General features: G+C 47.3%; 5 protein-coding genes across 9 annotated transcripts; 3 read left to right on the plus strand and 2 right to left on the minus strand.

Annotated features, from left to right (window-relative positions):
- Window positions 1-5,868: 5,868 nt before the first annotated feature.
- EBP (EBP cholestenol delta-isomerase) lies at window positions 5,869-11,915 on the minus strand. The gene is made up of 4 exons (XM_063431838.1): window positions 11,544-11,915; window positions 10,662-10,698; window positions 10,037-10,167; window positions 5,869-6,250 (listed from the first exon to the last, which is right to left on the minus strand). Exons 1-4 carry the CDS (start codon window positions 11,842-11,844, stop codon window positions 6,027-6,029), a joined length of 693 nt encoding a protein of 230 aa, XP_063287908.1. The 5' UTR covers window positions 11,845-11,915; the 3' UTR covers window positions 5,869-6,026.
- A 6,902-nt stretch (window positions 11,916-18,817) lies between these two features.
- On the plus strand, window positions 18,818-52,299 carry PORCN (porcupine O-acyltransferase). Of its 4 annotated transcripts, XM_063433136.1 has the most exons (16): window positions 18,818-18,919; window positions 20,701-20,801; window positions 26,563-26,719; window positions 27,111-27,303; window positions 28,889-28,932; window positions 30,742-30,923; window positions 35,751-35,881; window positions 39,148-39,165; window positions 40,316-40,330; window positions 41,103-41,228; window positions 42,975-43,075; window positions 43,199-43,275; window positions 44,631-44,694; window positions 45,673-45,758; window positions 45,950-46,060; window positions 51,787-52,299. In XM_063433136.1, the coding sequence occupies exons 3-16, from the start codon at window positions 26,584-26,586 to the stop codon at window positions 51,886-51,888; spliced, it is 1,386 nt and encodes a 461-aa protein (XP_063289206.1). In that variant the 5' UTR covers window positions 18,818-18,919; window positions 20,701-20,801; window positions 26,563-26,583; the 3' UTR covers window positions 51,889-52,299. The 4 variants fall into 4 exon arrangements, with proteins under 4 accessions (XP_063289206.1, XP_063289209.1, XP_063289205.1 ...); XM_063433139.1 differs by lacking the exons at window positions 39,148-39,165; window positions 40,316-40,330; XM_063433135.1 differs by lacking the exons at window positions 18,818-18,919; window positions 20,701-20,801 and having other exon boundaries at window positions 26,630-27,303.
- LOC134573396 (organic solute transporter subunit alpha-like) lies at window positions 51,819-101,765 on the plus strand. 2 transcript variants are annotated; one of them, XM_063433141.1, is made up of 7 exons: window positions 51,819-51,908; window positions 61,331-61,482; window positions 72,058-72,131; window positions 73,139-73,294; window positions 85,770-85,881; window positions 98,964-99,216; window positions 101,075-101,765. In XM_063433141.1, the coding sequence occupies exons 2-7, from the start codon at window positions 61,408-61,410 to the stop codon at window positions 101,539-101,541; spliced, it is 1,137 nt and encodes a 378-aa protein (XP_063289211.1). In that variant the 5' UTR covers window positions 51,819-51,908; window positions 61,331-61,407; the 3' UTR covers window positions 101,542-101,765. The 2 variants fall into 2 exon arrangements, with proteins under 2 accessions (XP_063289211.1, XP_063289210.1); XM_063433140.1 differs by lacking the exon at window positions 51,819-51,908 and adding an exon at window positions 54,651-54,717.
- Window positions 101,766-103,049: 1,284 nt separating this feature from the next.
- FTSJ1 (FtsJ RNA 2'-O-methyltransferase 1) lies at window positions 103,050-116,619 on the minus strand. The gene is made up of 11 exons (XM_063431839.1): window positions 116,551-116,619; window positions 113,951-114,087; window positions 108,694-108,763; window positions 108,493-108,595; window positions 107,382-107,460; window positions 105,320-105,372; window positions 105,189-105,242; window positions 105,010-105,112; window positions 104,592-104,675; window positions 104,395-104,498; window positions 103,050-103,317 (listed from the first exon to the last, which is right to left on the minus strand). The coding sequence occupies exons 2-11, from the start codon at window positions 114,069-114,071 to the stop codon at window positions 103,138-103,140; spliced, it is 951 nt and encodes a 316-aa protein (XP_063287909.1). The 5' UTR covers window positions 114,072-114,087; window positions 116,551-116,619; the 3' UTR covers window positions 103,050-103,137.
- A 493-nt stretch (window positions 116,620-117,112) lies between these two features.
- SFT2D3 (SFT2 domain containing 3) lies at window positions 117,113-117,751 on the plus strand. Its single transcript, XM_063431840.1, has one exon. The coding sequence runs from the start codon at window positions 117,188-117,190 to the stop codon at window positions 117,728-117,730; it is 543 nt and encodes a 180-aa protein (XP_063287910.1). The 5' UTR covers window positions 117,113-117,187; the 3' UTR covers window positions 117,731-117,751.
- Window positions 117,752-144,179: the final 26,428 nt, after the last annotated feature.

Raw genomic sequence — 144,179 nt, forward strand, 5'->3', positions numbered from 1 at the left:
ATATTCCTCCCTGAACGCAGCGCGTGTAATAATTCTCCATATTTCTCCCTGAACGCAGCGCGTGTAATAATACTCCATATTCCTCCCTGAACGCAGCGCGTGTAATAATACTCCATATTCCTCCCTGAACGCAGCGCGTGTAATAATACTCCATATTCCTCCCTGAACGCAGCGCGTGTAATAATACTCCATATTCCTCCCTGAACGCAGCGCGTGTAATAATACTCCATATTCCTCCCTGAACGCAGCACGTGTAATAATACTCCATATTCCTCCCTGAACGCAGCGCGTGTAATAATACTCCATATTCCTCCCTGAACGCAGCGCGTGTAATAATACTCCATATTCCTCCCTGAATGCAGCGCGTGTAATAATACTCCATATTCCTCACTCACTGAACGCAGCGCGTGTAATAATACTCCATATTCCTCACTCACTGAACGCAGCGCGTGTAATAATACTCCATATTCCTCCCTGAACGCAGTGCGTGTAATAATACTCCATATTCCTCCCTGAACGCAGCGCGTGTAATAATACTCCATATTCCTCCCTGAACGCAGCGCGTGTAATAATACTCCATATTCCTCCCTGAACGCAGCGCGTGTAATAATACTCCATATTCCTCCCTGAACGCAGCGCGTGTAATAATACTCCATATTCCTCACTCACTGAACGCAGCGCGTGTAATAATACTCCATATTCCTCCCTGAACGCAGTGCGTGTAATAATACTCCATATTCCTCCCTGAACGCAGCGCGTGTAATAATACTCCATATTCCTCCCTGAACGCAGCGCGTGTAATAATACTCCATATTCCTCCCTGAACGCAGCGGTGTAATAATACTCCATATTCCTCACTCACTGAACGCAGCGTGTGTAATAATACTCCATATTCCTCCCTGAATGCAGCGCGTGTAATAATACTCCATATTCCTCACTCACTGAACGCAGCGTGTGTAATAATACTCCATATTCCTCCCTGAACACAGCGCGTGTAATAATACTCCATATTCCTCACTCACTGAACGCAGCGTGTGTAATAATACTCCATATTCCTCCCTGAACGCAGTGCGTGTAATAATACTCCATATTCCTCACTCACTGAACGCTGCGTGTGTAATAATACTCCATATTCCTCCCTGAATGCAGTGCGTGTAATAATACTCCATATTCCTCCCTGAATGCAGCGCGTGTAATAATACTCCATATTCCTCCCTGAACGCAGCGCGTGTAATAATACTCCATATTCCTCCCTGAACGCAGCGCGTGTAATAATACTCCATATTCCTCATTAACTGAACGCAGCGCGTGTAATAATACTCCATATTGCTCATTAACTGAACGCAGCGCGTGTAATAATACTCCATATTCCTCATTAACTGAACGCAGCGCGTGTAATAATACTCCATATTCCTCATTAACTGAACGCAGCGCGTGTAATAATACTCCATATTCCTCATTAACTGAACGCAGCGCGTGTAATAATACTCCATATTGCTCATTAACTGAACGCAGCGCGTGTAATAATACTCCATATTCCTCATTAACTGAACGCTGCGCGTGTAATAATACTCCATATTCCTCCCTGAACGCAGCGCGTGTAATACTCCATATTCCTCATTAACTGAACGCAGCGCGTGTAATAATACTCCATATTCCTCCCTGAACGCAGCGCGTGTAATAATACTCCATATTCCTCCCTGAACGCAGCGCGTGTAATAATACTCCATATTCCTCACTCACTGAACGCAGCGTGTGTAATAATACTCCATATTCCTCCCTGAACGCAGTGCGTGTAATAATACTCCATATTCCTCCCTGAACGCAGCGCGTGTAATAATACTCCATATTCCTCCCTGAACGCAGCGGTGTAATAATACTCCATATTCCTCACTCACTGAACGCAGCGTGTGTAATAATACTCCATATTCCTCATTAACTGAACGCAGCGCGTGTAATAATACTCCATATTCCTCATTAACTGAACGCAGCGCGTGTAATAATACTCCATATTCCTCCCTGAACGCAGCGCGTGTAATAATACTCCATATTCCTCCCTGAACGCAGCGCGTGTAATAATACTCCATATTCCTCCCTGAACGCAGCGCGTGTAATAATACTCCATATTCCTCCCTGAACGCAGCGCGTGTAATAATACTCCATATTCCTCATTAACTGAACGCAGCGCGTGTAATAATACTCCATATTCCTCCCTGAACGCAGCGTGTGTAATAATACTCCATATTCCTCCCTGAACGCAGCGCGTGTAATAATACTCCATATTCCTCATTAACTGAACGCAGCGCGTGTAATAATACTCCATATTCCTCCCTGAACGCAGCGCGTGTAATAATACTCCATATTCCTCCCTGAACGCAGCGGTGTAATAATACTCCATATTCCTCATTAACTGAACGCAGCGCGTGTAATAATACTCCATATTCCTCCCTGAACGCAGCGCGTGTAATAATACTCCATATTCCTCCCTGAACGCAGCGGTGTAATAATACTCCATATTCCTCATTAACTGAACGCAGCGCGTGTAATAATACTCCATATTGCTCACACAACTGTTAAAAACACTTTTTATTTTTATAGATTGTAATTGTCATTTTTAAAAGCACCAACATATAACGTACACTGTACATAATATAAAGGATGTTGAATTTGTAGAAAAGTGACAACGTTCAAACAATCTCCCAGGAGAGATACAAGGGCTAAAGCATGTTTAATTGTATGTAATTACACAAATTCTATCTATAGACAGAAAGTGAGACTATAAAGTAAGTACTCGTTAATCCAGCTTTAAAGGAACAGTAACAAGTCACAAATACGAGCTCGTCACTGGCTCCCATGATGTCACGTAGGAAGCATCGTCTCCTCTACGGTGGTCTAATCGAATGCTTCTCATACAATCCGTGCTTTCCTAGAAGAACGTCCACGTCATGTGACTGCTTCTTACTGTCAGTAATAGAGGGGGATTTAACCCGAGGACTAAAAGGACACACTGCACCCAGATGTTTATAGGGAGATGAAGTGGGGACTTTAAATGGGAAACTCACTATGAATTTACCACAATTCTCACTTAAGGAAATAACCCTGACAGCTCTGATACGCCCACATACAGAGCTCCGCGCCTCACACATACAGAGCTCCGCGCCTCACACATACAGAGCTCCGCGCCTCACACATACAGAGCTCCGCGCCTCACACATACAGAGCTCCGCGCCTCACACATACAGAGCTCCGCGCCTCACACATACAGAGCTCCGCGCCTCACACATACAGAGCTCCGCGCCTCACACATACAGAGCTCCGCGCCTCACACATACAGAGCTCCGCGCCTCACACATACAGAGCTCCCCGCCTCACACATACAGAGCTCCCCGCCTCACACATACAGAGCTCCCCGCCTCACACATACAGAGCTCCCCGCCTCACACATACAGAGCTCAGCGCCTCACACATACAGAGCTCCGCGCCTCACACATACAGAGCTCCGCGCCTCACACATACAGAGCTCCGCGCCTCACACATACAGAGCTCCGCGCCTCACACATACAGAGCTCCGCGCCTCACACATACAGAGCTCCGCGCCTCACACATACAGAGCTCCGCGCCTCACACATACAGAGCTCCCCGCCTCACACATACAGAGCTCCCCGCTTCACACATACAGAGCTCCGCGCCTCACACATACAGAGCTCCGCGCCTCACACATACAGAGCTCCGCGCCTCACACATACAGAGCTCCGCGCCTCACACATACAGAGCTCCGCGCCTCACACATACAGAGCTCCGCGCCTCACACATACAGAGCTCTGCGCCTCAGAGCTCCTCGCCTCACACATACAGAGCTCCCCGCCTCACACATACAGAGCTCCTCGCCTCACACATACAGAGCTCCGCGCCTCACACATACAGAGCTCCGCGCCTCACACATACAGAGCTCCGCGCCTCACACATACAGAGCTCCCCGCCTCACACATACAGAGCTCCCCGCCTCACACATACAGAGCTCCGCGCCTCACACATACAGAGCTCCGCGCCTCACACATACAGAGCTCCGCGCCTCACACATACAGAGCTCCGCGCCTCACACATACAGAGCTCCGTGCCTCACACATACAGAGCTCCGCTCCTCACACATACAGAGCTCCGCGCCTCAGAGCTCCTCGCCTCACACATACAGAGCTCCCCGCCTCACACATACAGAGCTCCTCGCCTCACACATACAGAGCTCCTCGCCTCACACATACAGAGCTCCTCGCCTCACACATACAGAGCTCCTCGCCTCACACATACAGAGCTCCGCGCCTCACACATACAGAGCTCCGCGCCTCACACATACAGAGCTCCGCGCCTCACACATACAGAGCTCCTCGCCTCACACATACAGAGCTCCCCGCCTCACACATACAGAGCTCCCCGCCTCACACGTACAGAGCTCCCCGCCTCACACGTACAGAGCTCCCCGCCTCACACGTACAGAGCTCCTCGCCTCACACGTACAGAGCTCCCCGCCTCACACGTACAGAGCTCCTCGCCTCACACGTACAGAGCTCTGCGCCTCACACGTACAGAGCTCTGCGACTCAGAGCTCCCCGCCTCACACATACAGAGCTCCCCGCCTCACACATACAGAGCTCCCCGCCTCACACATACAGAGCTCCCCGCCTCACACATACAGAGCTCCCCGCCTCACACGTACAGAGCTCCCCGCCTCACACGTACAGAGCTCCCCGCCTCACACGTACAGAGCTCCCCGCCTCACACGTACAGAGCTCCCCGCCTCACACGTACAGAGCTCCCCGCCTCACACGTACAGAGCTCCCCGCCTCACACGTACAGAGCTCCCCGCCTCACACGTACAGAGCTCCCCGCCTCACACGTACAGAGCTCTGCGCCTCACACGTACAGAGCTCTGCGACTCAGAGCTCCCCGCCTCACACATACAGAGCTCCCCGCCTCACACATACAGAGCTCCCCGCCTCACACATACAGAGCTCCCCGCCTCACACATACAGAGCTCCCCGCCTCACACATACAGAGCTCCCCGCCTCACACATACAGAGCTCCCCGCCTCACACATACAGAGCTCCGCTCCTCACACATACAGAGCTCCGCTCCTCACACATACAGAGCTCCGCTCCTCACACATACAGAGCTCCGCTCCTCACACATACAGAGCTCCGCTCCTCACACATACAGAGCTCCGCGCCTCACACATACAGAGCTCCCCGCCTCACACATACAGAGCTCCCCGCCTCACACATACAGAGCTCCCCGCCTCACACATACAGAGCTCCCCGCCTCACACATACAGAGCTCCTCGCCTCACACATACAGAGCTCCTCGCCTCACACATACAGAGCTCCTCGCCTCACACATACAGAGCTCCTCGCCTCACACATACAGAGCTCCTCGCCTCACACATACAGAGCTCCTCGCCTCACACATACAGAGCTCCTCGCCTCACACATACAGAGCTCCGCGCCTCACACATACAGAGCTCCCCGCCTCACACATACAGAGCTCCCCGCCTCACACATACAGAGCTCCCCGCCTCACACATACAGAGCTCCCCGCCTCACACATACAGAGCTCCCCGCCTCACACATACAGAGCTCCCCGCCTCACACATACAGAGCTCCGCGCCTCACACATACAGAGCTCTGCGACTCAGAGCTCTGCGCCTCACACATACAGAGCTCTGCGACTCAGAGCTCTGCGCCTCACACATACAGAGCTCTGCGACTCAGAGCTCTGCGCCTCACACATACAGAGCTCCGCGCCTCACACATACAGAGCTCCGCGCCTCACACATACAGAGCTCCGCGCCTCACACATACAGAGCTCCGCGCCTCACACATACAGAGCTCCGCGCCTCACACATACAGAGCTCCGCGCCTCACACATACAGAGCTCCGCGCCTCACACATACAAAGATTTCTAATGCACACTGGTGGGTACATGGCTCATTAAATGCCGTACTCTCCCTGTCTGCCTGGGAGCGCAATTTGGAATCAGTTCCTTTTCTGTTTGCTGGAGGGCCGTGAGGAGTCTGCAGAATGCTGCGCTCGGCTCAGGTTGATCCAGGAGTCCACAATCAGTGCGGATGGAATGACAATCCACAAGGCGTTCATAAACACAAAATAAAACCAGAAGTAGAGCGGGTGCCACATCTCGCTATGACTGAATCCGTCCCGATATTCCGTGTAGAAATATAGCACATCACCATATAACTGCCCTGGGGGGGATAGCAAGAGAGGTTACACCCCAAACCACAGCACCGCACAATGCTACAGTATAAAACAATTACACCTGCCAAAATCCCATCTCTAATAGCCAGACATCAATAGGACAATTACACAGCGAGCCCTGCTTCTATCCATCTATGGATTTATATAGTGTATAAACAGAGCGAGCCCTGCTTCTATCTATCTATGGATTTATATAGTGTATAAACAGAGCGAGCCCTGCTTCTATCTATCTATGGATTTATATAGTGTATAAACAGAGCGAGCTCTGCTTCTATCTATCTATGGATTTATATAGTGTATAAACAGAGCGAGCCCTGCTTCTATCCATCTATGGATTTATATAGTGTATAAACAGAGCGAGCCCTGCTTCTATCTATCTATGGATTTATATAGTGTATAAACAGAGCGAGTCCTGCTTCTATCTATCTATGGATTTATATAGTGTATAAACAGAGCGAGCCCTGCTTCTATCTATCTATGGATTTATATAGTGTATAAACAGAGCGAGCCCTGCTTCTATCTATCTATGGATTTATATAGTGTATAAACAGAGCGAGCCCTGCTTCTATCTATGGATTTATATAGTGTATAAACAGAGCGAGCCCTGCTTCTATCTATCTATGGATTTATATAGTGTATAAACAGAGCGAGCCCTGCTTCTATCTATCTATGGATTTATATAGTGTATAAACAGAGCGAGTCCTGCTTCTATCTATCTATGGATTTATATAGTGTATAAACAGTGCGAGCCCTGCTTCTATCTATCTATGGATTTATATAGTGTATAAACAGAGCGAGCCCTGCTTCTATCTATCTATGGATTTATATAGTGTATAAACAGAGCGAGCCCTGCTTCTATCTATGTATTTATATAGTGTATAAACAGAGCGAGCCCTGCTTCTATCTATCTATGGATTTATATAGTGTATAAACAGAGCGAGCCCTGCTTCTATCTATCTATGGATTTATATAGTGTATAAACAGAGCGAGCCCTGCTTCTATCTATGGATTTATATAGTGTATAAACAGAGCGAGCCCTGCTTCTATCTATCTATGGATTTATATAGTGTATAAACAGAACAAGCCCTGCTTCTATCTATCTATGGATTTATATAGTGTATAAACAGAGCGAGCCCTGCTTCTATCTATCTATGGATTTATATAGTGTATAAACAGAGCGAGTCCTGCTTCTATCTATCTATGGATTTATATAGTGTATAAACAGACCGAGCCCTGCTTCTATCTATGGATTTATATAGTGTATGAACAGAGTGAGCCCTGCTTCTATCTATGGATTTATATAGTGTATAAACAGAGCGAGCCCTGCTTCTATCTATCTATGGATTTATATAGTGTATAAACAGAGCGAGCCCTGCTTCTATCTATGGATTTATATAGTGTATAAACAGAGCGAGCCCTGCTTCTATCTATCTATGGATTTATATAGTGTATAAACAGAGCGAGCCCTGCTTCTATCTATGGATTTATATAGTGTATGAACAGAGTGAGCCCTGCTTCTATCTATGGATTTATATAGTGTATGAACAGAGTGAGCCCTGCTTCTATCTATCTATGGATTTATATAGTGTATAAACAGAGCGAGCCCTGCTTCTATCTATGGATTTATATAGTGTATAAACAGAGCGAGCCCTGCTTCTATCTATCTATGGATTTATATAGTGTATAAACAGAGCGAGCCCTGCTTCTATCTATGGATTTATTTAGTGTATAAACAGAGCGAGCCCTGCTTCTATCTATCTATCTATCTATGGATTTATATAGTGTATAAACAGAGCGAGTCCTGCTTCTATCTATGGATTTATATAGTGTATAAACAGAGCGAGCCCTGCTTCTATCTCTGGATTTATATAGTGTATAAACAGAGCGAGTCCTGCTTCTATCTATCTATGGATTTATATAGTGTATAAACAGAGCGAGCCCTGCTTCTATCTACCTATGGATTTATATAGTGTATAAACAGAGCGAGCCCTGCTTCTATCTATCTATGGATTTATATAGTGTATAAACAGAGCGAGCCCTGCTTCTATCTATCTATGGATTTATATAGTGTATAAACAGAGCGAGTCCTGCTTCTATATATCTATGGATTTATATAGTGTATAAACAGAGCGAGCCCTGCTTCTATCTATGGATTTATTTAGTGTATAAACAGAGCGAGCCCTGCTTCTATCTATCTATCTATGGATTTATATAGTGTATAAACAGAGCGAGTCCTGCTTCTATCTATCTATGGATTTATATAGTGTATAAGCAGAGCGAGTCCTGCTTCTATATATCTATGGATTTATATAGTGTATAAACAGAGCGAGCCCTGCTTCTATCTATCTATGGATTTATATAGTGTATAAACAGAGCGAGTCCTGCTTCTATCCATGGATTTATATATTGTATAAACAGAGCGAGCCCTGCTTCTATCTATCTATGGATTTATATAGTGTATAAACAGAGCGAGCCCTGCTTCTATCTATCTATGGATTTATATAGTGTATAAACAGAGCGAGCCCTGCTTCTATCTATGGATTTATTTAGTGTATAAACAGAGCGAGCCCTGCTTCTATCTATCTATCTATGGATTTATATAGTGTATAAACAGAGTGAGTCCTGCTTCTATCTATCTATGGATTAATATAGCGTATAAACAGAGCGAGCCCTGCTTCTATCTATCTATGGATTTATATAGTGTATAAACATAGCAAGCCCTGCTTCTATCTATCTATGGATTTATATAGTGTATAAACAGAGCGAGTCCTGCTTCTATCTATCTATGGATTTATATAGTGTGTAAACAGAGCGAGTCCTGCTTCTATCTATCTATGGATTTATATAGTGTATAAACAGAGCGAGCCCTGCTTCTATCTATCTATGGATTTATATAGTGTATAAACAGAGCGAGCCCTGCTTCTATCTATCTATGGATTTATATAGTGTATAAACAGAGCGAGCCCTGCTTCTATCTATCTATGGATTTATATAGTGTATAAACAGAGTGAGCCCTGCTTCTATCTATCTATGGATTTATATAGTGTATAAACACAGCGAGCCCTGCTTCTATCTATCTATGGATTTATATAGTGTATAAACAGAGCGAGCCCTGCTTCTATCTATCTATAGATTTATATAGTGTATAAACAGAGCGAGCCCTGCTTCTATCTATCTATGGATTTATATAGTGTATAAACAGAGCGAGCCCTGCTTCTATCCATCTATGGATTTATATAGTGTATAAACAGAGCGAGTCCTGCTTCTATCTATCTATGGATTTATATAGTGTATAAACAGAGCGAGTCCTGCTTCTATCTATCTATCTATGGATTTATATAGTGTATAAACAGAGCGAGCCCTGCTTCTATCCATCTATGGATTTATATAGTGTATAAACAGAGCGAGCCCTGCTTCTATCTATCTATGGATTTATATAGTGTATAAACAGAGCGAGCCCTGCTTCTATCTATGGATTTATATAGTGTATAAACAGAGCGAGCCCTGCTTCTATCTATCTATTGATTTATATAGTGTATAAACAGAGCGAGCCCTGCTTCTATCTATCTATGGATTTATATAGTGTATAAACAGAGCAAGCCCTGCTTCTATTTATGGATTTATATAGTGTATAAACAGAGCGAGTCCTGCTTCTATCTATCTATGGATTTATATAGTGTATAAACAGTTTTTAGGAGTTTAACCCCCCCCCCCCCCCCCCCCTCACCCCTTCGTGCCCCTAGTTCCATGAGTCCTAATGCTCTGCTCCTTACCAAGGGAAACAATAAGCTGCAGAATAAAGCGGGAAGGCTGGTTCTGAAGGAAGGAGATTACGGTCCAGAGGCTCAGGGGGCCCCATGCCCAGGCAGTGATGGTCTCCATGCAAACTGTGAAATTATCTGCTCTGAGGGAGAAATAAAAAAACAAAAACAAAAAAAAATACAACTGAGTGAGTGAGTGAGTGAGTGAGTGAGACAGATAGGACCATTAGACAGGCAGCTCCATGCAGTGAGGGGTGGTGGAAGACAGGCAGCACCATGCAGTGAGGGGTGGTGGAAGACAGGCAGCACCATGCAGTGAGGGGTGGTGGAAGACAGGCACCTCCATGCAGTAAGGGGGGGGGGGGGGATGGCACCATGCAGTGAGCGGTGGGGGAAGACAGGCAGCACCATGCAGTGAGGGGTGGTGGAAGACAGGCAGCACCATGCAGTGAGGGGGGGGGGGGATGGCACCATGCAGTGAGGGGTGGGGGAAAGACAGGCGGCTCCATGCAATAAGGGGGGGATGGCACCATGCAGTGAGGGTTGGAAGACAGGCAGATCAATACAGTGAGGGGAGGTATATGGTCCCAGATATAGGTGTAACCGGGTGCGCAATCACACACCAGATAAAACTCACATCACATATCGACTGTCTCCTTTGCCATATTCCTTCCCTGAAAAGAAACAAGCTAATAATCAGACAGAAACACAACTCCCCCTCCTCCCCGTTACCAGCCTTTAATACCCCCCCCTCCTCCCCGTTACCAGCCTTTAATACCCCCCTTCTCCCCGTTACCAGCCTTTAATACCCCCCTTCTCCCCGTTACCAGCCTTTAATACCCCCCCTCCTCCCCGTTACCAGCCTTTAATACCCCCCTCCTCCGCGTTACCAGCCTTTAATACCCCCCTCCTCCCCGTTACCAGCCTTTAATACCCCCCTTCTCCCCGTTACCAGCCTTTAATACCCCCCTTCTCCCCGTTACCAGCCTTTAATACCCCCCTTCTCCCCGTTACCAGCCTTTAATAACCCCCTTCTCCCCTTTACCAGCCTTTAATACCCCCCTCCTCCCCGTTACCAGCCTTTAATACCCCCCTCCTCCCCGTTACCAGCCTTTAATACCCCCCCTCCTCCCCGTTACCAGCCTTTAATACCCCCCCTCCTCCCCATTACCAGCCTTTAATACCCCCCCTCCTCCCCATTACCAGCCTTTAATACCCCCCTCCTCCCCATTACCAGCCTTTAATACCCCCCCTCCTCCCCATTACCAGCCTTTAATACCCCCCTCCTCCCCATTACCAGCCTTTAATACCCCCCCTCCTCCCCGTTACCAGCCTTTAATACCCCCCCTCCTCCCTGTTACCAGCTTATCTCCTAGCCCTGCTACACATAACAGAACATAAACGGTGTACTGCCACCAAGCGTGGGACAGAGGATAGTATCACCTTACTCCACTGTGAGAAACACCAGCGCTGTGACCCCACAACCCCAAGACAGACACTCCCCAATGCCCCTACATACACAGCTGTGATAGAAAGGCCTGGTCCTGGGGAATTTCCTGGTAGTATAGTGAGAACCATCCTTCAATCACACCGTGTATGAAGCCACAGATAGTAAACCAGCACAGAGCCAGGCGGCGGACTGGGCCCATCTTGGAGGAGCGGCCGGTCACGAACCACGTTGCCACCAGTAAGACTCCGGACACAGAAAACAGAAAGGCCAAAATCTGCCACATGGGTCGGTCATTGGGGCGATAGCCATCCAGACGCAGATCTCGGGGCCAGTAAGGGTGAGACATGGGAGAACCAGAATACTGAGCCATAGCAAGATCAACTACCTGTCAAACAAAAACAACATGGCGGCACTCCCGCTGTAAAGACCAGGAAACCAGCAAGCAAAATCTATACAGGCACTATACAGGGCACAGGCACTATACAGGGTACAGGCACTATACAGGGTACAGGCACTATACAGGGTACAGGCACTATACAGGGTACAGGCACTATACAGGGTACAGGCTCACACATTACACAGACACTATACAGGGTACAGGCTCGCACATTACACAGGCACTATACAGGGTACAGGCACTATACAGGGTACAGGCACTATACAGGGTACAGGCACTATACAGGGTACAGGCACTATACAGGGTACAGGCTCACACATTGCACAGGCACTATACAGGGTACAGGCACTATACAGGGTACAGGCTCGCACATTACACAGACACTATACAGGGTACAGGCTCGCACATTACACAGGCACTATACAGGGTACAGGCTCACACATTACACAGGCACTATACAGGGTACAGGCTCACACACTATACAGGCACTATACAGGGTACAGGCTCGCACACTATACAGGCACTATACAGGGTACAGGCTCGCACATTACACAGGCACTATACAGGGTACAGGCTCACACATTACACAGGCACTATACAGGGTACAGGCTCACACATTACACAGGCACTATACAGGGTACAGGCTCGCACATTACACAGGCACTATACAGGGTACAGGCTCGCACACTATACAGGCACTATACAGGGTACAGGCTCGCACATTACACAGGCACTATACAGGGTACAGACACTATACAGGGTACAGGCTCGCACACTATACAGGCACTATACAGGGTACAGGCTCGCACATTACACAGGCACTATACAGGGTACAGGCTCGCACATTACACAGGCACTATACAGGATACAGGCTCACACATTACACAGGCACTATACAGGATACAGGCTCACACATTACACAGGCACTATACAGGGTACAGGCTCACACATTACACAGGCACTATGCAGGGTACAGGCTCACACATTACACAGGCACTATACAGGATACAGGCTCGCACATTACACAGGCACTATACAGGGTGCAGGCTCGCACATTACACAGGCACTATACAGGGTACAGGCTCGCACACTATACAGGCACTATACAGGGTACAGGCTCACACATTACACAGGCACTATACAGGGTACAGGCTCGCACATTACACAGGCACTATACAGGGTACAGGCTCGCACATTACACAGACACTATACAGGATACAGGCTCACACATTACACAGGCACTATACAGGGTACAGGCTCGCACATTACACAGGCACTATACAGGATACAGGCTCACACATTACACAGACACTATACAGGGTACAGGCTCACACATTACACAGGCACTATACAGGATACAGGCTCACACATTACACAGACACTATACAGGGTACAGGCTCGCACACTATACAGGCACTATACAGGGTACAGGCTCACACATTACACAGGCACTATACAGGGTACAGGCTCGCACATTACACAGGCACTATACAGGGTACAGGCTCACACATTACACAGGCACTATACAGGGTACAGGCTCGCACATTACACAGGCACTATACAGGGTACAGGCTCGCACACTATACAGGCACTATACAGGGTACAGGCTCACACACTATACAGGCACTATACAGGGTACAGGCTCGCACACTATACAGGCACTATACAGGGTACAGGCTCGCACATTACACAGGCACTATACAGGGTACAGGCTCGCACATTACACAGACACTATACAGGGTACAGGCTCGCACATTACACAGACACTATACAGGGTACAGGCTCGCACATTACACAGACACTATACAGGGTACAGGCTCACACATTACACAGGCACTATACAGGGTACAGGCTCGCACATTACACAGGCACTATACAGGGTACAGGCTCGCACATTACACAGGCACTATACAGGATACAGGCTCACACATTACACAGGCACTATACAGGGTACAGGCTCGCACATTACACAGACACTATACAGGGTACAGGCTCACACATTACACAGGCACTATACAGGATACAGGCTCACACATTACACAGACACTATACAGGGTACAGGCTCGCACACTATACAGGCACTATACAGGCTCACACATTACACAGGCACTATACAGGGTACAGGCTCGCACATTACACAGGCACTATACAGGGTACAGGCTCACACATTACACAGGCACTATACAGGGTACAGGCTCGCACATTACACAGGCACTATACAGGGTACAGGCTCACACATTACACAGACACTATACAGGGTACAGGCTCACACATTACACAGACACTATACAGGGTACAGGCTCACACATTACACAGACACTATACAGGGTACAGGCTCACACATTACACAGACACTATACAGGGTACAGGCTCGCACACTATACAGGCACTATACAGGGTACAGGCTCACACATTACACAGACACTATACAGGGTACAGGCTCGCACACTATACAGGCACTATACAGGGTACAGGCTCGCACATTACACAGGCACTATACAGGGTACAGGCTCGCACATTACACAGGCACTATACAGGGTACAGACACTATACAGGGTACAGGCTCGCACATTGCACAGGCACTATACAGGGTACAGGCTCGCACATTACACAGGCACTATACAGGGTGCAGGCACTATACAGGGTGCAGGGTGCAGGCACTATACAGGGTGCAGGGTGCAGGCACTATACAGGGTGCAGGCACTATACAGGGTGCAGGCACTATACAGGGTGCAGGCACTATGCAGGGTGCAGGCACTATACAGGGTGCAGGGTGCAGGCACTATACAGGGTGCAGGGTGCAGGCACTATACAGGGTGCAGGCACTATACTCACTCTAGCAGGTAGGTAGGTAGGTAGGTAGGCAGGTTCTCTAGGTGGACAGACAGGTGGGTGGGCAGGTTCTCTGTCACTAATACTGTCTGCAGCTCATTCTATACTGGAAGCCCCGCCTACTATCAAACTACAACCAATCATCGCTCACAGAGAGCAATCTGTCTGCTGGCACCATGTGATACGGCTTCTGATTGGATAGTCAGGAGATGGGCGGAGACACACCTTCACGAGATACTCGCTCGATGCTTCCCAATTGGCTGAAATGCTGACAATAGGCGGGCTCTGATAAGCTGACCACGCCCATCACCAGAGACCTCCCATTCTGCACCCCAATAACCAGAGACCACCCATACTGCACCCCAATAACCAGAGACCACCCATACTGCACCCCAATAACCAGACCCCACTCATACTGCACCCCAATAACCAGAGACCACCCATACTGCACCCCAATAACCAGAGACCACCCATACTGCACCCCAATAACCAGACCCCAACCATACTGCACCCCAATAACCAGACACCACCCACACTGCACCCCAATAACAAGACCCCACCCATACTGCACCCCAATAACCAGACACCACCCACACTGCACCCCAATAACCAGACCCCACCCACACTGCACCCCAATAACCAGACCCCACCCATAATGCACCCCAATAACCAGACACCACCCACACTGCACCCCAATAACCAGACACCACCCACACTGCACCCCAGTAACCAGACACCACCCACACTGCACCCCAATAACCAGACACCACCCACACTGCACCCCAATAACCAGAGACCTCCCATACTGCACCCCAATAACCAGACACCACTCATACTGCATCCCAATAACCAGAGACCACCCATACTGCACCCCAATAACCAGGCCCCACTCATACTGCACCCCAATAACCAGACCCCACCCATAATGCACCCCAATAACCAGACACCACCCACACTGCACCCCAATAACCAGACACCACCCACACTGCACCCCAGTAACCAGACCCCACTCATACTGCACCCCAATAACCAGACCCCACCCATACTGCACCCCAATAATCAGAGACCACCCACACTGTACCCCAATAACCAGACACCTCCTATACTGCACCCCAATAACCAAATGAAAAGCTGGGAGAGGAGTGGGGGTAATGAGAAGCTGGGGGAGGAGTGGAGGAATGAGAAGCTGTGGGAGGAGTGGGGAGGAATGAGAAGCTGGGGGAGGAGTGGGGAGGAATGAGAGGCTGGGGAGGAGTGGGTAGGAATGAGAAGCTGGGAGAGGAGTGGGGAGGAATGAGAAGCTGGGAGAGGAGTGGGGAGGAATGAGAAGCTGGGGGGGGAGTGGGGGGAATGAGAAGCTGGGGGGGGAGTGGGGGGAATGAGAAGCTGGGGTGGGAGTGGGGGGAATGAGAAGCTGGGGGGGAGTGGGGGGAATGGGAAGCTGGGAGAGGAGTGGGGGGGAATGAGAAGCTGGGGGAGGAGTGGGGGGGAATGAGAAGCTGGGGGAGGAGTGGGGGGGAATGAGAAGCTGGGAGAGGAGTGGGGGGAATGAGAAGCTGGGAGAGGAGTGGGGGGAATGAGAAGCTGGGGGAGGAGGGGGGATGAGAAGCTGGGAGAGGAGGGGGGTGAGAAGCTGGGAGAGGATGGGGGGATGAGAAGTTGGGAGAGGAGTGGGGGGAAATGAGAAGCTGGGGGAGGAGTGGGGGGAATGGGAAGCTGGGGGAGGAGTGGGGGGAATGGGAAGCTGGGAGAGGAGTGGGGGGGAATGAGAAGCTGGGGGAGGAGGGGGGATGAGAAGCTGGGGGAGGAGGGGGGGAATGGGAAGCTGGGTGAGGAGTGGGGGGAATGGGAAGCTGGGTGAGGAGTGGGGGGAATGGGAAGCTGGGGGAATGAGTGGGGGGAATGGGAAGCTGGGGAGGAGTGGGGGGAATGGGAAGCTGGGGGAATGAGTGGGGGGAATGGGAAGCTGGGGGAATGAGTGGGGGGAATGGGAAGCTGGGGGAGGAGTGGGGGGAATGGGAAGCTGGAGGAGGAGTGGGGGGGAATGAGAAGCTGGGAGAGGAGTGGGGGGATGAGAAGCTGGGAGAGGAGTGGGGGGATGAGAAGCTGGGAGAGGAGTGGGGAGGATGAGAAGCTGGGGAGGAGTGGGGGGGAATGAGAAGCTGGTGGAGGAGTGGGGGGGAATAAGAAGCTGGGAGAGGAGTGGGGGGATGATAAGCTGGGAGAGGAGTGGGGGGATGAGAAGCTGGGAGAGGAGTGGGGGGATGAGAAGCTTGGGGAGGAGTGGGGAGGAATGAGAAACTGGGGAAGGAGTGGGGGGAATGAGAAGCTGGGGGAGGAGTGGGGGGAATGAGAACCTGGGGGAGGAGTGGGGGGAATGAGAAGTTGGGGAGGAGGGGGGGATGAAAAGCTGGGAGAGGAGTGGGGGGAATGAGAAGCTGGGGAGGAGTGGGGAGGAATGAGAAGCTGGGGAGGAGTGGGGGGGGATGAGAAGCTGGGGGAGGAGTGGGGGAATGAGAAGCTGGTGGAGGAGTGGGGGGAATGAGAAGTTGGGGAGGAGGGGGGGATGAAAAGCTGGGAGAGGAGTGGGGGGAATGAGAAGCTGGGGAGGAGTGGGGAGGAATGAGAAGCTGGGGAGGAGTGGGGGGGAATGAGAAGCTGGGGGAGGAGTGGGGGAATGAGAAGCTGGTGGAGGAGTGGGGGGATGAGAAGCTGGGAGAGGAGTGGGGGGATGAGAAGCTGGGAGAGGAGTGGGGGGGAATGAGAAGCTGGGGGAGGAGTGGGGGGAATGAGAAGCTGGGGGAGGAGTGGGGGGAATGAGAAGCTGGGAGAGGAGTGGGGGGAATGAGAAGCTGGGAGAGGAGTGGGGGGGAATGAGAAGCTGGGAGAGGAGTGGGGGGGATGAGAAGCTGGGGGAGGAGTGGGGGAATGAGAAGCTGGGGGAGGAGTGGGGGAATGGGAAGCTGGGTGAGGAGTGGGGGGAATGGGAAGCTGGGGGAATGAGTGGGGGGAATGGGAAGCTGGGGAGGAGTGAGGGGAATGGGAAGCTGGGGGAATGAGTGGGGGGAATGGGAAGCTGGGGGAGGAGTGGGGGGAATGGGAAGCTGGAGGAGGAGTGGGGGGGAATGAGAAGCTGGGAGAGGAGTGGGGGGATGAGAAGCTGGGAGAGGAGTGGGGGGATGAGAAGCTGGGAGAGGAGTGGGGAGGATGAGAAGCTGGGAGAGGAGTGGGGAGGATGAGAAGCTGGGGAGGAGTGGGGGGGAATGAGAAGCTGGTGGAGGAGCGGGGGGATGATAAGCTGGGAGAGGAGTGGGGGGATGAGAAGCTGGGAGAGGAGTGGGGGGATGATAAGCTGGGAGAGGAGCGGGGGGATGATAAGCTGGGAGAGGAGTGGGGGGGATGAGAAGCTGGGAGAGGAGTGGGGGGATGAGAAGCTGGGAGAGGAGTGGGGGATGAGAAGCTGGGGGAGGAGTGGGGGAATGAGAAGCTGGTGGAGGAGCGGGGGGATGATAAGCTGGGAGAGGAGTGGGGGGATGAGAAGCTGGGAGAGGAGTGGGGGGATGATAAGCTGGGAGAGGAGCGGGGGGATGATAAGCTGGGAGAGGAGTGGGGGAATGAGAAGCTGGGGGAGGAGTGGGGGGATGAGAAGCTGGGAGAGGAGTGGGGGGATGAGAAGCTGGGAGAGGAGTGGGGGGATGATAAGCTGGGGGAGGAGTGGGGGGATGAGAAGCTGGGGGAGGAGTGGGGGGATGAGAAGCTGGGAGAGGAGTGGGGGGATGATAAGCTGGGGGAGGAGTGGGGGAATGAGAAGCTGGGGGAGGAGTGGGGGAATGAGAAGCTGGGGGAGGAGTGGGGGATGAGAAGCTGGTGGAGGAGTGGGGGGATGATAAGCTGGGAGAGGAGTGGGGGATGAGAAGCTGGTGGAGGAGTGGGGGGATGATAAGCTGGGGAGGAGTGGGGGGGGGGGGGGGGATGAGCCATTCATTCTGTATCTGCTCTGTGATTGGTTGATGTTCCATCTCTCTCTCCGTCCTGATTGGATCTCAGCAGCCCAACACAATATCCGCTCGCTGATTGGCTGCCATTTATTCACACGCTGATTGGCTCGCTGCTCTGTGTCCTGCACTGTGATTGGCTGATCCACAGCCAGCAGAATCCCCATTGTAAGATCCAGCGGGGATGGAATCCGGGAACTGAGGAGAGACAGGTAGTGAGAGTGAGTGAGCACTCACAGGGTTAACCCCCCCCCCCCTGTGCTATCCAATGCATGGCTTCCTGGCACTCACAGGGTCAACCCCTCCCCCCCCCGTGCTATCCAATGCATGGCTTCCTGGCACTCACAGGGTTAACCCCCCCCCCGTGCTATCCAATGCATGGCTTCCTGGCACTCACAGGGTTAACCCCCCCCCCCCGTGCTATCCAATGCATGGCTTCCTGGCACTCACAGGGTTAACCCCCCCCCCTGTGCTATCCAATGCATGGCTTCCTGGCACTCACAGGGTTAACCCCCCCCCCCGTGCTATCCAATGCATGGCTTCCTGGCACTCACAGGGTTAACCCCCCCCCCCTGTGCTATCCAATGCATGGCTTCCTGGCACTCACAGGGTTAACCCCCCCCCCCGTGCTATCCAATGCATGGCTTCCTGGCACTCACAGGGTTAACCCCCCCCCCCCCCCCCCGTGCTATCCAATGCATGGCTTCCTGGCACTCACAGGGTTAACCCCCCCTGTGCTATCCAATGCATGGCTTCCTGGCACTCACAGGGTTAACCCCCCCCCCCCCTGTGCTATCCAATGCATGGCTTCCTGGCACTCACAGGGTTAACCCCCCCCCCGTGCTATCCAATGCATGGCTTCCTGGCACTCACAGGGTTAACCCCCCCTGTGCTATCCAATGCATGGCTTCCTGGCACTCACAGGGTTAACCCCCCCTGTGCTATCCAATGCATGGCTTCCTGGCACTCACAGGGTTAACCCCCCCCCCTGTGCTATCCAATGCATGGCTTCCTGGCACTCACAGGGTTAACCCCCCCGTGCTATCCAATGCATGGCTTCCTGGCACTCACAGGGTTAACCCCCCCCGTGCTATCCAATGCATGGCTTCCTGGCACTCACAGGGTTAACCCCCCCTCCCCTCCCGTGCTATCCAATGCATGGCTTCCTGGACATTTACAGGGTCAACCCCCCCCCCCCCCCCTCTGTGCTATCCAATGCATGGCATCCTGGCACTCACTGGGTTAACGCCCCCCCCCCATGTGCTATCCAATGCATGGCGTCCTGGCACTCACTGGGTTCACTTTATCACTTTAATTTAGCTATGACACGGTTTTAAATTGATCACATCAATTTTCCATTACATATACTTTTTTGCTTATTTAGCACTATTTAATGTGTCTCCCACGTTGGAGTTAGTGTAGGACACCCTGCTATTGGGGCCTAAAGAAGCACTGTAGTGCCAGGAAAACAAACTCTCGTGGCCCGCCTCCCGCTGGGCTGAAGGGGTTAAAACCCCTTCAGCCACTTACCTTTATCCAGCTCCCTCGGCGCTGGTGACCTCTCCTCCCCCTGCCGACGTCAGCTCCCAAATGGAGGCGCATGCGCGGCCAGAGCCCACACATGCGTGCATTCAAACCTGCCCATAGGAAAGCATTACTCAATGCTTTCCTATGGGATCTAAACTCACGCTGCGTTAGTTAAATGCATTTTTTTTTACACTGAGAATCGCTGAAGCGGCCAGTGAAACAGCCACTAGAAGCTGGATTAATCCTGCAGTGTAGACATAGCCGTTTCTCTGCAACGGCTATGTTTTCAGCTGCAGGGTTAAAACTAGAGGGACCTGGCGCCCAGACCACTTCATTTAACTGAAGTGGTCTGGGTTCCCATCAAAGTCCTTTAACACAATATGGCTATGGTATGGTGGAACTAAATCCCCTATTTGTTCGCTGAGATAGGTGATTTTAAATAGCCGTGTAAAACTCAATGTGTTTTCATCCATAGGTTTCCTGGCACAGTTTTGGCTAAGCACTTCCTTGAAATGAATGGACCGTGATTGGACGTAAAATCTCTGCCGATATCTGTGAACTAGACATTTGCATTAAGTGAGGAACGTTCCGATATGAATAACTACCTTTGTGATTGTAACTATATTTCACCCGAGTGAGATTGGATTGTGACTGTAGATTTCACCCGAGTGAGATTGGATTGTGGCTATAGATTTCACCCGAGTGAGATTGGATTGTGACTGTAGATTTCACCCGAGTGAGATTGGATTGTGGCTATAGATTTCATCCGACTGAGATTGGATTGTGGCTGTAGATTTCACCCGAGTGAGATTGGATTGTGACTGTAGATTTCACCCGAGTGAGATTGGATTGTGACTGTAGATTTCACCCGAGTGAGATTGGATTGTGGCTATAGATTTCACCCGAGTGAGATTGGATTGTGGCTGTAGATTTCACCTGAGTGAGATTGGATTGTGACTGTAGATTTCACCCGAGTGAGATTGGATTGTGGCTATAGATTTCATCCGACTGAGATTGGATTGTGGCTGTAGATTTCACCCGAGTGAGATTGGATTGTGACTGTAGATTTCACCCGAGTGAGATTGGATTGTGGCTATAGATTTCACCCGAGTGAGATTGGATTGTGACTGTAGATTTCACCCGAGTGAGATTGGATTGTGGCTGTAGATTTCATCCGAGTGAGATTGGATTGTGACTGTAGATTTCACCCGAGTGAGATTGGATTGTGACTGTAGATTTCACCCGAGTTAGATTGGATTGTGGCTATAGATTTCATCCGACTGAGATTGGATTGTGGCTGTAGATTTCACCCGAGTGAGATTGGATTGTGACTGTAGATTTCACCCGAGTGAGATTGGATTGTGACTGTAGATTTCATCCGAGTGAGATTGGATTGTGACTGTAGATTTCACCCGAGTGAGATTGGATTGTGGCTGTAGATTTCACCCGAGTTAGATTGGATTGTGACTGTAGATTTCATCCGAGTGAGATTGGATTGTGGCTATAGATTTCACCAGAGTGAGATTGGATTGTGACTGTAGATTTCACCCGAGTGAGATTGGATTGTGGCTGTAGATTTCACTCGAGTGAGATTGGATTGTGACTGTAGATTTCATCCGAGTGAGATTGGATTGTGACTGTAGATTTCACCCGAGTGAGATTGGATTGTGGCTGTAGATTTCACCCGAGTGAGATTGGATTGTGACTGTAGATTTCACCCGAGTGAGATTGGATTGTGGCTATAGATTTCATCCGACTGAGATTGGATTGTGGCTGTAGATTTCACCCGAGTGAGATTGGATTGTGACTGTAGATTTCACCCGAGTGAGATTGGATTGTGGCTATAGATTTCACCCGAGTGAGATTGGATTGTGGCTGTAGATTTCATCCGAGTGAGATTGGATTGTGGCTGTAGATTTCATCCGAGTGAGATTGGATTGTGACTGTAGATTTCACCCGAGTGAGATTGGATTGTGACTGTAGATTTCACCCGAGTTAGATTGGATTGTGGCTATAGATTTCATCCGACTGAGATTGGATTGTGACTGTAGATTTCACCCGAGTGAGATTGGATTGTGACTGTAGATTTCACCCGAGTGAGATTGGATTGTGACTGTAGATTTCACCCGAGTGAGATTGGATTGTGACTGTAGATTTCATCCGAGTGAGATTGGATTGTGACTGTAGATTTCACCCGAGTGAGATTGGATTGTGGCTGTAGATTTCACCCGAGTGAGATTGGATTGTGGCTGTAGATTTCACCCGAGTGAGATTGGATTGTGACTGTAGATTTCACCCGAGTGAGATTGGATTGTGACTGTAGATTTCACCCGAGTGAGATTGGATTGTGACTGTAGATTTCACCCGAGTGAGATTGGATTGTGGCTGTAGATTTCACCCGAGTGAGATTGGATTGTGACTGTAGATTTCATCCGACTGAGATTGGATTGTGGCTATAGATTTCATCCGACTGAGATTGGATTGTGGCTGTAGATTTCACCCGAGTGAGATTGGATTGTGGCTATAGATTTCACCCGAGTGAGATTGGATTGTGACTGTAGATTTCACCCGAGTGAGATTGGATTGTGGCTATAGATTTCACCCGAGTGAGATTGGATTGTGACTGTAGATTTCACCCGAGTGAGATTGGATTGTGGCTGTAGATTTCACCCGAGTGAGATTGGATTGTGACTGTAGATTTCACCCGAGTGAGATTGGATTGTGGCTATAGATTTCATCCGACTGAGATTGGATTGTGGCTGTAGATTTCACCCGAGTGAGATTGGATTGTGACTGTAGATTTCACCCGAGTGAGATTGGATTGTGGCTATAGATTTCACCCGAGTGAGATTGGATTGTGACTGTAGATTTCACCCGAGTGAGATTGGATTGTGACTGTAGATTTCACCCGAGTGAGATTGGATTGTGGCTGTAGATTTCATCCGAGTGAGATTGGATTGTGGCTGTAGATTTCACCCGACTGAGATTGGATTGTGACTGTAGATTTCACCCGAGTTAGATTGGATTGTGGCTATAGATTTCATCCGACTGAGATTGGATTGTGACTGTAGATTTCACCCGAGTGAGATTGGATTGTGGCTATAGATTTCATCCGACTGAGATTGGATTGTGGCTGTAGATTTCACCCGAGTGAGATTGGATTGTGACTGTAGATTTCACCCGAGTGAGATTGGATTGTGGCTGTAGATTTCACCCGAGTGAGATTGGATTGTGGCTGTAGATTTCACCCGAGTGAGATTGGATTGTGACTGTAGATTTCACCCGAGTGAGATTGGATTGTGACTGTAGATTTCACCCGAGTTAGATTGGATTGTGACTGTAGATTTCACCAGAGTGAGATTGGATTGTGACTGTAGATTTCACCCGAGTGAGATTGGATTGTGGCTGTAGATTTCACTCGAGTGAGATTGGATTGTGACTGTAGATTTCATCCGAGTGAGATTGGATTGTGACTGTAGATTTCACTCGAGTGAGATTGGATTGTGGCTGTAGATTTCACCCGAGTGAGATTGGATTGTGACTGTAGATTTCACCCGAGTGAGATTGGATTGTGGCTGTAGATTTCATCCGACTGAGATTGGATTGTGACTGTAGATTTCACCCGAGTGAGATTGGATTGTGACTGTAGATTTCACCCGAGTGAGATTGGATTGTGGCTATAGATTTCACCCGAGTGAGATTGGATTGTGGCTGTAGATTTCATCCGAGTGAGATTGGATTGTGGCTGTAGATTTCATCCGAGTGAGATTGGATTGTGACTGTAGATTTCACCCGAGTGAGATTGGATTGTGACTGTAGATTTCACCCGAGTTAGATTGGATTGTGGCTATAGATTTCATCCGACTGAGATTGGATTGTGACTGTAGATTTCACCCGAGTGAGATTGGATTGTGACTGTAGATTTCACCCGAGTGAGATTGGATTGTGACTGTAGATTTCACCCGAGTGAGATTGGATTGTGACTGTAGATTTCATCCGAGTGAGATTGGATTGTGACTGTAGATTTCACCCGAGTGAGATTGGATTGTGGCTGTAGATTTCACCCGAGTGAGATTGGATTGTGGCTGTAGATTTCACCCGAGTGAGATTGGATTGTGACTGTAGATTTCACCCGAGTGAGATTGGATTGTGACTGTAGATTTCACCCGAGTGAGATTGGATTGTGACTGTAGATTTCACCCGAGTGAGATTGGATTGTGGCTGTAGATTTCACCCGAGTGAGATTGGATTGTGACTGTAGATTTCATCCGACTGAGATTGGATTGTGGCTATAGATTTCATCCGACTGAGATTGGATTGTGGCTGTAGATTTCACCCGAGTGAGATTGGATTGTGGCTATAGATTTCACCCGAGTGAGATTGGATTGTGACTGTAGATTTCACCCGAGTGAGATTGGATTGTGGCTATAGATTTCACCCGAGTGAGATTGGATTGTGACTGTAGATTTCACCCGAGTGAGATTGGATTGTGGCTGTAGATTTCACCCGAGTGAGATTGGATTGTGACTGTAGATTTCACCCGAGTGAGATTGGATTGTGGCTATAGATTTCATCCGACTGAGATTGGATTGTGGCTGTAGATTTCACCCGAGTGAGATTGGATTGTGACTGTAGATTTCACCCGAGTGAGATTGGATTGTGGCTATAGATTTCACCCGAGTGAGATTGGATTGTGACTGTAGATTTCACCCGAGTGAGATTGGATTGTGACTGTAGATTTCACCCGAGTGAGATTGGATTGTGGCTGTAGATTTCATCCGAGTGAGATTGGATTGTGGCTGTAGATTTCACCCGACTGAGATTGGATTGTGACTGTAGATTTCACCCGAGTTAGATTGGATTGTGGCTATAGATTTCATCCGACTGAGATTGGATTGTGACTGTAGATTTCACCCGAGTGAGATTGGATTGTGACTGTAGATTTCACCCGAGTGAGATTGGATTGTGACTGTAGATTTCATCCGAGTGAGATTGGATTGTGACTGTAGATTTCACCCGAGTGAGATTGGATTGTGGCTGTAGATTTCACCCGAGTGAGATTGGATTGTGGCTGTAGATTTCACCCGAGTGAGATTGGATTGTGACTGTAGATTTCACCCGAGTGAGATTGGATTGTGACTGTAGATTTCACCCGAGTTAGATTGGATTGTGACTGTAGATTTCATCCGAGTGAGATTGGATTGTGGCTGTAGATTTCACCAGAGTGAGATTGGATTGTGACTGTAGATTTCACCCGAGTGAGATTGGATTGTGGCTGTAGATTTCACCCGAGTGAGATTGGATTGTGACTGTAGATTTCACTCGAGTGAGATTGGATTGTGGCTGTAGATTTCACCCGAGTGAGATTGGATTGTGACTGTAGATTTCACCCGAGTGAGATTGGATTGTGGCTGTAGATTTCACCCGAGTGAGATTGGATTGTGACTGTAGATTTCATCCTGGTGAGATTGGATTGTGACTGTAGATTTCATCCTGGTGAGATTGGATTGTGACTGTAGATTTCATCCGACTGAGATTGGATTGTGACTGTAGATTTCACCCTAGTGAGATTGGATTGTGACTGTAGATTTCACCCGAGTGAGATTGGATTGTGATTGTAGATTTCACCCGAGTGAGATTGGATTGTGACTGTAGATTTCACCCGAGTGAGATTGGATTGTGACTGTAGATTTCACCCGAGTGAGATTGGATTGTGGCTGTAGATTTCATCCGAGTGAGATTGGATTGTGGCTGTAGATTTCACCCGACTGAGATTGGATTGTGACTGTAGATTTCACCCGAGTTAGATTGGATTGTGGCTATAGATTTCATCCGACTGAGATTGGATTGTGGCTGTAGATTTCACCCGAGTGAGATTGGATTGTGGCTGTAGATTTCATATTAGTGAGATTGGATTGTGACTGTAGATTTCACCCGAGTGAGATTGGATTGTGACTGTAGATTTCATATTAGTGAGATTGGATTGTGACTGTAGATTTCACCCGAGTGAGATTGGATTGTGGCTATAGATTTCATCCGACTGAGATTGGATTGTGGCTGTAGATTTCACCCGAGTGAGATTGGATTGTGGCTGTAGATTTCATATTAGTGAGATTGGATTGTGGCTGTAGATTTCACCCGAGTGAGATTGGATTGTGACTGTAGATTTCACTCGAGTGAGATTGGATTGTGGCTGTAGATTTCATATTAGTGAGATTGGATTGTGACTGTATATCTTATTCTATTGAGTGGATTATGATTATTCGAGCTGATCGTACAGTGAATGCATGTTTTAGCCGTGTAGTTTGGTGCTGAGCGCTGTTCTCTGTTCCTACAGGTTGGGACCCGGGGATCCGACATGGCTGCCTTCAGCCGCAGGGAGTTTTATGAGCAGCTGCTGGATGGCTGTGTGTTCCCGACGGTGCAGCAAGGAATCGAGCAGATCTGGGTGCTCCTGGCGATCTGCCTGGTCTGCAGGGTGCTGTGGAGATTTGGTGAGCCATCATTTATTGATCACTGGCAGGATTTGGCTACTTGGTATAGATTGGTTTAGATGGGATTAGTCCTCATTTAGTGAGTACCTTTACTTTATTAAAACCCGCTGTGTGCTTTCGTTAGAGTGTTGATACTTCTTTTATTCCCCTCACAGCAGCATTGTATTTGACAAGGAGAACATTTTTAGTTCGTAATATTTAGGGTACTGTGTGTCTGTATTATTGGGGTGCTAGATGGGATTCCGTCCTGTGTTCGTGTTGATGATACGTTTAGCAGGCTGCAATGGGAGCGCTCTGGATTTTTGGTTCTTATTTTCCATTATTATTTTTTTCCCTTGTTCCATCACGTCTTTCACGCCATGTCTCTCTGTACCCCTGGGCATGTCCGCAGCCCTCCCTCCCCATTTCAAGCACCTGTTAACCTTGGCAGGCGGCTTCTTCTGTCTCTATCATTTCTTCCAGTTACAGATGATCTGGGTGGTCCTTCTCAGCCTGCTGTGTTACCTGGTGCTCTTCCTGTGCCGCCATTCCCAGCACCGGGGGGTCCTGCTGTCCGTTACTATCCTCATTTACCTTCTCATGGGGTAAGAATCCCAAATATACATCTGGAAACATCCTGACCCTCTGCCTGTATCAGAATATGTACACCCGGTACCTGTCTGACCCTCTGCCTGTATCAGAATATGTACACCCGGTACCTGTCTGACCCTCTGCCTGTATCAGAATATGTACACCCGGTACCTGTCTGACCCTCTGCCTGTATCAGAATATGTACACCCAGTACCTGTCTGACCCTCTGCCTGTATCAGAATATGTACACCCAGTACCTGTCTGACCCTCTGCCTGTATCAGAATATGTACACCCGGTACCTGTCTGACCCTCTGCCTGTATCAGAATATGTACACCCGGCACCGGTCTGACCCTCTGCCTGTATCAGAATATGTACACCCGGCACCGGTCTGACCCTCTGCCTGTATCAGAATATGTACACCCGCTACCTGTCTGACCCTCTGCCTGTATCAGAATATGTACACCCAGTACCTGTCTGACCCTCTGCCTGTATCAGAATATGTACACCCGGTACCTGTCTGACCCTCTGCCTGTATCAGAATATGTACACCCAGTACCTGTCTGACACTCTGCCTGTATCAGAATATATACACCCGGCACCGGTCTGACCCTCTGCCTGTATCAGAATATGTACACCCGGTACCTGTCTGACCCTCTGCCTGTATCAGAATATGTACACCCGGTACCTGTCTGACCCTCTGCCTGTATCAGAATATGTACACCCGGTACCTGTCTGACCCTCTACCTGTATCAGGATATGTACACCCGGTACCTGTCTGACCCTCTGCCTGTATCAGGATATGTACACCCGGTACCGGTCTGACCCTCTGCCTGTATCAGAATATGTACACCCGGTACCTGTCTGACCCTCTACCTGTATCAGGATATGTACACCCGGTACCTGTCTGACCCTCTGCCTGTATCAGGATATGTACACCCGGTACCTGTCTGACCCTCTACCTGTATCAGGATATGTACACCCGGTACCTGTCTGACCCTCTGCCTGTATCAGGATATGTACACCCGGTACCTGTCTGACCCTCTGCCTGTATCAGAATATGTACACCCGGTACCTGTCTGACCCTCTGCCTGTATCAGAATATGTACACCCGGCACCGGTCTGACTCTCTGCCTGTATCAGAATATGTACACCCGGTACCTGTCTGACCCTCTGCCTGTATCAGAATATGTACACCCGGTACCTGTCTGACCCTCTGCCTGTATCAGAATATGTACACCCGGCACCGGTCTGACCCTCTGCCTGTATCAGAATATGTACACCCGGCACCGGTCTGACCCTCTTCCTGTATCAGGAAATGTACACCCGGCACCGGTCTGACCCTCTGCCTGTATCAGAATATGTACACCCGGTACCTGTCTGACCCTCTGCCTGTATCAGAATATGTACACCCGCTACCTGTCTGACCCTCTGCCTGTATCAGAATATGTACACCCGCTACCTGTCTGACCCTCTGCCTGTATCAGGAAATGTACAGAATACGTTTTTTCTCATTCTCCGTCATTGGCAATATTTAAGCGGTTTCTCCTGGCACTGTATACCCACACCTGTGGTTTAATTAGTCTGTTTTAACCCACAGGGAGATGCACATGGTGGATACCGTCAGTTGGCACAAGATGAGAGGTGAGTATATTTATTTCCATGTGCTTACCCTATCGTCCTCGCTTTGTATCTATGGTGTCTCTGTTTACCTCTCCCCGTCACTCATTATCCTGTAACACACATCATTTTAACTCACTTTATACTCTCCAGGCCCTCTGCACTCTCTTCTGGCCTTTCTCTGTCTATCTTCCCTTTCCTGGGCTGTCTAGACCTGTCTGTGCACGCTCACCCGGGCAACTCTCTCCTGCGCAGTCTCTGTCTATATTCACTTTCCTCCGCTGTCTGTGTCTGTGCACTCTCTGCTTGACTGTCTCTGTCTATTTTCCCTTTACTGTGCTGCCTCTTTGTGTCCGTGCACTGCACTCTCTCCTTGGCTGTCTCGGTCTTTGTGTGCCTTCTCTTCTGGGTTATCTTCCTTTTTTCCCTTTATATCGCTCAGTCTGTGCACTCTTGTCTCTTTGGCTGTCTAGCTCTGTCTGTGCACACACTCCTGGGTTGTCTTGGTGTGTCTGCACTCTCTCTCCTGGGTTGTCTCAGTGTGTCTGTGCACTCTCTTCAGGGCTATCCCGCTCTGTCTGTGCACTCTCTTCAGGGCTGTCTCGCTCTGTCTGTTGCTCTCTCTTCAGGGCTGTCTCGCTCTGTCTGTTGCTCTCTCTTCAGGGCTGTCTCGCTCTGTCTGTGCACTCTCTTCAGGGCTGTCCTCGCTCTGTCTGTGCACTCTCTTCAGGGCTGTCTCGCTCTGTCTGTTGCTCTCTCTTTAGGGCTATCCTGCTCTGTCTGTGCACTCTCTTCAGGGCTATCCTGCTCTGTCTGTGCTCTCTCTTCAGGGCTGTCTCGCTCTGTCTGTTGCTCTCTCTCCTGGGCTGTAATTAGTTCATACTCTCTCTCGGTCTGTAAGGTGTGTCTGTACACTCTGTCCTGGGCTGTCTCGCTCTGTAATTAGTTCATACTCTCTCTCTCTCGGTCTGTAAGGTGTGTCTGTACACTCTGTCCTGGGCTGTCTCGCTCTGTAATTAGTTCATACTCTCTCTCTCTCAGTCTGTAAGGTGTGTCTGTACACTCTGTCCTGGGCTGTCTCGCTCTGTAATTAGTTCATACTCTCTCTCTGTCTGTAAGGTGTGTCTGTACACTCTGTCCTGGGCTGTCTCGCTCTGTAATTAGTTCATACTCTCTCTCTCTCGGTCTGTAAGGTGTGTCTGTACACTCTGTCCTGGGCTGTCTCGCTCTGTAATTAGTTCATACTCTCTATCTCGGTCTGTAAGGTGTGTCTGTACACTCTGTCCTGGGCTGTCTCGCTCTGTAATTAGTTCATACTCTCTCTCTCGGTCTGTAAGGTGTGTCTGTACACTCTGTCCTGGGCTGTCTCGCTCTGTAATTAGTTAATACTCTCTCTCTCGGTCTGTAAGGTGTGTCTGTACACTCTGTTCTGGGCTGTCTCGCTCTGTAATTAGTTCATACTCTCTCTCGGTCTGTAACGTGTGTCTGTACACTCTGTCCTGGGCTGTCTCGCTCTGTAATTAGTTCATACTCTCTCTCGGTCTGTAAGGTGTGTCTGTACACTCTGTTCTGGGCTGTCTCGCTCTGTAATTAGTTCATACTCTCTCTCGGTCTGTAAGGTGTGTCTGTACACTCTGTCCTGGGCTGTCTCGCTCTGTAATTAGTTAATACTCTCTCTCTCGGTCTGTAAGGTGTGTCTGTACACTCTGTTCTGGGCTGTCTCGCTCTGTAATTAGTTCATACTCTCTCTCGGTCTGTAAGGTGTGTCTGTACACTCTGTTCTGGGCTGTCTCGCTCTGTAATTAGGTAATACTCTCTCTCTTGGTCTGTAAGGTGCTCAGATGATTGTGGCAATGAAAGCCGTGTCTTTGGGGTTCGATGTTGACCGAGGTGTTGTTCGCTCTATCCCATCTCCCGTGGAGTTCATGGGTTACGTTTATTTTGTGGGCACCGTCATATTTGGTCCATGGATAAGTTTTACCACTTACCTCCAGGCGGTAAAAGGACAGCGGCTGGTGAGTTTTGTGGGGTTTTTGTTTTTTTGCAATTTAAGAATTTTATTGTAGATAAGCTGTCCAAATAGATGAACATTAAAGGAACACTTCCCATACCAAGTAAAAAATACACTGTTTATTAGACACCCCAAATGAAAATGTGCATGCATTTAAATGATGTATTTTTTCATTCTGTGTATATCTAAAAGCAGTTTGAAAAAGCTGTAGATTTCTTCTCTGCAGCCTTTTCAATTCCTCCCCTTCTAACCCCGCCCACACTTTCTGTGGCTGTCCAATCACAGACTTTCCAATGCAGCTCCATGAGAAGTCTTTGTAAGGCAGGAACGGTCGTACGCCGGTTCCTGATGTTCACAGTGCCCAGGCGCTCAGCAGAAAGAGGTGCATTGTCCCCCACTATTGCCCCAAGCCACCTACTACAGCTCCTAACCTTCCACTACTGCCCCAAGCCACTTACTACAGCCCCTAGCCTTCCACTACTGCCCCAAGCCACCTACTACAACCCCTAACCTTCCACTACTGCCCCAAGCCACTTACTACAGCCCCTAGCCTTCCACTACTGCCCCAAGCCACCTACTACAACCCCTAGCCTTCCACTACTGCCCCAAGCCACTTACTACAACCCCTAACCTTCCACTACTGCCCCAAGCCACTTACTACAACCCCTAACCTTCCACTACTGCCCCAAGCCACTTACTACAGCCCCTAGCCTTCCACTACTGCCCCAAGCCACCTACTACAACCCCTAACCTTCCACTACTGCCCAAGCCACTTACTACAGCCCCTAGCCTTCCACTACTGCCCCAAGCCACCTACTACAACCCCTAACCTTCCAATACTGCCCCTAGCCACTTACTACAACCCCTAACCTTCCACTACTGCCCCAAGCCACTTACTACAGCCCCTAGCCACCTACTACAACCCCTAACCTTCCACTACTGCCTCTAGCCTTCCACTACTGCCCCAAGCCACTTACTACAGCCCCTAGCCTTCCACTACTGCCCCAAGCCACTTACTACTGCCCCAAGCCACTTACTAGCCTTCCACTACTGCCCCTAGCCACTTACCACAACCCCTAACCTTCCACTACTGCCCCAAGCCACTTACTACAGCCCCTAGCCTTCCACTACTGCCCCAAGCCACCTACTACAACCCCTAACCTTCCAATACTGCCCATAGCCACTTACTACAGCCCCTAACCTTCCACTACTGCCCCAAGCCACTTACTACAACCCCTAACCTTCCACTACTGCCCCAAGCCACTTACTACAGCCCCTAACCTTCCACTACTGCCCCAAGCCACTTGCTACAGCCCCTAGCCTTCCACTACTGCCCCAAGCCACCTACTACAGCCCCTAACCTTCCACTACTGCCCCAAGCCACTTACTACAGCCCCTAGCCTTCCACTACTGCCCCAAGCCACCTACTACAACCCCTAACCTTCCAATACTGCCCCTAGCCACTTACCACAACCCCTAGCCTTCCACTACTGCCCCAAGCCACTTACTACAACCCCTAACCTTCCACTACTGCCCCAAGCCACTTACTACAGCCCCTAGCCTTCCACTACTGCCCCAAGCCACTTACTACAGCCCCTAGCCTTCCACTACTGCCCCAAGCCACCTACTACAACCCCTAACCTTCCACTACTGCCCCAAGCCACTTACTACAACCCCTAACCTTCCACTACTGCCCCAAGCCACTTACTACAGCCCCTAGCCTTCCACTACTGCCCCAAGCCACTTACTACAGCCCCTAGCCTTCCACTACTGCCCCAAGCCACCTACTACAACCCCTAACCTTCCACTACTGCCCCTAGCCACTTACTACAACCCCTAACCTTCCACTACTGCCCCAAGCCACTTACTACAACCCCTAACCTTCCACTACTGCCCCAAGCCACTTACTACAGCCCCTAGCCACCTACTACAACCCCTAACCTTCCACTACTGCCCCTAGCCACTTACTACAGCCCCTAGCCTTCCACTACTGCCCCAAGCCACTTACTACTGCCCCAAGCCACTTACTAGCCTTCCACTACTGCCCCAAGCCACCTACTACAACCCCTAACCTTCCAATACTGCCCCTAGCCACTTACTACAACCCCTAACCTTCCACTACTGCCCCAAGCCACTTACTACAGCCCCTAGCCTTCCACTACTGCCCCAAGCCACCTACTACAACCCCTAACCTTCCAATACTGCCCCTAGCCACTTACTACAACCCCTAACCTTCCACTACTGCCCCAAGCCACTTACTACAACCCCTAACCTTCCACTACTGCCCCAAGCCACTTACTACAGCCCCTAGCCTTCCACTACTGCCCCAAGCCACTTACTACAGCCCCTAGCCTTCCACTACTGCCCCAAGCCACCTACTACAACCCCTAACCTTCCACTACTGCCCCAAGCCACTTACTACAACCCCTAACCTTCCACTACTGCCCCAAGCCACTTACTACAGCCCCTAGCCTTCCACTACTGCCCCAAGCCACCTACTACAACCCCTAACCTTCCACTACTGCCCCTAGCCACTTACTACAACCCCTAACCTTCCACTACTGCCCCAAGCCACTTACTACAACCCCTAACCTTCCACTACTGCCCCAAGCCACTTACTACAGCCCCTAGCCACCTACTACAACCCCTAACCTTCCACTACTGCCCCTAGCCACTTACTACAGCCCCTAGCCTTCCACTACTGCCCCAAGCCACTTACTACTGCCCCAAGCCACTTACTAGCCTTCCACTACTGCCCCAAGCCACCTACTACAACCCCTAACCTTCCAATACTGCCCCTAGCCACTTACTACAACCCCTAACCTTCCACTACTGCCCCAAGCCACTTACTACAGCCCCTAGCCTTCCACTACTGCCCCAAGCCACCTACTACAACCCCTAACCTTCCAATACTGCCCCTAGCCACTTACTACAACCCCTAACCTTCCACTACTGCCCCAAGCCACTTACTACAGCCCCTAGCCTTCCACTACTGCCCCAAGCCACCTACTACAACCCCTAACCTTCCAATACTGCCCCAAGCCACTTACTACAACCCCTAACCTTCCACCACTGACCCAAGCCACCTACCACAGCCCCTAGCCTTCCACTACTGCCCCAGACCACCTACTACAACCCCTAACTCCTCAGGTACAGCCCACACCCTGTGCCCTTCCCAATATTAGGCACTTATAAGCTATTTGGACACAAAGCTGGCATTGTAGGAAGTGAGTGGCATGTGACATGGTGAAGTTGAGGGGAAGGAGTTAACAGTGTAGACATGCCCACCTGGATGCGCCAAAAATAATATTGCACCCATGTGCCAGTCTGTAAAAGTGAACTCTTATTGGTATTCACACAAGTTAACCAAAAAAAAAGAGTGCAATGTTTTCACGAACCATAACTGGATAAGCAATATTGTATCCATGTAATTTTACTCCATCTTCTTCAACATGTACGTTCATCCTTGCACTACAAAAAATAAAGAATTAAAAAAAAAAAAATTATATTGCACCCATGTGCCAGTGACTCTAAGATTGGCCCTGAAGGCAGGTGTGCTCTGGGCAATTGCTATCTCCACTGAGCTAACCCAACCAGGAAGTAACAGGACCGACGGTATGATTGACAGCCATGGGGGTGTAACAAGGTTCATTTTATAAAGGGAAATATATATAGTGACAATCAAAACCTCCAAATAAAATCCCAAATACAAAGAACTTCCCTTGAGCATGAGATCTACCCAGAAGATCTCCTCTAATCTGCCAAATGCAAGTATTCAATATATGAGGGTAGTTCTGCTAAGGAAAACCATAAAGGCACAACGCTTTATATAAATGCCACTTTGTAAATCATGTTCCAATTGCCACTCACTCTTTATAAGATAAATGAGGTCCAGCACTCAGGATTGCTGCAGGTTTATTGGAACAAAAAGTGCAACGTTTTGGCCCACACAGAGGCCTTTATCAAGCTAATATATCCATAGCTTAATAAAGGTCTCTGTATACATAAACCTGCCTTCCTGCAGCAATCCTGAGTGCCTGGACCTCATTTATTTTACCTACTAAACTGGGTTTTGCTAACCCCGGTCCTGATAAGCACCTGGATCCTAATTGTGAGTGGGGTATCCTCCGTTTGTGAATTACTCACTCTTTATAAGTCACAATAGAGCCTTCTGTGTCACACAATAATTTAACAAGTGTAAATCTAGAAGGGGATATTGCACTTTGTATGTGCTGCTTTTTAAATTTGATTTATTAGACATTGTTAGCGCTTTTTAATTACTATATATATTTTTTTTTTACTTGTTTTTTTCTTTTTAAGTGTAAACCGTATAATATTCAGCTCTAAACATTTTCATGAGAAATAAAGAGGGGGATTAACTGGGGGGAAAGGATAGTTTAGGGGGGAGAAGAGAAAAGATGAGTGAGGAACATGAAGATAGAGAGAGAGAGAGAGAGATGAGAGTTATAGGAAAAGAGCCTACCCGGCAGCTCGCCCTGGGTCCACTCTGTGCTCGGTTTACCCGGCAGCTCGCCCTGGGTCCACTCTGTGCTCGGTTTACCCGGCAGCTCGCCCTGGGTCCACCCTGTGCTCGGTTTACCTGACAATTTAAAAACACTAGTTTAGGTGCCTCCTCCCTTCCCATGCACTGTGGTTTATGTAAGTTTGATTCAAGAAAGAAACTCTGATGTTTGTGGTGGGTGGGTGCCATCTGTGGTTAGAACTTTTATACGTGTTTTGTTTTTCATTTGTTTTTGTCTGTTCTTTTAGAGCCCACTAGACTGCCCATCCTATATATGTCTATGTGATGCCTCTTCCTTTTTTCAAACAGAGTCTCTGCTGGTTCTGGAGAGTGTGCCGCAGTCTGCTGTTGTGTCTCGTTTGCCTCCTGATATCTACCTGCGTCTCTCCCTACCTTTTCCCGTACTTCATCCCATTGTATGGGGAGCGGCTGCTCAGAAAGTGAGTTATTCCTTGGCAAAATGTATTTACAATTTTTCCTTTGCCTTCCTTTCCACCTTTAACATTGTTACATAGGCTGAAAAGAGACATGTGTCCATCAAGTTCAGCCTTCCTCACTTTTGGTTTTTGCTGTTGGTCCAAAAAACCCAGTCTGAAGCGCTTTCAATTTTGCAACAAACTAGGAAAATAATTCCCTCTTGACCCCAGAATGGCAGTCAGATTTATCCTTGGATCAAGAAGCATTTACCCTACATTGAAAGATTACATAATTAAATATTCTGTTTTTGCAAATATGTATCTAGTAGCTGTTTGAACACCTTTACAGACTCTGACGTTTTTATTTAAATGTCAGCCATCACCCTATGTTCACAAACCAAAGTTATGCCAAAACGTCGCACTTCACAACGGGCTGGAAACAGACATTGCAAAATCCTCTCATGTTAAGCTTGCTCCCCGCCTGTGTGTGTGTGTCTCCCAGCCTGTGTGTGTCTCCCTGCCTGTGTGTGTCTCCCTGCCTGTGTGTGTCTCCCTGCCTGTGTGTGTCTCCCTGCCTGTGTGTGTCTCCCAGCCTGTGTGTGTCTCCCAGCCTGTGTGTGTCTCCCAGCCTGTGTGTGTCTCCCAGCCTGTGTGTGTCTCCCAGCCTGTGTGTGTCTCCCAGCCTGTGTGTGTCTCCCAGCCTGTGTGTGTCTCCCAGCCTGTGTGTGTCTCCCAGCCTGTGTGTGTCTCCCAGCCTGTGTGTGTCTCCCAGCCTGTGTGTGTCTCCCAGCCTGTGTGTGTCTCCCAGCCTGTGTGTGTCTCCCAGCCTGTGTGTGTCTCCCAGCCTGTGTGTGTCTCCCAGCCTGTGTGTGTCTCCCAGCCTGTGTGTGTCTCCCAGCCTGTGTGTGTCTCCCAGCCTGTGTGTGTCTCCCAGCCTGTGTGTGTCTCCCAGCCTGTGTGTGTCTCCCAGCCTGTGTGTGTCTCCCAGCCTGTGTGTGTCTCCCAGCCTGTGTGTGTCTCCCAGCCTGTGTGTGTCTCCCAGCCTGTGTGTGTCTCCCAGCCTGTGTGTGTCTCCCAGCCTGTGTGTGTCTCCCAGCCTGTGTGTGTCTCCCAGCCTGTGTGTGTCTCCCAGCCTGTGTGTGTCTCCCAGCCTGTGTGTGTCTCCCAGCCTGTGTGTGTCTCCCAGCCTGTGTGTGTCTCCCAGCCTGTGTGTGTCTCCCAGCCTGTGTGTGTCTCCCAGCCTGTGTGTGTCTCCCAGCCTGTGTGTGTCTCCCAGCCTGTGTGTGTCTCCCAGCCTGTGTGTGTCTCCCAGCCTGTGTGTGTCTCCCAGCCTGTGTGTGTCTCCCAGCCTGTGTGTGTCTCCCAGCCTGTGTGTGTCTCCCAGCCTGTGTGTGTCTCCCAGCCTGTGTGTGTCTCCCAGCCTGTGTGTGTCTCCCAGCCTGTGTGTGTCTCCCAGCCTGTGTGTGTCTCCCAGCCTGTGTGTGTCTCCCAGCCTGTGTGTGTCTCCCAGCCTGTGTGTGTCTCCCAGCCTGTGTGTGTCTCCCAGCCTGTGTGTGTCTCCCAGCCTGTGTGTGTCTCCCAGCCTGTGTGTGTCTCCCAGCCTGTGTGTGTCTCCCAGCCTGTGTGTGTCTCCCAGCCTGTGTGTGTCTCCCAGCCTGTGTGTGTCTCCCAGCCTGTGTGTGTCTCCCAGCCTGTGTGTGTCTCCCAGCCTGTGTGTGTCTCCCAGCCTGTGTGTGTCTCCCAGCCTGTGTGTGTCTCCCAGCCTGTGTGTGTCTCCCAGCCTGTGTGTGTCTCCCAGCCTGTGTGTGTCTCCCAGCCTGTGTGTGTCTCCCAGCCTGTGTGTGTCTCCCAGCCTGTGTGTGTCTCCCAGCCTGTGTGTGTCTCCCAGCCTGTGTGTGTCTCCCAGCCTGTGTGTGTCTCCCAGCCTGTGTGTGTCTCCCAGCCTGTGTGTGTCTCCCAGCCTGTGTGTGTCTCCCAGCCTGTGTGTGTCTCCCAGCCTGTGTGTGTCTCCCAGCCTGTGTGTGTCTCCCAGCCTGTGTGTGTCTCCCAGCCTGTGTGTGTCTCCCAGCCTGTGTGTGTCTCCCAGCCTGTGTGTGTCTCCCAGCCTGTGTGTGTCTCCCAGCCTGTGTGTGTCTCCCAGCCTGTGTGTGTCTCCCAGCCTGTGTGTGTCTCCCAGCCTGTGTGTGTCTCCCAGCCTGTGTGTGTCTCCCAGCCTGTGTGTGTCTCCCAGCCTGTGTGTGTCTCCCAGCCTGTGTGTGTCTCCCAGCCTGTGTGTGTCTCCCAGCCTGTGTGTGTCTCCCAGCCTGTGTGTGTCTCCCAGCCTGTGTGTGTCTCCCAGCCTGTGTGTGTCTCCCAGCCTGTGTGTGTCTCCCAGCCTGTGTGTGTCTCCCAGCCTGTGTGTGTCTCCCAGCCTGTGTGTGTCTCCCAGCCTGTGTGTGTCTCCCAGCCTGTGTGTGTCTCCCAGCCTGTGTGTGTCTCCCAGCCTGTGTGTGTCTCCCAGCCTGTGTGTGTCTCCCAGCCTGTGTGTGTCTCCCAGCCTGTGTGTGTCTCCCTGCCTCTGTGTGTCTCCCTGCCTCTGTGTGTCTCCCTGCCTCTGTGTGTCTCCCTGCCTCTGTGTGTCTCCCTGCCTCTGTGTGTCTCCCTGCCTCTGTGTGTCTCCCTGCCTCTGTGTGTCTCCCTGCCTCTGTGTGTCTCCCTGCCTCTGTGTGTCTCCCTGCCTCTGTGTGTCTCCCTGCCCGTGTGTGTCTCCCTGCCCGTGTGTGTCTCCCTGCCCGTGTGTGTCTCCCTGCCCGTGTGTGTCTCCCTGCCCGTGTGTGTCTCCCTGCCCGTGTGTGTCTCCCTGCCCGTGTGTGTCTCCCCGCCCGTGTGTGTCTCCCCGCCCGTGTGTGTCTCCCCGCCCGTGTGTGTCTCCCCGCCCGTGTGTGTCTCCCCGCCCGTGTGTGTCTCCCCGCCCGTGTGTGTCTCCCCGCCCCTGTGTGTCTCCCCGCCCGTGTGTGTCTCCCCGCCCGTGTGTGTCTCCCCGCCCGTGTGTGTCTCCCCGCCCGTGTGTGTCTCCCCGCCTGTGTGTGTCTCCCCGCCTGTGTGTGTCTCCCCGCCTGTGTGTGTCTCCCCGCCTGTGTGTGTCTCCCCGCCTGTGTGTGTCTCCCCGCCTGTGTGTGTCTCCCCGCCTGTGTGTGTCTCCCCGCACCCCGCCTGTGTCTCCCATCCTTTCCTTCAGATGGTTTTGTTGTTTTTCAGTGACAATGTCTCCTCTTTTTCCCTTTCTTTCTTTGCTCTCCTGAACACTCCAGTAAGAAGCACAAAGCAAGGTACCTGCCTTACTGCTTACTGTCTGTCTCTCTGACAACATCTCACACAATCAGCGCTGTATTTTTAACAAGGCTAACAAGGCATTTGCCTTGGGCGGAACTTTCAGGGGGACGGCAAAAAACACCGCCCTCCCAAGCGCCCTGGCATGTGCCCTGTTAGCCTCTCTTGTGGGGGACCCAAGAGCTGGACGGCTGGCCACCTCAGGGCCCCCCCAAGAGGCGTTCAAGCTTCTCACAATGTGGGCGGCGAGGGAGCACTGTCATCTGCGTGCTTTGCAGTTATGACGGGAGCCAGAATATAACATCATATTCCGGCTCCTGGCACCACTGCAAGGCGCGCGAGGGAGCTGAGCAGGAAGAGCTCAGATGACAGTGCTCTCTCGCCGCCCGCAGTGGCTGATTGACCGCCGGCCCGTTTACCTGTGCCTGCCTGCCGCCTGTGCCTTCATGCCTACCCAGCAGCAGGGGCCAGCCCCAGGGAAGAATCCACTCCAGCTCTCCCAAAGGTAGGCTGGGTGGATGTAAATGAAAATTAAATTACATATAAATTGGCGTGTTAGACAATGTGTTTGAGTTTGTAAGTATCTTGGTGTCTGTCTGTGTGTCTGTGAGTGAATATCTGTGTGTCTGTGAGAGTGTGTCTGTTAGTGAATGTCTGCATCTGTTAGTGTTTGTCTTTCAGTGTTTGTGTGTGACTGTCAGTGTGTATCTGTTAGTGAGTGCATGTGTCTCTCAGTGTGCATCTGTCTGTGAATTTGTCAGTGAGTGTGTGTGTCTGTCAGTTAAACTGCGTGTTGGTCTTAAACATGAAAAGACGCTGCCTGGACAGGAAGGGGCGGAGCAAATTTAGATTGGGGGCCGCACAAATTCAAAATACACCACTGCACAAATTGTCTCTTTTTCAGACTTGTTCTAGGGATATCTTTCTGTCACTCTCTCTTTAAACGCTCTATTTCAATAATTAATGTCTCTTTGGCTTATACTCAACAGACTGCAATAAGAGACAATATGTGGGCATTAGAAACATGAATTTCTGCATCTGGCTCTTGCTCTCCGACTGTCTCTCTTTCTCAGACATTGTGTTTAACTGTCTATTTTATTCCTTGATATTTCCCTCACTGTCTCCTTTGCTTGTCTCGCCCTGCGGCAGAGGACCCGTAGTCTGGTGAGTGCTTGCGGTGCGCTATGGGGGAGGGGGTAATGGTAACTGAATGTTAATGTGTGAATTCTTGGAATTTTTAATTCTAGAACAAAATGGCTGAATTTAAATATTCTCCAGCTTGCCTCTCAGTCCAGCTTTTTTGGGATTTATTACAATTGCCATGCTAGTTAAAAACCCTGTGTGTTGTGAAAATGTAATGTTGTCATTTTGTGGGAGGATCACAGGTTTCTTGCACACGGGGTCCGGCCCTTTGACTTTCTTACAAATCGTAGCAAGCAATGTTTCTGCTCGATAATTGCATGGTTTTTAATTCTTGAGAAAGGCTCAGTTGTTGGGCAGAAACTTTGCTAAATGGAGATTTGGTGACACCGCTTTTTATGGTGTGTGTGTTTGTTTGGTGTCGTGTATATTTATTTAGGTGTTCTTTCCAGACAGCTTGAAATCCGGTCCTCATTCACTCTAATGCTTGGCTGTATTACAATATAACTCATGAGAATGTCGTCACATTGTGCGGACTGGACATGCCCCAGTAGTCTGGATATTATTGATAATCAGCGTTTAGTGCAATATACTTATAAGGTGATTAACTGTGGACACTAGAGCCATATGTTTAATGCAGACTGGTTTTATTTATACATTTTTGTTAACATTTAATTTTCCTTCATTTGAAAAACTGAATATTCGAGCTAAGCAGAGAATTATGCAGCAGTTATTTATTGAATTACCATTCGTGTGCATTATTATAAATATTCTGCTTTGCTCTCTCGCCCTGCAGGTGGCTCCGAGCCTATGAGAATGCCTCGTCTTTCCATTTCAGCAATTATTTTGTTGGATTTTTATCGGAAGTTACTGCTGTATTATCCGGAGCCGGATATTCAGAGGAAAAGGATCATGTTGAGTGGTAGGGATGGGGAGTGTGAGTGGTAGGGGAGTGGTGGGGAGTGTGAGTGGCAGGGATGGGAAATGGGAGTGTGAGTGGTAGGGAAGGGGAGTGGCGGGGATGGGGAGTGTGAGTGGTAGGGGAGTGATGGGGATGGGTAATGTGAGTGGTGGGGATGTGGAGTGTGAGTGGTAGGGGAGTGGTGGGGATGTGGAGTGTGAGTGGTAGGGGAGTGGTGGGGATGGGGAGTGTGAGTGGTAGGGGAGTGGTGGGGAGTGTGAGTGGCAGGGATGGGAAATGGGAGTGTGAGTGGTAGGGAAGGGGAGTGGTAGGGGTAGGGGAGTGGCGGGGATGGGGAGTGTGAGTGGCGGGGATGGGGAGTGTGAGTGGCGGGGATGGGGAGTGTGAGTGGCGGGGATGGGGAGTGTGAGTGGCGGGGATGGGGAGTGTGAGTGGCGGGGATGGGGAGTGGTAGGGGAGTTGCGGGATGGGGACGGGGAGTGGTAGTGGTAGGGAAGGGGAGTGGGAGTGGGAGGGGAGTGGGAGTGGTAGGGAAGGGGAGTGGTAATGGTAGGGGAGTGGCGGGAATGGGGAGGGTGAGTGGTAGGGGAGTGGCGGGAAGGGGAGTGGTAGTGGTAGGGCAGTGGCAGGAATGGGGAGTGTGAGTGGTAGGGCAGTGGCAGGAATGGGGAGTGTGAGTGGTAGGGCAGTGGCAGGAATGGGGAGTGTGAGTGGTAGGGGAGTGATGGGGATGGGGAGTGTGAGTGGTAGGGGAGTGGCGGGATCGGGAGTGTGAGTGGTAGGGGAGTGGCGGAATGGGGAAGGGGAGTGTGAGTGGTAGTGGAGCTGCGGGGATGGGGAGTGTGAGTGGCAGGGATGGGAAATGGGAGTGTGCGTGGCAGGGAAGGGGAGTGTGAGTGGCAGGGAAGGGGAGTGTGAGTGGTAGGGAAGGGGAGTGGCGGGGATGGGGAGTGTGAGTGGTAGGTGAGTATGAGTGATAGGGGAGTGTCGGGAATAGGGTGTGTGAGTGGTAGGGGAGTGGCAAGGATGGGGAGTGTAAGCTGTAAGGGAGTAGCGGGGATGGGGAGTGTGAGTGGAAGGGATGGGGAGTGGCAAGGATAGGGAGTGCGTGTGGTGGTGAGTAGTAGGGATGGGGAGTGTGAGGAGCGAGGATAATGAGTTGCGACTGGCAGGGGGAGGGAGTGCGAGGGGGAATGTGGAGTGGTAAAATATATAATGAAACCTTACTGAGGAAGACTCACATCCAATCCATGGAGTCAATGTAACTTCCCATTTAAAGTCATAGTGTATTACAGCAATATGTAACCATGATAAACATCACAGAAACATCACAGTAACATCATTAACATGAAAGGAACAACATGTATTTTTCTAACACAAACTGGTCCCTCAGTAAAAATATTAAATGTCTTCCTTATATCCGTAAATTATTTTTATTCAGTAAAAACGGGTGGGCACAGCCCTTATGGACTAGTCCCCATTGGTATCTTCCATCTTTCTGAAATACATTATAACAAAATAAAAGCTAACTATTGGAATGGGTAGAATGTAGTTATCTGGTATGGAACGCTGTAATGGGGAGAGTTTTCCTTTTAAATGTGTACACTTTTTTGGTTTTAGTGAGTGGTTAGTGTGAGAGTGAGGACGTAGGGTGTAAGGGTTAGGGTGTGAGTGGAAAGTGGGTGGGATGAATTTGAGTGGTTGGGGTCTCAATGTGCCATTTACTGATCTGTCACCCTCTTCAAGGGATCTGATGGTGTCTCGGCCTCTAAATGTGGAGATTCCTCGCTCTATGGTGGAAGTCGTGACATCTTGGAACCTGCCCATGTCTCGCTGGTTGCACTCATGTAAGAAACTGCTGCTTGGCCCCAGAAGTCCTGTATCCACCATGGCACATACCACGGCCATCTATACAACACAGTTCCCAGCATTCCATGCTCTAATTTCTGCCTTTTCTTGTTTCCTTCCAGATGTGTTTAAGAATGCTCTGCGTCTCGGAATGTTCCACGCAATTATCGTTACATACGCTGCCAGCGCTCTGCTTCATGTGAGTGATTCTATATCGAATATACAGTGCCTTCCCAATGGTGCTATCTGAGGGTGGGTGGCCATGCCTTCCCAATGGTGCTATCTGAGGGTGGGTGGCCATGCCTTCCCAATGGTGCTATCTGAGAGGGTGTGGCCATGCCTTCCCAATGGTGCTATCTGAGGGTGGGTGGCCATGCCTTCCCAATGGTGCTATCTGAGAGGGTGTGGCCATGCCTTCCCAATGGTGCTATCTGAGGGTGGGTGGCCATGCCTTCCCAATGGTGCTATCTGAGAGGGTGTGGCCATGCCTTCCCAATGGTGCTATCTGAGAGGGTGGGTGGCTATGCCTTCCCAATGGTGCTATCTGCGGATGGGTGACCATGCCTTCCCAATGGTGCTATCTGAGGGTGGGTGGCCATGCCTTCCCAATGGTGCTATCTGAGGGTGGGTGGCCATGCCTTCCCTATGGTGCTATCTGAGGGTGGGTGGCCATGCCTTCCCAATGGTGCTATCTGAGAAGGTGTGGCCATGCCTTCCCAATGGTGCTATCTGAGAGGGTGTGGCCATGCCTTCCCAATGGTGCTATCTGAGGGTGGGTGGCCATGCCTTCCCAATGGTGGTATCTGAGAGGGTGTGGCCATGCCTTCCCAATGGTGCTATCTGAGAGGGTGGGTGGCTATGCCTTCCCAATGGTGCTATCTGCGGATGGGTGACCATGCCTTCCCAATGGTGCTATCTGAGGGTGGGTGGCCATGCCTTCCCAATGGTGCTATCTGAGGGTGGGTGGCCATGCCTTCCCAATGGTGCTATCTGAGGGTGGGTGGCCATGCCTTCCCAATGGTGCTATCTGAGAAGGTGTGGCCATGCCTTCCCAATGGTGCTATCTGAGAGGGTGTGGCCATGCCTTCCCAATGGTGCTATCTGAGGGTGGGTGGCCATGCCTTCCCAATGGTGGTATCTGAGAGGGTGTGGCCATGCCTTCCCAATGGTGGTATCTGAGAGGGTGTGGCCATGCCTTCCCAATGGTGGTATCTGAGAGGGTGTGGCCATGCCTTCCCAATGGTGCTATCTGAGAGGGTGTGGCCATGTCTTGTCATTGGTGCTATCTGAGAGGGTGTGGCCATGTCTTGTCATTGGTGCTATCTGAGAGGGTGTGGCCATGCCTTGTCATTGGTGCTATCTGAGAGGGTGTGGCCATGCCTTGTCATTGGTGCTATCTGAGAGGGTGTGGCCATGCCTTGTCATTGGTGGTGTCTAAGTGGTACAGCCAAGTCTTCCTGGGGGTGGAGGATCACTCACAGTTATTAAGGGAAACATGCAGGCTGAACCTGGTGTGAGGATCCATCTATTTAGAATCACGTTCTGTGTTTTCAGGGTTTCAGTTTTCACCTCGCTGCCGTTCTCCTGTCCCTGGGATTCATAACATACGTGGAGCATGGTAAGCTGGGTCAAGGTGTCCGAACACCATTTGGTTGAAAGTGATGGGGTTTGGTGCCAGTTACTTTATAAATCCAGTGATTGCATACAATGTCGCTGGAATTTGTACAGACTGAGAACAGATAGTAAAATCAGAGACTCACGTTCCCACCAGTTTTAATCAGCACCAACCCAATCCGTCACTCACCATTCACCTCCCAGCAATGCGTCACTCACCATTCACCTCCCAGCAATGCGTCACTCGCCATTCACCTCCCAGCAATGCGTCACTCACCATTCACCTCCCAGCAATGCGTCACTCACCATTCACCTCCCAGCAATGCGTCACTCACCATTCACCTCCCAGCAATGCGTCACTCGCCATTCACCTCCCAGCAATGCGTCACTCACCATTCACCTCCCAGCAATGCGTCACTCACCATTCACCTCCCAGCAATGCGTCACTCACCATTCACCTCCCAGCAATGCGTCACTCGCCATTCACCTCCCAGCAATGCGTCACTCACCATTCACCTCCACCTCCCAGAAATATGTCACCTACCATTCACCGTCACTACCAGCAATCCATCGCCTACCATTCACCTCCATCTCCCAGCAATCCATCGCCTACCATTCACCTCCACCTCCCAGCAATCCATCGCCTACCATTCACCGCCACCACCCAGCAATCTGTCACTCACCATTCACCTCCGCCACCCAGCAATCCATCGCCTACCATTCACCGCCACCACCCAGCAATCTGTCACTCACCATTCACCTCCACCACCCAGCAATCCATCGCCTACCATTCACCTCCACCTCCCAGCAATCCATCGCCTACCATTCACCTCCACCTCCCAGCAATCCATCGCCTACCATTCACCTCCACCTCCCAGCAATCCATCGCCTACCATTCACCGCCACCACCCAGCAATCTGTCACTCACCATTCGCCACCACCACCCAGCAATCTGTCGCTCACCTTTGCATGTGTCTTTTAGTGCTACGTAAGAGATTGTCTGAAATATTCAGCGCCTGTATCCTGTCGAAGAAATGTCCCACCAACTGTACGCACCAAAACAAAAAGGTGAATATTAGTCACCTCCATGCCCCACAGCCCCAAAACTAACCACTTCTCCACAGCCCTGTCCACCCCAACTAACCTGTAATGCTGCTGCCTCCCCTCCCCCTAACATTCTGCTCACTTCACGTTTCCTGATTTAATTCGTCTATTTTACCATGACTGTCCCTAATTCTTATGTCTTTGTCTCTCTGCAGAGCCTCCTAGTGTATTTGACAAATCTCCTGTTTGGAGTCCTAGCCATTGTTCACCTCACTTACCTGGGCTCTCTCTTCGATTCGGAGACAGACGATGCTGTTGAAGAGGAGGTAAGTCCTTCCAACCTCTCCCGGATCACCCATTTCCAGTATCCACTCAATGGGCTTATATCTGGTTTGTGTGGAAATGTAGTGAAGGTATCTGCTAAATCTCTCTCTCTAACCAAGCAGAGGCTTGGTATGTTTTAACAAAGGGAAGATTCATCATAAAAGCAAATATCCAAACAGATCCAGCCTTACTAAAATTCTACATTGTCATATCCTGCATTATCCTGCAGGGGGCAGCACCGTGTATATCCTGTCCTTTGGGAGTTCTTTCTATTCTATCTGAATAATGTATCTGTACATTCTGGGATTTTCTTTTTTTCTCAAAGCTTTGTAAGTGTAGATTGACTTTCTAATCCTACAAAGGGGTTTATTCACTAAACAGCAAACATGTTCGTTATGGGCTTCGTGTGACATATGTTGACTGCCTACCGGTGGGGAATATTATATCTCTGTAAACCCAGCTTTCTCACTGTCTCTCCTGTAATTCTATTTACCCCCATGGCTACAGGCTGTCTGTTACCCCCAGAGCTATGAGCTGCTTCTGGTTTGTCACAAACTGTGTCCCTAACCCTATTGCACTCACTGTCCCAGCCTACAGGAACTATAATCCCTATCCCTCTCCGGTGCTACCTAAGAGAGACTCGAGCCCTGGCAGACACTCTGGAGATATGTCGGCTTTACAGCCCCAGAGTCCCGCTGGCTGCCTGGAAGTCCGTGCCGACCAATAGGAGAAGGAGCTACCATTCAAACTGGTTCGCCCCCTTTCTCCCGATAGGCCAGCGCGAGTTAAAGGACTCAGCTCGCTGATTGGTCAAACTGGTTCGCCCCCTTTCTCACGATAGGCCAGCGTGCGTTAAAGGACTCAGCTCGCTATTTGGTCAAACTGGTTCGCCCCCTTTCTCCCGATAAGCCAGCGCGAGTTAAATGGATAAGCTTGGAACCCCTCCCATCCTTGAGCCCTGATTGGTCGCTGCATGGTTTAGGTGCAACATTTTAATCTACTGATAACAAACAGAAAATAGTGCGTAGGCGCTTCACTGAAATTTTGACAGTTCTGTATATAATAAAGATATACAATAAATGGTGTAACCGGTAACCTAGTGCTTCCCCAATGCACTAAATTTACATAAGACAAAAAGAAACATTTACCAGTATATACACCTCCCCAATGTGATCACAGCAAAAATTTTTGTAATATTACCAATATAGGACCAATATGGGACTGGACTGTAATGCAAACAGCGTGGAGCTGGACTTGGGTATAAACTACAATAGAAAAACAATAAAAAACAACAACATAGTGTAAACTGTATAATAAAAAATGTGTAGTAGGTAAGTATGTGACCCTCACTCACATTCTCCAGAGCCGTACCAGGCTCTGTAAAACAGGCTCAGGGGTGCCAGTACTGGCTAACGATCCAGGTGATCCAGATAGATGCGACTCCAGAATTTGGATGCAAAATATATTTATTGTATAAAATTTTAAAAAGGTATAGGCACTAATGGGCACTATGGGGGTGGAACCCAAAACAGACAATAGTATATATAACAAAATTGGAGTTCCACTTACCCCTATCTTTTAGCAGCCCAGAGTGTCAAAAATACACATAAAATAACAAATGTAAATATGCAGAAGATTGAAGCAGACGCGTTTCGGCTAACAGCCTTCCTCCAGTGCTTGTCTTCATGTTCTGTTGGGTCTTCTTTTATAAGTCCTATCTGTCCCATTCACCTGGATTCAATTTCGTACCGGCGTCGCGTCACTTCCGGTTTCGCGGGTGACGTCACTTCCGGTTTTTCGGCCGGCTGGAACGCACGCTGAAACGCGGCGTTCAAGATGTTGGTTGCTCTTAATTGTTATACTTGAGTCCCCATAGCAACCTTGACCTCCATATTTGCAGGATATCATATCAAAATGAGAAAAATGAAAATTAAAACGATGATCTATAAATGGCTTACACATTGCAGATATTATATTAGCTGACATCAATCTCTTTGTGTTTAAAAGTAGAGCAATGTATTCTTAGAAGAGCTATTTAATTACATACATTAAACAATGCTATGTGTGACCTCAGAGACTTTACATTTAGATAGCAATTAAACAGAAAGCCAGTATAGCCTTCTAAACCTGATAATTCAAATAAAAAAGATTAAATAAATTCTAAAAAAATATATATAAAAAATATGTATGTATGAATTTTATAAAAAATGTATAAACTCAAAATCTAAATTTAACCCCTTTGGGGATAGGGTATTAACATCAAAAATCCACTTGCCCTCTATCTTTGCTAGCTCTTTGACATTGTTATCACCCCTCCAATTTTTAAATTTCTTGAAGATGACAGTATATGACAGTAATGAAGAATCACCGCCATGTTTCTCAGTGAAGTGTGCTGATACACTATGTTTCATATACCCCCTCTGGATATTGCCCACATGTTCCGCAACCCTGGTTTTAAATGCTCTGGTGGTCATCCCAATGTATTGCAGACCACATGGGCACCAGAGGAGGTATATGACATTAGTGGAGTTGCATGTTAAAACCTGATGGATTTTAAATATTCGATTAGTAGAGTGGGAAGTGAATTCTGTCTGTTTTTGTTTGCTAAATATTGTTTTCTTACAAGCTGAGCAGGACTTGCATGGATAAAAACCCTTTTCCAGTCCAAAGAGGTTTTTTCCTTCCCCTTTGTCCCTAATGAAGCTTGTAGTTAGATGTTGCTTTAGGTTTTTAGCCCCTCTATAGATAATACGTGGCTTGTCACCAACAATTTCCTTCAGATTCGGATCTGATTTTAGGATCCGCCAATGTTTGTTGATAATATGCTTAATTTGCTTGGCATCTTCACTATAATTTAAAATAATTGGTACTTGGTCTGCACCCTTCCTCCCCTCCCTAGACATCTTTTTCTTCAGAGTCTTATTTCGGTCCATCTTTTTAATAGAATTAATACAACTATCCAATTCCTTGGCGTCATATTTCTTCTCTACAAACCTGTCTCTCAGGCAGACTGCCTGTTCCTCAAACACTTCAGTATCACTACAATTCCTGAACAGCCTAAGAAACTGGCCCTTAGGGATACTTCGTAGCCAGGATTCATAGTGACAGCTGGACATTTCTATGTACCCATTTACGTCGACCTTCTTAAAGAAAGTCTTGGTTTTAATGGCTTCATTGTCCACATAGATATTTAAGTCCAGGAAGTTGATATTGGATGTACTGTACTCGCTTGTCAATTTAATGTCTGGATGTTGAAGGTTTAAGAATTCTAGGAATGGCTGCAGTGATTCTGCATCACCGCGCCAAATAAAAAAGATGTCGTCTATAAAACGACGATAAAGGACCAGGTTGTAGTGATACTGAAGTGTTTGAGGAACAGGCAGTCTGCCTGAGAGACAGGTTTGTAGAGAAGAAATATGACGCCAAGGAATTGGATAGTTGTATTAATTCTATTAAAAATATGGACCGAAATAAGACTCTGAAGAAAAAGATGTCTAGGGAGGGGAGGAAGGGTGCAGACCAAGTACCAATTATTTTAAATTATAGTGAAGATGCCAAGCAAATTAAGCATATTATCAACAAACATTGGCGGATCCTAAAATCAGATCCGAATCTGAAGGAAATTGTTGGTGACAAGCCACGTATTATCTATAGAGGGGCTAAAAACCTAAAGCAACATCTAACTACAAGCTTCATTAGGGACAAAGGGGAAGGAAAAAACCTCTTTGGACTGGAAAAGGGTTTTTATCCATGCAAGTCCTGCTCAGCTTGTAAGAAAACAATATTTAGCAAACAAAAACAGACAGAATTCACTTCCCACTCTACTAATCGAATATTTAAAATCCATCAGGTTTTAACATGCAACTCCACTAATGTCATATACCTCCTCTGGTGCCCATGTGGTCTGCAATACATTGGGATGACCACCAGAGCATTTAAAACCAGGGTTGCGGAACATGTGGGCAATATCCAGAGGGGGTATATGAAACATAGTGTATCAGCACACTTCACTGAGAAACATGGCGGTGATTCTTCATTACTGTCATATACTGTCATCTTCAAGAAATTTAAAAATTGGAGGGGTGATAACAATGTCAAAGAGCTAGCAAAGATAGAGGGCAAGTGGATTTTTGATGTTAATACCCTATCCCCAAAGGGGTTAAATTTAGATTTTGAGTTTATACATTTTTTATAAAATTCATACATACATATTTTTTATATATATTTTTTTAGAATTTATTTAATCTTTTTTATTTGAATTATCAGGTTTAGAAGGCTATACTGGCTTTCTGTTTAATTGCTATCTAAATGTAAAGTCTCTGAGGTCACACATAGCATTGTTTAATGTATGTAATTAAATAGCTCTTCTAAGAATACATTGCTCTACTTTTAAACACAAAGAGATTGATGTCAGCTAATATAATATCTGCAATGTGTAAGCCATTTATAGATCATCGTTTTAATTTTCATTTTTCTCATTTTGATATGATATCCTGCAAATATGGAGGTCAAGGTTGCTATGGGGACTCAAGTATAACAATTAAGAGCAACCAACATCTTGAACGCCGCGTTTCAGCGTGCGTTCCAGCCGGCCGAAAAACCGGAAGTGACGTCACCCGCGAAACCGGAAGTGACGCGACGCCGGTACGAAATTGAATCCAGGTGAATGGGACAGATAGGACTTATAAAAGAAGACCCAACAGAACATGAAGACAAGCACTGGAGGAAGGCTGTTAGCCGAAACGCGTCTGCTTCAATCTTCTGCATATTTACATTTGTTATTTTATGTGTATTTTTGACACTCTGGGCTGCTAAAAGATAGGGGTAAGTGGAACTCCAATTTTGTTATATATACTATTGTCTGTTTTGGGTTCCACCCCCATAGTGCCCATTAGTGCCTATACCTTTTTAAAAATTTTATACAATAAATATATTTTGCATCCAAATTCTGGAGTCGCATCTATCTGGATCACCTGGATCGTTAGCCAGTACTGGCACCCCTGAGCCTGTTTTACAGAGCCTGGTACGGCTCTGGAGAATGTGAGTGAGAGTCACATACTTACCTACTACACATTTTTTATTATACAGTTTACACTATGTTGTTGTTTTTTATTGTTTTTCTATTGTAGTTTATACCCAAGTCCAGCTCCACGCTGTTTGCATTACAGTCCAGTCCCATATTGGTCCTATATTGGTAATATTACAAAAAATTTTGCTGTGATCACATTGGGGAGGTGTATATACTGGTAAATGTTTCTTTTTGTCTTATTTTAATCTACTGGCCTAAACCAAGTGATTATGTGAAACTATTTTCTTGTATGTACAGAGCCTCAAGTCCAGACTTTATACAACGTTTTCTCCGGCTCTGTACATCCGATCCGATCCCCATATGTTTTGGGGTATTTTTATGCTTTTATGTTCGTTGTGCTGTGGGAGTGTTCTAGGGCGGGTTTGACTGAGTCCAGGTTTTGTATAAATTGGCTGTACCATCTCCCATTAAAATATTCCTGTTGTACCCTTCATCAAGTCTCGGCTGATGTTTGGGTAGCTAAGAGCTCTGATCACTGTTTCACTTGGGATTTGGGAGATTTACAATGGACATACTCAGCCGGAGTATAGGTGATACGTCCCTCTACAATCCAGGGATACGGTCTGTCTACTCTAATTGTGTTGTACTCCTTGGGCTACAGGTCATCTCGCCTCTAATTCTCCTTCTCTTTACTTCCAGGGCTATGGGATGTCTTACACTATACACAAGTGGTCGGAGCTCAGCTGGACTGGACATTGGCTAACGTTTGGATGCTGGGTGTTCTACCGTCTAATCATCTGATGGTGCAGCAAGCCCTTTGTGTGAGCATCCAACCAACTCTGCCACCAGAGCCAGCCCTACAACGGGCACAAATTGTACCACATGCAACAGCTCCCAGTTTCATCCCTACTCTCCAAGTGACCCGGTTCCTGTATCGCAAAGAATAAAACCACAAAGTATTAAATAGGTGAACACACCGCTCCTGCCTGTAATACTAGATGGAGCTGTGTTAGATTTGAGATTTGTGCCAGGAAGGCTGCGTTCAGGATGTGCTCTCTCCTTGGTTCAGCAATACATGGCAGTTTGCTGATGGTACTAAGCGGACACAACTCCAGGTATTAATGAGGCAGGAGTAGAAGAGTTTGTCTCAGAATATGTTACATGATGTACCGAGTGTTTTCTTAATAAAAATCCATTTGTCTTTCTGTGGAATGCCCTGGTGGGAGGATATCTCAGTATGTTGCTTGGGGGATCATAGGGCATGAAAGGAGGTTATGGGAGGGGGGGGGGGTGGTTAATGGACATTCAATCTGTGCTACAGTGGGGGTTTCAGATGGCCTCATGAAATGTGCTGCTATCAGTGTGATGCAGGTAGACTCATACAACGAGCAGCTATCTGTGTGTGTGTGTGCTGCAGGTGGAGTCATGAAATTAGCAGGTATCTGTGTGTGTTGCAGGTGGAGTCATGAAATGAGCAGGTATCTGTGTGTGCTGCAGGTGGAGTCATGAAATGAGCAGGTATCTGTGTGTGCTGCAGGTGGAGTCATGAAATGAGCAGGTATCTGTGTGTGATGCAGGTGGAGTCATGAAATTAGCAGGTATCTGTGTGTGTTGCAGGTGGACTCCTACAACAAGCAGGTATTTGTGTGTGTTGCAGGTGGACTCATTAAATGAGCAGGTATCTGTGTGTGATGCAGGTGGACTCATACAACGAGCAGGTATCTGTGTGTGATGCAGGAGGAGTCATGAAATTAGCAGGTATCTGTGTGTGATGCAGGTGGACTCATGCAATGAGCAGGTATCTGTGTGTGTTGCAGGTGGACTCATACAACGAGCAGGTATCTGTGTGTTGCAGGTGGACTCATACAATGAGCAGGTATCTGTGTGTGATGCAGGTGGACTCCTACAACCAGCAGGTATCTGTGTGTTGCAGGTGGACTCCTACAATGAGCAGGTATCTGTGTGTGTTGCAGGTGGACTCCTACAATGAGCAGGTACCTGTGTGTGATGCAGGTGGACTCCTACAATGAGCAGGTATCTGTGTGATGCAGGTGGACTCATGCAATGAGCAGGTAACTGTGTGTGTTGCGGGTGGACTCATACAACGAGCAGGTATCTGTGTGTTGCAGGTGGACTCATGCAATGAGCAGGTATCTGTGCGTGTTGCAGGTGGACTTATGCACTGAGCAGGTATCTGTGTGTGTTGCGGGTGGACTCATACAACGAGCAGGTATCTGTGTGTGATGCAGGTGGACTCATACAACAAGCAGTTATCTGTGTGTGATGCAGGTAGACTCATACAACGAGCAGGTACCTGTGTGATGCAGGTGGACTCATACAATGAGCAGGTATCTGTGTGATGCAGGTGGACTCATACAACGAGCAGGTTTCTGTGTGATGCAGGTGGACTCATACAATGAGCAGGTATCTGTGTGATGCAGGTGGACTCATACAATGAGCAGGTATCTGTGTGATGCAGGTGGACTCATACAATGAGCAGGTATCTGTGTGATGCAGGTGGACTCATGCAATGAGCAGGTATCTGTGCGTGTTGCAGGTGGACTTATGCACTGAGCAGGTATCTGTGTGTGTTGCGGGTGGACTCATACAACGAGCAGGTATCTGTGTGTGATGCAGGTGGACTCATACAACAAGCAGTTATCTGTGTGTGATGCAGGTAGACTCATACAACGAGCAGGTACCTGTGTGATGCAGGTGGACTCATACAATGAGCAGGTATCTGTGTGATGCAGGTGGACTCATACAACGAGCAGGTTTCTGTGTGATGCAGGTGGACTCATACAATGAGCAGGTATCTGTGTGATGCAGGTGGACTCATACAATGAGCAGGTATCTGTGTGATGCAGGTGGACTCATACAATGAGCAGGTATCTGTGTGATGCAGGTGGACTCATACAACGAGCAGGTTTCTGTGTGATGCAGGTGGACTCATACAATGAGCAGGTTTCTGTGTGATGCAGGTGGACTCATACAACGAGCAGGTATCTGTGTGATGCAGGTGGACTCATACAACGAGCAGGTATCTGTGTGATGCAGGTGGACTCATACAACGAGCAGGTATCTGTGTGATGCAGGTGAGTTCCTGATTGATATTCTGTCTTGTTGTGATGATTAGATGACATTGCCCTCATTAGGTGCTGGAGTAAAACACAAACCGATCACGACTGGGCTAAAACCATGATACAGACATAATATTTAACAACAAACATATTTGTTTTGGTAAATGTTCTTATTTTCACCCGTGTTTTTACACCATAGTAATTGCGTTGAGGGGGCAGTATTTATTTAATCCGGTTTTAGTGTATAGCATCAGCGTGGTTACAATACCTTTCTGTGGTTTCTCTGCTCAGGTGAAGCTTAGCTGTGGACTTCAGCCCGTTACCTGGACAGCCCCAGCTATTTGCATTAATGATTAATATGGGAAGGGCAGGGAGCATCCTGTGGGATGGAGGGGGTGACACTTTTTCCACATACAGAGATGGAGGACAGAGAAAGATAACCGTCATTTAGACACCGCTCACCAAAAGCACAAAACACGCATCATGGCGAAGGGTTCAAACTGTTCTCTGGATGGCGGGAGCTTCCCGCTGTCATCTGAGTTTTTTCAAGGTAATGTGGCTCCTATCAGTATTTCCGGTGTATAGTATTTGCACCATAGGAAACTGTACGGCCTGGCACTGCACTTTGCATGCAGTGCCCCACGGCCTGGCACTGGGTTTAGTATCTACGTGCTGTGTCCCACGGCCTGGCACTGGGTTTAGTATTTACATGCAGTGCCCCACGGCCTGGCACTGGGTTTAGTATTTACATGCAGTGCCCCACGGCCTGGCACTGGGTTTTAGTATTTACATGCTGTGCCCCACGGCCTGGCACTGGGTTTAGTATTTACATGCAGTGCACCACGGCCTGGCACTGGGTTTAGTATTTACGTGCTGTGTCTCCTGGGCTGGCACTGGGTTTAGTATTTACATGCTGTGCCCCACGGCCTGGCACTGGGTTTTAGTATTTACATGCTGTGTCCCACGGCCTGGCACTGGGTTTAGTATTTACATGCAGTGCACCACGGCCTGGCACTGGGTTTAGTATTTACGTGCTGTGTCTCCTGGGCTGGCACTGGGTTTAGTATTTACATGCTGTGCCCCACGGCCTGGCACTGGGTTTTAGTATTTACGTGCTGTGTCCCACGGCCTGGCACTGGGTTTAGTATTTACATGCAGTGCACCACGGCCTGGCACTGGGTTTAGTATTTATGTGCTGTGTCCCCTGGGCTGGCACTGGGTTTAGTATTTACGTGCTGTGTCCCACGGTCTGGCACTGGGTGTAGTATTTACGTGCTGTGTCCCACGGCCTGGCACTGGGTTTAGTATTTACGTGCTGTGTCCCACGGCCTGGCACTGGGTTTAGTATTTACGTGCTGTGTCCCACGGCCTGGCACTGGGTTTAGTATTTACGTGCTGTGTCTCCTGGGCTGGCACTGGGTTTAGTATTTACGTGCTGTGTCCCACGGCCTGGCACTGGGTTTAGTATTTACGTGCTGTGTCTCCTGGGCTGGCACTGGGTTTAGTATTTACCTGCTGTGTCCCACGGCCTGGCACTGGGATTAGTATTGACGTGCTGTGTCCCACGGCCTGGCACTGGGTTTAGTATTGACGTGCTGTGTCCCACGGCCTGGCACTGGGTTTAGTATTTACGTGCTGTGTCCCCTGGGCTGGCACTGTGTTTAGTATTTACGTGCTGTGTCCCACGGTCTGGCACTGGGTTTAGTATTTACGTGCTGTGTCCCCTGGGCTGGCACTGGGTTTAGTATTTACGTGCTGTGTCTCCTGGGCTGGCACTGGGTTTAGTATTTACATGCTGTGTCCCACGGCCTGGCACTGGGTTTAGTATTTACGTGCTGTGTCTCCTGGGCTGGCACTGGGTTTAGTATTTACGTGCTGTGTCCCACGGCCTGGCACTGGGTTTAGTATTTACGTGCTGTGTCTCCTGGGCTGGCACTGGGTTTAGTATTTACCTGCTGTGTCCCACGGCCTGGCACTGGGATTAGTATTGACGTGCTGTGTCCCACGGCCTGGCACTGGGTTTAGTATTTACATGCAGTGCCCCACGGCCTGGCACTGGGTTTAGTATTCACATGCTGTGTCCCACGGCCTGGCACTGGGTTTAGTATTTACATGCAGAGCCCCATGGTCTGGCACTGGGTTTAGTATTTACATGCAGTGCCCCACGGCCTGGCACTGGGTTTAGTATTTACGTGCTGTGTCCCACGGCCTGGCACTGGGTTTAGTATTTACGTGCTGTGTCCCACGGCCTGGCACTGGGTTTAGTATTTATGTGCTGTGTCTCCTGGGCTGGCACTGGGTTTAGTATTTACATGCTGTGTCCCACGGCCTGGCACTGGGTTTAGTATTTACGTGCTGTGTCTCCTGGGCTGGCACTGGGTTTAGTATTTACGTGCTGTGTCCCACGGCCTGGCACTGGGTTTAGTATTTACGTGCTGTGTCTCCTGGGCTGGCACTGGGTTTAGTATTTACCTGCTGTGTCCCACGGCCTGGCACTGGGATTAGTATTGACGTGCTGTGTCCCACGGCCTGGCACTGGGTTTAGTATTTACATGCAGTGCCCCACGGCCTGGCACTGGGTTTAGTATTTACATGCAGAGCCCCATGGTCTGGCACTGGGTTTAGTATTTACATGCAGTGCCCCACGGCCTGGCACTGGGTTTAGTATTTACATGCAGTGCCCCACGGCCTGGCACTGGGTTTAGTATTTACATGCAGTGCCCCACGGCCTGGCACTGGGTTTAGTATTTACGTGCTGGGTCTCCTGGGCTGGCACTGGGTTTAGTATTTACATGCTGTGTCCCACAGCCTGGCACTGGGTTTACTATTGACGTGCTGTGTCCCACGGCCTGGCACTGGGTTTAGTATTTACGTGCTGTGTCCCACGGCCTGGCACTGGGTTTAGTATTTACGTGCTGTGTCCCCTGGGCTAGCACTGGGATTAGTATTTACATGCTGTGTCCCCTGGGCTGGCACTGGGTTTAGTATTGACGTGCTGTGTCCCACGGCCTGGCACTGGGTTTAGTATTTACGTGCTGTGTCTCCTGGGCTGGCACTGGGTTTAGTATTTACATGCTGTGTCCCACAGCCTGGCACTGGGTTTACTATTGACGTGCTGTGTCCCACGGCCTGGCACTGTGTTTAGTATTTACGTGCTGTGTCCCCTGGGCTGGCACTGGGTTTAGTATTTACATGCTGTGTCCCACAGCCTGGCACTGGGTTTAGTATTTAGGTCCTGTGTCCCCTGGGCTGGCACTGGGTTTAGTATTTACATGCAGTGCCCCAAGGCCTGGCACTGGGTTTAGTATTTGCATGCAGTGCCCCACGGCATGGCACTGGGTTTAGTATTTACATGATGTGTCCCACGGCCTGGCACTGGGTTTAGTATTTACATGCAGTGCCCCACGGCCTGGCACTGGGTTTAGTATTCACATGCAGTGCCCCACGGCCTGGCACTGGGTTTAGTATTTACATGCAGTGCCCCACGGCCTGGCACTGGGTTTAGTATTTACATGCAGAGCCCCACGGTCTGGAACTGGGTTTAGTATTTACATGCAGTGCCCCACGGCTTGGCACTGGGTTTAGTATTTACATGCAGTGCCCCAAGGCCTGGCACTGGGTTTAGTATTTGCATGCAGTGCCCCACGGCATGGCACTGGGTTTAGTATTGACGTGCTGTGTCCCACGGCCTGGCACTGGGTTTAGTATTTACATGCAGTGCCCCACGGCCTGGCACTGGGTTTAGTATTTACATGCAGAGCCCCATGATCTGGCACTGGGTTTAGTATTTACATGCAGTGCCCCACGGCCTGGCACTGGGTTTAGTATTTACATGCAGTGCCCCACGGCCTGGCACTGGGTTTAGTATTTACATGCAGTGCCCCACGGCCTGGCACTGGGTTTAGTATTTACGTGCTGGGTCTCCTGGGCTGGCACTGGGTTTAGTATTTACATGCTGTGTCCCACAGCCTGGCACTGGGTTTACTATTGACGTGCTGTGTCCCACGGCCTGGCACTGGGTTTAGTATTTACGTGCTGTGTCCCACGGCCTGGCACTGGGTTTAGTATTTACGTGCTGTGTCCCCTGGGCTAGCACTGGGTTTAGTATTTACGTGCTGTGTCCCCTGGGCTGGCACTGGGATTAGTATTTACATGCTGTGTCCCCTGGGCTGGCACTGGGTTTAGTATTGACGTGCTGTGTCCCACGGCCTGGCACTGGGTTTAGTATTTACGTGCTGTGTCTCCTGGGCTGGCACTGGGTTTAGTATTTACATGCTGTGTCCCCTGGGCTGGCACTGGGATTAGTATTTACATGCTGTGTCCCACGGCCTGGCACTGGGTTTACTATTGACGTGCTGTGTCCCACGGCCTGGCACTGGGTTTAGTATTTACGTGCTGTGTCCCCTGGGCTGGCACTGGGTTTAGTATTTACATGCTGTGTCCCACAGCCTGGCACTGGGTTTAGTATTTAGGTCCTGTGTCCCCTGGGCTGGCACTGGGTTTAGTATTTACATGCAGTGCCCCAAGGCCTGGCACTGGGTTTAGTATTTGCATGCAGTGCCCCACGGCATGGCACTGGGTTTAGTATTTACATGATGTGTCCCACGGCCTGGCACTGGGTTTAGTATTTACATGCAGTGCCCCACGGCCTGGCACTGGGTTTAGTATTTACATGCAGAGCCCCACGGTCTGGAACTGGGTTTAGTATTTACATGCAGTGCCCCACGGCTTGGCACTGGGTTTAGTATTAACATGCTGTGTCCCACGTCCTGGCACTGGGTTTAGTATTTACATGCTGTGTCCCATGGTCTGGCACTGGGTTTAGTATTTACATGCAGTGCCCCACGGCCTGGCACTGGGTTTAGTATTTACATGCAGTGCCCCACGGCCTGGCACTGGGTTTAGTATTTACATGCAGAGCCCCACGGTCTGGAACTGGGTTTAGTATTTACATGCAGTGCCCCACGGCTTGGCACTGGGTTTAGTATTAACATGCTGTGTCCCACGTCCTGGCACTGGGTTTAGTATTTACATGCAGTGCCCCACGGCCTGGCACTGGGTTTAGTATTTACATGCAGAGCCCCACGGTCTGGAACTGGGTTTAGTATTTACATGCAGTGCCCCACGGCTTGGCACTGGGTTTAGTATTAACATGCTGTGTCCCACGTCCTGGCACTGGGTTTAGTATCTACATGCTGTGTCCCACGGTCTGGCACTGGGTTTAGTATTTACATGCAGTGCCCCACGGCCTGGCACTGGGTTTAGTATTTACGCGCTGTGTCCCCTGGGCTGGCACTGGGTTTAGTATTTACATGCAGAGCCCCACGGCTTGGCACTGGGTTTAGTATTTACATGCTGTGTCCTACGCCCTGGCACTGGGTTTAGTATTTACGTGCGGTGTCCCCTGGGCTGGCACTGGGTTTAGTATTTACGTGCTGTGCCCCACGGCCTGCCACTGGGTTTAGTATTTACGTGCTGTGCCCCACGGCCTGGCACTGGGTTTAGTATTTACGTGCTGTGCCCCACGGCCTGGCACTGGGTTTAGTATTTACGTGCTGTGTCCCACGGCCTGGCACTGGGTTTAGTATTTACGTGCTGTGTCCCCTGGGCTGGCACTGGGATTAGTATTTACATGCTGTGTCCCCTGGGCTGGCACTGGGTTTAGTATTGACGTGCTGTGTCCCACGTCCTGGCACTGGGTTTAGTATCTACGTGCAGTGTCCCACGGCCTGGCACTGGGTTTAGTATCTACATGCAGTGTCCCACGGCATGGCACTGGGTTTAGTATCTACGTGCTGTGTCCCACGGCCTGACACTGGGTTTAGTATTTACGTGCTTTGTCCCACGGCCTGGCACTGGGTTTAGTATTTACGTGCTTTGTCCCACGGCCTGGCACTGGGTTTAGTATTTACGTGCTTTGTCCCACGGCCTGGCACTGGGTTTAGTATCTACATGCAGTGTCCCACGGCCTGGCACTGGGTTTAGTATCTATGTACAGTGTCCCACGGACTGGCACTGGGTTTAGTATCTACGTACAGTGTCCCACGGCCTGGCACTGGGTTTAGTATCTACGTGCTGTGTCCCACGGCCTGGCACTGGGTTTAGTATCTACGTGCTGTGTCCCACGGCCTGGCACTGGGTTTAGTATCTACGTGCTGTGTCCCACGGCCTGGCACTGGGTTTAGTATCTACGTGCTGTGTCCCACGGCCTGGCACTGGGTTTAGTATCTACGTGCTGTGTCCCACGGCCTGGCACTGGGTTTAGTATCTACGTGCTGTGTCCCACGGCCTGGCACTGGGTTTAGTATCTACGTGCTGTGTCCCACGGCCTGGCACTGGGTTTAGTATCTACGTGCTGTGTCCCACGGCCTGGCACTGGGTTTAGTATCTACGTGCTGTGTCCCACGGCCTGGCACTGGGTTTAGTATCTACGTGCAGTGTCCCACGGCCTGGCACTGGGTTTAGTATTTACGTGCTGTGTTCCCTGGGCTGGCACTGGGTTTAGTATCTACGTGCTGTGTCCCACGGCCTGGCACTGGGTTTAGTAATTTTTTTTCCCACTTTTATTTTTATATTTATTAAGTACATTACATATATTTTCATCTTTTTATAATAATTACATTTCAGTATACTTGTATACAAAAGATTTTACTCTTCGTAAAAATTCCTAATCTCGATCTTAGAAGGCGCTATTGGTAAAGTTTGATCTTTATATTTTATTTTAGAAATAAATTGCCATTAGAGGGAATGTCTACCTGCCAGCTTGGTTACAATGCTGCTGCCCATCCCATGTGTTCCTATAAAGGGTTAATAAGTATATAGGCGTGTATATAGAAAATACCCCTCTCTGTCTCATTAGAGATATCTTTGCCAGAAGTTCAAGGGAGCGGATTAAAGGGTCAGTGTTAGGACCCGCCTAGGGGGGTCTGCCTTGACGTTGGCAGGCGGGCATTCCCTCCAATGGCTATTTGAGCAAGTAAATGACGTCCATTTGTTTAAATATACATAGGGATTAAGGAGAGGGCGCAGGTAACTTTTTTCTTTGTTTTTTAAATATATTGTAAGTCGGCTATAAATCCATGTGACGGAATATTATCACACGTATAGAATTTATACCAAGCGGTTTGTCCCAGTCGCCTGACGCCAGCTCTCCCTCTCTCTAGTTATACGGAACGAGCTCTGGATATTCCTCATCCCCGTCATTGTCGCGCTCGTCCAGGTTGGTCTGTTTCTGGAAGAGATGGGTTTCTTCCTCCGCAACGTTCGTAGCACACGGAGGACCTGCCTCTACTTGTGGATCCTTGGAATGTACCCGGTAAGTATATTTACCATCACAATTACAAATATACAAACCCCCATTGAAAATCAGGTTTATTGTCAAATCTGTTTGCAATGAACAAATCAATCAAAAGCTATTGAAATAGCTTAACACAACAAATGCTTCAAGTGGGTTTCCCAAATTCAACTGGAAATGTAACTTATAATGACTTCTCCAGTCTCAACATTCATGGCAAGCATCTTTAGTATTTGGTAGAGCACCCTTTTGCTGTTATGACCTGCTGCAAAGGATACGCATAGCCAGATACCAGCTTTTGGTAGCTTTTCTGAGGAATCTTAGGAATCAATGGCCTCCAGTTCAGTAATATTCTTGGGTTTGCGTGCTGCCTTCTTCAAATCCCACCAGAGATTTTCTATAGGGTTCAAGTCAGGTTACTGGTGGCCACTGTAGAATCTTCCAGGACTTCTTCTGCAACCACGTTTAACTGTTGGCAGAGTCTTCTTTATTCTTCTTCCTCCAGACATACCGCTGATCCACTGGGTCAAAAAAGTTCAGTTTTGTTTCATTAATCAAAAGAACAGAATCACAAAACCTCTGTGGTTTAGTTATATGATTTTGAGCATATTGGAACTGACTTTACTTGTGCTTTTGGGTCAGCAGTGGTTCTTGGAGTTCTGGCCTTGGATGTTCTGGCATGGAAACCTTCTGCATTTAGTATGCGCCTTACTGTACTCATGGAAACCTTAATGCCTGTTGCCACCAAATCTTGTTGTCTTCTCAGAAATCTGGTTGCAGCCATTGATAGTGTCCTTTTTCTGCCCCGTCCAGGTAGTGTAACCACTGTTCCTTCAACTTTGAGCTTGCGGACTATGCTACCAATGGTGTCTCTAGGAAAATTCAGTGCCTTAGCTATCATTCTATATCCTGTTCCTTGTTTGTGGACGGTGATGATCTCTTCTCTTAACTTCGTGGACCATATTTCTAACATGCAGTCAAACGTGACACTCAACAAACCTCTAGTCATGTATTTCAATTGGCAACTGGTGCAACTAAGGAAGCCCTTGATTGGTTGCAAAAGGTGTGCTTGAAACAACACCTGTTTTACATATTTGTGCTGTTGTGAGGGATTCTACGCAGGGGGCTGAATAATTTTGAGACTGGAGAAGTCATTATAAGTTGCATTTTCAGTTGAATTTGGGGAAACCAGTTTTTGTTGTGTTAAGCTATTTCAATTGCTTTGGTTTGATTTGTTCATTGCAAACAGCTGAAAGTGTATTTATTGACAATAAACCTGATTTTCAAACGGGTTTGAATAATTTTGATTAGAACGATTTCAAACTCCTGTGTTAATGAATCTATCCATCCTTAGACACAATATAGGGAATTAATGACAAGAAACAGACACAATTCACCTTTCAGTTGACAACTTAGGGACTCTTTTATTCAATAAATGCACAAGGAGAATTGCTTGACACCAGGAATCTGCAAATAACAAGAAGACACAGGTATCACAAAACAAATAGGAGGCACTGGCACATACAGGGTTAAATCAATCACTACAATTCATGGCTAGGGAAAGGTACATTATACTGACATCGGACTGTGTCAAAGAAAGGGTTAAATTTAATTATGAAAGTTTAGTAGTTTGAGGCTCTCCCAAGAAAAAGGTTAACTTCACTCATGCATCTCTCTTACAAGAAGAGGTAGTGGCAATGAAAGGGTTTAGTATTCTATACTGGGCTCCAGCAGTGAAAGGGTTTAGTATTCTATACTGGGCTCCAGCAGTGAAAGGGTTTAGTATTCTATACTGGGCTCTGGCAGTGAAAGGGTTTAGTATTCTATACAGGGCTCTGGCAGTGAAAGGGTTTAGTATTCTATACAGGGCTCCGGCAGTGAAAGGGTTTAGTATTCTATACTGGGCTCCGGCAGTGAAAGGGTTTAGTATTCTATACAGGTCTCCGGCAGTGAAAGGGTTTAGTATTCTATACCGGGCTCTGGCAGTGAAAGGGTTTAGTATTCTATACCGGGCTCTATCAGTGAAAGGGTTTAGTATTCTATACAGGGCTCTGGCAGTGAAAGGGTTTAGTATTCTATACCGGGCTCCGGCAGTGAAAGGGTTTAGTATTCTATACCGGGCTCCGGCAGTGAAAGGGTTTAGTATTCTATACAGGGCTCTGTCAGTGAAAGGGTTTAGTATTCTATACAGGTCTCTGGCAGTGAAAGGGTTTAGTATTCTAAACCAGGCTCTGGCAGTGAAAGGGTTTAGTATTCTATACTGGGCTCCGGCAGTGAAAGGGTTTAGTATTCTATACTGGGCTCTGGCAGTGAAAGGGTTTAGTATTCTATACCGGGCTCCGGCAGGGAAAGGGTTTAGTATTCTATACAGGGCTCCGGCAGTGAAAGGGTTTAGTATTCTATACAGGGCTCCGGCAGTGAAAGGGTTTAGTATTCTATACTGGGCTCTGGCAGTGAAAGGGTTTAGTATTCTATACTGGGCTCTGGCAGTGAAAGGGTTTAGTATTCTATACAGGGCTCCGGCAGTGAAAGGGTTTAGTATTCTATACCGGGCTCTGGCAGTGAAAGGGTTTAGTATTCTATACAGGGCTCCTGCAGTGAAAGGGTTTAGTATTCTATACAGGGCTCCGGCAGTGAAAGGGTTTAGTATTCTATAGAGAGCTCTGGCAGTGAAAGGGTTTAGTATTCTATAGGGAGCTCTGGCAGTGAAAGGGTTTAGTATTCTATAGAGAGCTCTGGCAGTGAAAGGGTTTAGTATTCTATACTGTGTTCCGGCAGTGAAAGGGTTTAGTATTCTATACCGGGCTCTGGCAGTGAAAGGGTTTAGTATTCTATACAGGGCTCCGGCAGTGAAAGGGTTTAGTATTCTATACAGGGCTCCTGCAGTGAAAGGGTTTAGTATTCTATACAGGGCTCCGGCAGTGAAAGGGTTTAGTATTCTATACTGGGCTCCGGCAGTGAAAGGGTTTAGTATTCTATACTGGGCTCCGGCAGTGAAGGGGTTTAGTATTCTATACAGGGCTCTGGCAGTGAAAGGGTTTAGTATTCTATACTGGGCTCTGGCAGTGAAAGGGTTTAGTATTCTATACTGGGCTCCGGCAGTGAAAGGGTTTAGTATTCTATACTGGGCTCTGGCAGTGAAAGGGTTTAGTATTCTATACAGGGCTCTGGCAGTGAAAGGGTTTAGTATTCTATACAGGGCTCCGGCAGTGGAAGGGTTTAGTATTCTATACTCGGCTCTGGCAGTGAAAGGGTTTAGTATTCTATACAGGGATCTGGCAGTGAAAGGGTTTAGTATTCTATACTGGGCTCCGGCAGTGAAAGGGTTTAGTATTCTATACTGGGCTCTGGCAGTGAAAGGGTTTAGTATTCTATACAGGGCTCTGGCAGTGAAAGGGTTTAGTATTCTATACAGGGCTCCGGCAGTGAAAGGGTTTAGTATTCTATACTCGGCTCTGGCAGTGAAAGGGTTTAGTATTCTATACAGGGATCTGGCAGTGAAAGGGTTTAGTATTCTATACAGGGCTCCGGCAGTGAAAGGGTTTAGTATTCTATACTGGGCTCCGGCAGTGAAAGGGTTTAGTATTCTATACAGGGCTCCGGCAGTGAAAGGGTTTAGTATTCTATACTGGGCTCCGGCAGTGAAAGGGTTTAGTATTCTATACAGGGCTCCGGCAGTGAAAGGGTTTAGTATTCTATACTGGGCTCTGGCAGTGAAAGGGTTTAGTATTCTATACCGGGCTCCGGCAGTGAAAGGGTTTAGTATTCTATACTGGGCTCTGGCAGTGAAAGGGTTTAGTATTCTATACAGGGCTCTGGCAGTGAAAGGGTTTAGTATTCTATACTGGGCTCTGGCAGTGAAAGGGTTTAGTATTCTATACCGGGCTCTGGCAGTGAAAGGGTTTAGTATTCTATAGAGCGCTCTGGCAGTGAAAGGGTTTAGTATTCTATACTGGGCTCCGGCAGTAAAAGGGTTTAGTATTCTATACAGGGCTCTGGCAGTGAAAGGGTTTAGTGTTCTATACTGGGCTCTGGCAGTGAAAGGGTTTAGTGTTCTATACTGGGCTCCGGCAGTGAAAGGGTTTAGTATTCTATACTGGGCTCCGGCAGTGAAAGGGTTTAGTATTCTATACCGGGCTCCGGCAGTGAAAGGGTTTAGTATTCTATACAGGGCTCCGGCAGTGAAAGGGTTTAGTATTCTATACTGGGCTCTGGCAGTGAAAGGGTTTAGTATTCTATACTGGGCTCTGGCAGTGAAAGGGTTTAGTATTCTATACTGGGCTCTGGCAGTGAAAGGGTTTAGTATTCTATACTGGGCTCTGGCAGTGAAAGGGTTTAGTATTCTATACAGGGCTCCGGCAGTGAAAGGGTTTAGCATTCTATACAGGGCTCTGGCAGTGAAAGGGTTTAGTATTCTATACAGGGCTCCGGCAGTGAAAGGGTTTAGTATTCTATACTGGGCTCTGGCAGTGAAAGGGTTTAGTATTCTATACTGGGCTCTGGCAGTGAAAGGGTTTAGTATTCTATACTGGGCTCTGGCAGTGAAAGGGTTTAGTATTCTATACTGGGCTCTGGCAGTGAAAGGGTTTAGTATTCTATACAGGGCTCCGGCAGTGAAAGGGTTTAGCATTCTATACAGGGCTCTGGCAGTGAAAGGGTTTAGTATTCTATACAGGGCTCTGGCAGTGAAAGGGTTTAGCATTCTATACAGGGCTCTGGCAGTGAAAGGGTTTAGTATTCTATACTGGGCTCTGGCAGTGAAAGGGTTTAGTATTCTATACTGGGCTCTGGCAGTGAAAGGGTTTAGTATTCTATACAGGGCTCCGGCAGTGAAAGGGTTTAGCATTCTATACAGGGCTCTGGCAGTGAAAGGGTTTAGTATTCTATACAGGGCTCTGGCAGTGAAAGGGTTTAGTATTCTATACTGGGCTCTGGCAGTGAAAGGGTTTAGTATTCTATACAGGGCTCCGGCAGTGAAAGGGTTTAGCATTCTATACAGGGCTCTGGCAGTGAAAGGGTTTAGTATTCTATACAGGGCTCTGGCAGTGAAAGGGTTTAGCATTCTATACAGGGCTCCGGCAGTGAAAGGGTTTAGTATTCTATACCGGGCTCTGGCAGTGAAAGGGTTTAGTATTCTATACAGGGCTCCGGCAGTTAAGGGGTTTAGTATTCTATACAGGGCTCTGGCAGTGAAAGGGTTTAGTATTCTATACAGGGCTCTGGCAGTTAAGGGTTTAGTATTCTATACCGGGCTCTGGCAGTGAAAGGGTTTATGTAACGGACCGTTTCACTTACAAGAGGATAAAACCCAGTTTAGGCGATAATCCCCTTTCCAGATGCACAGACAGCTACTGCAAACACCATTCTCCCGACTGGAACCACACGAACACTGGAACAGCTGAACAAGAAAAGCAGACATCGGCTTACACTCTTGGCAGTCAGCATACAATCCCATTCCCCCAAAGACCGAGACGACACATCGCTTTGAGGGTTAAGCAAGAACTCTAGACTGGGACACCCAGTCTGGCTTTTATTTCCAACTCACACATACAGGCCACACCCAGGGGAAGGCATAAAAGAACCAATGACATAGATGTTACCTCCCACACATCCCCTCCCCTTAGTGTGACACATAATCCCATTATGCATACAGAGTAAAATATACTTTTACACAACTTTCATAACTTTAAAACCATACATCACATTCACATAAAAATACATATCCACAATCAATCCATTCAGGGGAACAACATATTAAAAAATGGCATGAATCCGACCAGGGGTTTAAAAGTTACTAAAAGTATCTTTTGGGCCCTGGCTTGCAGCATGGCACAATCTGGCCCAAACAGAAGTAAAACATCCCCCACAATGCATCCCGGCTTCCTCCCTTCTGCCCTGGAGATAATTGGAGAAGTAATCCAATTATCTAGGACTAGAGTCAGACTCCATTAACCACATGGTTGCAAAAAGACAGTAAAAGACATAAACTTACATACTGATACATTTAACACATAAAACACCAATTTCTACATATCCCCAGTTTAACTGAACACATAAATACCTACATAATATTTAAGACAGTATTACTGTGATATGTTACAAAGTCTTAAAGGGACATTAGTCCCAAAAGTCCCAATATGTCCATCGCTGATTTTAAAGGGCCAGTAGCAGCAATATAAATTATTACATGCCCAAATATAGTGTTTATAGAGCAATATGTCCATGGGCCGTAGTCGCAGGGCAGGAGGCTAGCAGCCAGGCCTCTCCAGTTCACAGTGGCGAAGCTGGTTTCGCCACAGTTTAGTATTCTATACAGGGCTCCGGCAGTGAAAGGGTTTAGCATTCTATACAGGGCTCTGGCAGTGAAAGGGTTTAGTATTCTATACCGGGCTCTGGCAGTGAAAGGGTTTAGTATTCTATACAGGGCTCTGGCAGTGAAAGGGTTTAGTATTCTATACAGGGCTCTGGCAGTGAAAGGGTTTAGTATTCTATACCGGGCTCCGGCAGTGAAAGGGTTTAGTATTCTATACAGGGCTCCGGCAGTGAAAGGGTTTAGTATTCTATACCGGGCTCTGGCAGTGAAAGGGTTTAGTATTCTATACCGGGCTCTGGCAGTGAAAGGGTTTAGTATTCTATACAGGGCTCCGGCAGTGAAAGGGTTTAGTATTCTATACAGGGCTCCGGCAGTGAAAGGGTTTAGTATTCTATACAGGGCTCCGGCAGTGAAAGGGTTTAGTATTCTATACCGGGCTCTGGCAGTGAAAGGGTTTAGTATTCTATACAGGGCTCCGGCAGTTAAGGGGTTTAGTATTCTATACAGGGCTCTGGCAGTGAAAGGGTTTAGTATTCTATAAAGGGCTCTGGCAGTTAAGGGTTTAGTATTCTATACCGGGCTCTGGCAGTGAAAGGGTTTAGTATTCTATACAGGGCTCTGGCAGTGAAAGGGTTTAGTATTCTATACAGGGCTCTGGCAGTGAAAGGGTTTAGTATTCTATACCGGGCTCCGGCAGTGAAAGGGTTTAGTATTCTATACCGGGCTCCGGCAGTGAAAGGGTTTAGTATTCTATACCGGGCTCCGGCAGTGAAAGGGTTTAGTATTCTATACCGGGCTCCGGCAGTGAAAGGGTTTAGTATTCTATACCGGGCTCCGGCAGTGAAAGGGTTTAGTATTCTATACAGGGCTCCGGCAGTGAAAGGGTTTAGTATTCTATACCGGGCTCTGGCAGTGAAAGGGTTTAGTATTCTATACCAGGCTCTGGCAGTGAAAGGGTTTAGTATTCTATACCGGGCTCCGGCAGTGAAAGGGTTTAGTATTCTATACAGGGCTCCGGCAGTGAAAGGGTTTAGTATTCTATACCGGGCTCCGGCAGTGAAAGGGTTTAGTATTCTATACCGGGCTCTGGCAGTGAAAGGGTTTAGTATTCTATACAGAGCTCTGGCAGTGAAAGGGTTTAGTATTCTATACAGGGCTCTGGCAGTGAAAGGGTTTAGTATTCTATACAGAGCTCTGGCAGTGAAAGGGTTTAGTATTCTATACTGGGCTCTGGCAGTGAAAGGGTTTAGTATTCTATACCGGGCTCCGGCAGTGAAAGGGTTTAGTATTCTATACCGGGCTCTGGCAGTGAAAGGGTTTAGTATTCTATACTGGGCTCTGGCAGTGAAAGGGTTTAGTATTCTATACTGGGCTCTGGCAGTGAAAGGGTTTAGTATTCTATACCGGGCTCTGGCAGGGAAAGGGTTTAGTATTCTATACAGGGCTCCTGCAGTGAAAGGGTTTAGTATTCTATACAGGGCTCCGGCAGTTAAGGGGTGCCGACAGTAATATGCTTTGGTAAGAAAGGAGATATCACTTTTAAACAATTGTAAAGTTGTTGTTTTTACATATTTACTGGCTCCTTTTTTGTTATGCTTTTCACACCCACTCTAGGGTGGTTACTGATCTAGGCAATCAGTGTCCTATCCCTAGGAATGCTGTAAAAGTTCATTGGGCGTGTCTGACAGATTTACACATTTGCAGTTGGAAGATCTTTTCGCCTTGTCACATCCTCCTGCACCATGTGATAATGCAGAGCGGACGCCAGTGTGGGTTCTCTCTCCTCCTGCTGCACAATGATGCCCTGTGTCTGTGACGTTAGTTTACTGGTCAGAGAGTGAGACGGACGGGTAATGGGGGGGAGGGGTGGTTGAAGAAACCCCCCTATCTGAGAGACGTGCCCAACAATGCAATTTGACTAAGTTTATAGTATATTTATAAATATACATGTGCGATTCGTTTCGTTCCGTATGGCAATTCGGACGAATTTCGGGCAATTCGGACATTCTGATACATCCGAATGTCCGAATAGCTGAATTGCACAAGTTCCAAAATTGCCGAATTTCCGAAGCGCCGATGTGCCGAAGCACAGTATTGCCTAAGTACTAATATACCTACCCAGTGGAAGAATGAAGAATGTTACACTGTATACCAGTTTAAATAAAAAGTATACAAACATAGCCAGGATTCAGCTGTAAGCATTTGCAACACTTACAACAATCAAGTAACATACATTCATATAAAATGTAAGTTACTTGGCCAGTCAGTGTAATGACAGGAATGAATAAGTAGATAACTCCATAATTCTCACGGTATTAGGGAGCTATCTACTAAAAGGCTGAATGAAATACCTGAATTGGTCTTTCAGCCAAATTTACTAATACTAAGTAAAGATTACTTAGTATTAGTAAATTATGCCCCTATACCGCGAGTAGGGCCATGTCTATTAAACAGTGACTGCTCACTGTAAAAACAAAAAAAAGTTTCCCCCCTGAACGACGGGAGGGGGCCCTAAAGAAGAATAAGTGGGGGGACCTATTGTCCTCGCCCCCCGGCCCCCAGCCCTGAGCGGTGGGGGCCCTAAATACCAATAAGGAGGGGGGACCTATTGTCCTCCCCCACGGCCCCCACCCCTGAGCAGCAGGTGGGGGCCCTAAAGAAGAATAAGGGAATAGCTGTCCCCTACAAACATGAGTCTAGGCTGCAAGTTAGAGGGTCAGCAAGGGTCTGAGGTGCTGGAACACCCAGCCTGGTTTTTATTACCATCCACAGGGAGGGACAAAACAACCAATCATACACGTACATCATTGAAACCACTCCCAGTAATTACACACACAATCCTCCCTTCTGTCTGTGATATAATTATGGTTTAACATAATTATCACAGACAGTAAAAATACAGTTTTCACCCATACACTGTAACTTTAAAACCATACATTCAATCTCCATAAAACTTACACATTTAAACTCAGCATATTTCAAACATAAACACTTCCAAAAATCAGCCAAATCCCTCCAGCAGATCAAAAGTTAGTCGGAAGTCCTTTATGACCGACCGCAAGCACAATTTCCTGCCCAAAACAGTTCCATAGATTTGGGCTGTGCGGTCGGTCAATTTCATGCAGAAAAACGACTAAGTCCCATCTTCGAACGGGACTTAGTCTCTGGAGCAGAAAGTTCAGGATGGAAGAAGGTGAGGGTCAGCGGTGTTCGTGTATTTGCGCATCCGATTTTTAGTTCCACAGAATCTTTAGCATACACCGCTGACCGCGTTCGCATGAACAAAGATGGCCGCCGCCACGTGTTCGGCTGTCGAATGGCGGCCACCCAGCGGTCGCCAATTAACCGGCAGTAACCTCACAGCCTGGGAGGTCAATTGCCTGCACACTTTAACTTCTGGGTGGTCCGCCTGTGTGGTACTTGGTTCAGTAAGCCCCATTTACTGAACCAAGTGGGAGAGAGCCAGGAACAAGTTATTTTACAGGTCTGGGGACATAGTCTTAAAGGGGCATTGTTCAACAAAGTCACAATATGTCCCCCGGACGGTTCTTAAAGGGCCATACACACCCAATAAAAGTTAATAAGTTTTCAGGGGCACAATCTTCCAGGGGCCATAGTCATGAGGAAGGAGGCTGGCAAATAGGCTTCTCCACAATCCAGGGAAGCAGGGCAATTTTCCATTTAAAGGGCCAGTTACAAATAGCAATTTGTAACAGAGGGCTCAGCGCAGACTGAGCTCTGCAGGGCCAGGGGGGAGGACAATAGGTCGTGCCCCCCCCCCCCATTATTTTACTTTAGGGCCCTCACCCGCTGCTCAGGGGTGGGGGCTGGAGGGGGAGGGGAAATGTTTATATATATATATTTATTTATTCATTTTCACAGTGAGCAGCTAAGGCTGCGGTATAGCGAGTAGAGGCAAAATTTACTAATACCAAGTCATTTTTACTTAGTATTAGTACATTTGGCTGAAAGACCAATTTAGGTCTGGGGTGGGGGCCGGGGGGAGGACAATAGGCCCCCCCTATTGGTATTTAGGGCCCCCACCCGCCGCTCAGTGGTGGGGGCCGGGGGGGAGGACATTAGGTTCCCCCCCTATGGGTATTTAGGGCCCCCACCCGCCGCTCAGGGGTGGGGGCCGGGGGGGAGGACATTAGGTCCGTCCCCCCTAATGGTATTTAGGGCCCCCACCCACCGCTCATGTTTCATTCTAATAAAATACATCTCACTTAAAAAAAAAAAAGTGAAGTGACTAATTACTATTGGGTCTCTCTCTCTCTCTCCAGGTTTTCTGTATTTCCTCCATCATCGGGCTCTATATCCCTCGGTCTTCCTCAATTTGCAACTTTGTTGCTTCAATGTAAGTTATGGAACAATATTCACACTATCCTCGTCTTTTACCACCACACTCACTGCTCCTCCACAACAAACACACTCACTGCCCATCCACAACCACACTCACTGCCCATCCACAACCACACTCACTGCTCCTCCACAACAAACACACTCACTGCCCATCCACAACCACACTCACTGCTCCTCCACAACAAACACACTCACTGCCCATCCACAACCACACTCACTGCTCCTCCACAACAAGCACACTCACTGCCCATCCACAACCACACTCACTGCTCCTCCACAACAAACACACTCACTGCCCATCCACAACCACACTAACTGCTCCTCCACAACCACACTAACTGCTCCTCCACAACCACACTCACTGCCTATCCACAACCACACTAACTGCTCCTCCACAACCACACTCACTGCCCATCCACAACCACACTAACTGCTCCTCCACAACAAACACACTCACTGCCCATCCACAACCACACTCACTGCTCCTCCACAACAAACACACTCACTGCCCATCCACAACCACACTAACTGCTCCTCCACAACCACACTCACTGCCTATCCACAACCACACTCACTGCTCCTTCACAACAAACACACTCACTGCCCATCCACAACCGCACTCACTGCTCCTCCACAACAAACACACTCACTGCCCATCCACAACCACACTCACTGCCCATCCACAACCACACTAACTGCTCCTCACAACAAACACACTCACTGCCCATCCACAACCACACTCACTGCTCCTCCACAACAAACACACTCACTGCCCATCCACAACCACACTAACTGCTCCTCCACAACCACATTCACTGCCTATCCACAACCACACTCACTGCCTATCCACAACCACACTCACTTCCCCTCCACAACCACACTCACTGCCCCTCCACAACCACACTCACTGCCCCTCCACAACCACACTCACTGCCCATCCACAACCACACTCACTGCTCCTGCACAACCACTCTCACTGCCCCTCCACTCACTCTGTTTCAGATATCACTCCATAACCCTTTGGAAGTTCCTGGACCTGATCACAGATTTCTTTGGAGGGAAAGCACGGATGATGGAGGAGTTGGAAGGCCAGATGGTCTCTCCGAACCCTGCGCCATGCTGCTTCTGTTGCTGTTTCCCTAATATTGTGGTGAACAGGTGAGAAAGCTGTAGCTAAGTGTCCTCAGTGCAAGAAAGCTGTAGCTAAGTGTCCTCAGTGCAAGAAAGCTGTAGCTAAGTGTCCTCAGTGTGAGAAACCTGTAGCTAAGTGTCCACAGTGTGAGAAACCTGTAGCTAAGTGTCCACAGTGTGAGAAACCTGTAGCTAAGTGTCCACAGTGTGAGAAACCTGTAGCTAAGTGTCCACAGTGTGAGAAACCTGTAGCTAAGTGTCCACAGTGTGAGAAACCTGTAGCTAAGTGTCCACAGTGTGAGAAACCTGTAGCTAAGTGTCCACAGTGTGAGAAACATGTAGCTAAGTGTCCACAGTGTGAGAAACCTGTAGCTAAGTGTCCACAGTGTGAGAAACCTGTAGCTAAGTGTCCACAGTGTGAGAAACCTGTAGCTAAGTGTCCACAGTGTGAGAAACCTGTAGCTAAGTGTCCACAGTGTGAGAAACCTGTAGCTAAGTGTCCACAGTGTGAGAAACCTGTAGCTAAGTGTCCACAGTGTGAGAAACCTGTAGCTAAGTGTCCACAGTGTGAGAAACCTGTAGCTAAGTGTCCACAGTGTGAGAAACCTGTAGCTAAGTGTCCACAGTGTGAGAAACCTGTAGCTAAGTGTCCACAGTGTGAGAAACCTGTAGCTAAGTGTCCACAGTGTGAGAAACCTGTAGCTAAGTGTCTACAGTGTGAGAAACCTGTAGCTAAGTGTCTACAGTGTGAGAAACCTGTAGCTACGTGTCCACAGTGTGAGAAACCTGTAGCTAAGTGTCCACAGTGTGAGAAACCTGTAGCTAAGTGTCCACAGTGTGAGAAACCTGTAGCTAAGTGTCCACAGTGTGAGAAACCTGTAGCTAAGTGTCCACAGTGTGAGAAACCTGTAGCTAAGTGTCCACAGTGTGAGAAACCTGTAGCTAAGTGTCCACAGTGTGAGAAACCTGTAGCTAAGTGTCCACAGTGTGAGAAACCTGTAGCTAAGTGTCCACAGTGTGAGAAACCTGTAGCTAAGTGTCCACAGTGTGAGAAACCTGTAGCTAAGTGTCCACAGTGTGAGAAACCTGTAGCTAAGTGTCCACAGTGTGAGAAACCTGTAGCTAAGTGTCTACAGTGTGAGAAACCTGTAGCTACGTGTCCACAGTGTGAGAAACCTGTAGCTAAGTGTCCACAGTGTGAGAAACCTGTAGCTAAGTGTCCACAGTGTGAGAAACCTGTAGCTAAGTGTCCACAGTGTGAGAAACCTGTAGCTAAGTGTCCACAGTGTGAGAAACCTGTAGCTAAGTGTCCACAGTGTGAGAAACCTGTAGCTAAGTGTCCACAGTGTGAGAAACCTGTAGCTAAGTGTCCACAGTGTGAGAAACCTGTAGCTAAGTGTCCACAGTGTGAGAAACCTGTAGCTAAGTGTCCACAGTGTGAGAAACCTGTAGCTAAGTGTCCACAGTGTGAGAAACCTGTAGCTAAGTGTCCACAGTGTGAGAAACCTGTAGCTAAGTGTCTACAGTGTGAGAAACCTGTAGCTACGTGTCCACAGTGTGAGAAACCTGTAGCTAAGTGTCCACAGTGTGAGAAACCTGTAGCTAAGTGTCCACAGTGTGAGAAACCTGTAGCTAAGTGTCCACAGTGTGAGAAACCTGTAGCTAAGTGTCCACAGTGTGAGAAACCTGTAGCTAAGTGTCCACAGTGTGAGAAACCTGTAGCTAAGTGTCCACAGTGTGAGAAACCTGTAGCTAAGTGTCCACAGTGTGAGAAACCTGTAGCTAAGTGTCCACAGTGTGAGAAACCTGTAGCTAAGTGTCCACAGTGTGAGAAACCTGTAGCTAAGTGTCCACAGTGTGAGAAACCTGTAGCTAAGTGTCCACAGTGTGAGAAACCTGTAGCTAAGTGTCCACAGTGTGAGAAACCTGTAGCTAAGTGTCTACAGTGTGAGAAACCTGTAGCTACGTGTCCACAGTGTGAGAAACCTGTAGCTAAGTGTCCACAGTGTGAGAAACCTGTAGCTAAGTGTCCACAGTGTGAGAAACCTGTAGCTAAGTGTCCACAGTGTGAGAAACCTGTAGCTAAGTGTCCACAGTGTGAGAAAGAAAACAGAGATAACTATGTATGATCCAGATTCTCTGATTGTTGTAGCGTGAAAGCGGCATATATATATATATTGTATATGTGGATGTTATAATATATACAGTTGTGCTCAAAAGTTTGCATACCGTTGGAGAATTAGTGGTATATGAACCATTTTTAAAGAAAACATGAGTGAGCAGGCAAAACACATTTCTTTTATTTCTCATGGGATTTATATTCAACTGTAGGTTATAACAGAATGGCACAATCCTAAAACAAAACATGGCAACAAGGAAAAACAAGAAATGACCCCTGTTAAAAAGTCTGCATACCCTTAGTTCTTAATACTGTGTATTGCCCCCTTTAGCATCAATGACAGCGTGCAGTGTTTTGTAATATTTCTCTATGAGGCCCCTAATTCTTGCAGGTGGTATAGCTGCCCATTCGTCCTGCAAAATGCCTCCAGGTCTGGCAAAGTCTTTGGTCGTCTTGCATGAACCTCATGTTTGAGATCTCCCCAGAGTGGCTTGATGATATTACGGTCAGGAGACTGTGATGGCCACTCCAGAATCTTCACCTTTTACTGCTGTAACCACTGGAGAGTCAACTTGGCCTTGTGCTTAGGGTCATTGTCATGCTGGAAAGTCCAAGCGGGTCCCATGCGCAGCCTTCGTTCAGAAAAATGCAAATTGTCTGCCAGTATTATCTGATAACATGCTGCATTCATAAATTTTCACAAGATTCCCCGTGCCTTTAGAGCTCACACCTCCCCCAAAACATTAGTGAGTCGTGTCAAGGTGTTGTCGGGAATATTGCAACCGAGCTTTTTTGTGGCATTGGCGCAGTAAAGGCTGCATCATCATATTGTGCTCCTTGAAACCACCACACACCGTCCTTTTCCAGAGCAGCCTGTGTTTCTCCTGAGGTTACCTGTGGGTTTTTCTTTGTATCCCGAACAATTCTTCTGGCAGTTGTGGCTGAAATCTTTCTTGGTCAAACCATGGATTGGTATCAAGAGATCCCCGAATTTTCCACTTCTTAATAAGTGATTGAGCAGTACTGACTGGCATTTTCAAGGCTTTGTATATCTTTTTATGTCCCTTTCCATCTTTATAAAGTTCTATACCTTGTTAAGCAGATCTTTTGGCTCAGTATCTAGCCTGCTCAGTGCATCCACATGAGAGCTAACAAACTCATTGACTATTTATACACAGAATATAAGATAGATAAATTGGCGCAGAATCTCTATATACAAACAATGGGTATAAAAAGCAGCACCAGCAATATACCCTGGTAATATGGTACACAGTAATACAAGAAGAGAAAAGTGCTAGTGCGCATAAAATATATATGCAGAGACACCTCAAGTCTAATAAAGTGACTCAGAAATATACATACAGTGATAGTTTAAAATCCCCAAAAACATCCAAAACAAGACACTGACAAGTGTATACTTATAGCCTGCCAGTAAGTACAGCTGGGTACTATAATAAAGGAGACAAAAAAGGGGGGGGGGGGGGCAAAGAAAGCACTCCTAGTGCAATAAAGTTATTACTATAAAAACATATAAAACTATCTCTGTAGGAAAAAGACTCACAAGTAAAGAGTGGTATAAGCCCCACTCCTGGCTATCATGCCCAGGGAGGATCAGCCCCTTGGGTACGTGGGATCCAAGAGAAATGCTCCAGTGACCACTGTGTCAGACGCAAGATTTATTAACGTGTGTAAAAAAAACTCCAATCAGCAACATTAAAAACGACAAAGTCCACCGCAAGCTCACCACACCATATGGGGATCTGATGCCGTGAAGAGAGTAAAACTACAATCTTCCTCCCTCTCGGAATGGTGTCTTTCGCCGGTGGATGTATCGGAATCACTTCCGTGTATGTCGATCACGTGGTCACGTGACGCGTTTCGCCCCGCCTCTCGGGGCTTTCTCAAACGAGCATAATCTCCTCCCACTGAAGATCGTGTTATATACAATGTGTCCTGAGGCCGAGATCCAATCGGCCATTTGACCTTACTAAGTCAATATTAGAAGTCCATTTTCAGTCTGTTAAAAAAACTTTACTTTGAAAAATCTAATGCAGTCACATATTCACTTAAAAAGATAGAAACAGTGTTCCATATAAATACATTACATTTATGAAGATTTTGTTATAAAATATTATATGTAATCCATATATATATATATATATACATACTATACCAACCTAAGAAATAACCATACATTAAATATATATGTTATGAGAAAGAGACAGCTGCCATAACACATAAATGAATCATCCCATAAACAAAGAGTCTGCAAAAAAAAGGGGGGATAATCTTCTAAATGCAAACTTCCAGAGTAAAAAATCATATAGAAATAGAAAAAGTAATACAGGAATCAGCCCATACGATAGATATATACACATATTGCAAATAAATATAAATACATAGAACTAAAACCCAAATAAAAATATGAATATAATCTCATGCGAATGATTAATATAAAAAAACAGAGCCACAGTCCATGTATACCGGCTTTATTCACACATATTTATACACAGACACTAAATGCAATTTAAAAAGCCACAGGTGTGGGAAATTAGCCTTTAATTGCCATTTTCACCTGTGTGTCGCCTTTTGTGTCTGTAACAAGGCAAAACATTGGAGGGTATGTAAACTTTTAATCAGGGCCATTGGGGGGATTTCTGTTGTCATTATGATTTTAAAAAGGAGCCAAACAAGTATGTGATAATAAATGGCTTCATGAGATCACTATCCTTCAATAAAAGACATTTATTTGCATGATCAGTCATATTTTCAAAATCGATGGCAAAATTTCAAAATTTCTTTTGAGGACAGCTGTATATGTGGATGTATATGTGTGTGTATTGGTGTATATATATACGGTATATGTGTGTGTATTGGTGTATATATATACAGTATATGTGTGTGTATTGGTGTATATATATACGGTATATGTGTGTGTATTGGTGTATATATATACGGTATATGTGTGTGTATTGGTGTATATATATACAGTATATGTGTGTGTATTGGTGTATATATATACGGTATATGTGTGTGTATTGGTGTATATATATACGGTATATGTGTGTGTATTGGTGTATATATATACGGTATATGTGTGTGTATTGGTGTATATATATACGGTATATGTGTGTGTATTGGTGTATATATATACGGTATATGTGTGTGTATTGGTGTATATATATACGGTATATGTGTGTGTATTGGTGTATATACGGTATATGTGTGTGTATTGGTGTATATATATATACGGTATATGTGTGTGTATTGGTGTATATATATACGGTATATGTGTGTGTATTGGTGTATATATATACAGTATATGTGTGTGTATTGGTGTATATATATACGGTATATGTGTGTGTATTGGTGTATATATATACGGTATATGTGTGTGTATTGGTGTATATATATACAGTATATGTGTGTGTATTGGTGTATATATATACGGTATATGTGTGTGTATTGGTGTATATATATATGGTATATGTGTGTGTATTGGTGTATATATATACGGTATATGTGTGTGTATTGGTGTATATATATACGGTATATGTGTGTGTATTGGTGTATATATATACGGTATATGTGTGTGTATTGGTGTATATATATACGGTATATGTGTGTGTATTGGTGTATATACGGTATATGTGTGTGTATTGGTGTATATATATATATATACGGTATATGTGTGTGTATTGGTGTATATATATACGGTATATGTGTGTGTATTGGTGTATATATATACGGTATATGTGTGTGTATTGGTGTATATATATACGGTATATGTGTGTGTATTGGTGTATATATATACGGTATATGTGTGTGTATTGGTGTATATACGGTATATGTGTGTGTATTGGTGTATATATATACGGTATATGTGTGTGTATTGGTGTATATATATATGGTATATGTGTGTGTATTGGTGTGTATATATATACGGTATATGTGTGTGTATTGGTGTATATATATACGGTATATGTGTGTGTATTGGTGTATATATATACGGTATATGTGTGTGTATTGGTGTATATATATACGGTATATGTGTGTGTATTGGTGTATATATATACGGTATATGTGTGTGTATTGGTGTATATACGGTATATGTGTGTGTATTGGTGTATATATATATATATATACGGTATATGTGTGTGTATTGGTGTATATATATACGGTATATGTGTGTGTATTGGTGTATATATATACGGTATATGTGTGTGTATTGGTGTATATATATACGGTATATGTGTGTGTATTGGTGTATATACGGTATATGTGTGTGTATTGGTGTATATATATACGGTATATGTGTGTGTATTGGTGTATATATATACGGTATATGTGTGTGTATTGGTGTATATATATACGGTATATGTGTGTGTATTGGTGTATATATATACGGTATATGTGTGTGTATTGGTGTATATACGGTATATGTGTGTGTATTGGTGTATATATATATACGGTATATGTGTGTGTATTGGTGTATATATATACGGTATATGTGTGTGTATTGGTGTATATATATACGGTATATGTGTGTGTATTGGTGTATATATATACAGTATATGTGTGTGTATTGGTGTATATATATACGGTATATGTGTGAATTGGTGTGTATATATATACAGTATGTGGCGAAACCAGCTTCGCCACTGTGAACTGGAGAGGCCTGGTTGCTAGCCTCCTGCCCGCTGACTATGGCCCCTGGACATGCTGCACTTTAAAAACTATATTTGGGCATGTAACAATTTGTATTGCTGCTGCTGGCCCTTTAAAAGCAGCGATGGGCATATTGGAACTTTTGGGACTACTGTACCTTTAAGACTGTGGAGCGTAGTACAGTAATCCTGCCTTTAATACTTTCACGTCATGTATGTATTTTTGTATGCAGTTAACCTGGGTTATATATATATATATATATGTACAGCATTCATCTGATGGTTCGGTAGAATCACTCCATTCATTGTATGGAGGAAACTACCGAACAACCAGACCACCCAGGACTAAGTGTGCCTCCAATTACCGTTTGCAACAATGTTGCAAACAGGTAATTAGCAATCCATGTAATGTGTTCTGTGTCCTCTGGGTGGCCGCCATTCAGGAAACCAACACGTGGCGGCGGCCATCTTTAACTGCCGAACAGCGGTGTTTTGCCGTCGAGTGTCTGGAACTGAAATCGGACACTCGACTAGGCAAACACCGCTGAGACCTCCAGACTTCCAGGATTTCGTATAGAAACTACCGAATGACCCGTCGTTCGGTAGAAAGAAACATACGAACTAAGGGATTCATGCGAATTCCCCTTAGTCTCTATAACCCAAGTAATTCGCCTGTTTTCATTCCCTTGTTTGTGACCGACCGCAGGGCCAAAATGCATGGAACTGTTTTCGGATACTTTACCCATGCGGTCGGTCAATACTTTAAAGTCCCATAACTCCCGAACCGTTTATCCAAATGGGCTGATTCTTGCATATGTTGTTCCCCTGAATAAGGGCTATCAGGGGATACCTGTTTTGGAGGTGTATCATATGTATTTGGGGTACATCCAGGAATTGGGGAAAAAGGTGTACAGTATAATTGTGTTAAGTGTTAATCTAAGGGGAGGAAATGTGTGGGAGGTACATCCATGTGATTGGTTAATTTCATCCTCCCCCTGGGAGTGTCCTGTATGTACTTGTTGGTAATAAAAGGCAGACTGGGTGTCCCAGTCTGGAGTTCTTGCTTAACCCTCAAAGCGATGTGTCGTCTCGGTCTTTGGGGGAATGGGATTGTATGCTGACTGCCAAGAGTGTAAGCCGATGTCTGCTTTTCTTGTTCAGCTGTTCCAGTGTTCGTGTGGTTCCAGTCGGGAGAATGGTGTTTGCAGTAGCTGCCTGTGCATCTGGAAAGGGGATTATCGCCTAAACTGGGTTTTATCCTCTTGTAAGTGAAACGGTCCGTTACACAGTATATGTGTGTGTATTGGTGTATATATATGGTATATGTGTGTGTATTGGTGTATATATATATGGTATATGTGTGTGTATTGGTGTATATATATACAGTATATGTGTGTGTATTGGTGTATATATATACAGTATATGTGTGTGTATTGGTGTATATATATACGGTATATGTGTGTGTATTGGTGTATATATATACGGTATATGTGTGTGTATTGGTGTATATATATATACGGTATATGTGTGTGTATTGGTGTATATATATACGGTATATGTGTGTGTATTGGTGTATATATATACAGTATATGTGTGTGTATTGGTGTATATATATACAGTATATGTGTGTGTATTGGTGTATATATATATGGTATATGTGTGTGTATTGGTGTATATATATACGGTATATGTGTGTGTATTGGTGTATATATATACGGTATATGTGTGTGTATTGGTGTATATATATACGGTATATGTGTGTGTATTGGTGTATATATATACGGTATATGTGTGTGTATTGGTGTGTATATATATATACGGTATATGTGTGTGTATTGGTGTATATATATATACGGTATATGTGTGTGTATTGGTGTATATATATATATACGGTATATGTGTGTGTATTGGTGTGTATATATATACGGTATATGTGTGTGTATTGGTGTGTATATATATACGGTATATGGGGTGCCTTTTTACTTGATCCGGATGGCGTCTGATCTTGCTGCTGCTTTTTCGAAACGCCCGGCTTCTAAACAGGCTCTGCCCCCTTAGTGACGTACTTCCGTGTCTACGTGTTTCTCCGTTCAGACGGCTTCGTCAGGACGTGAAGTGTTTGAGTGTTCCCTCTATCTGGGAGCTTTTATATGCCTCGCTTTGCACACAATTGGTGCATTTAGATATTGTTCACATGTGTTTGGCATCTTTATCAATAAACATTAAACATTGTGTATATACGTTATATGTGCGTGTATTTGTGTATATACGGTATATGTGCGTGTATTTGTGTATATACGGTATATGTGTGTGTATATACGGTATATGTGCGTGTATTTGTGTATATACGGTATATGTGCGTGTATTTGTGTATATACGGTATATGTGCGTGTATTTGTGTATATACGGTATATGTGTGTGTATATACGGTATATGTGCGTGTATTTGTGTATTTGTGTATATACGGTATATGTGTGTGTATATACGGTATATGTGCATATATATATATATGGTATATGTGCGTGTATTTGTGTGTATATGGTATATGTGTGTGTATTTGTGTGTATACGGTATATGTGTGTGTATTTGTATATTTGTGTTCGGGGCATTTCTGTATAGTATGAAATAGCTAGTGAGAATACTTATCACCATAATAAAAAGTCGGTAGAGGTGTGCCGAAACCGACGTGTGTGGTGGGCCTACCTTAAATAGCGTTGAATAGATGGAGAGGAGGGTGGGCCAAAAGTATGATCGCCCAGTAGTTAAGTTAGGTAGGAGGGGGAGTCCCTTTTAAAGGGACATAGCCCCTCCCACAACTTCAGGCCCTGCCTTCCAATTTGTGTTTGGGGCCATTTCTGTATAGTATGAAATAGCTAGTGAGAATACTTATCGCAATAATAAAAAGTCGGTAGAGGTGTGCCCAAACCGATGTGTGTGGTAGGCCTGTAAATAAGTGGGCAAAAAAGGAATACCCATATATTGTAATCAAAGATATTTATACGAAAACACAAGACATGGAGTTAGCATATTACGATGACCTTTATACAAATGCATTCCTTAATTCTATTGACGGCTGAGGCTGATGGCTGACCCATCTGGCTGGTCTTAGTTGATGGTAAGCTTAATACATAGTGATCCTGTATTTTGTACAGGTTAGAATACTGTAGGCAATGCTTGGAATCGTGTTGCCCTGTGATGGTACATTCTCAGGGTCGTAGGAAACCATAAAAAAGCCAAGTATATGGCGGTTTTGAGAATGGTGTTTGTAACTGAACACGTGATGTTGAATGCCCGGGAGATATAACTTAATAGTGTTGTGTGACATTTTATTTGATGTGGCAAAAAGTTGCGAAAAGCCCCGAAAGTTGTATTCTTGAACCAGTTTGTAAGGTGACATGAACTTCGATATATGCAGTAAGCTCTGTCATAGCAGCGTGCGTTTTTTTGAGGGCCAACTGTGTGAATTCCTGCTGTGACTTAGCAACTCTTCTATTACATAGGTAATTCTTGGAGCTGGGGGAGCGATCGTGGCTATCGGTGAGGCCGTTGTTAGGGACCTCCTGAATGCCTGAAACTGAAGACTAGAAAACTGGTCAGCAGCTGTATAGTAAATGCCTGGTACGTGGGAACATACCAGATAAAAATTGGTGACAGGCTTCCCCTACGTTAGTTTTCTGATTAATTCATAATAAGGAATACAAGACCGGACTTGTTTATGAAATGGCCCATTGCCAAATTGTCAGAGACCTCGAACCGGTCTGCTATCCCATGAATGACCCCATGTTGCTGCTGTGGCTACGATGGGATATGCCTTTGAAGTGTACAGAGTTTTGGAATCCTTCATTCTGGCTTACTTCTTCCGGCCACCTACCCCATAGCCAACTGTCCCCTGAGATTGCCAAGAAGCCTTGTAAGCCGCTGCATCAGGGTGACTACATATGTCGATGACCCTAGTTAAAGACATATATATGCATAGGGAAGAGACACCTAAATATATTGTGCCTAGGTGAGTTCCCGCTGGGCGTCCTTCCGCTAGAAGAATCTGAAATATGTATGTGGGACATTCTAGTTTACCAGCAGGAATTAATATTGGAGATCACGTAAGTGTCTGTGACTGTAGTTGTAAATGGCCATATAGGGAGGGCCATATAGGGAGGATATGAGTGGTCTAACGTGACCTTGGTCGTATGTAATTGCCCACCTGTGGGGGCGAAATTGAGTTGTAGTGGATTGTTTGCGGTGGGTCGTATGTAACATGAGAGTGAAGGCCTAGTGAGGGCCACGTGTAGAGTGACCAAAATTGTAATTCCTATGCCGTATGTAATAGCCCAAACGAGGGGCTGCCATTATGCTCTAGTGGATAGCCCTTTGGCGGTCTTATGTAACGTATAAAGAGTGTGGTTGTGAATAAAATTGGCTGTGGTATGATAAGGTTATGGTTGCCCCTGTAAGCTGGGCTTACTTAAAACCTAGATGCTGGGTAAGGCCGTACAATAGACATTATACAAAAAGGTAAGGTTAGCGCTAATAATATAATGAACAGGCAGCAACCTTTTAGAGGATAACCCTCTATATAAAAGATACACAGTAAAGAGAGAGAAAGGTTGCGCCAAAAATAAAATAAAAATATAAAAATCTAAAAATCTAAAGAGAAATAAGCTAAAATACAGAATAATAGGTAAGTTCCAATGAGTGTCAGGAGATAAGATAGGTATAGTCACTAATTCCGCTGTGGGGGTAGGTTCTCTTGTTGTAGTAGTTCCCACCGTCTCGTGATATGGAAAACACAAGGGGAAAGGACCAATCGTGCGGAGTGTATACACTTAATGTGACAGTATTAAAAATATATATGTTGCTCTCACATTTGGGTGAGCTATAGCCAGCTCAGGGTTTGTAGGCATATAGCGGTATAATCCCCGCTTACAGGATATGTTGGTGCTTGTCCTCCAAGGGGTACGTCCAACTCTCAGGAGAAGGAGATAAAACAGCAGATAGTGCTCTCTGATGGTATTTTAAGGTGGTGAATAAAATAAGATAAAATATACTCACAAGTAAAGTGCAGGTCACACTGCACTTTAGAAATAGCGTTAGTGGTATAATCCCCACTTCAGGATATGTAGTATAAAATGCCAGGAAAAAATAAAATAAATAGTAATAATAGTGTGTAGAAAATGATAGTGGTACAAATATCTAACCAAAAATCATTTATTTTATAAATAACACAATATAAATAACCATTTAACGCGTTTCACCGCTGGGGCTTTATTTTATGGTTATTCCATTTTTGATAAAGCCCCAGCGGTGAAACGCGTTAAATGGTTATTTATATTGTGTTATTTATAAAATAAAAGATTTTTGGTTAGATATTTGTACCATTATCATTTTCTACACACTATTATTACTATTTATTTTATTTTTTCCTGGCATTTTATACGACATATCCTGAAATGGGGATTATACCACTAACGCTATTTCTAAAGTGCAGTGTGACCTGCACTTTACTTAATTGCCAGTCAGTCATAGCTAACCTGACCGCCTTTATATACAACCATTTAACACATATCCTTCCTCAGAACTTTTCCTTTCTTTTTAAAATGTGAGGAATGCGATTGATTTCATGATGACAGTCTGATATGATCTTCTAACGCCATTTCCTGTAAAACAAAGTATTGCATTAGTTCAGGATATCGATGCAATGACCAGTGTGTCCCCCCAGGACCAGCGTGAGGTGGATGAATATTGCAGTGTACCAGCTGTCCGTAGTCAGAACCTTGCTCTTCTTCGTCGGTCTCATTCTGTGGACTGATGACAAATACGACTATGGAGATGTAAGTAACCGATACAATGTGTCCATATCATAGAAACATAGAAATATAGAATGTGACGGCAGATAAGAACCGTTCGGCCCACCTAGTCTGCCCATATCGTGCTTATACAGACCAGGAAATACACTGCATGTGGAGAATGGCATGCCACATCCCAGAATCCTCTGCTGCAGGTAACATCTCTTATATAGATATAGAGAGAGCGATGCATGGATATAGTTACATAGTTACTGAAAAGAGACTTGGGTCCATCAAGTTCAGCCTTCCCCACATCTGCATTTGTTGTTGATCCAAAAGAAGGCAAAAAAAACAGTCTAAAGCGCTTCCAATTTTTCAATAAACTAGGAAAATAATACGTCTGGACCCCAGTCAGATATCTCCTTGGATCAAGAAGCTACCCCCTAATTAGAAATTATATCCCTTTATGTAATGTTTTTGAAAGTATGTATCCTATTGCTGTTTAACCCCTTAATGACACATGACATGTGTGACATGTCATGATTCCCTTTTATTCCAGAAGTTTGCTCCTTAAGGGGTTAATGAACACTTTATGGCCAGCAATTAAATCGAACACAAACATATATTTGTGACGGAGGTCTCATCAATGGGTTTAAATAGAAGAGGCTTCTATGAAGGCACCCATCCTCACAATCCCATGGCACGAGAGTGGGCAGTTATTATTGTCCCACAGGCAACACCCCACAATAACAGCCACACTCAAAACGTGGGCCTCTGTAGCCAATCGTCTACATATAGCACCCTATCCATCGCCCTTATATCCGATAACGCATAATCCACTCTTACAAATAGACACACCGCAATGGGCGCAACCGCTAACCAAGACGTCCTCCTACCTGTCGCTGAAGGATGTCACCCAAGAAAATGCGATTAGAAATATACGAGACCTACTCCCTGATTCTTCCCTCACAAGCACTCACCACCTGTTTCACAACCAAATTTGCCACTTTGTCCGACGCCTTTCTTTACTCCCTAAAGGAGCAAGAGATACCACGCCATTTGAACGATTGTGTCAATCACACTCTTTAAAGAAAAAAACTTTATCGACAATGTATAAACTCCTGCAAACAAATCAAACCCAAACACTCCCAATCTTCACAGACAAATGGTCTGCAGAATTACCGATTTTGCTCTCCAATTCCCAATGGCAACAGATTATCAATAGGACACACACCACATCTTCGAACTTAACGACTCAAGAGAGTAACTACAAGAGATTGACCCGCTGGCATTACACCCCAAAAAAACAGCCATATGCACAAGGATTTCAAAGACGAATGCTGGTGTTGTAAGCTTCCCAATGCTCACTCATCACACATGTGGTGGTCTTGCTCCACTATCTCTAAATACTGAAGGCGCATCCACTCTCTAACACAACATATAACGGACATACATTACCCATTTGCCCCAGAATATTGTTCCTTCTGCCCCCTCCGAATAGCTCAAGGAAACTAAACCTTACTCTACTCACACACTTGCTGATAGCAGCTAACCTCATAATCCCTATCCATTGGAAACAGGCCGAGGCTCCCCCTATCAGAGAATGGATCCAAAAAGTGGAAAATATCAGGCAGATGGAGGTGATTACCTACGCCTACTCCAAAAACATGACATCACATACGCAGATATGGCGACAATGGGTTACATTCTTAGCCGACGGAGACGTTTCTTAGTTAAGGATACACCCAAGTTAATCCCACGAACAAATGTCCCAGCACACTCACATCACCACTACCGAGAGGGTCACGAGCAGAGCACATTAGACCACGACCAGTTAACTACCTCTATCACTACCACAGATTTTTGATAGGCACGTGTTATACAGTCACTATGTTATATTTATTGTCTTCTCTGCATACCCTGTCTACTCTGGTCTTAAGTAAGATCACAGCCAACCAATCTAGTAATCAACAGCTAGCTCACATCGACTACAAATCAATGTTTCTGATGTTTTTAACCTCTAACAGTAACAGTTCTGAGTTGTTAGATGTTTTTGTACAGTCATTTGTAAGCAATTCCGAATTACTTTGTAAAAAGCTTTTGCACACTCGACTAGTCATGCCAACTGTACCTTTCTGTACCTTTTTGTTTGTACTGTATTACACTTATATATTTAATAAAAATAATTTTGAAACCAAAAAAAAACATATATTTGTGACCCTATAGTGTTAAAACCACCACCTAGCTCCCCTGGCATCCCCTAAATATAGTAAAATCTTACGTTTGTTCAAGTCTGCAGCGGCTGCCTCTGCCCCTGGTCTGCCTGCTTGGTTGACATCATCAGAAGTGATTCTCTGATTCACTCACAATGCTTCCCCATAGAATTGGCTATCAAGACTATCAAGGAGGCAGATCAGGGGCAGAGCCAGCACAAGTCAAATACACAGATGGGCAATCAGCATTCTCCTCATAGAGATTCATTGAATCATTGTATCTCTATGAGGAAAGTTCAGTGTCTCCATGCAGAGGGTGGAGACACTGAATGTCAGTCACACTGCGCAGCACTGCCCCAGGAAACACCTCTAGCAGCCATCTGAGCAGTGGCCAGTGCTGGTATGCCAAGGCTGTAATGTAAACACTGCATTTTCTCTGAAAAGCTAGTGTTTACTGCAAAAAGCCTTAAAGCGGCACTGTCATGCCAAACTTACCTTTCTTTAATCAATTCCTCTACTGTCCCTCTCTCAGGATCTGTTCTTCATTTCTTCCTGTCTGCTCTAGTTTTCTTTAAAACATAAGACACAGTAGCGACTCTTTGTCTTATGGAGGTTTCCTACGCCTGACCATCTCTGACCAGCGGAGGAGCAAAGTGTGCTTCATTTCCTGTGGTCAGAGCAATTATCCCTAAACAGTGAGCAGCCAGTGCCATAAATGACAGTGCCTCTTTCAGGAAAGATTCTACTCGCCAGATCTGGTGATCATCTGGTGATTATAGTGTCCCTTTAAACATCTTTACAAACTCTGATAAACCACCTTTTCAGGCAGAGAATTCCACATCCTTATTGTTCTTACTGTAAAAACCCTTTCCTTTGCCTTAGACTAAATCTCCTTTCTTCCAGTCTAAACGCATGACCTTGTGTCCTATGTAAAGTCCGTTTTGTGAATAGATCTTCACACAATGGTTTGTATTGGCCCCGAATATATTTGTAGAATGTTATCATATCCTCCCTCAGGCGACGTTTTTCTAGACTAAATAGGTTTAAATTTGTTACCCTTTCTTCTAAAATGTTCCTTTCCTTTGATTAATTTTGTAGCCCGCCTCTGCACTCTTTCTAGTGTCATAATATCCTTCTTTAGAACAGGTGCCCCAAATTGCACAGAATATTCAAGGTTTTACCATTAATTTGTTAAAATTATATTTTTATCCTGAGAATGAATGCCCCTTTTTAATGCATGACAATACCTTACAGGCCTTGGCCACTGCTGATTGACATTGCACATTGTTGCATAGTTTGTTCTCTATAACAATTCCCAAATCTTCTTGTGTTTTGTTACCCATAACTAATTACCATTTAGGGTGTAAATTGCTTGTGCATTCTTTACCCCGAAGTGCATAACTTTGCATTTTTCAACATTAAATTTCGGGGCGGAGCTTAACCGCCGACGAAGATGGCCGCGTTGTAGGAGAGCTCCGTGGCGGCAATACAATTATCAGCGCACATTAGGGGCAATACCGCACAAGGACACCCGAAAACTGACCTCCGCGACCCCGACCCACAACGGAACACATTAAGATGGGAGGGGGACGAAAATCCAGAACCGGAGCAGCCGTAGCGCCAATCTTCAAAGTCAGGTCAGACAAAGAGCTGCCAGACACACACAGCCTGCAGGCCTCAGACTCAGATTCTGACACCAGCGTCACTAGCCGCAAAAGGGAGCCCTCGCCCCTTACAAGGAAAGACCTAAAAGACCTACTATCTGACATGAAATCACTAGTGGCTGATGAGCTGACAAAACACCTAGCCCCACTCAAAGAGGGCCTGACTGACTTAACGAAACGCACTCACACCCTGGAAAACAAAATGGCCGACGTTACCGCCATCACCTCCAGCCACGAGGCCACACTCAAGGAAGTGCAGGGACAAATAGCATACCTAGAGGACCTACAAGAAGACCTGAACAACAGATCCAGGCGGAATAACATCCGCATAAGAGGTCTGCCGGAATCCTCCGCACCAGAAGCCCTCAACGCCATGCTTCATGAGGCTTTCAGCAGCTTGCTGCCAGACGCTCCACCGTCAGATCTTCTCCTCGACAGAGCGCACAGGGCCCTCCGCCCACCCTCCGCAAATGCCTCACAACCACGGGACATCATAGTCCGCTGCCACTACTTCCACCTTAAGGAAGCAATAATGCGCGCAACTAGAGAGACCCCACTTCAAATAGAGGGTCATGCGGTACAACTATACCAGGACTTAGCGCCTACAACCCTCCGCAAACGCAGAGAGCTGAAACCCCTAACCCAAGCACTACAAGCAAGAAGAATACGCTATTCCTGGGGCCATCCATTTAAACTCATGGTGCGACACGACAACCGCACATACACGCTGTATAGGCCTTCAGAAGCCCAGGAATTTGCCGAACAACTAGGCCTCCAGGACCTTGCTCGAGACATAACCGCAAACTCGCAACAACCTGCAGCCCAACACCGAACATGGGACCAACAGCCACAAAGGGAGCGCGACAGAAGACAGCGCCCCAGGCAGCCCCCAGCCTAAACCCACACACCGGCACGGCTGCCGCGCCTCGACCGAATCCACAACGACCCTAACTACAGCTACTTCACATGGACCCTTCCCGCCACACTAGACCCAGCTGCATGTACAGAAGAACCCTGATTGATACCCGCATTGAAACCAATCTAGAGACCTGACCGCAAACCCCGGGGCCCGGCGCGAGACTCTGGTTGTCGCGCTCGCCCCGCCACCGCACGAACACTTCAGCGCTCTCGAGACCCCCCCCTGGGAACTCTGCTCTCCAGCACCGGTCCCCGCGCTGGCGGCGCTGGGCCTCCCCAGATTGGTACGCCTCTGCCCGCGGCCCTAGGAGACCCCAGCGGGGCCACACAACACCTCGAGGAATACCGCAAAGCACCCCAGGACGCATATGCCTAAGGCCCCACTCAACTATTGATCGACCTAAAGTACACCCCAACACCCAGCAGCTGGACAGCGACCTATGAGACCAACACGATCTCCAAGAACTTTACGAACTCTGGGAATACCGTAAGACCACTATGGGGACACTCTCTGTTTTATGCCCAGGGCTGGGGTGGGGATATGGTTTCATGGGGACAGCCGCTGTCCTACACTTGGGGCTGGGGGTGGAGGCCCCGGGGCCCTGGTGGTCTTTCCCCCCCCCCCCCCCCCTTTTTTTGGGGGCGGGGGGGGCGGAGGACTGCGACGGCCCGGGTACGGGGTGGACGCGGCGCCTCCGGCGCGACCAACAAAACTCTGGGGACCCTGAGAATACCGTAGGGGCTCTATGGGGACAATCTCTGTTTTATGTTTTATGTATGATGCTGGGGTGGGGTGCACGGTCTCTGGAGAAAGCCTCTGTTTTATACTTGAGATAGGAGGAGGGAGGTCCCGGTTCCCTGGTGGTCTTCCCCCCCCCCCCCCCTAGGGGACGGGGGGGCGGCGGACTACGACGGACCCGGCTGAGGCGGGCACTGCATCACACAGGTTACACCCGACTCGGCCTCAGCGGTCGGGACAGCCGGCGGACGGCTGGAGATGGATACCTCTGGGCTCTGGCGGCCCTACCCTCCCCCCCGGGGGCGGGGGGACGGCGGGCCGCGACGGTCCGGAGATCGGGTACCACACCACGGTGCCACTTTGGCAGGGACGGGGACGGGAGGGGACACGGCCTGGGTCTTGGCGGCCTTCCCCCTCCCCCCGCCTTCGGGACGGGGGAGGCGGGGGACCGCGACGGCCCTGAGCCTCATGGATATGAGATACCCAGGCAGCAATGGGGACCATGGGCGACCTCAAGGCTCCACTGGCCCTCCACCCTAGACATGGGCTCGGGGGGACATGACCCCTAAACCACGACGTATTACCCACACAGAAGAGACCTAAGCCGTAACACACTAGACAACCCAATGTCGCATCGAGGCGCGGCAAGAAGTACACACCGCTGTAAATAGTTCCAAAAGTTACTCTACAGGTTCCATTACACCAGGTTTTGCACTATTACCAGACCGCCCACTTACAATCGCAAATTGTTTGCCGCCCACTCCTAGACAGACGACCTCTTCCCCCCACACGACCTGATTTGTGTCGACGGTCTCTGACCACTCCAACCAGGGAGACCCCAGACACCACAGACCACCCTTGCTGGCAACTGAGATAAGACCAGCACTTATACCCCCCCCCATACAACCCACCCGCCCCGCCACACCCTCCCCCCCCTGCTGCCCTCCTGGGAATACCCAGACCCCGATACCCAATCTCTAGATCTTCCCACACCACACAGACACATCCCAACACCTGACCAACTCAACCCCGGCCATGACACTCAAGCTACACTGTGTTTCCATCAACGCAAAGGGCCTCAACAACCCCAAAAAACGTCACGCCCTACTACGATGGGCCCACAGCCAAAAAGCAGACATTCTCTTAGTTCAGGAAACCCACTTCACCCCTCACAAACACTTCCCACTCCGAAACAAACACTACAACCGCAGCTTCCATGCCAACTCACCAGAAGCCAAAACTAAAGGAGTAGCCATCATACTTAAAACAACCTGCCCTCTGACCGACGTCCAAGTCTTCCCGGACAAGCAAGGTAGATACCTCACGCTCACGGGCAAAATAGGACCCTCAACCTACTCTATCACCTCCTTATACGCCCCCACAACCCCAGACCCAGCTTTCTGGCAAACATTCTCGGCCCACCTAACAACGCTAAAGGCAACCTTCACCATTGTAGGGGGCGACTGTAACGCCACACACCACCCAACCCTGGACCGCACATCCAAATCTCAAGGGGACCCACGACCCTCGCACAACGACGCCCCTTTCTCTCAATTCCTTCACACACATAACCTCCTGGATATATGGAGAGCCCAGCACCCCTCCACTCGAGATTATACGTTCTACTCCCATCCCCACAACACCTACTCCCGTATCGACTACTTCCTCATTTCCCCAAACATCACATCCAGAATCACACACACCTCCATAGGCCATATAACATGGTCGGACCATGCCGACATCTCCCTCACCCTCTCAATTCCCAACATGACACGTCCGTGGACATGGAAGCTCAACTCACAGCTCCTACAAGACAAGCTCGTAACCATGTCCCTGGCAGAAAACATAAAAGAATACTTCACCTTGAATGACCCTTCTGTGTCCTCCCCAATTACCCTTTGGGCGGCCCACAAACCGGTCATAAGAGGCAAATTAATAGCCATTGCAACGACACGCAAAAAACAACACAACAGACAACTCATGGACACTATCTCTGAAATAGGCCGTCTAGAAACTCTACACAAACAAAACCCAACTCCCTCTCTCTTTGACCAGCTCTCAGCAGCCAGAACCCTGCTCAAACGCCTCTCACTCTCAGCCACAGCTAAAGCACTCACATGGACCAAACAAAAATACTACGAGAAGGGTAACAAAGCAGACTCGATGCTAGCAAAACGCCTTAAGCACCTAACGGACTCGAAACGAATCTCCAAGATTCGTACATCAGACGGCACACTGAGTAGAGATCCCCACACAATCGGGAAGACATTCCAAGACTACTTTACGTCCCTCTACAACCACACCCCGAACCCCCAAACCGACCTCACCCAAACCTTAACAGACAACTTCCTCAAAACACTCCCCCTCCCCTCCCTCACAGACACAGCTAGAACGATAATCTCCGCAGACATCACCCCAGAAGAACTGCAAGCAGCTATAAAAACCTTAAAACCCAATAAAAGCCCTGGCCCTGACGGCCTGACAGCTATCTACTATAAAACATTTGGAGACATACTCACCCCACGACTATGCAAAGTATTTAACGAAATGCTCAAAGGCACCCCACTACCCCCCGACATGACGCGAGCGAACATTACTCTCCTACCCAAACCCGGTAAGACCCACGAAGACCCAGGCCACTTCCGCCCCATCTCCCTACTGAACATAGACTTAAAACTCCTGACCAAAGTGATGACGACAAGAATCAACCCCCTTCTACCAAAACTTATCAACCCAGACCAAGTAGGTTTTATCCCTCAAAGACAAGCACAAGACAATACCAGACGAGCTATAGACCTCATCTGGTATGCCAATCATAAACGCCTCCCCACCACGATACTCTCCCTAGACGCCGAGAAGGCCTTCGATCGCCTTCTCTGGCCATACCTCTTTACAGTACTCCACAAATTCGGATTCCCACAAGAATTTACCCTTTTTCTAAAAGCAATGTACCACACACCGACCGCAAACCTCCTAATCCCCAACATCACCCCACCTTCCTTCCCCATACTGAATGGAACCCGCCAAGGTTGCCCCCTGTCCCCTTTACTATTCGCCATCTCCCTTGAACCTCTGCTGGAGACCATACGTAATGACCCACACATAGAAGGGCTCCGGATCAGGGACGAAACATTCACAATCGCAGCATACGCAGACGACATCCTCCTTACCCTGACTAACCCCGTCCCGACCCTAACCACCCTCCTAACAACCCTACAAAGCTACTCAAAAATCTCCGGATATCAACTAAACGCCACTAAATCAGACCTTATGCCGCTTAACCTCTCAGAATCAACTATCCACACCCTGAAACGGGACTTCCCCTTCAGACTATGCCCATCAGCGATCACCTATCTAGGGGTCCAAATCACCAACGACACCTCTACCCTATACACAGCCAACTACCCCCCACTATTCCAAAAAGCATTCCTAAATCTGGAACGCTGGAAACCGATGACCATATCTTGGCTAGGGAGAATAGCATCGGTTAAAATGAACCTCCTACCCAAATTCCTCTATGCCTTCCAAGCACTACCCATCCCCTGTAAAAAAACAGACCTCAAACAACTGCAAACTGCCATAGACCGTTTCATCTGGAACGGGAAAAAACCCCGAGTCCGTAGATCCACACTATACGTACCCAAACCCTCCGGAGGGCTAGGCCTCCCCAACCTTACACTCTACCTCCATGCGGCTCACCTCACCCAAATTCAACACTGGCACCTTCCCCCCTCACACAAACGTTGGGTAGACTTAGAACATCTCATCTTCGGTAAAGAACACCCCTCCCAATACATGTGGCTCCAAAAAAAATACAGATCGCTGCCACCCCCCACCTCCCCAACAATCACCCACTCCCTAGACCTCTGGGACCACCTAAGCGACAAATTCGAGCTGTCCACGGGCCTATCACCTCTCACCCCAATCCTCCGCAACAGAATGTTTCCACCAGGCCTCACTCCACAAGACTACGCCCACTTCGAAGACCGAGACATAGTTAGACTAGGACACCTTTACCCCAATGGAAAGCCCCTGCAATACACCGACATCCCCAACCCCGAAACCCTAACCACGTACGACTACTTCCGCTACCTCCAACTTCGAAGCTTCGCAGCAACAGACACAGTCCGCTTAGCAGCAACCTCATCCCTGACCAGCTTTGAAAGGGACACCCTCCACTCACCATTCAGCAAGAGCCAAATATCAACCATATACCAGACACTAACCACACACCACACACAGGTATCCCTCCCATACATCACGGCCTGGGAGAAAGACCTGGGACCCCCCGAAGACCCCTCAGATTGGGCTGACATCTGGGCATCTATCAAATCCATTTCAATATGCGTCACCCATCAAGAGCAGGCATACAAAATGCTCTTCAGATGGTACCTCACTCCCTACCGCCTAAAAGCCATGAAACAGTGCCCCACCAACCTCTGCTGGAAATTATGTGGCGAAACAGGCACTTTCCTCCACTGCTGGTGGACGTGCCCTAAACTTACCCCCTTATGGCTAACGATAACGACCCTCCTATCCAGACTGCTGGACAAGCCAGTACCCCTCGACCCATGGGCTCTTCTACTCTCCAAACCGCTGGATAGCTTCACCCGCAATGAAAATAAACTCATAGCAAGAGTGACCCTTGCCACACGCAAAGCAATTGCAGAACACTGGTCCACATCACGTATACCCACCCACCCTCAAATATACGCAAAAATCACAGATAGTATAGATATGGACAGATTGACAGCACAGATACACGACACCCCTAAATCATTCCACAAAGTCTGGGACCCATGGCTAGAAGGCCACAGTAACCCCCCATGGTGATCTATCAGATCACGCAACCAACACCACCAACATAGAACGAATGCGAAGACACACACCTAACCAGCCAACCCCACACCAATCCCACCCACCCTGGGCTCGGGGGATGTACCCAGGAGGGCAGCAGCCTCTAACCCCCCTCTTCATAACCCCCTCCCCACCCTTAACAACCCACCTACCCAACACTCCCCCTCCCCACAGCACCCAACCCACCTACTAGGCCATGCCGCCATCGCCATAGTCACCAAACGACCCAAAGGCCGTAATTCCCAAGACAAATGTTCCCCCTTCCCCCAACAATAGAACGACCGTCATCAAAATACCTGACCCAACAAGCCTACAACCTAACTTGTCTCTATTAACTGGCAAACTTCGGGACCGTTACCTGGTCAGAAATATCATAACTGACCTAAACCCCCGCAACAACGGCTGACCAAAGAGAACATGACCTGTAAGGTCATACACACGAACCTCCCAACTCTCAAGTCCCCAAGGGAATATTATGTATGAGATACCAAACACAATGCCAGAGTTATGTGTAAATAAAAATGTGTCGTATCATTGTTACCCCCTGACTAACCAACCTCTTTTTTCTGTAAAACGTTCATCAACCTTTGTTTATGAAGAATGAAAAATGAAAAATAAAGAATCTTTAAAAAAAAAAAAAAAAAATTTCATCTGCCATTTGAGTGCCCAGTCCCCCAGTCTAAATCCCTCTGCAGCAAAGTAATATCTTGCTCACATTGTATTATTTGACAGAGTTTTGTGTCATCTGCATAACATGACTTTCAATGCTTTCTTCAAGATCATTTATAAACATGTTAAATAGAAGGGGTCCCAGAACAGACCCTTGAGGGACACCACTTGCCACCTCTGTCCAGCTTGAAAATTTACCATTAATGACAACCCTCTGTACTCTATTTTTAAACCAATGTTCTACCCCAAAACAATAATTTTCATGTAGACCAATTTCTTTGAGTTTGAACATTAACCTGTTGCAAGGAACTGTATGAAATGCTTTGGCAAAATCCAAATAGTTGATATGTGCAATTTGTTTTATTCCGAATGCAAATTTGGACGAATTTCGGAAATTTGGACTTTCGGATGGTGCCGACCGAAGTGCTTCGGATTTCTGAAAAGTGGCAAAACAGGAGAGGGTTGGGGTTAGGGTTAGGGTTGGAGTAGGGTAACCCTAACCCTACCATAACCGTAACCGAACTCCTAACCCCTTACCTCTAACCCTACTCCTAATCCTAACCCTGCTCCTAACTCAACCCTACCCTAATGCTACCGTAACCCTACGCCTAACCCTACCCTAGCCCTACCTCTAACCCTACTCCTAAACTAACCCTACTCCTTAACCAACCCTAACCTAATCCTACTCTAACCCTAACCCTACACTTACCCCAAGTTCCGAAGTCCCGAATTTCGAAATGCCGAACCGAACAGAATATTTTTCCCATGCACATCCCTACCAAGTAGATCACATCCACTGCAACACCCTGATCTATACTTCTACTTACTTCTTCATGGAATGCAATCAAGTTAGTTTGGCATGACCTTTGTTTCATAAAACCATGTTGATTAATTCTAATAACAAAGTTCTTCCCAATGAATTCTTGAATATGATCCCTTAATAACCCTTCAAATATTTTCTCAGTGACATAAATTAAGCTCACAGGTCTATAATTTACAGGCAAAGATTTTGAACCCTTTTTGAATATAGGAACCACATCTGCCTTCCTCTATTCCTCTGGTATAATTCCTGAAAGAAAAGAATCTTTAAAGATTAAGTACAGAGGTTCACTTATTTCCCCACTTAGCTCCTTAAGTACTCGTGGGTGAATACCATCAGGCCCTGGAGCTTAGTTAACATGAATTTTCTTTTACATTAGGTTTTTTTTTTTGCTGTAATTATTTGCAAATGTCTTGCCATGAGATCCTCTTTATTATATACTGAGGAAAAATATCAAAATAGTTGTTTGAAATTTCTGCCTATCCCAGGTTAACTAACATATCCATCTCTGTTTCCAGTGTACCTACACTTTAATTTTTTTTAGAGTTTATATACTTAAAATAAAAACTTTTGGGGTGGTTTTCCTCTGGCTATCAATTTCTCAATTTCTAGTTTAGCCAATCTAATCTCCTTTTTTGCGTGCATTATGTCTTCCTTATATCTCATATAGGTTGCCTCTGATTTAAATACTTTAAATGCCCTTTTCCAATTTTAATTTCTTGATTCACTTTCCCACTAAGCCACACTGGTTTCAATTTGTTTCTTTTATATTTATTACCCAATGGTACATACTGAGAAATGTACCTTAGTAATAGTTTTTTTGAAGATATTCCATTTATATTAGTGTTTTTTGGCTAACGAGTTTATGCCAGTCGATATGTTGTAGAGCTGCCCTAATCTTACTTGAATGTTGGTTAAATGATCAACATTGTTTGTTAGAACCAGGTCCAGACAAGCATCCTTTCTAGTTGGTGCTTGTACCAGCTGTGACATGAAGATGATAGAAAATAGAAGATGGATCAATAAGATAGATGGATAGAGAGATAATTCAGTGAGATGACATTGTGATTTATTCAGTACAAATGTAATATAGGAGCTATGAAGAAGTCTGGCAGGGCATACAGTGACACACCAACTGCTGGGGGTTTGTGTGGGACTGGCAGGATGAGTGGGGGTTCAGTACATGAATGGAGACCATTGAACCGATTTCTAGCAGTTACATTAAATGAAGCACATTTTGTTTCCAGGTTGATTACACCAACCCAAATTCATATATCAATGTGATCATCGGTCTTTCAACCTTCCTGTCTTTCTATGGATATCTGCTTTTCTACAAAGTCACCAAGAAGTCTCTGGAGGGTTATAGTCCACGCTCCAAATTTATCTGCATCACGCTGGTGCTGTTTCTGTGTGGCTTGCAGAATGGAATACTGGAGACTATGGCGGCACTCGGTGCCATCCCCTGCGTGCCACCATTTACTGTGGAGACCCGCTCTCAGAGTAAGTGCCCACTTTGTCTTGCGAGCATGGAACCACATACCGTGTAATATCTCGGTGTAAGGCTGGCCCAGCTGTGTGGAACAGAGTGCATGAAGGGGAGACTAGGTATAACGTGTGTATTTGTAATGGATGGCAGGGTAGACACTGTACGTGTTATATCGAGGTAAAAGCTGGGTGTGTGAGTAACGGATGGCAGGGTAGATGCTGTACGTGTTATAGCGAGGTAAAAGCTGGATGTGTGAGTAACGGATGGCAGGGTAAATGCTGTACGTGTTATAGCGAGGTAATAGCTGGGTGTGTGAGTAACGGATGGCAGGGTAGATGCTGTACGTGTTATATCGAGGTAATAGCTGAGTGTGTGAGTAACGGATGGCAGGGTAGATACTGTACTTGTTATAGCGAGGTAAAAGCTGAGTGTGTGAGTAACGGATGGCAGGGTAGATACTGTACGTGTTATAGCGAGGTAAAAACTTGGTGTAGGAGTAACGGATGGCAGGATAGATGCTGTACGTGTTATATCGAGGTAAAAGCTTGGTGTAGGAGTAACGGATGGCAGGGTAGATGCTGTACGTGTTATATCGAGGTAAAAGCTGGGTGTGTGAGTATCGGATGGCAGGGTAGACCCTGTACGTGTTATATCGAGGTAATAGCTGGGTGTGTGAGTAACGGATGGCAGGGTAGATGCTGTACGTGTTATATCGAGGTAATAGCTGGGTGTGTGAGTAACGGATGGCAGGGTAGATGCTGTACGTGTTATATTGAGGTAATAGCTGGGTGTGTGAGTAACGGATGGCAGGGTAGATACTGTACGTGTTATATAGCGGTAAAAGCTGAGTGTGTGAGTATCGGATGGCAGGGTAGACCCTGTACGTGTTATATCGAGGTAAAAGCTGGGTGTAGGAGTAACGGATGGCAGGGTGGATGCTGTACATGATATATCGAGGTAAAAGCTGGGTATAGGAGTATCGGATGACAGGGTAGATGCTGTACATGATATATCGAGGTAAATGCTGGGTGTGTGAGTAACGGATGGCAGGGTAGATACTGTACGTGTTATATCGAGGTAAAAGCTGGGTGTAGGAGTAACGGATGGCAGGGTAGATGCTGTATGTGTTATATCGAGGTAAAAGCTGAGTGTGTGAGTAACGGATGGCAGGGTAGATGCTGTACGTGTTATATCGAGGTAATAGCTGGGTGTGTGAGTAACGGATGGCAGGGTAGATGCTGTACGTGTTATATCGAGGTAATAGCTGGGTGTGTGAGTAACGGATGGCAGGGTAGATGCTGTACGTGTTATATCGAGGTAATAGCTGGGTGTGTGAGTAACGGATGGCAGGGTAGATGCTGTACTTGTTATATCGAGGTAAAAGCTGGGTGTGTGAGTAACGGATGGCAGGGTAGATGCTATACGTGTTATATCGAGGTAATAGCTGGGTGTGTGAGTAACGGATGGCAGGGTAGATGCTGTATGTGTTATATCGAGGTAAAAGCTGGGTGTGTGAGTAACGGATGGCAGGGTAGATGCTGTACATGTTATATCGAGGTAATAGCTGGGTGTGTGAGTAACGGATGGCAGGGTAGATGCTGTACGTGTTATATCAAGGTAAAAGCTGGGTGTAGGAGTAATGGATGGCAGGGTAGATGCTGTACGTGTTATATCGAGGTAATAGCTGGGTGTGTGAGTAACGGATGGCAGGGTAGATACTGTACGTGTTATATCGAGGTAAAAGCTGGGTGTAGGAGTAACGGATGGCAGGGTAGACACTGTACATGTTATATCGGGGTTATAGCGCGGTGTATGTGTAACGCTAGAAGGTGGATAGTCGTGGATTTATTAACATGTTGATTTTTCCCGCAGCCATCTTTAACTACGCTCTGACCATGGAGATGTTTTTCATCAGCTTATTTGCTCGTTACTGTTTCCGGAGGGTGGAACCAGGGCCTGACAGAGAATCACTGGGCCCTGAAGGGACCCAGGACAAGTCCTCGCAGACAGCATTTGCTGGCCGCTACAGCCTTTCTGAAGAGGAGTACACAAACTCCAGTTATATGATGGACAGCGATGAAACACTCTGCCACATTGAACATGCCCCACTGGATAAATATGACTTTCTGCAGCCACAGGAGGACGTGGCCCCCATAGCTAGGCACTCGACACCCTGGGGACTGCCATTAAATGAGGCCAAAGGTCTGGCAGTAGAAATGGGAAACCTGAACTCTGCAGGTGTGATGGACGTGGGTAACAGTACGTCTGCTTCCTCTGGAAAAGGAGTCCTGCAAGTCCAGGCCCAGATTAATTACATTAACGAGGCTACTGTAGTGTAAGTGCAGGGAGGAACCAGCTCCATATTAGTCCATGTAATGCCTGGCATGGAGTTATTATCCACTTTATTCAAAATCCTCACTGCCCCTATAGCAGACCTCCCTGGTACACCACACTCCAGCCCTCACTGGCCCTACATCAGACCTCGCGGACACCCCACACTCCTGCCCTCAGTGCCTCTGTACCAGACCTCCCTGTTACACCACCCTCCAGCTCAGTGCCTCTATACCAGGCCTCCCTGCTACACCACACTCCAGCCCTCGCGGACACCCCACACTCCTGCCCTCAGTGCCTCTGTACCAGACCTCCCTGGTACACCACTTTCCAACTCTGCTAGGTCTAGTATAGGGGCACTGAGAGCTGGAGGGTGGTGTAACAGGGAGGTCTGGTATAAGAGCACTGAGGGCAGGAGTGGGGGTGTCAGCCAGGTCTAGTATAGGGGCACTGACACCCCACACTCCATTTCTCAGTGCCCTTATACCAGACCTCCCTGTTACACCACCCTCCAGCTCAGTGCCTCTATACCAGACCTCTCTGACACCCCACACTCCATTTCTCAGTGCCCTTATACCAGACCTCCCTGTTAACCACCCTCCAGCTCTCAGTGCCTCTATACCAGGCCTCCCTGGTACACAACACTCCAGCCCTCACTGGCCCTACACCAGACCTCGCGGACACCCCACACTCCTGCCCTCAGTGCCTCTGTACCAGACCTCCCTGGTACACCACTCTCCAACTCTCAGCTAGGTCTAGTATAGGGGCACTGAGAGCTGGAGGGTGGTGTAACAGGGAGGTCTGGTATAAGAGCACTGAGGGCAGGAGTGTTAGCCAGGTCTAGTATAGGGGCACTGACACCCCACACTCCATTTCTCAGTGCCCTTATACCAGACCTCCCTGTTACACCACCCTCCAGCCCTCAGTGCCTCTATACCAGACCTCTCTGACACCCCACACTCAATTTCTCAGTGCCCTAATACCAGACCTCCCTGTTACACCACCCTCCTGCTCTCAGTGCCCCTATACCAGAACTAGCTAACACCCCATACGCCAGCCCTCATTGTCACTTTCATTTGAACTCACTGGCACACCTCATTCCAGCTTAGTACCCTGCACCAACTGGATACATGTCTGGCGTTTGGACGATAATGTAGACATATTTGCTGCAGTACTCTGCACACTGCGGTGGGAATATTCATTGTAGCATAAAAGCTTAATATCAGATTCAGCAAGCTGGAGTTATCGCAAAATTGGGACAATATTTCGAAACTTGTCATTTTGGTTTTTAATTCATGTTTAAATATTCATTAATTATCAGTCTGACATTCAGGTGTCTGAAGGGATAGGTACATTTTTATTATTTTCTAAATGGGATATTGTAGAAAATGAACAATATCTTAAGATTTTAGGCTCGCTCCCGGCACGGAACGCATTCTCGGTGTAAACTCCCGGCACGGAACGCATTCTCGGTGTAAACTGATGGTGCTTACCGTTTGGTTTAAAGACAACTGCATTTTGTTTAAAACATCTTTATTTTACAGAAATAAAACAATGATAAATATCAGAAAACAAATGTTATTTGTACAATATTAAAAGCCACATTAGGAGACTGGCGGATCCACTTCCTGACTGGCAGTCCCAGGTGGGGTCTCGTCTGATGGGGCAGAGTGCCTCTCCTTAGATAGCAGGTTGTTTCTCTTTAGGAAGCAGGCCTCCTGGTATGGGGGACAGATGGGGGGCTGTGTGGGGGGGAGGTAACTGTATTCTTTCCCAGTCTCCAACTGCAAACAACGAGACAAATAAAGTATTTTAACGTACTGCGCTGACACCCAAAACCAAGAGCTTCAGACTCATTAAATGTTATTTTTTTCTGAGCAATTTCTTTAACCCCTTGTGTGACATGTCATGATTCCCTTTTATTCCAGAAGTTTGCTCCTTAAGGGGTTAAACAGAGCCTTTACACTAGTTCCCAGCATGCAATTAATTTAATGTTACTCTCAAGAGATAGAACATGTGCAAGTTACATGAGTAGGTTGGCAGAAAGTGATACAGACACCATGAGTTACACGCCAGGCGGGAACAGAGTAATACAGACACCATGAGTTACACGCCAGGCGGGCACAGAGATACAGACACCATGAGTTACACGCCAGGCGGGCACAGAGATACAGACACCATGAGTTACACGCCAGGCGGGCACAGAGTAATACAGACACCATGAGTTACACGCCAGGCGGGCACAGAGTAATACAGACACCATGAGTTACACGCCAGGCGGGCACAGAGTAATACAGACACCATGAGTTACACGCCAGGCGGGCACAGAGATACAGACACCATGAGTTACACGCCAGGTGGGCACAGAGATACAGACACCATGAGTTACACGCCAGGCGGGCACAGAGTAATACAGACACCATGAGTTACACGCCAGGCGGGCACAGAGTAATACAGACACCATGAGTTACACGCCAGGCGGGCACAGAGTGAAACAGACACCATGAGTTACACACCAGGCCGGCACAGAGTGATACAGACACCTTAAGTTACACGCCAGGCGGGCACAGTGATACAGACACCATGAGTTACTCGCCAGGCGGGCACAGAGTGATACAGACACCTTAAGTTACACGCCAGGCGGGCACAGTGATACAGACACCACGAGTTACACACCAGGCGAGCACAGAGTGATACCGACACTGAGTTATACGCCAGGCTGGCAAAGAGTGATACAGACACCGTGAGTTACAAGCCAGGCGGGAAAATAGTGATACAGACACCATGAGTTACACGCCAGGCTGGCACAGAGTGTTGGTGGGAAGAGCGGGTGATCTGAACATTTCATGGAGTTGAGTTACCTGGAGGGGGTACGTTCTGTCTGAATCATAAGCGCTTAGATCTCCACAGGCCAGAAACGGCACAATCACACGATTAGGGCCTTCCAGCTGGTTAAAATCCACATCTACCAAGAAAACCAGAAACAATATAAAACGGCAAAATCAGCAGAGTCAGGCGGTGCCGCAGGGAGACGGGCGGTGCAGCAGATCGTACTCACTATAGCAATGGTCCAGCAGGGGGTTGGACATGTTAGGGACATAGCCTTCCGGGGGACAGTAACCTTGACAGACAACAAAGGATTCTGCAAGAAAAGGCAGAAATGGTCAGACTTATGATTACGGAGAGAGGGAGACACAGGTTAGGCTCAGATTACAGAGAGAGAAACACTGGTCAGTAACCATAAATATGACAGATCTCTGTATACTACCCCAGGCCAATACGATGATTTACTGCACAGAAGTTGGTAACTGGATTGGTGGACAAACTGTGTTAATATCAGGTGCCTAACGAGTGGGCACTAAAGCTTTCAAGGTGCTATGGACATGATGTTAGCGGTAAGATAAGGAGCTGCGTGTCTGGTAGAGAGCGCCATTGTCACCCAGAGTGAGATGTAACCGCGCCTGCTGCACACTCACCAATACTAGAGTTACGGCTGCTTCGAGGTTTAGCGCACGTCACCTCTCGGAAGAAGATTTTCAGCTGTGAATACAAGAGGGTCACATCCTTTCCACGGAAAATCTGTAAACCCAAATAAGTTTAATAATTATTAACTGAGAGGTTAGTCAGCTGCTCCCCCCCCAAACTGGAAACTCACCTTAGCAACAAAGGTACCCCCACGACACAGCACATGAGTGGTGATGTTTAGGGCCTAGGGAGGAGTAAAATATGAGATCATGTAAGACTTATCCAACTATATGTGGTCACATAGAAAATAGGAAAACTTACTGCCAACAGGAGCTGAGCCTGGATATACTCATCTATATCGTGCAATCCAGTCACTGTGAGAAAAGCAGAAACCACAAGTCAAATCTCCCCTCGCCAATCACAGAATCTCCCCATCAATCGTCGCCAATCACAGAATCTCCCCATCAATCGTCGCCAGTCACAGAATCTCGCCATCAATCGTCGCCTGTCACAGAATCTCCCCATCAATCGTCGCCGGTCATAGAATCTCCCCATCAATCGTCGCCGGTCACAGAATCTCCCCATCAATCGTCGCCAGTCACAGAATCTCCCCATCAATCGTCGCCAGTCACAGAATCTCCCCATCAATCGTCGCCAATCACAGAATCTCCCCATCAATCGTCGCCAATCACAGAATCTCCCCATCAATCGTCGCCAGTCACAGAATCTCCCCATCAATCGTCGCCTGTCACAGAATCTCCCCATCAATCGTCGCCGGTCACAGAATCTCCCCATCAATCGTCGCCGGTCACAGAATCTCCCCATCAATCGTCGCCGGTCACAGAATCTCCCCATCAATCGTCGCCGGTCACAGAATCTCCCCATCAATCGTCGCCGGTCACAGAATCTCCCCATCAATCGTCGCCAGTCACAGAATCTCCCCATCAATCGTCGCCAGTCACAGAATCTCCCCATCAATCGTCGCCAGTCACAGAATCTCCCCATCAATCGTCGCCAGTCACAGAATCTCCCCATCAATCGTCGCCAATCACAGAATCTCCCCATCAATCGTCGCCAGTCACAGAATCTCCCCATCAATCGTCCAGGTCACAGAATCTCCCCATCAATCGTCGCCAGTCACAGAATCTCCCCATCAATCGTCGCCAGTCACAGAATCTCCCCATCAATCGTCGCCAGTCACAGAATCTCCCCATCAATCGTCGCCAGTCACAGAATCTCCCCATCAATCGTCGCCAGTCACAGAATCTCCCCATCAATCGTCGCCAGTCACAGAATCTCCCCATCAATCGTCGCCAGTCACAGAATCTCCCCATCAATCGTCGCCAGTCACAGAATCTCCCCATCAATCGTCGCCAGTCACAGAATCTCCCCATCAATCGTCGCCAGTCACAGAATCTCCCCATCAATCGTCGCCAGTCACAGAATCTCCCCATCAATCGTCGCCAGTCACAGAATGTCCCCATCAATCGTCGCCAGTCACAGAATCTCCCCATCAATCGTCGCCGGTCACAGAATCTCCCCATCAATCGTCGCCGGTCACAGAATCTCCCCGTCAATCGTCGCCAGTCACAGAATCTCCCCGTCAATCGTCGCCAGTCACAGAATCTCCCCGTCAATCGTCGCCAGTCACAGAATCTCCCCATCAATCGTCGCCAGTCACAGAATCTCCCCATCAATCGTCGCCAGTCACAGAATCTCCCCATCAATCGTCGCCAGTCACAGAATCTCCCCATCAATCGTCGCCAGTCACAGAATCTCCCCATCAATCGTCGCCAGTCACAGAATCTCCCCATCAATCGTCGCCAGTCACAGAATCTCCCCATCAATCGTCGCCAGTCACAGAATCTCCCCATCAATCGTCGCCGGTCACAGAATCTCCCCATCAATCGTCGCCAGTCACAGAATCTCCCCGTCAATCGTCGCCAGTCACAGAATCTCCCCATCAATCGTCGCCAGTCACAGAATCTCCCCATCAATCGTCGCCGGTCACAGAATCTCCCCATCAATCGTCGCCAGTCACAGAATCTCCCCATCAATCGTCGCCAGTCACAGAATCTCCCCATCAATCGTCGCCAGTCACAGAATCTCCCCATCAATCGTCGCCAGTCACAGAATCTCCCCATCAATCGTCGCCGGTCACAGAATCTCCCCATCAATCGTCGCCAGTCACAGAATCTCCCCATCAATCGTCGCCGGTCACAGAATCTCCCCATCAAACGTCGCCGGTCACAGAATCTCCCCATCAATAATCGCCAGTCACAGAATCTCCCCATCAAAACTTGTCATTCGGGGCTCCCCATCACAGAGAACAGAGAACTACAAACTAATCTAAATAACTAATTTATTGAGCGACATATCGTACCATCTGGAGCCCCGTCACATACCACCAGGTCTGCCGACTGCCCCTCGAAGTGACGGATGATTTCATGGGCTGTGGAAACCTGAAGCGAGACATAGACTTCATCAGATTAGCTGGCACAATGCCTTAAAAGAGACACGTGTCTGACAAATGCAATAGAGAACAGAAACAAAATGGGCGAACGTTTGTGGGAAATGGACAAATGGTCAGATTAAAATAGCACTTTCTAAACCCTGACCTGGAATATATTCAAACCTTGCACATTGTACGGCCGGAATAGCTGATCTGTGCAGAGCTCCCAGCTCTGATCACGGAACTTAGTGAATAAACCGAGGACCGTGGTGAACAGAAAGTGGAATTTGGGAATAGCGGTATTGAAAGCTTTGGATATTTTTCTTTGTGTTCCTTTTCCTCCCCCCATTCCTGTCTCGTTGTGTTACTAGCAGGGCATTGTCCAAGCTGATTTGTCTGGGTAGGAGGCTGGAAAAGCGATTTATCCCTCCATGCAGTGCTTTACAGATGGCTGGAAGTCGGACAGTTATTGTAGGACCCATCTGTGACGGAGTGGTGGGCTTACCACAACATGGCCGTATGGTGGAACTAAATCCACAGATTTGTTTGCTGAGATTGGTGATTTTAAGTCGCCTTGTAAAACATAGAATGTGACGGCAGATAAGATTGCATTTTTAGGTGTGCGCTGTTGCTTAGTCTGTATATTGTATTCATTTTGGTTACTACGACAGCACCAATTCTGTGAATTGCATGTTCGGTGTGTGCCCCCAATTCCGTTTTTGTATTTACTATTTCTTTATATCAATTGATCTTTTACTGTGGAAATGGCTTATAGTAAATGAGGATCAAAGCCAGAGGCAGTAACTGGAACCCGGGGCTTATCCTCTCAATAGTGACCAGAGCTTTATGGACCATCACCCTGTATACACGGTTATTCATTACAAGAGGCGGAGCGGCAATAAAACCATGTGATGATTTATTATTGTTGTTTATAATTTTCTTTTGGAACACCCCAAACTTATATTTTCACTCCATTTGACTCTAGATAATGACCTGTTAATTTAATTCCTTTTTTAATTTCTCATTTAGATATTTGTGGTACCTTTGTGATATCTCCCTGAATCTGGATTACTCCAGGCAGAGGAGCCATAGCTTGCAGATCCACAGCCACAATCTTCGCCTCCGATTCCTGATCTTCAGAACCACTGTGGGACAAAACCGAACTTCATTAATTATCAAACGTGTACTCTGCCAATCACAGCCATGAGAGTAGTCAGAGTATGCCACCCTAAAAGGCACTCACCGCAGTTTCCTGCTAAGAACTTGACTCCAACTGCCAGGAGCAGCACATAGATCCACGGCTCTGTGAACCCCTGAGAGAAAAGTAAACACCATGAAAGTTAGATCCACGTCACCCCGAATCTAAACACCGCTATTTAATGATATCGCCCCGAATCTAAACATCGCTATGTAATGATATCGCCCTGAATCTAAACATCGCTATTTAATGATATCGCCCTGAATCTAAACATCGCTATGTAATGATATCGCCCCGAATCTAAACATCGCTATTTAATGATATCGCCCCGAATCTAAACATCGCTATTTAATGATATCGCCCAGAATCTAAACACCGCTATTTAATGATATCGCCCAGAATCTAAACACCGCTATTTAATGATATCGCCCCGAATCTAAACATCGCTATTTAATGATATCGCCCCGAATCTAAACATCGCTATTTAATGATATCGCCCTGAATCTAAACATCGCTATTTAATGATATCGCCCTGAATCTAAACATCACTATTTAATGATATCGCCCGAATCTAAACATCGCTATGTAATGATATCGCCCTGAATCTAAACATCGCTATTTAATGATATCGCCCTGAATCTAAACATCGCTATGTAATGATATCGCCCAGAATCTAAACATCGCTATGTAATGATATCGCCCAGAATCTAAACATCGCTATTTAATGATATCGCCCAGAATCTAAACATCGCTATTTAATGATATCGCCCTGAATCTAAACATCGCTATTTAATGATATCGCCCCGAATCTAAACACCGCTATTTAATGATATCGCCCAGAATCTAAACATCGCTATTTAATGATATCGCCCTGAATCTAAACATCGCTATTTAATGATATCGCCCTGAATCTAAACATCGCTATTTAATGATATCGCCCCGAATCTAAACATCGCTATGTAATGATATCGCCCTGAATCTAAACATCGCTATTTAATGATATCGCCCTGAATCTAAACATCGCTATGTAATGATATCGCCCTGAATCTAAACATCGCTATTTAATGATATCGCCCAGAATCTAAACATCGCTATTTAATGATATCGCCCTGAATCTAAACATCGCTATTTAATGATATCGCCCTGAATCTAAACACCGCTATTTAATGATATCGCCCTGAATCTAAACATCGCTATGTAATGATATCGCCCTGAATCTAAACATCACTATTTAATGATATCGCCCAGAATCTAAACATCGCTATGTAATGATATCGCCCAGAATCTAAACATCGCTATTTAATGATATCGCCCTGAATCTAAACATCGCTATTTAATGATATCGCCCCAAATCTAAACATCGCTATGTAATGATATCGCCCTGAATGTAAACATCGCTATTTAATGATATCGCCCTGAATCTAAACATCGCTATGTAATGATATCGCCCTGAATCTAAACATCGCTATTTAATGATATCGCCCTGAATCTAAACATCGCTATTTAATGATATCGCCCAGAATCTAAACATCGCTATTTAATGATATCGCCCCGAATCTAAAGACCGCTATTTAATGATATCGCCCAGAATCTAAACATCGCTATTTAATGATATCGCCCAGAATCTAAACACCGCTATTTAATGATATCGCCCTGAATCTAAACATCGCTATTTAATGATATCGCCCCGAATCTAAACATCGCTATTTAATGATATCGCCCTGAATCTAAACATCGCTATTTAATGATATCGCCCCGAATCTAAACATCGCTATTTAATGATATCGCCCTGAATCTAAACATCGCTATGTAATGATATCGCCCAGAATCTAAACATCGCTATGTAATATCGCCCTGAATCTAAACATCGCTATGTAATGATATCGCCCTGAATCTAAACATCGCTATTTAATGATATCGCCCAGAATCTAAACACCGCTATTTAATGATATCGCCCTGAATCTAAACATCGCTATTTAATGATATCGCCCAGAATCTAAACATCGCTATGTAATGATATCGCCCAGAATCTAAACATCGCTATTTAATGATATCGCCCTGAATCTAAACATCGCTATTTAATGATATCGCCCCGAATCTAAACATCGCTATTTAATGATATCGCCCCGAATCTAAACATCGCTATTTAATGATATCGCCCTGAATCTAAACATCGCTATTTAATGATATCGCCCCGAATCTAAACATCGCTATGTAATGATATCGCCCTGAATCTAAACATCGCTATTTAATGATATCGCCCTGAATCTAAACATCGCTATTTAATGATATCGCCCAGAATCTAAACACCGCTATGTAATGATATCGCCCTGAATCTAAACATCGCTATGTAATGATATCGCCCTGAATCTAAACATCGCTATTTAATGATATCGCCCTGAATCTAAACATCGCTATTTAATGATATCGCCCAGAATCTAAACACCGCTATTTAATGATATCGCCCAGAATCTAAACATCGCTATGTAATGATATCGCCCTGAATCTAAACATCGCTATTTAATGATATCGCCCTGAATCTAAACATCGCTATTTAATGATTTCGCCCTGAATCTAAACATCGCTATTTAATGATATCGCCCAGAATCTAAACATCGCTATGTAATGATATCGCCCTGAATCTAAACATCGCTATGTAATGATATCGCCCCGAATCTAAACATCACTATTTAATGATATCGCCCTGAATCTAAACATCGCTATGTAATGATATCGCCCAGAATCTAAACATCGCTATGTAATGATATCGCCCGAATCTAAACATCGCTATGTAATGATATCGCCCTGAATCTAAACATCGCTATTTAATGATATCACCCTGAATCTAAACATCGCTATGTAATGATATCGCCCAGAATCTAAACATCGCTATTTAATGATATCGCCCGAATCTAAACATCGCTATGTAATGATATCGCCCTGAATCTAAACATCGCTATTTAATGATATCGCCCAGAATCTAAACATCGCTATTTAATGATATCACCCTGAATCTAAACATCGCTATTTAATGATATCGCCCCGAATCTAAACATCGCTATGTAATGATATCGCCCTGAATCTAAACATCGCTATTTAATGATATCGCCCTGAATCTAAACATCGCTATTTAATGATATCGCCCTGAATCTAAACACCGCTATTTAATGATATCGCCCTGAATCTAAACACCGCTATGTAATGATATCGCCCAGAATCTAAACACCGCTATTTAATGATATCGCCCTGAATCTAAACATCGCTATTTAATGATATCGCCCTGAATCTAAACATCACTATTTAATGATATCGCCCTGAATCTAAACATCGCTATTTAATGATATCGCCCTGAATCTAAACATCGCTATTTAATGATATCGCCCGAATCTAAACATCGCTATTTAATGATATCGCCCTGAATCTAAACACCGCTATGTAATGATATCGCCCAGAATCTAAACACCGCTATTTAATGATATCGCCCAGAATCTAAACATCGCTATTTAATGATATCGCCCGAATCTAAACATCGCTATTTAATGATATCGCCCTGAATCTAAACATCGCTATTTAATGATATCGCCCCGAATCTAAACATCGCTATTTAATGATATCGCCCCGAATCTAAACATCGCTATTTAATGATATCGCACTGAATCTAAACATCGCTATTTAATGATATCGCCCTGAATCTAAACATCGCTATTTAATGATATCGCCCCGAATCTAAACACCGCTATTTAATGATATCGCCCAGAATCTAAACATCGCTATTTAATGATATCGCCCCGAATCTAAACATCGCTATTTAATGATATCGCCCTGAATCTAAACATCGCTATTTAATGATATCGCCCCGAATCTAAACATCGCTATTTAATGATATCGCCCTGAATCTAAACATCGCTATTTAATGATATCGCCCCGAATCTAAACATCGCTATGTAATGATATCACCCTGAATCTAAACATCGCTATTTAATGATATCGCCCTGAATCTAAACATCGCTATTTAATGATATCGCCCCGAATCTAAACATCGCTATGTAATATCGCCCTGAATCTAAACATCGCTATTTAATGATATCACCCTGAATCTAAACATCGCTATGTAATGATATCGCCCTGAATCTAAACATCGCTATTTAATGATATCGCCCTGAATCTAAACATCGCTATGTAATGATATCGCCCGAATCTAAACATCGCTATGTAATGATATCGCCCGAATCTAAACATCGCTATTTAATGATATCGCCCTGAATCTAAACATCGCTATGTAATGATATCGCCCGAATCTAAACATCGCTATGTAATGATATCGCCCTGAATCTAAACATCGCTATGTAATGATATCGCCCGAATCTAAACATCGCTATGTAATGATATCGCCCGAATCTAAACATCGCTATTTAATGATATCGCCCTGAATCTAAACATCGCTATGTAATGATATCGCCCGAATCTAAACATCGCTATGTAATGATATCGCCCAGAATCTAAACATCGCTATTTAATGATATCGCCCTGAATCTAAACATCGCTATGTAATGATATCGCCCAGAATCTAAACATCGCTATTTAATGATATCGCCCTGAATCTAAACATCGCTATGTAATGATATCGCCCTGAATCTAAACACCGCTATTTAATGATATCGCCCTGAATCTAATCATCGCTATTTAATGATATCGCCCTGAATCTAAACATCGCTATGTAATGATATCGCCCTGAATCTAAACATCGCTATTTAATGATATCGCCCAGAATCTAAACATCGCTATTTAATGATATCGCCCTGAATCTAAACATCGCTATGTAATGATATCGCCCAGAATCTAAACATCGCTATTTAATGATATCGCCCAGAATCTAAACATCGCTATTTAATGATATCGCCCCGAATCTAAACATCGCTATTTAATGATATCGCCCCGAATCTAAACATCGCTATTTAATGATATCGCCCTGAATCTAAACATCGCTATGTAATGATATCGCCCAGAATCTAAACATCGCTATTTAATGATATCGCCCAGAATCTAAACATCGCTATTTAATGATATCGCCCCGAATCTAAACATCGCTATTTAATGATATCGCCCCGAATCTAAACATCGCTATTTAATGATATCGCCCCGAATCTAAACATCGCTATTTAATGATATCGCCCCGAATCTAAACATCGCTATTTAATGATATCGCCCTGACCTGGACTTTCAAAAACAACCTAGAATGGAAAGCGAATTTATAACGACGTGTAGCCACTCAGACACGATACATCCAGATGTTAATAATTACCGCGGAATAGTCTGTATTCTTCATCGAGCTGCAGTAGTTTGAATGCGCTGCGAGCTCTCCATCCTTCCTCTTTGGCTAAGCGGTAATAGATATCTCGTTTGTCCTTCGATGAGCGCCCCATGGTGTCTGGATGTTACCTGTCACATAAAATGGCATTAAATGAGTGTCGGAGGTGGGGCTGGGAGCAGTAGGGAGGGGCAGTACAGGGGTGGGGGGGATGCGGTAGGCTGGGGGGGCGATAGGTAGTGGGGGAGGGGCTCTGCTCTGGGTTGGGGTTAGTGGGGGGAGGGGTGGTAGGGAGTGGGCGGTGGGCAGGTAGTGGGGGGGGCAGTAGGTAGTTGGGGGGGAGGGGCGGCTACCTGCTCTGAGTTGGGGTTCAGGGGGCAGTATTGGGGTTCAGGGGCAGTATTGGGGTACAGGGGGGCAGTATTGGGGTGCAGGGGGGCAGTATTGGGGTGCAGGGGGCAATATTGGGGTGCAGGGGGCAATATTGGGGTGCAATGCGCAGTATTGGGGTGCAATGCGCAGTATTGGGGTGCAATGCGCAGTATTGGGGTTCAGGAGGCAGTATTGGGGTGCAGGGGGCAGTATGGGGTGCAGTATTGGGGTGCAGGAGGCGGTATTGGGGTTCAGGAGGCGGTACTGGGGTGCAATGGGCGGTATTGGGTGCAGGGGGCGGTATTGGGGTGCAGGGGGCGGTATTAGGGTGCAGGGGGCAGTATTGGGGTGCAGTATTGGGGTTCAGGGGGCAGTATTGGGGTTCAGGAGGCAGTATTGGGGTTCAGGAGGCAGTATTGGGGTGCAGGGTGCAGTATTTGGGTTCAGGGAGCAGTATTTGGGTTCAGGGGGCAGTATCGGGGTGCAGGGGGCAGTATCGGGGTGCAGGGGGCAGTATCGGGGTGCAGGGGGCAGTATCGGGGTGCAGGGGAGCAGTATCGGGGTGCAGGGGAGCAGTATTGGGGTGCAGGGGAGCAGTATTGGGGTGCAGGGGGCAGTATTGGGGTGCAGGGGGCAGTATTGGGGTGCAGGAGGCAGTATTGGGCTGCAGGGGGCAGTATTGGGCTGCAGGGGGCAGTATTGGGCTGCAGGGGGCAGTATTGGGGTTCAGGGGGCAGTATTGGGGTTCAGGAGGCAGTATTGGGGGGCAGGAGGCAGTATTGGGGGGCAGGAGGCAGTATTGGGGGGCAGGAGGCGGTATTGGGGGGCAGGAGGCGGTATTGGGGGGCAGGAGGCGGTATTGGGGGGCAGGAGGCGGTATTGGGGTGCAGGAGGCGGTATTGGGGTGCAGGGAGCAGTATTGGGGTGCAGGGGGCAGTATTGGGGGGCAGGAGGCAGTATTGGGGGGCAGGGGGCAGTATTGGGGTTCAGGAGGCAGTATCGGGGGGCAGGGGGCAGTATCGGGGCGCAGGGGGCAGTATTGGGGCACAGGGGGCAGTATTGGGGCACAGGGGGCAGTATTGGGGCGCAGGGGGCAGTATTGGGGCGCAGGGGGCAGTATTGGGGCGCAGGGGGCAATATTGGGGTTCAGGAGGCAGTATTGGGGTGCAGGAGGCAGTATTGGAGGGCAGGGGGCAATATTGGGGTTCAGGAGGCAGTATTGGGGTGCAGGAGGCAGTATTGGGGGGCAGGGGGCAATATTGGGGTTCAGGAGGCAGTATTGGGGGGCAGGGGGCAATATTGGGGTTCAGGAGGCAGTATTGGGGTGCAGGGAGCAGTATTGGGGGGCAGGGGGCAATATTGGGGTTCAGGAGGCAGTATTGGGGGGCAGGGGGCAGTATTGGGGGGTAGGGGGCAGGGGGCAGTATTGGGGGGCAGGGGGCAATATTGGGGTTCAGGAGGCAGTATTGGGGGGCAGGGGCAATATTGGGGTTCAGGAGGCAGTATTGGGGGGCAGGGGGCAATATTGGGGTTCAGGAGGCAGTATTGGGGTGCAGGAGGCAGTATTGGGGGGCAGGGGGCAATATTGGGGTTCAGGAGGCAGTATTGGGGTGCAGGAGGCAGTATTGGGGGGCAGGGGGCAATATTGGGGTGCAGGAGGCAGTATTGGGGTGCAGGGGGCAGTATTGGGGTTCAGGAGGCAGTATTGGGGTGCAGGGGGCAGTATTGGGGTGCAGGGAGCAGTATTGGGGTGCAGGGGGCAGTATTGGGGTGCAGGGGGCAGTATTGGGGTGCAGGAGGCAGTATTGGGGTGCAGGAAGCAGTATTGGGGTGCAGGGGGCAGTATTGGGGCTCAGGGGGCAGTATTGGGGTGCAGGGAGCAGTATTTGGGTGCAGGGAGCAGTATTGGGGTGCAGGGGGCAGTATTGGGGCTCAGGGGGCAATATTGGGGTTCAGGAGGCAGTATTGGGGTGCAGGAGGCAGTATTGGGGTGCAGGGGGCAGTATTGGGGTGCAGGAGGCAGTATTGGGGTGCAGGAGGCAGTATTGGGGTGCAGGAGGCAGTATTGGGGTGCAGGGGGCAGTATTGGGGTGCAGGAGGCAGTATTGGGGTTCAGGAGGCAGTATTGGGGTGCAGGGAGCAGTATTGGGGGGCTGTGTTGGCTCCGTGGCCCCTGTCGCAGTGCATGTTGGGTGATTGGGTTCAGTTAGAGAGACACTTACCGCTCCGCAACGTGACTGCCGACTCCGGGGCGGAGTTAGTGACCTCACCGGCAGGGCGGGGTTAGTGACCTCACCGGCAGGGCGGGGTTAGTGACCTCACCGGCAGGGCGGGGTTAGTGACCTCACCGGCAGGGCGGGGTTAGTGACCTCACCGGCAGGGCGGGGCCATTGATCTCTCCGGCAGGGCGGGGTTAGTGACCTCACCGGCAGGGCGGGGTTAGTGACCTCACCGGCAGGGCGGGGTTAGTGACCTCACCGGCAGGGCGGGGCCATTGATCTCTCCGGCAGGGCGGGGTTAGTGACCTCACCGGCAGGGCGGGGTTAGTGACCTCACCGGCAGGGCGGGGTTAGTGACCTCACCGGCAGGGCGGGGCCATTGATCTCTCCGGCAGGGCGGGGTTAGTGATCTCTCCGGCAGGGCGGGGTTAGTGATCTCTCCGGCAGGGCGGGGTTAGTGACCTCACCGGCAGGGCGGGGTTAGTGACCTCACCGGCAGGGCGGGGTTAGTGACCTCACCGGCAGGGCGGGGCCATTGATCTCTCCGGCAGGGCGGGGTTAGGACGTTGCTTGGATACCAGAGGCGCGGAGAGTCGCCGGCCGATGCCGTCACGGTCCCGGAAGTCGCGCTGTTGTTGTGATGGCGGAGGCGGTGCGGGCGGAGTGTGACGGGGGTCCCCCGGGGTGGCTGCGCTGGCCGGGCCGCTGGCTCCCCTCCCTGCCCTCCCTGTCCCCGGAGGCGGACCCCCTGCTCCCCGGGCTGTCGGTCTCCCAGCGGCTGCTGCTGGCCGGGCTGTGCGGCTCCCTGGCCGGGCTGTGTTTCGGGCTGGCCGCGCTCTACCTGCCGCTCCTGGTGCTCCGGGCCCGGAAGTTCTCGCTGCTCTGGTCTCTGGGCTCCGCGCTCGGCCTGGCCGCCGCCGCCCTCCTGCGGGGACCGAGCCGCCTCCTCCGGGAGCCCGAGCCGGCCGGCCTGCTCTACCTGCTGGCCCTGGGGGGGACGCTGTATGCCGCGCTCGGCCTGCGGAGCACCGGGCTCACCGTGCTGGGGGCGGCCGCCCAGATCATCACCGCCGCCGGCCTGCTCCTGGGACTGCTCCCCGGGGGGGCGGCTGGGAGGCGATACATCACCGGCCTGTGCGGGGGCCTCCTGCGGAGAGGGGTGGCCAAAGCCCTGCCCGTCTGAGAGAGACCCCGAGACAGAGACCGCCCCTTCCCCCCCCCCTCCGGACACAGAGAGAGACCGCCGGCTAGGCTGTGAGAGAGAGACCCCCGAGACAGAGAGAGACCGCCCCTTCCCCCCCGGCCAGGCTGTGAGAGAGAGACCCCCGGGCCAGTTTGCCTTGCAGCCAGGCCCGGGGTGTTCGGACATGGAGCAGCCAGGCCCGGGGTGTTCGGACATGGAGCAGCCAGGCCCGGGGTGTTCGGACATGGAGCAGCCAGGCCCGGGGTGTTCGGACATGGAGCAGCCAGGCCCGGGGTGTTCGGACATGGAGCAGCCAGGCCCGGGGTGTTCGGACATGGAGCAGCCAGGCCCGGGGTGTTCGGACATGGAGCAGCCAGGCCCGGGGTGTTCGGACATGGAGCAGCCATACTAACTGTCCTATTCCTGCCTGCTAAACATGTAACGGATTATAAATGGGAGAGACACTGGAGATCCATTTACTGTGTGTCACGTCTTCCATGTGAAAGCAATGGCTCATTTATTCTGATTCTAATATTGTCAACCGCCTCTAACAATCACTTTCATTAACATCACGAACAGAACCGCAGAACCCAAGCACAATCCTTTTATATATCTAAAAACTGCTGTACTTATTTTATTTTTTTAATAAATGAATTTGTACTGTATCTGGTTATCATGATGACAGAATTTAAACTTTGTTACAATGATGTTACTTTGATTAATATTCTGGTCCAAACAGCGCCACGTGTGCTGTGGTTAATCTGTAGATTTAGCATAGTGGTATATTATCAGAATTGAGACCGTTCATGCTCAGTAAAACTAAGTGAAATTGTTAATGCTTTCTCCCCCATTCATTTAATGTGCCATAGCCCAGAGGGACCAGTCTGCATAATGTACCATCTAATCCTATAAACAGCCCTGTTAGTAGCTCCAAGCTGGAGGCAGTAAAGAAGGCATGGCATCGAAGTATATAATCCAGTATAAAACAGGTTTTCTGATTGATTTATTTTTGCATTGGGATTGCACTTAATTGATATCTGCTACATACTTAAGTCACAAAGTGCTTTTTTTTATTGCCTAATCTAAGTGCAATTTATTTGAATTTTAGCGCTCCAAAAACATTGCCTTTATATAATCTGGTATACTTTATATGGGCTAGACAGTCAATGGCTGTTACCTACTGCTCTGGTCAGTTTCCAGCTGATCTGCAGTATGCAAAGTGTTAATCAGGCAATATGACTACTTCAACTCTTTGTGGTCATGTTGGCTGGATTCCAGTGGGGCTATCACTTCATTTGTTATTTATTATTATTGCCATTTATATAGTGCCAACAGATTCCGTAGCGATTTACAATATTCTGAGAGGGGGGATTTAACTAGAAATCTTACAGGAACGATGGGTTGAAGAGGACCCTGCTCTAACGAGCTAACAGTTTAAGACTGAATGAGGGTCTCCAGTAACCAGGTTCTAACTTGAGATTGCACTCTCCCTTAGTCATAACAATTCATACTAGCAATAGGTGTTTTGTAATGGGCTGAGAGTGATCAGCCTGCCATTGGCTCCCATCTCTGCTCGAGCTAATGCGAGGATAGGCAGCAGGCAGTGGCTAGGCTGAACACTTCCTGGGACCCTGATCCAGTGTTAAAGGAACACTATAGTCACCTAAATTACTTTAGCTAAATAAAGCAGTTTTAGTGTATAGATCATTCCCCTGCAATTTCACTGCTCAATTCACTGTCATTTAGGAGTTAAATCACTTTGTTTCTGTTTATGCAGCCCTAGCCACACCTCCCCTGGCTATGATTGACAGAGCCTGCATGAAACAAAAAACTGGTTTCACTTTCAAACAGATGTAATTTACCTTAAATAATTGTATCTCAATCTCTAAATTGAACTTTAATCACATACAGGAGGCTCTTGCAAGCTATTAACATAGCAGGGGATAAGAAAATCTTAATTAAACAGAACTTGCAATAAAGAAAGCCTAAATAGGGCTCTCTTTACAGGAAGTGTTTATGGAAGGCTGTGCAAGTCACATGCAGGGAGGTGTGACTAGGGTTCATAAACAAAGGGATTTAACTCCTAAATGGCAGAGGATTGAGCAGTGAGGCTGCAGGGGCATGTTCTATACACCAAAACTGCTTCATTAAGCTGAAGTTGTTCAGGTGACTATAGTGTCCCTTTAAGCCATTCAAATAGGTTTAACACTCATTATGCCAGGTGCTATATAAATGTATTAATATGTAGAGTTGTGTGCTGGCAAACTATGTACAAGAAAGTTTTCTCAAGAAGTGTATAGGACGGCTGTGTGAGTGACCGCCAGGGGCAGTGTGGCTAGGGCTGTATAAACAGTGATTTAACTCTTAAATGGCAGAGAAAGCAGAGGTATGATCTATACACTAAAATAGTTTCTTTAACCCCTTAAGGACCAAACTTCTGGAATAAAAGGGAATCATGACATGTCAGGCACGTCGTGTGTCCTTAAGGGGTTAAAAGATACATATGGTGCAAATTTTGAATTACATTTTAAGATACTGCAACCATTTTCATCGCTACAATATCCGTAACGCAGGGCTCAACAAATCCCAGGACACCATGAAGACTAGGAATTTGTCCCGGCACCTGGGTATTTGTCAGCTTGCTTAGCACCTACCAACCTGGGTGGACATAAATTAAAATAAATAATAATTTGTGTGTGTGCGCCTGTCCTTCTGTGTAAATTTAAAGAAACACTATAGTGTCAGGAATGCAAACCTATATTCCTCACTCTATAGTGTTAAACTATTTCAGTGACCGGACCCCCTTGTGATTACACACCTTGCCACGCTGCGGCTGGCTCCAGCTCCATGTGAATAACTCCCCTTACCCTATTCCGTGTTCAGTACTGTGCAGAGTGTATAAGTGGATCACAGAGCTCCACAGCAATAAAACTCTCAGTAATGTGTATAAGTAAGTCACAGAGCTCACTGATCTAGAAAAAAAGAGAAATACTGCACATTTATTAGGATCCTGGTGCAGCCAGACATGGGATTGGCTACCCCTCCTAAACTAGCTTGAGAAAGATCCTGTCTGGGATCGAAACTGTGAAGAAAATAGACTTATTTTCTTCTTTTATTTGTGACTTTCCGATGTATTCATTTATTTGGGATTTATTGGTTCGGTAGATTAAACTACCGAACACCGACCACCCTCCTGTCTCATTACCTTCAAAGGGAACCGACTATTAAGCGCTCTCTGGGCGGCTGCTGTTCGTATGTGCGAATGCCACGTGGAAGAGAAAACCGTGGCCATCTTGTTTGCACGAAAGGAGGCAGTGGGACTTGGTCGTCGAGTGTCTGGAACTAAAATCAGACACTCGACTTCCCGAACCACCGCTGAAACATACGAACGCCTGCTTCCTGTTATTGTCGAACAGCTAGGAGAGCGCCATTTGATAGTTTGGTTCATACGAACACGGGTAGCAATCGCTCCTATGAGCCAGGAGGCTCCATTCGTGCTTTTATTCGTTTTTAATGCTGTTCTCTGAATTGACCGACCGCACACACTGAATTCGTCAAACTGTTTTGGGCAGGAGCCTCGTGTGCGATCGGTGAACTAAGACTTCCATACTTTTTGAGAACCCCTGAACCGATCTGGGTGAAATTTGAATATGTTGGTCTCCTAGATCGGGGCTATCAGGGAACATGTGGGGATACCTTGTGTATATAAGGGTGTTCCAAGTTTTGGGGAAATTGTGTGTCTTCTGCCTGGAGATAATTGGGTTATTCCTTAACTTATCTCAGAAACTCCCGGGCAGAGGAAGGGAGGGTTTTACTTTAAATATAGAAAATTTTCTCCATACTTACCGTAATTTTCTTTTCCTGGCTATAATTCATGGCAGCATCACTAATGGGTTAGCTCCGCCCCTAACATGAACAGGACAGGAAACAATCAATCAATTAATCAACCAGACTATAGGTATAAAAGGTCCCTCCTCCTTCCACCCCACAGTCTAGTATAAAGCTTAAAAAAAAATTATTGGGAGGGTTGCTGATGCTGCCATGAATTATAGCCAGGAAAAGAAAATTACGGTAAGTATGGAGAAAATTTTCTATATTCCTGGCCATTCATGGCAGCATCACTAATGGGTAATACCCAAGCTCCGTAATCAAGGGAGGGTAAATAAAAAACGAGACTGCAATATCATGCTGCAAAGGAGAATTTATTCACGATAGATTCACTGAGGACAAAACCCCTCTACCGAAGGATGATGAGGAAGGGACCACATCCAGTTTGTAATGTTTGATGAAAGTTACCGGTGACGACCAGGTGGCTGCCCTGCATATGTCATCAGAAGGAACCTCTGCCCAATTAGCCCAGGAGGTGGCCAATGCTCTCGTAGAGTGCGTCTTTATCTTTTCCGGAGGAGATATTTTCTTTAGTTTATATGCCATAATGATGGTATTAAAAACCCAACGCCTTAAAGTAGCTGTTGATGCCGCCTCCCCTTGTCTGTATCCTGACGGGATAATAAACAATCGCTCCGATCTTCTAAACTTGTTAGAGACCTCAATATATTTCATGACACACTCCCTCACATCCAACTGATGGAGCTTAGCTTCTTCCGCAGAAGAGGGGTTCTGGTAAAAGGAAGGTAGAACCACTTGTTGAGCCAAATGAAAACTAGAAACCACCTTTGGTAGGAATTCCATATTAGGTCTTAGGATAATTCTATCATGAAAGACCTGAACGTGGTCAGAATCACTGGAGAAGGCTTGAATCTCCGACATTCTTTTTGCTGTCGTGATTGCCACCAAGAACAAAGTCTTGTACGTCAGATTAATAATACCCAACTCATCCAACGGAGCAAAGGGGGTTTCTGACAACACATCCAGTACCAAAGGAAGATCCCAAGGAGGAGCATAGTTTCTAGAAGGAGGTCTTATGCGGATAGCTGCCTTAAAGAACCTCGCAATGATGGGGTCTAATGCCCAGGAGGTGTTACACAGGGCTGATAGGGCTGATGACTGCACCTTCAGAGTGCTTAAGCTTAAGCCCTTTCCTAGACCTTCGTTGAGGAACTCCAAAACATCCAAATTCGAAGGCTGTAGGAAATTCTTGGACTTATTATTCGCCCATTCACGAAACACATCCCATATCCTGTGGTAACATGCAGATGTAGAACTTTTTCTGGATTTCAGCAAAGTATTCACCACCGGCTCTGGTACTCCTTGCTCTAAAAGTCTCTGCTTTTCAAGAGCCATGCCGCCAAGTTCCATTGGTTCGGATTGGGATGCACCGCTGGACCTTGTATCAACAGGTCCATTCTTAGAGGAAGAGGCCATGGAGGACCCACGCACATCTTGTTCAAGAGGGGGAACCATGGTCTTCTCGGCCAACTCGGAAGTATAGCAATCACTGTCTTCTTTTCCTTCCGAATTTTCCTCAACAACCTGTGAATCATAGGCAGGGGAGGGAATGCATACCCCAGATCGAAGTCCCAATGATGGGAAAAGGCATCTTGTCCTGCTGACTGATATTCTGCCTTCAGAGAAAAAAACTTCGGGACTTGAGCATTCCGATACGAAGCCATCAAATCGACCTGGGGTGTGCCCCACCTTGATGCTATCTGTTGAAAAACCTCTGGGTTTAATTGCCATTCTCCCGAAATAATTTTTGTTCTGCTCAAATAGTCTGCCAGAACATTTTCTTTCCCAGGTAGATATACTGCTTTCAGGCCCTGCAATTTTTCTTGAGCAAATTCCATCAATGGAGCTATTTCTCGTAACAGCGCCTTGCTTTTGGTTCCGCCTTGTCTGTTTACATATGAGGCCACTGCTCTGTTGTCCGTCTGGACCTTCACCCAAGACTTCGATATTACGTGTTGAAACCCTTGCAGGGCATATAAAATAGCTCTCAGTTCCCTTAGGTTTGAGTGCAGCTCGCTCTCTCTCTGAGTCCAGGATCCTTGAATCCAATCCCTTTCTAAGTGTGCACCCCAACCACATATACTTGCGTCTGTCGTTACCGTGATCCAAGTTGGATCCTCCAGGGGAAACCCCACAGAAAGGTTTTTGGTATTCTCCCACCAAGTCAGGTCGTCTAATGTTCTTCGAGAAATAGGAATGTTTCGATCCCAGTTTTCCTCTTGCGTCATGAATTCTTGCAGAAACTGCGACTGGATCGGGCGCATCTTCCACTGTGCCCATTTCACCAGGCCTATAGTTGATGTAAGGGAACCTATAAGGCTCATAAATTCCTGTGCCGTAATGCAACTCTTGTAGTGAAGATTTCTTATCTTTGTCTGAATCCTCTCCATTCTTTCCACTGATAGATTCACTTGCCCGATTACTGTATCTATGGTAGCCCCCAGGAATATAATCTTCTGAGAGGGAACCATCATACTCTTCTCCAAGTTTAGTTTCCACCCATGTTTTATGAGTATATTCACGACCCACTTGGTGTGGAGTGCTACCGTCTGGCTGGATGGTCCTATAATCAGGAAATCGTCCAAGTAATGGTATATCTCTATCCCTTTCTTCCTGATTACTGCGACTAATGCGATAAGCACCTTTGAGAATGTTCTCGGAGCCAGGCTTAATCCGAATGGGAGACCCCGGAACTGGTAGTGACTTCCAAAAACACAAAACCTGAGGAACTTCCGATGCCCCAAGTTGATTGGGATCTGGTGGTACGCATCTTTTAGGTCGATTGATGTCATCCAATCCCCCGCACTGATGTTTGGAATTATCGTTGCAATAGATTCCATCTTGAATGATTTTCTTTTTAGTGTTAAATTCAACTTCTTTAAGTCCAGGATAAGCCTCCACTTCTTTTGAGGTTTTGGGGCTAGAAAAACAGTAGAATAGTGACCCTTCTTCTTTTCTCTTTTTGGGACGCATTCTATTACTTGATCTTTCAGGAGTTTTGAGATGCAATCTTTCATGGCTTTCTCCTTTTCTCCTTTTGCTACCTGAGACTGGGTAAAGACATTTTTTGTTGGCATGGTCTCAAACTCTAACCTGTATCCTTTTTCCAATATTGAAAGGACCCAGGCGTCCGTCACACTTCTGACCCAGACAGGATAGAAAAGATGTAGTCTTCCCCCTGTAATCCCTGGCTGGGCCGGCACACGTTCAGAAATTTTTACCTTGTCTAGTTCCCCTTCCTCTGGAAGATTTTTGCTGGGTGTTTCTCCAGTTTGGTCTGGAATATTCTTTCCCTGGTTTATATGCTCTACTTTCTCGAAAGGCCCGGTCTTTATATCGCCTATCTTTCCATGTTGTAGAGCCGTATTTTCTGACTTGAGGAAGAAACGCTTTCTTCCCATCTGCAGCCTTATGTATCGCTTCATCCAACACCTTCCCAAACAGGAGATCCCCTTGAAAAGGAAGTGCGCACAGGGATGCTTTTGAAGCGTAGTCTGCCCCCCAAGAATGTAGCCATAAAGCTCTTCTTGCTGCTACAGAGAGGCCCATGCTCTTTGCCACCATTCTGGTAACATCAGCGATGCTTCTGAGCAAAATTCAGTTGCCAGCTTCATATCTCTCTGTAGCGGAGAGCTGATTTCTCGCAGCTATTCTCCACTTTAGATCCAAGGAAGGCTCAGGAACAAGTCATTAGTAAATCCACAGCAGAGTTTCCAGCAGGTAAAAAGGTACAGCGAAATCCCCACAGCACTCCCAATAACTGGACGACACACAGTTTCAGGAGTAGAACTGACAATCGTTTATTCCAAGGTTTCTTATAAAGCCTGCTCCCATGCAAGGGAGGGAACCACAGTAATTATGACAGTAACCAATGTAGTACTTGTTACCTCCCACACATCTCCTCCCCTCAGAGTGAGTCATAATCCCCTTAACTTGTACAGTACTTTACCCCAAACTTGGATGTACCCCTAAACCATCACATATCCTTAACCCCTTAAGGACCAAACTTCTGGAATAAAAGGGAATCATGACGTGTCAGACATGTCATGTGTCCTTAAGGGGTTAATATTAGGGTACCGCTAGGTAGCCCTGATCTGGGTGAATATAATATCCAAAATTCACCCAGATCGGACCAGTGGTTCGGCAGTTACAGGAAGGTGAAGTTTGACCGACCGCACATGAGTTGGTATCCGAAAAGGGTTCCATGAGAATGGGCCCTGCGGTCGGTCTCCGTTCAGCAGTTAAAACAGACATTTATAACTGCCATCCATACTTTAATTCACCTAGATAGTGATTCGCTCATTCGGTACTCTGTAACTACCGAATGGGGATTCGTTAAGTCTCTCCGTTCGGCAGTTACGGAGCTCTGGAGGTCTCAGCGGTGTTTGGTTGTCTGAGTGTCCGATTTGAGTTCCAGACACTCGACGACAAAACACCGCTGAGATTTTCATGCGTAAGATGGCCGCCGCCATGTGTACGCATGCCGAATGGCGGCCACCCAGACACACTGTTAATGAGCCGGTTAACTTGCGGTTTGGAGAGAATGTGAACCTTAATTGCTGGCACACTTCTCTCCGGGGTGGTCTCTCCGTTCGGTAGTTTCCATAAGTATATAATACGGATGGAAACTACCGAATAACATATAATTCACATACTAAATAGGCGAATAGCAATTTCAACATAGGAAAAAATATAACAATTACAGTCACACAGGCATTTTGCAGGACAGGCTTACTGCGTTCCGCTACACTCTCATTCCTTCCAGTAGATGCTCTCTGCGAACTCCTTTAGAGATATCTTCTTTTAAGTTGTCTAGCCATACCTTAAAAGCTCTTGTTAACGTTGTTAATGCTACTGCTGGATGTAGTGCTGATCCTAAAGCCAGGTACGACTTTATCAGGCTGGCATCTAGCCTTTTTTCCATAGGTTCTTTCAAATAAGCCATGGAGTCAATAGGAAGGGCTGTCTTTTTTGCCATATGAATGACTGCTGCATCAATCTTGGGAACAGAATTCCAGGTTTTGCAGTCTTCCTTAGCGTAAGGATACAATCTAAACACCTTACTTTTCAGTGTTGCTTTTCTTTCTGGTTTTTGCCATTCTTGCGAAATTATCTCTTTTATGGTAGCGTGTACTGGGAAAGTAGGTCTATTGGCTCTCAAATCCTCAAAATATCTATCAGATTCCTTTATTTCAGCTTCTTCCTCTGGGAATCTCAGGGTCTCTCTGATTATGTTGATCAATTTGTCAACTGCTCTAGAATCCAGACTTTATCAGCATTATCAGCTTCACCCTCTTCGTCTGACATATCCTCCATCTCCATATTATCACTGGACTCCGAGGAGATTTCTTCTCTTCTGAGGCGTTTAGATGAGGATATCTTGCTTGTGGTTTTGAACCCTTCTGCGATCGCCTCTGCAATCCATTTTTTCAATTCTGTCTGTGGAGACTTTCTTCTCTCCCTTCCTTCAGCGGCTTCAGTCAGACAATCTATACATAAGTTACGTCCACTAGGTGCAATTTGATTGCAGTTCACACACCTATTCGTTTTCTCTTTATGTTTTCTAGGTGAATCCTCTTGTGGATTGCTCGGGCTGTAAAAACAAGAGCCATATTCAGTGGCGTACACACAACCCATGGGGCCCCGGTGCGAAAACTGATCCGTGGGCCCCCCCCGCGCGCGCTTACTCTGCGCGGGCTGGGGCCGCAACACATGGCGGCGGGCACCTGGTCGCAGGGCTGCGACCCCTGCGACCACGTTATGTACGCCAGTGCATGCATAAACACATACACTTAAAGGACCACTACAGACACCCAGATCACATCAGCTCAATGAAGTGGTCTGGGTGCCAGGTCTCTCTAGTTTTAACCCTGCAGCTGAAAACATAGCAGTTTCAGAGAAACTGCTATGTTTCACTGAGGGTTAATCCAGCCTCTAGAGGCTGTCTCATTGACAGCCGCTAGAGGATTTTCTGCGTTTCTCACTGTGAAAATCACAGTGAGAAGACGCTGAACGTCCATAGGAAAGCATTGAGTAATGCTTTCCTATTGGCGGTTTGAATGCGCGCGTGGCTCTTGCCACGCATGCGCATTCGGAGCTGAGAGGCGGATCGGGGCGGAGAGATCCCCAGCGCCAAGGGAGTCCAGCGCTGGAGAAAGGTAAGTGCTTAAGACACACACGCACACATTAACTGACAGACACACACTCAGTGACAAACATACATACACACTCACTAACAGACGCACACAGACACACACTCTAACACTAACACGCACACTCCAACACACACACTAACACACACACACTCTAATACTAACACACACACACTCTAACACTAAGACAAACACTCTAACACTTACACACACACACTCTAACACACGCTCACACACACACTAACACAAACACACACACACACTCACTAACATACACTCACACACACACACTCACTAACATACACTAACACACTCACTAACACACACTCACTCACACACTAACTAACATACACTAACACACTCACACACACACTAACATACACTCACACTAACACACACTCACACACACACACTAACGAACATACACTCACTAACATACACACACACTAACTAACATACACTAACACACTCACACTAACACACACACACACACTAACACACACACACACACTAACGAACATACACTAACACACTCACTAACATACACTCACTAACATACACTCACACACACACACACACACACTAACATACACTAACACACTCACACAAACACACACTCACACTAACACACACTCACTAACACACACTCACTAACACACACTCACTAACATACACTCTCACACACACACACACACGTTTTTTTTTTTTCTATTTAATCCCCCCAGCCTCCTTACCTGTGGGAGAGCTGAGGGGATTCCCTGGGGTCCAGTGGTGTCACCCGGCGGGCAGTCAGGCTGGCGGGCGGGCGCGCGAGGGAGCACTCTCCCCTGAGTGCTCCCTCTTCAGCTCCCTCGCGCGCCGCGTACTGATGCCGGAGCCGGAAGATGACGTCATCTTCCGGCTCCGGTTTCAGTGCGGTGCGCGAGGGAGCTGAAGAGGGAGCACTCAGGGGAGAGTGCTCCCTCGCGCGCCCGCCAGCCTGACTGCCCGCCGGGTGTAAGCAGGGCCAGCCTCGGGGGGCCCGGAGGTGGCCGGCTCCTGGGCCCCCCAGGAGAAGAGGCTGGCCCAGTGAGTACATACCTGGGTCGCAGGGCGGCCGGGCCCCCTGGTGGGCCGGGCCCGGTCGCAGCCGCGACCCCTGCGACCCCGGTATGTACGCCACTGGCCATATTTATAATCGTATATTTTTGGCCCATAGTGGCACTCTTTAACCCCTTCCCATACGGGATAACTTATATATATATATGAGGCTCACCTATGTTTTCTAGACACAGATCTTGAGGCAGAGTGAGAAGCCATCTATTTAACAAAAAAAAAATATTTTTTGTTATCCTAATATACTTGACAACTAAGTCACCAAAGAAAAAACTTATTTTTTCAAGAAAAATAATCTTTTACCTTGCTTCAGCAGAATTCAGTCTAGGGCAGCCTTAAACACACCAAAACAGTTCCCAAACATCAGCCAGGGCATTGGAAACATTCACAAACCGCTTATTTATGTTTTCCCGGTTTTTTTAATTTTGGCGCGATATCGCTTTAAGAGCCCCGGCAGATCGCGCATGCGCAATAGTGATTTTCCGACGCTAGCCTTCCGAACCCGGAAGTGGATGCAGATCTAGCTCCCCTGAGCGAGCTGCCATAGAAGCAACTTACTACTCCAGGGGAACACAAGCCACACCAGATATTGATCCCAGGCACCAGCCTGAGACAGGAGAATAAGTTAACAGACCAAACACTACACAGAAATCCCTGTATTTAGGGTAAGATTAATTCGGTCACTTACCCAGCTTCTCCTCTGTCACAATTCTGAGGGGGGTTATTGATGCTTAATGGGGAATTTTTAAGGATACACCGACCCCACATCATTTAATCATTATACAGCCCTTCCATTTAAAGAGGTACATATACTAAAATGTACCCTAACTCAGTTAGTCCTGCTCTTGCAGGCTGATTACTGAGTTCTTCAGATAAAGAGAGGCTGAACTTTATCTGGAAGGAACCCATGGTAAATATGGGGAGGTGGCCTCAAAAATAAAAATTTAAAGGTATAATTCCTGTTTGTCCTGCTAAGGACAGAAAAAAAGACTGTGGGGTGGAAGGAGGAGGGACCTTTTATACCTATAGTCTGGTTGATTAATTGATTGATTGTTTCCTGTCCTGTTCATGTTAGGGGCGGAGCTAACCCATTAGTGATGCTGCCATGAATGGCCAGGAAACTGTATTATGATTGGTTGTTCCTTTTGTTTATTGTGGGAGGTCCTCTTGCAGGAGGACTTCCATAAAAGCCAGTGTGGCGTCAATAAAGCTCATGCCTGTTGTACCCTTCATGAAGTCTAGGCTCATGCTTGGGGAATATTTTATTTGCTGGGGAGAATAGTCTTGGAAGCTGCATTCATCTACACTATTCCTCTACACCCTAACTGCAGTTATAATCACTTTATGCTCAGCTGTTGGGAAAGGAATAGAAGACCTCAGTAACATAACCACGGAAGGTCTTAACAACTGGTGGCAAGCGACTGGATTGAATGGGATGCCTAAAGACAACTGGTGAATGGCCCAGCAATACGAGAGACTAAAAAGGACTACACTAAAGGATCTGCTGGAAGCCCGAGGTCAAGCAACAAAAAGAAAGCTACCCTCATAGCAGAACTGATGGAGGGCGACCAAACCAGCAGTATGGCGAATGTCAGCCGAGAGGAAGCAGAGTTCCAGCAGAAAGTGATGTGGAGGTTAAATCTGTTTGGTCCAAACCCCACACCAGATATGGTGTTGCAAGTCCTGGCTCAGGTAGGCGCAAAACGCAGAGCCCAACAGGCAAGCCTAAACCAAGGAGACACCCCTTAGTTGTCTGGATCTATAAATGGAGGGGAGCGGAGAAAGATTAATTATGCTGCATTTAAAGCTTTTGCCGACGGAGAGATGGAGATTGACGCGTATTTACGGGATTTTGAGCGTCATTGCGCTTTGGATGGTCTGGAACCGGAACAATGGGCTGCAATCTTAAGCAGCAAACTCTCCTGCCGAGCAGCGGAGGCGTACCGAGCAGTCCCTGACTCAGACATACACGACTACGCCAAGGTAAAAGATATTCTGCTAGCCAGGTACGCTGTAACCCCAGAGACTTACAGGAGAAAGTTTTGGGCGCTGCAAAAGGGGAACGGAGATTCCTATACAGAATGGGCCTTTAGGATGTATCGGGCAGCCCAAATTTGGATACAAGGCTGTCCAGCCACTACACTAGAGGAGGTTCTGCAACTCCTCTTGCTGGAACAATTCTTTGACTATGCACCTGCAGACACCAGAGACTGGGTTCAAGATAGGAAGCCAACCACCGTTGAGGAAGCGGCCAAGTTGGCGGATGAACATCACAAGGGAAGAGAGGGAGAGGCTAGTGGAAGTCGTAGTCTGGTGAAGTCCAGCACTCCAACACCAGGGCCTGTGATCAACCCCAGACCGAACTCTTACACACCCGCTGCACAGCCTAACAACAACCGGAGACCACCCCTGGTATGTCACCAATGTAACCAGCCAGTGCACTACATAATACATTGCCCGCAGCGGAGCAGAGGCAACTGGGACCGGCCCTCAGCCCAACCAGGCTCTCCCTGCTTTGCCTTCCTCTGCCCCAAGGCTCTCCCTTCATCGCCTTCCTCTGCCCCAAAGCTCTCCCTGCTTTGCCTTCCTCTGCCCCAAAGCTCTCCCTGCTTTGCCTTCCTCTGCCCCAAAGCTCTCCCTGCTTTGCCTTCCTCTGCCCCAAAGCTCTCCCTGCTTCGCCTTCCTCTGCCCCAAAGCTCTCCCTGCTTCGCCTTCCTCTGCCCCAAAGCTCTCCCTGCTTCGCCTTCCTCTGCCCCAAAGCTCTCCCTGCTTCGCCTTCCTCTGCCCCAAAGCTCTCCCTGCTTTGCCTTCCTCTGCCCCAAAGCTCTCCCTGCTTCGCCTTCCTCTGCCCCAAAGCTCTCCCTGCTTCGCCTTCCTCTGCCCCAAAGCTCTCCCTGCTTCGCCTTCCTCTGCCCCAAAGCTCTCCCTGCTTCGCCTTCCTCTGCCCCAAAGCTCTCCCTGCTTCGCCTTCCTCTGCCCCAAGGCTCTCCCTGCGTCGCCTTCCTCTGCCCCAAGGCTCTCCCTGCGTCGCCTTCCTCTGCCCCAAGGCTCTCCCTGCGTCGCCTTCCTCTGCCCCAAGGCTCTCCCTGCGTCGCCTTCCTCTGCCCCAAGGCTCTCCCTGCGTCGCCTTCCTCTGCCCCAAGGCTCTCCCTGCGTCGCCTTCCTCTGCCCCAAGGCTCTCCCTGCGTCGCCTTCCTCTGCACCAAGGCTCTCCCTGCGTCGCCTTCCTCTGCACCAAGGCTCTCCCTGCGTCGCCTTCCTCTGCACCAAGGCTCTCCCTGCGTCGCCTTCCTCTGCCCCAAGGCTCTCCCTGCGTCGCCTTCCTCTGCCCCAAGGTTCTCCCTGCGTCGCCTTCCTCTGCCCCAAGGCTCTCCCTGCGTCGCCTTCCTCTGCCCCAAGGCTCTCCCTGCGTCGCCTTCCTCTGCCCCAAGGCTCTCCCTGCGTCGCCTTCCTCTGCCCCAAGGCTCTCCCTGCGTCGCCTTCCTCTGCCCCAAGGCTCTCCCTGCGTCGCCTTCCTCTGCCCCAAGGCTCTCCCTTCGTCGCCTTCCTCTGCCCCAAGGCTCTCCCTTCGTCGCCTTCCTCTGCCCCAAGGCTCTCTCTGCTTCTGCTTCCTCTGCCCCATGGCTCTCCCTGCGTCGCCTTCCTCTGCCCCAAGGCTCTCCCTGCGTCGCCTTCCTCTGCCCCAAGGCTCTCCCTTCGTCGCCTTCCTCTGCCCCAAGGCTCTCCCTTCGTCGCCTTCCTCTGCCCCAAGGCTCTCCCTTCGTCGCCTTCCTCTGCCCCAAGGCTCTCCCTGCGTCGCCTTCCTCTGCCCCAAGGCTCTCCCTTCGTTGCCTTCCTCTGCCCCAAGGCTCTCTCTGCTTCTGCTTCCTCTGCCCCATGGCTCTCCCTGCGTCGCCTTCCTCTGCCCCAAGGCTCTCCCTGCGTCGCCTTCCTCTGCCCCAAGGCTCTCCCTTCGTCGCCTTCCTCTGCCCCAAGGCTCTCCCTTCATCGCCTTCCTCTGCCCCAAGGCTCTCCCTTCGTCGCCTTCCTCTGCCCCAAGGCTCTCTCTGCTTCTCCTTCCTCTGCCCCAAGGTAAACAGGGCCCACCTCCAAGTATATATAAGCAAAATCCAAAGACAGTCTTGAGGAAAATTCACCTGCAGTACTACAATTACTACATTAGGTCCCCCCCCCCCCCCCCCCAATTTGTATGTAGGGCCCCCACCCGCCACTCAGGGGGGGCAATAGGGGATTTTTTTTTTTTTTAATAGGCATGCCCCTACTCGCGGTATAGCAAGTAGGGGCATAATTTACGAAGTAATCTTTACTTAGTATTAGTAAATTTGGCTGAAAGACCAATTTAGGTCTTTCAGCCTTTTAGTAGATAGCTCCCTAATACCGTGGGAATTAGGGAGTTATCTACTTATTCATTCCTGTCATTACACTGACTGGCCAAGTAACTTACATTTTATAAGAATGTGTGTTACTTGATTGCTGTAAGTGTTGCAAATGCTTACAGCTGAATCCTAGCTATGTTTGTGTACTTTTTATTTAAAATTTTATACAATGTAACATTCTTCTTCTTTCACTGGGTAAGTATATTAGTACTTAGGCAATACTGTGCTTCGGCACTTTGACACCTCGGAACTTCAGCAACTTCGGAACGTCGGCACTTCTAAAATTCGGTAAATTCAGCTATTCGGACATTCGGAAGCACCCGAATGTCTGAATTACCCGAAATTCTGCCGAATTTTAATTCGGACCGAAACTAATTGCACATGTCTACCAATTAGCACTTCCTCATAGAGATGCATTGAATCCTCTTTATGAAGAAAATTTAGCGTCCCCATGCAGATGCATCTAAGGAGTGACCACTTGGAGGTGTCCCTAGGGGTAATACCTCTAAAACAAACAGTGTTTACATGAAAAAACCTGAAGCGAGCTATTATACTCACCAGAACAACTACATTAAGCTGTATACCCTGCATTAAGCTATATACCCTACATTAAGCTGTATACCGTACATTAAGCTGTATACCGTACATTAAGCTGTATACCATGCATTAAGCTGTATACTATACATTAAGCTGTATACCGTGCATTAAGCTGTATACCGTGCATTAAGCTGTATACCGTACATTAAGCTGTATACTGTACATTAAGCTGTATACTGTACATTAAGCTGTATACCATGCATTAAGCTGTATACCCTGCATTAAGCTGTATACCGTACATTAAGCTGTATACCGTACATTAAGCTGTATACCATGCATTAAGCTGTATACCGTACATTAAGCTGTATACCATGCATTAAGCTGTATACCGTACATTAAGCTGTATACCGTACATTAAGCTGTATACCATGCATTAAGCTGTATACCGTACATTAAGCTGTATACCGTACATTAAGCTGTATACCATGCATTAAGCTGTATACCATGCATTAAGCTGTATACCGTACATTAAGCTGTATACCGTACATTAAGCTGTATACTGTACATTAAGCTGTAGTTTTTCTGGTGACTATAGTGTCCCTGACTCCCTATAAACAATCTTCTGCAGCAATATAAACTGAAAATAATATCCCACTTAGCAATGTTAATCTTGCTTGGGATTGCTTCAAAGAAAATAACATTCATTAGTAATAAATAAACAAGGTAATTCCTTCATTAGGAATATATAATACAGTCCATTAGACTTCAATTAATGAATAGGCAATTGCTGTTTTAAGATAAATGAACAGTCCTTTAGAATTCATTAAGATGTTGAGAATAACGTAGATCCTGATTTTAGAAATATATCAGTCTTTTAGACTCCAATAATAATATATGAAAATAATTGGGAAAGAGTAATTAGCTGTAATGGTTACTTCCAATAGAGCTATTTAGGGGCAACTTAATCCCAGAGGGCAGACATATGTGTATTCTCTTTTTATCCTTCCAAATAACTTTAAGGCATGATCCAATTATTAATCCTAGTAACTGGAGAACTAATCTTTGTTCGTGTGGATGCTGTATAATAATGAGGATTGAGGATCCCTGCAGTATACTGAGGATTAGATGAAATCGTAGTCCAGTTTGCTCCGAGTCTGGGAGTGGAGAAGTCAGGATCAGGTAAGAGAGGTTCGGTACACAGGTGATAAAAAGGAGCTCTCTCAGCAATTAGCAACAAAGTAGCAAAATAGCAAATTGATTGAGCAATGTGAATGCGGCCGCGGCATCCTTTTGATAGAGAAGCTCGTGACGTCAGACACATGGGCGGCGTTGGATCGGCGAGAACTCAGAAGTCATACGGGTAAATGCCGATCTGAGAAAAAATATGGGGGAATCCTGACACAAGGTAAGACAGGATTGATCCTTTGAAGAATACAAAGAGGTTCTATAAACCAAGGGGCTACTTTCGTTGCGTGAAATTTCTGTTGAATGTGGAGAGCCACACCTGATCATCCACTTGGTATGTGGGAGCAGCCCTGCAATGTTTATTGGCATGGTATTTATGCCACACAGCTCTCTTCCTTAAGGCTACATATACCTATGACAAGTTACTTTCATGTCAGCCAAACGTTGATCTAAAAGGGACGTTCCGGTCTCGGAAACCTCTGCCAGTAGTATATAAGGATGACAGCCGTAGGTAACACAGAAGTAACTAAGACCAGAGGAGTCATAATTAAATTGTCTGGGCGGAGTATCAGCTGTAACATTCCGAGTACCAGGTCTATATGTAATCACGTAATTAAATTGTCTGGGCGGAGTATCAGCTGTAACATTCCGAGTACCAGGTCTATATGTAATCACGTAATTAAATTGTCTGGGCGGAGTATCAGCTGTAACATTCCGAGTACCAGGTCTATATGTAATCACGTAATTAAATTGTCTGGGCGGAGTATCAGCTGTAACATTCCGAGTACCAGGTCTATATGTAATCACGTAATTAAATTGTCTGGGCGGAGTATCTGCTGTAACATTCCGAGTACCAGGTCTATATGTAATCACGTAATTAAATTGTCTGGGCGGACTATCTGCTGTAACATTCCGAGTACCAGGTCTATATGTAATCACGTAATTAAATTGTCTGGGTGGAGTATCTGCTGTAACATTCCGAGTACCAGGTCTATATGTAATCACGTAATTCAATTGTCTGGGCGGATTATCTGCTGTAACATTCCGAGTACCAGGTCTATATGTAATCACGTAATTAAATTGTCTGGGCGGATTATCTGCTGTAACATTCCGAGTACCAGGTCTATATGTAATCACGTAATTAAATTGTCTGGGCGGATTATCTGCTGTAACATTCCGAGTACCAGGTCTATATGTAATCACGTAATTAAATTGTCTGGGTGGAGTATCTGCTGTAACATTCCGAGTACCAGGTCTATATGTAATCACGTAATTAAATTGTCTGGGCGGATTATCTGCTGTAACATTCCGAGTACCAGGTCTATATGTAATCACGTAATTAAATTGTCTGGGCGGAGTATCTGCTGTAACATTCCGAGTACCAGGTCTATATGTAATCACGTAATTATATTGTCTGGGCGGAGTATCCGCTGTAACAATCCGAGTTCTAGGTCTATATGTAATCACATCTGGAAAGGAAGAATGATTATCTGGCAGCCATTTTGACTCTCCAATAAATACCGGGATCTTGTGGTATCTTATAATTATCAAAGGATCTTTAGAGCCTTCTAGTTGTTGTCTCCATTCTTTAAGTGCTAAGATAACTGTAACGGATCCACTGGCACCCCGACTGGGTACCTCCGTTGAAAGATGCTCCTAGCGCTTCCAGAGGACTCCAAGCACTCCACCAGACACCATAAGCACCGCAGGCTGCAGCTATCTCCCTTCAGAACGAAGCAGGAACAAGCTCTTACAAGAGCTCAGTGATTATAGCAAGGGAATATGCCTAGCATAGCAATCCCTTGTAGCAGATTCCCCCAATAAGAGACAGGACTCAAGTTGAGGGTAAAAATAGAACTCTCTGGCTGCTAGCTTGCAGCGCTTTTTATTAGGTGCTCCCATGAAGGGGAGGGACACACACAGTAACGTACATTAACCAATCACACAATAGTTACATCCCACACATAGCCCTCCCCTCTACCTGTAAACTAATTATCTGTACACACAGGAAAATACATTTATCATAGGTAGGGAAAATACAGTTTTTAAACAACATTCATAACTCCCAAAATATACATCACATTCGCATAAAAATACATATTCACAATCAATCCATTCAGGGGAACAACATACTCAAAAATCATACGAATTGGACCAGGGGTTCAAAAGTTAGTACAAATGTGCATTTGACCTTCTGGAAGCATGTTTTTTTCCAGCTCAAACTAGTTCCCCAGAATCCTCTATCCTGGAGACAATGGAGAAGCTGATTTAATTATATCCAGGGACAAACACAGCCTCCATTAAGCACATGTTACCAGCAACCACCAAAATACATAAAAATACATAACTCCTGTTATACTAAACAGAACCCCCACATTCAACCCATCCCCAGATGGCTTGGATCTGAGCGCTCAACATATCCAAACAGCGCTCAGATGCCACAAACACAGTTCAAACGTGCAATCAATCTCCAACAGCATACAGTGAATCCCCCCAAGAACGAGACCACTGCTTGACCCTCAACACGGACCCTTGTCTCGTTCTTTGGGGGATTCACTGTATGCTGTTGGAGATTGATTGCTAGGAGTGTAAGCTGATGTCTGCTTTTCCTGTTCGTCTGCTAGCAGCTATTCGTGAGGTTCCAGTTTGGAGTGCTATTTTGTATCCAGTTCGGGACATTTGGTGTTCTGCAGTAGCTGTGCCTGTCTCTCAGAAAGGGGCATATCGCCTAAACGGATTTTAACCCCTTGTCTGATGAAACGGTCCGTTACAATAACTGCTAGTAATTCCCTATTACCTATTGTAACGGATCACCATGTACCCTGGCTGGGTACCTCCGCCGACAGATGCTCCTAGTGCTTCTCAAGGACCATCAGCACCGCACCGGACACGATAACCACCACGGACTCCATGAACCGCCGTCTCCTTCCGATCCTGGTCCAACCTCTGGATCCAGGACCATGTCGGAAGGACATCTCCTCCAGGAGAGTATAGCTGTATAGCTGAAGAGAGCTCTTACAAGAGCTAGCAGTGATATAGCAGTTATAGCTGTTCCCTTCAACATGAGTCGAGGCTGCGAGTTGAGGGTAAGAAGGTCTGGTTTATGGAGTAACTTGCATTTCTTTTATAGAGATTTTCAGGCCACGGGCACACCCCCTGGACCTGATGGGACACAAGGAACATTAACCAATGGGAACAATAATTATTACTGTAACACTCCCACATACAGTCAGCAAGCCCTCCCCTCTGCCTGTGATATAATTAAGATAGCTAATGGAATAACTTAATTATCCACAGGCAGAAACACTCCAACATACCCCCATCAATTATACATCCCTGGATAGCCCTGATCTGGGAGAACAACATCACCCAGATCAGAGCAGGGGTTCAAAAGTTTGATGGAAGTCTCTTTTGACCAAGCGCACGCATGATTTAATGCCCAAAACAGTTCCAGAGAATTTGGCTGTGCAGCCGGTCTATTTGTAATAGTTCAAATAGTTGAACGGGAACTGTTCGTGCTCCTCGTAAAAGTTAAAGGGTCGTTCGTATTGTCGAACGCCGTTTGACTCACGTCGAAGTTTCAGAGAAGGTAAAGTTCAGCGGTGTTCATGCCGTTGCGTGTCTGATTTGAGTTCCATGAACTCGACGACCAAACACCGCTGAACACGTTAGACTAAACAAGATGGCCGCCTCCACCTGTTCGACTATACGAACGGCGGCCACACAGCCGTTCGTCAATTAGCTGCGGTTAACCCCTTAAGGACCAAACTTCTGTAATAAAAGGGAATCATGACATGTCACACGTCATGTGTCCTTAAGGGGTAACCACAGCTTCTGGAGGGTAAACAAGCAGCACACTCCACTTGCGTGTGGTCCGGCCGTTCGAACCACATAGTGAAAAGGCACGAACAAGTCTTTTTTCACAGTCTTGGGACAAAGTTTTAGCACATGGGCCATAATTCTGAGGCAAGAGGCTGGCAATCAGGCCCCTCCAAAAGCCAGTGGTGAAGTGCAATTCATCACACCAATGTCATGATTACGCTCTGTTGTGACAGGTTTTTGAGAAAAAAAACAGCATGGGCGTATCATGGTTCTCTTTCTGTGACAGGATATCCCCTACTGTTTCAGAGGTTATTAGTGCCAGGATGTATTCGAATAGGAGTAGTTACGAACAGTGTTTTAAAATGCTGTAATAAGTGGGGGGGACTGATTAACAGCCAAACTGTATGCCAATGAAGTGTTATTGTGTTCTAATACAGGGATTCGAGCCCCCATTCTACCCTTAGGCAATAATGGAGTCCTTGGTGGGCACATGACCTATCACCAGGCAAACCAGTTGGGCTGTTAATAAACTCCCCCCATTCCCTTCCAATGCAATCCCCCTTCCCCCAGGAGTTACTCTGGTTCTGTTACATCCTAAGGGATTGACGGAGGGAGGTGTGTCCAGCAGAAGGAGGGGATAACCTGTTAAAAGCCCTGTGAATAGTACATTCTCTCTTTAAATTCACCCTCTCCACTCTCCTCTGTCTCTCTCTATTCTTTTTTTTTTTTTGTCAATCTGTATTTTATTGAGGCATATGAGATGGGATACAGAATAGAGAGAGGGAAATGTGCATTTAGAATACAGTATAGGGTTCAATAACAATGACATCTAACATTTCCTTAGTATTTGTACCTCTTTTTTATGTTTTATGGGTTAACGTTGCTTTTGTAAACAGGTCTGGGTAATATGCAGGTTAAGTCGCTTAACATTGGATAGTTGTAGTAGGTTAAGTGAGCATTAAGTTGTTAAACGAAAGCAGTCAAGCATATAACAGCTATTTTGAGTAATCCCAGTAGTACTAGAGCGATGCTTGGAGCCATGCTTTCCATGCAAATACAGTGTACATACAATCATGTTATTCACCGGGTAAGGCTAGGTAGCTATTCAATGCAAAGTAACCTGCTAATACACTATGTAGCTAGTAGACATACAATTTCATCGTGATCGTAGTTATACCAATTAGACATGGCTATCGCTTATGGGCTTTCTCCAAGTTAATGCCAGCTGCGTTTATCATAGTACACGCATGAATAAGAGCAAGAAAAAACAGACATAGATTTACTGCGTAGTTAAATGTCAGGCTTATTGTCTGGTCACATTTAGATGACTTATGCAGAGATCACAGCATATAAGGTAATTGCAGAGGTGAGTTGTAATGTGCATTGTTTCCTAATTATAACGAGTTTGGGTACATTAACGCTAGGACATATTTATGATAAATGCCGTATATATGCAATAGAGAGTGCTGGATAAAACAAGAAAACGTCCGCTTGCATTAAACACTAGAAAACATTAATATCAAAAAAGAAAAGATAGGCATTATAAGCTTGCTTAGTGTAAACTCCAGGTTAGTAGGAGCTTTACCAGTCAGAGACCTGAGCACAGTCAGCCGATTCCCACGTCTGGGAAACTGAAGCCCTGGGAATAGGGGTTCAGGGAGGCAGCGTTTATCCCAAAGTTGTAGTGCTCGGTAGGTGATCACTTTCGTGGTAGGGTGCTTTCGTTGGTCTCCCTTGCCGGTCGAGTGACGTTGTATTCCTGCCGGGTCTATTGCTGGTCGCGGCTTGTCGGTGCTCAGGGCGTGGGTGTTCCGTCCTGGGCACTCTCTTGGCTCTGTGGGTCAGGGTCAGGCTGCCCCTGTTGGTAATAGGTCTCCCGGAGTGTTTTTTCAAGATGGCGCTCCTGCGGCGCCGGCCTTTCGGACGCCTGGAACCTGTGAGAGTGTTGGTTTTCCGCCGTGCGGTCACCCGGACTGGGCTTGGTAGCTTGCCCTTTGTCTGGGTCGTCTGGTGGGGTGGTCGCATGTAGGCTTCCAGTTTCTCCCAAAAGGAGTTGAAAATTGCAGCCAGTCGGAGCTTCATGTCCGCTGCGATGTGGTAAGCTTCCCCAGTCACCGCCATCTTGAAGGCATCGTGTGTCGAGTTGTCCCTCTTTGTTACAGGCTCAGTTTCAGTTTTGCAGTGAGGCTGTGCTGGGCTGCCCCTGTTGCCCAGGGGGGACCGGGATATCCCCCGCCGGTCCATGGGGGGGGGAGGGTTGGATGCAAGTGTGACAAAGGGGCTGTGTGTGTCGTTGCTGTTGGGGTGAGCGGCCGCCTCACCTCGGTGCGGTCTCGAGTAGGCCCCAGCGGCTTTTGAGGGTTCCCGAGGGGTGTTCGTCGCTTGTTTGGGGTCTTTGGATACCCCCGAGTTTCTCCTGCCTGCATTGCGCCTTTTTGCCGGTATTTACTCCGATTTTCGGGGTATTTGTCCCCAAATAAGTCGCTTTTAGTCAGGAGCCCTTTCATTGTGCGGCTTTCCTGCTCGGCAGTTAGGCTCTGCCCCCGTCTCTCTCTATTCCATCTCCCACACCCTTTCTCTCTCTCTCTATTCCCTCTCCCCACTATACTCACTGTGGCGAAACCAGCTTCGCCACTGTGAACTGGAGAGGCCTGGCTGCTAGCCTCCTGCCCTGCGACTACGGCCCATGGACATATTGCTCTATAAACACTATATTTGGGCATGTAATAATTTATATTGCTGCTACTGGCCCTTTAAAATCAGCGATGGACATATTGGGACTTTTGGGACTAATGTCCCTTTAAGACTTTGTAACCTATCACAGTAATACTGTCTTAAATATTATGTAGGTATTTATGTGTTCAGTTAAACTGGGGATATGTAGAAATGGGTGTTTTATGTGTTAAATGTATCAGTATGTAAGTTTATGTCTTTTACTGTCTTTTTGCAACCATGTGGTTAATGGAGTCTGACTCTAGTCCTAGATAATTGGATTACTTCTCCAATTAACTCCAGGGCAGAAGGGAGGAAGCCGGGATGCATTGTGGGGGATGTTTTACTTCTGTTTGGGCCAGATTGTGCCATGCTGCAAGCCAGGGCCCAAAAGATACTTTTAGTAACTTTTAAACCCCTGGTCGGATTCATGCCATTTTTTAATATGTTGTTCCCCTGAATGGATTGATTGTGGATATGTATTTTTATGTGAATGTGATGTATGGTTTTAAAGTTATGAAAGTTGTGTAAAAGTATATTTTACTCTGTATGCATAATGGGATTATGTGTCACACTAAGGGGAGGGGATGTGTGGGAGGTAACATCTATGTCATTGGTTCTTTTATGCCTCCCCCTGGGTGTGGCCTGTATGTGTGAGTTGGAAATAAAAGCCAGACTGGGTGTCCCAGTCTAGAGTTCTTGCTTAACCCTCAAAGCGATGTGTCGTCTCGGTCTTTGGGGGAATGGGATTGTATGCTGACTGCCAAGAGTGTAAGCCGATGTCTGCTTTTCTTGTTCAGCTGTTCCAGTGTTCGTGTGGTTCCAGTCGGGAGAATGGTGTTTGCAGTAGCTGCCTGTGCATCTGGAAAGGGGATTATCGCCTAAACTGGGTTTTATCCTCTTGTAAGTGAAACGGTCCGTTACACTCACCCTCTCTATTCCCTCTCCCCACTATTCACACTCTCCTTATTCCCTCTCACCTCTATACACACCCTCTCTCTATTTCCTCTCCCCACTATACACATACCCTCTCTCTCTCTATTCCCTCTCCCCACTATACACATACCCTCTCTCTCTATATTCCCTCTCCCCACTATACACACCCTCTCTCTCTCCCTCTATACACACCCTCTCTCTCCCTCTACTTCCTCTCCCCACTATACACACCCTCTCTCTCTCCCTTTATTTCCTCTCCCCACTATACACACCCTCTCTCTCTTCCCTCTCCCCACTATCCACACCCCCTCTCTCTCTCTTCCCTCTCCCCACTATACACACCCTCTCTCTCTTCCCTCTCCCCACTATACACACCCTCTCTCTCTATTTACTCTCCCCACTATACACACCCTCTCTCTTCCCTCTCCCCACTATACACACCCTTTCTCTCTCTTCCCTCTCCCCACTATACACACCCTCTCTCTCTCCCTCTATACACACCCTCTCTCTCCCTCTACTTCCTCTCCCCACTATACACACCCTCTCTCTCTATTCCCTCTCCCCACTATACACACCCTCTCTCTCTCCCTCTATTTCCTCTCCCCACTATACACACCCTCTCTCTCTTCCCTCTCCCCACTATCCACACCCCCTCTCTCTCTCTTCCCTCTCCCCACTATACACACCCTCTCTCTCTCTTCCCTCTCCCCACTATACACACCCTCTCTCTCTCTTCCCTCTCCCCACTATACACACCCTCTCTCTCTTCCCTCTCCCCACTATACACACCCTCTCTCTTCCCTCTCCCCACTATACACACCCTCTCTCTATATATTTCCTCTCCCCACTATACACACCATCTCTCTATATTCCCTCTCCCCACTATCCACACCTCCTCTCTCTATATTCCCTCTCCCTGCTATACACACACCCCCTCTCTTTAGATTCACCTCCTCTCACTCTCTCTCTCTCTCTATTCCCTCTCTCTCTTACTCTCAGCTGATGATCAATGGAGTGGTAACTGTATCACGTGTCTATGCCTGTTTTACAATGTTAATTTAATCTACTTTCCATTCAATCAATGACTAGTTTTAGTAGCAACATATACTAGCCTATTTAAAATGTATATGTATTATTTGTTTGTTTGTTTGATTAGCCTCTTAATAAATATTATTGAATTGCCGAAAGCAAGGAGTGTGGACTCTGACTTTACACTCGTTGTTTAAGTTATTATATTAGGTTATTATTTTTAGTTATTAATGTTATTATTAATTCCAGGTTTACTCCAACTTGTGAGTTAACGGTTATTACAAACGCTCAAAAGCTTTAATGCTTTGGTAATTGACCAACATACCCAAAAATCACCCAGATCGGTTCAGGGGCTCGGGATTTCCATGGAAGTCAATTTGGTAACATAAAAACAAAGTTTAAATGGATTCCCGAACTGAGGAAGCGAATGGTTCCTGGGAAAGCAAAATAGGGGTTTATCACAGCGTCCTGTGGCCAAACGTGGTTCTTTACACCCTTACGAGTCAGATAATGTGGTAAATCCCTTATAGCGTTTAAAAGTAGAGTCTGAACACCACTGGATGTTGAAAATAGTGTAAAATGCGTGTAATTAATATAATTAAATCCAAAGCAATCTTTACTTACTATGTACTAACTTAGTATTTCTACCCCAGATAGTCAAAAACTGCTTGGGCTGTATCTTCCATAGGGAGAGAG

Source organism: Pelobates fuscus, chromosome 9, assembly GCF_036172605.1.
Source record: "Pelobates fuscus isolate aPelFus1 chromosome 9, aPelFus1.pri, whole genome shotgun sequence".
NCBI classification, from domain to species: domain Eukaryota; kingdom Metazoa; phylum Chordata; class Amphibia; order Anura; family Pelobatidae; genus Pelobates; species Pelobates fuscus.

Excerpts from the sequence above, each read along its gene's own strand:
- EBP (XM_063431838.1), bottom strand. The coding sequence starts at position 11,844 with ATGGCTCAGTATTCTGGTTCTCCCATGTCTCACCCTTACTGGCCCCGA. Across the intron at positions 10,168-10,661 it reads GGAGACAGTCGATATGTGAT|AGCAGATAATTTCACAGTTT; the intron begins GTGAGTTTTATC and ends TTTCTCCCTCAG. Across the intron at positions 6,251-10,036 it reads GCAGCTTATTGTTTCCCTTG|GGCAGTTATATGGTGATGTG; the intron begins GTAAGGAGCAGA and ends TATCCCCCCCAG.
- PORCN (XM_063433135.1), top strand. The coding sequence starts at position 26,954 with ATGGGATTCCGTCCTGTGTTCGTGTTGATGATACGTTTAGCAGGCTGC. Across the intron at positions 41,229-42,974 it reads GAAAAGGATCATGTTGAGTG|GGATCTGATGGTGTCTCGGC; the intron begins GTAGGGATGGGG and ends ACCCTCTTCAAG. Across the intron at positions 46,061-51,786 it reads ACGATGCTGTTGAAGAGGAG|GGCTATGGGATGTCTTACAC; the intron begins GTAAGTCCTTCC and ends CTTTACTTCCAG.
- LOC134573396 (XM_063433140.1), top strand. The coding sequence starts at position 54,651 with ATGGCGAAGGGTTCAAACTGTTCTCTGGATGGCGGGAGCTTCCCGCTG. Across the intron at positions 61,483-72,057 it reads GGATCCTTGGAATGTACCCG|GTTTTCTGTATTTCCTCCAT; the intron begins GTAAGTATATTT and ends CTCTCTCTCCAG. Across the intron at positions 72,132-73,138 it reads TGCAACTTTGTTGCTTCAAT|ATATCACTCCATAACCCTTT; the intron begins GTAAGTTATGGA and ends ACTCTGTTTCAG.
- FTSJ1 (XM_063431839.1), bottom strand. The coding sequence starts at position 114,071 with ATGGGGCGCTCATCGAAGGACAAACGAGATATCTATTACCGCTTAGCC. Across the intron at positions 107,461-108,492 it reads TTCAGGGAGATATCACAAAG|GTTTCCACAGCCCATGAAAT; the intron begins GTACCACAAATA and ends GTCTCGCTTCAG. Across the intron at positions 105,243-105,319 it reads AGGCTCAGCTCCTGTTGGCA|GCCCTAAACATCACCACTCA; the intron begins GTAAGTTTTCCT and ends ACTCCTCCCTAG.
- SFT2D3 (XM_063431840.1), top strand. The coding sequence starts at position 117,188 with ATGGCGGAGGCGGTGCGGGCGGAGTGTGACGGGGGTCCCCCGGGGTGG.